This window comes from Pecten maximus, chromosome 12 (genome assembly GCF_902652985.1).
Source record: "Pecten maximus chromosome 12, xPecMax1.1, whole genome shotgun sequence".
In the NCBI taxonomy this organism is placed as follows: domain Eukaryota; kingdom Metazoa; phylum Mollusca; class Bivalvia; order Pectinida; family Pectinidae; genus Pecten; species Pecten maximus.
This window is the reverse complement of record NC_047026.1, coordinates 36005601-36149779: the sequence shown is the minus strand read 5'-3', so window position 1 is coordinate 36149779 and position 144179 is coordinate 36005601. Positions and strand designations below refer to the sequence as shown.

The 144179-nt window shown below is 34.6% G+C and overlaps 5 protein-coding genes across 6 annotated transcripts in view; 3 read left to right on the top strand and 2 right to left on the bottom strand.

Moving 5' to 3' along the window:
• Nucleotides 1–50605: 50605 nt before the first annotated feature.
• On the bottom strand, nt 50606–63282 carry LOC117339255. 2 transcript variants are annotated; one of them, XM_033900736.1, is made up of 14 exons: nt 63126–63282; nt 62628–62734; nt 60996–61115; nt 59223–59336; nt 58489–58591; nt 58116–58233; nt 57829–57896; nt 55994–56154; nt 55727–55813; nt 55362–55441; nt 53647–53708; nt 52763–52826; nt 51811–51864; nt 50606–51176 (listed from the first exon to the last, which is right to left on the bottom strand). In XM_033900736.1, exons 3-14 carry the CDS (start codon nt 61051–61053, stop codon nt 51033–51035), a joined length of 1113 nt encoding a protein of 370 aa, XP_033756627.1. In that variant the 5' UTR covers nt 61054–61115; nt 62628–62734; nt 63126–63282; the 3' UTR covers nt 50606–51032. The 2 variants fall into 2 exon arrangements, with proteins under 2 accessions (XP_033756627.1, XP_033756626.1); XM_033900735.1 differs by lacking the exon at nt 62628–62734.
• A 1550-nt stretch (nt 63283–64832) lies between these two features.
• Nucleotides 64833–78838, top strand: LOC117339599 (solute carrier family 23 member 2-like). The gene is made up of 11 exons (XM_033901290.1): nt 64833–65055; nt 69488–69645; nt 70001–70092; nt 70428–70528; nt 71156–71337; nt 73112–73232; nt 74823–74979; nt 75490–75743; nt 75949–76213; nt 78048–78143; nt 78234–78838. The coding sequence occupies exons 1-11, from the start codon at nt 64864–64866 to the stop codon at nt 78401–78403; spliced, it is 1788 nt and encodes a 595-aa protein (XP_033757181.1). The 5' UTR covers nt 64833–64863; the 3' UTR covers nt 78404–78838.
• A 5772-nt stretch (nt 78839–84610) lies between these two features.
• Nucleotides 84611–105671, top strand: LOC117339121 (endoglucanase 4-like). Its single transcript, XM_033900531.1, has 13 exons — nt 84611–84660; nt 85759–85988; nt 86508–86951; nt 89717–90191; nt 92115–92285; nt 95468–95655; nt 96094–96253; nt 97066–97177; nt 100184–100337; nt 101026–101179; nt 102762–102936; nt 104206–104396; nt 105581–105671. Exons 2-13 carry the CDS (start codon nt 85770–85772, stop codon nt 105613–105615), a joined length of 2478 nt encoding a protein of 825 aa, XP_033756422.1. The 5' UTR covers nt 84611–84660; nt 85759–85769; the 3' UTR covers nt 105616–105671.
• Nucleotides 105672–115738: 10067 nt separating this feature from the next.
• LOC117339126 lies at nt 115739–118184 on the top strand. Its single transcript, XM_033900539.1, has 4 exons — nt 115739–115854; nt 116129–116340; nt 116902–117012; nt 117131–118184. The coding sequence occupies exons 1-4, from the start codon at nt 115803–115805 to the stop codon at nt 117488–117490; spliced, it is 735 nt and encodes a 244-aa protein (XP_033756430.1). The 5' UTR covers nt 115739–115802; the 3' UTR covers nt 117491–118184.
• A 14846-nt stretch (nt 118185–133030) lies between these two features.
• The window catches only part of LOC117339129 (hypertrehalosaemic prohormone-like), an 11679-nt gene continuing 530 nt past the window's right edge, over nt 133031–144179 (bottom strand). Inside the window, exons 2-4 of the mRNA XM_033900543.1 lie at nt 140202–140412; nt 136846–136901; nt 133031–133131 (exon numbers count right to left, since the gene is read on the bottom strand). Coding sequence (XP_033756434.1) covers nt 133107–133131; nt 136846–136901; nt 140202–140408 — 288 coding nt within the window. The 5' untranslated portion in view covers nt 140409–140412 and the 3' untranslated portion in view covers nt 133031–133106. The remainder of the gene's footprint in view (nt 133132–136845; nt 136902–140201; nt 140413–144179) is intronic.

The window sequence follows — 144179 nt, the reverse complement described above, 5'->3', positions numbered from 1 at the left end:
CCGGTTACCACTAACACTCCTGATTTCCTTTTTGTTTTTATCAAAAAAATCATAAGCTTCCTTCCGCTGCAGGACAAAGTCATTTGGTGGCACTATGTCTTTGGGAAATGTTTGGTTGCATCCCCTGCAGATCTTGATTTGTTTTGTTCTCCTGAAGAACACGAATGGCTGCTGGACATTGTTTGCTTTTGTATCAATGACATCACCACCTTTGTCGCTATCTGTTCCGTCACAGAACCTGCACAGCACCATGACTGATTTTCTATTTACATATGCAATGTTCTTGGAAGAAACAGCCGAACAGTGGTGGTGTAGCCACCACCGGCAAGAGTTGCACTGGACCTGTTTTGAAAAAAATAGACAAATCAGTAAGAAATATACGAAAGCAAAGTTAACAAATATGACTGGGTAAGCACGGTTTTTTTGGGGGGGGGGGGGGGGGGGGGGAATGATGATTCAAATCAGCTGTAAAGTTAACTTGCCTCTCGCGACATTACCCGATAGTTTGTAACCAAACAGTATGTATCAAGATTTTTGAAAGTTGATGAGCGATGTAACAATCTGTTTTGCAGTAACTTTACTATAATAATATATTTACATGTAAACCATGGCACCAATTGGATCTACTGTAAGTTCAGTTATTCTTATTGTGATATCACGCCTAAGCAAATCACATGACTTCCATATTTGAGTTAAAATGGCGGCGTTTTAATGTTTTCAATGAAGGATGCAAATTGATATTTTGCACGAATAAGAATAAATACCAAAAATTTGAGGTGATGAAATAGATATCACATTCGTTTACATTTTATAGGACATTTACGAAACTCCCAAGGTTTCATTTATTTAGCTCCAGTCAGTGGTTCGCTAAATTAAAAAAGTTATTTGGCAGCAGAATCCAACATGAAATGCAAACTCAGGTCAGATTATGTATATACTGTTACCAGTGTTAATGTCAACACTTCTTAAACCCTTTTCATCCTTTCCATAATGCATCAATCACCACTCTATTTCAGAAATATATTGTATCATTTTTCGACACACTTTATCTATAACTAAATGTAAAAGGTTAAGTTTCTGTGTTACGGCATTTTATAGGTCTTATACAAATAAATGCAATGACATGAAAATGATAAATCAAGCATCATTCTCAACACAACAAGTAAGATTACTATTGAGCATATTCAGAAACAGCCATCTTCATATCATAAAAGGATATAGAATATATCTCAATGTTTGTACATTTTATTTGAAGTCAAAGTTTCATTTCATGGCGCGACTGCAAATCTGGATATAGCAGACCATGTAAAAACAAATCCATGTCAATGGCCTATTCACGGTATTCTTACCCAATTATCTTTGGGGTGGTACGAGAGTGAACATTCTCTGCATATGTTACGTACATCACCTATAAGTAGAAGTAAAAACATGGGTAAAAGAATTAAGATTAATGGTAGCATACCGATTAAGATACTTATTATATTGTCTGCACTGTAAGAAATAAGTCATTGCCCCATAAGAATGAATATATGCCAATTCTCGGCCGTTAAGTCAAATGGTACACATACAAATGCAGGTTATATATATCATCTGATAAGGCAGCTTCAGTGAACTCCTCAGAATTTTATATTATATATAAATACTTTTATTTATTGTATAATATCTATATAATAAATGTATTACATTATTTATATAGTAATATTGTTCATATCTATGTACTATAAAGCATTTCAGATTCGCTTATGTTAACTAAATAGGGCGCTGTATTAAATATTGTATATTTATTTCTATTATGTAAACATTCATTACTTTTTTGCGTATATTAATCTCTTTATTAACGAATTAAAGTACTTAAGGGAAAAAAAAAAACAAAAAAAAAAACAAGCCGAATTAGACATGCAAATGACAAAACATAGGTCCGATGAATAAAAATCTCCAAATATAATACAACGTATGTATACGTATATGTATATAGTACTAGTATTCATAGTATTATCTTTCAGGTGTGCTTCATAATTTCGTTTTCATCCTACTTCATATTGACTATAGTACCTATGTTAAAATAAGTAATACATTTTGAATTGTTAATTTCCTGAATAATAATGAGAGTTTGTAACCCTACGCACGTGCACGTTCTTTCACAAATGTACGAACCGCTTTCGGCAAGAAGAATTGATGCTATAATTTCCCTCTCGTGATCACATTTTCGCTGGTTAAACGTGAGGGGTGATCTTGGGTTCCCTTCTTCAATGATCAACTGTGCAAACTGGAAATTCAATTGAGATATAATTTGATATCATGTGAATATTTGCTGTTCTATCATAGTTAATGGAAAAAATGGAAGTAAGATTTATTGTTAACATCTGAATTATTACTCTAGAAGTTTTCTTTTTACATTTTTCACAATCTGCGTACACTCTTTAACTATGTCTTTACCTTCATGACAAATACTCCGCAGTTAACGGAGTCTAGCTGCTTTGTATGGCTTATGGTTTCGAAACTCCAAGCCTTTGGGCCCATGCTTTCTAGACCTGTATTAAGGCGCCTGTTTATAAATGACCGCCAACATCGTTTGTATAGGAGAACATCCTCATCTGTTTCTCCAAGAGGATTGAGATATATAACCAACCTCTTGGTCGGAAATACTGCCATGAGTTCCCAATGACCACCGGAATTGAAAGGACATAGGACGATCTGGTGACTTGATAAGTCAATCTGAAACGACAGTAGTACATCATTATGCGATATTTTCCTAATCTAAAACATAATACAGATATAAATGCCTTAATGTTTCATTATTTACTATCGCAAGCTACCCACATTAGACGTTTAATGCTCAGTTTTGTTAAATGGAAGTTAATCAAAAACATTTTACATTTTAATAGATAATTGCTGATGTGCACATGCCACTGCAACATTTCTTACTTCTAAACAGCGACATTACATTAATTTGACCTTAATTTACATTCAGTGTTAAATAAATTGAGGAATTGGCTCCTACTCGTCAGTTTCACCTGGTGTTGGATAATGTATCCTTGCATATTTGGTTTCAGAGGTTTTACATTTATTTCATATAATGCTATCTTTTCATGATGTTTCAGTCAGAAGTACGGTTATGTCTATGTTGTCTTTTTCAATCACAAGCGGCTGGAGATGTAGAAATATGCGGTCCATGTAATTAATTTGTTGCCGAAAAACGTTCTGAGAGAGAAAAAGAATAGTGGCTTAGTAAACAATCCCAAAATTACAGTTACATAGTTTTGCTATTTAGGAAAGATAAACATGTTTTTATTGATACGTTTTATTGCAAAGATTAAATCGATTATCATTACCATTAAGGCTGACTTGACAACAACGATGGCTCTTAAACAATAGTAATGTTTACCTACAAAACTAAATGGCATATGTAAACAGAAAGATCAATGGCATTTATTGCATGTTATGTTCGTGTATTTTGTTAAATGTAATCTTGTTGATTGTTGCTTTGTCACACATTCCATCTTTAAAATAACAACTTACAACTATATTTGATAACACATTTTGGTAAAATACTTGCTTTAGGAAGCTTTTCCATGGAGGCTGTTGACATCACTGATCCCCAAACAAAGCAGTCAATCGCAATCACACCTCTACACATGTTGTTTTGAGTCAGGACACGCATGTAAGCGTTGATCACCTACAAAAATAGATACGTCATTTTCTAATTCCTCATTAAAATTACATCATGATAGTTCTAAATGATGGTTTATGTTTCTTTAAGGAATGCATGCAATGACATGTTCAATATGAAGAACATAATTTTAGCCTTAAAAGAAATTATATGACATTTTCATTATTTCTTGTGGGCAATTCGAGGAATATCAATTACTCATTTGTTATATAGAATAATGTAACTGCCATGATGAAAGATCGAGTCCCGCCATGCGGTAGGTTTAGGACAGGAAATTTGTTAAAGTCGACCCCCTTTGAATTTAGCTTATTTTTGAAATGATAAAGCATGCAACGTCAGATTTTCCAACTATGATTCATTATGATTTTATGTTTATCATTTGAAGCTGTGAAGGTGTATTTCGCGTTTCAGTGTTAAAAGGAAGCAATCCTTTTACAGTAAGCTCGCATTTTTTTCAAAGCTACAAATGTAAAATGCTAGTTCCCAGTAGAGCATAGGATCACCAGAACATATGCATATGTACTCGTTGTGTCAGATGCAAATACATAAATAAAACAATCAACAGTCCCTAAGAAACGATAACGGCAAATGCAACGGACATCAATTACAATATATTCCTTTTGAAAATAGCAAACGAAGCTGAATATGGGGTGACATTGACAATGTTCCTGTTGAACCATTGGAGGAGAACTAACTATGTTCATGCGCACATGTGTTACTATAAAATATATGCTATTGTAATGCTTGGCAATGATTAGGTATTTTCACACTTGCTTATAAACAACATCTCAGTCAGAAGGAAACTGCGTCAGTAACACACGGTTCCACTTTGCTTAAAGTGTAATAGTCAATTGATTCAACTGGGATCAAAACCTAAACCGATACCAAATGATTTTGTCATGTAACCAACCTCATCGCTTATCTCTTTCCCTGGCTTCATAAACCCGAAGCTTGAACCTCTCAGTTTGTAGGGACCAATCACTGCCATCATTGTTGATGACGTTGAATGGTACCGCCAGACTTCTTCTAACTCTGGAATTGTTGGAAGAATCTAGACAAAGGAAGATATAGGAGATAAGTTCACATGTAAATTTCTACATGAATCAAAGAAATGAAATGAGACATATTCATGTTAATAATTGTAATACATCTCATATCATCGTATAAATTGAGGTAGTACCTTAATCATTGTATGGCTTTATATATGTGTTATGTTAATCGGCAGAAATGTAGCACATCTATGCGTACTTAAAGAATTGTGATTTCATGTCACATTTTATTATAATTGTGATTATTTTTAATGAACGTATTCTGTCTGTTTTATGCAAATACATATTACTTTACTCTTTATTGAAATGTTCGAAAAAATATTATCAGCAAGTTATAAAATCATAATGTAGCGTTAACAACTTTAAAAGCCAGACGAAGTTGCATACACTTTATGTTTTATTTTCACTCATATAACAGTTAAACATGGATATAGTTTTGACGCATTATGTCCTTAAAAAATGTCATCGAGGCAAAAACATAATTGGTTTGTTGAATATTTTATGGTAATGAGCTACTGACACTGATAATACAACTGCAATAACTTACCGCTACATCAGATACGTTGTTCGTGTCCAAATCGCGCATACTGCTCTTTGGTATCTGGCGTACATGAGAACACAAGAAAAGATCATTGAAGCACTATCGTAACATTGATTTTTAACAACAACAAAACATAATACAAATACAAATTCATTGTAAAACGTAAAAAGTGATCAAACGATAGTGAATAACAAAAAAGAAACTTACTTTTTGTTACATAATAGTTTTTATTAGGAATTCCAGACGTTAGCATAAGGGTTTGCATATTTTTCCAATAGATATATGAAGATATCAAAATATTCGATTTGTTTTACAGTCGATGTTATGGATATGAAAATATTATACGTACCATGAAACATTTTTTTTTTTTATTTACTTACCGTATGTATTTTTTTTTGGTTGTTTAGTTTTTGTATTTGTTATTTTCTTTTTGAAATTCTGTAAAATATAACTGTTTACCACATCCTATTTTACGATGCCCATTGGGAAAATCAATGACAGATTTTCTGTCATTTGACACTGACATGTTTCATAATGAATAGAGCACTGGACATATATAAGTGAATATCCAAAACATCAATATAAGAGAATGGTGCAGGGAATTTGGAGTTGATTTGCGTTAAGACATCATGAATGACTGGATAGTGGTAACACAAAGAATCACAATTACAACAAAGACTTACATGGTCTTGAGGAACGTTAATCCTTTTTATCGACGCCCTTTTGCTGACAGAAGCAGACAGTGTCTAAAATATAAGATATTCTTACAATGTTTGTATTACCAATTATCTTTAAAGACACTGCGCCCAATGCCGTATATACAGTGTCCTTGTTTAGCATTGATGACATGACGTATAAAACTGATATGAATCCTTTAAAATGTCAACATGTTTTTGATGTAGTACTTTGCCTTTTAAGGCGTTAAACATGCGTCAAATGTTATTAAGACATTGAGACATGTTAAAAACTACAAATACGCGACTATAATGAGTTTGAAAAAAACCCAATAATTTGATGGTATCATCATTACAAAAATCAAGAGCACTAGATTTTATTGTTAAAAAGAAAACAAGTATATCTCTTCATTAAAATGTTGAAGGAAACAGGTAGGAGTTAAGCAATGATAAATGGATATAGGAAAATATCATTTATGACGAGATATTGATACCATCATATGTATAAATCAATATTAAATGTTACTTGTTGTTGGAACATCAGAAGTACTTACTGGTAAATCATCGTCTGACGAACTGACTCTTTTCAATGTAGTCCTTTCGGCTGGAGACGATGGATTCTGGAACGTCTATAAGTGAAGTGTAATGGTATAATATATATATATATATCAAATGTTCCATTGTTCATTATATAATGGTATAATATATATATATATATATCAAATGTTCCATTGTTCATTGGTAAATCGAGACGCTTTAATATCTATATGCTTTAAACATATAACCATGATATTATATATTATTATATTATATTGCATTGTGCTATTGTATTATATATACATTATATTTGAATAAAATATGGAGTATATGTATTTTTATATAGTATGATATATTGATTTATATATTCATTTTTTGTTAAATTTTCTAACTAAAAAATTCTAAAAAAAGTATACATGTCCTGTAGGATCCCCCTATCCTCATTGATCACATGTGTGATCAGTTGAGTATGCTAAGTCTTGTTGATATGTGAAGTATACCGTCTCTTAAACATTTCGATTGAAAGTAATTTTTTTGACAATTTATAATATAATATCTTACATTTATATATATTATTTTCGCTTAGTTATTGACAGGCACAACCTGTGCATACATGCACATGGACTTTTGTGCAATGCCTGTCAATGACTGATTCTTATAGATATAGTTCATATTAAATAATTCATTATCAAATATTTCGTATACATGTATATATTATCCAAATGTAAGAATGATGTGTGAATGTTTGTACATGTAATTTTGTTTCATTTCATAGTAAATTTATATATCTAATTCTATATTTATGCAATCCAATTGCCACCATGGGACATAATTAATATAGGCTTGGCCTGTTATTTAATCCATTTGACTAATACCATCAAATGTCAAATAAAGTTTGGTGAACTGAAATGTATATACAATCATATATGTAATACGACAGTATGGTCGGAATGGTTCAATATAGGCACTGGATGCTAACAAACAGGTGTTCGCTGGATGCGTATTACTAGAAATAGTGATTACGATATTACAGACAAGTAAATTCCCGAATTTTTTAGGCGATCTGCCCCTTTATCAAGACACAAGTAAATTACAAACGATCTCATATAAACATAGAACATGGGACAATTAATTAAATATATACATGTATATATATTGGTTACATTGATTTACCACGTCAGTTGTTGTAATTATTAAATGAATGGGGGGAAACACTTACGTTGCTATCTTCTGTGTCCGAAATAACTATATGGTCACCATGGAAGGAACTTGCCTAGGAGATGCAATGACAGAAACAATATGTATATCTATATCTACATGTATATACATATATATGCAACATATAAACATGACACACATCCAAACATGACATGTAAAGAAATTGTTTGCAATAAATCATTACATATATAAACAAAACTTTTTCATAACATTGGTCCTTGAACGGGACTATCTAATTGTGTGTATGACATTGTCACTTCATGATGCAAACCTACACGTACGCCACTACCCGTCAAAACAAGGAATATCTGAATTGTTCGAAACATTCAGTACCATGCATACTCACATCCTCGTTTTCCGATAGATTTCCGCAACATTCGCCCGGCAGAGATGGTAGCTGAAACAATATAGGATGTCAGTGAAAAACACATTCATGTAAATGATTTATATTTACTAATTACACGTAAATGATTTATATTAACTAATTACACAAAGTCACGATGTATCTTCCATAAATATTTTAACTACTCACGTCTTCATCTTCAGTTTGTTTTCTGTGACATGTATCTGTTACCGAAGAGGATATATTGGATAACGTCGGCACCTTAAATATATACGAACGTGTGTATCCAGGGTGTTTGTTTTATACAATACGGTATCCAAGTATAACACAATTAATTGTATTACGTATGTTTGTTTGAATTGTTCGAAACATTCAGTATCATGCATACTCACATCCTCGTTTTCCGATAGATTTCCGCAACATTCGCCCGGCAGAGATGGTAGCTGAAACAATATAGGATGTCAGTGAAAAACACATTCATGTAAATGATTTATATTTACTAATTACACGTAAATGATTTATATTAACTAATTACACAAAGTCACGATGTATCTTCCATAAATATTTTAACTACTCACGTCTTCATCTTCAGTTTGTTTTCTGTGACATGTATCTGTTACCGAAGAGGATATATTGGATAATGTCGGCACCTTAAATATATACGAACGTGTGTATCCAGGGTGTTTGTTTTATACAATACGGTATCCCAGTATAACACAATTAATTGTATTACGTATGTTTGTTTGAATTGTTCGAAACATTCAGTATCATGCATACTCACATCCTCGTTTTCCGATAGATTTCCGCAACATTCGCCCGGCAGAGATGGTAGCTGAAACAATATAGGATGTCAGTGAAAAACACATTCATGTAAATGATTTATATTTACTAATTACACGTAAATGATTTATATTAACTAATTACACAAAGTCACGATGTATCTTCCATAAATATTTTAACTACTCACGTCTTCATCTTCAGTTTGTTTTCTGTGACATGTATCTGTTACCACCGAAGAGGATATATTGGATAACGTCGGCACCTTAAATATATACGAACGTGTGTATCCAGGGTGTTTGTTTTATACAATACGGTATCCAAGTATAACACAATTAATTGTATTACGTATGTTTGTTTGGATTGTTCGAAACTTTCAGTATCATGCATACTCACATCCTCGTTTTCCGATAGATTTCCGCAACATTCGCCCGGCAGAGATGGTAGCTGAAACAATATAGGATGTCAGTGAAAAACACATTCATGTAAATGATTTATATTTACTAATTACACGTAAATGATTTATATTAACTAATTACACAAAGTCACGATGTATCTTCCATAAATATTTTAACTACTCACGTCTTCATCTTCAGTTTGTTTTCTGTGACATGTATCTGTTACCGAAGAGGATATATTGGATAACGTCGGCACCTTAAATATATACGAACGTGTGTATCCAGGGTGTTTGTTTTATACAATACGGTATCCAAGTATAACACAATTAATTGTATTACGTATGTTTGTTTGAATTGTTCGAAACATTCAGTATCATGCATACTCACATCCTCGTTTTCCGATAGATTTCCGCAACATTCGCCCGGTAGAGATGGCAGCTGCAATAATATAGGATGTCGGTGAAAAGCATATTAATTCACATAATAGATTTTCACTAATTGTACTATAAATCATATCTTGCTATCAACATTGGTTTGAAAAAAAGAGCATGTTTCAAGTTTTGATAGTGTTACCTGCTACTTTTTCAATATCTTTTTCAGTATTTTTTTTTTATATCAACAATAAACTCAGATAAGATCAAATATATACTTACGTCTTTGTTTTTAGTGCATTTGCCTGGACACGGTGTTGATTTTGGTGCCTGCATGGATTATAGAAAGAGTCCATGAATTAAATAATGTGACAGTTACTTCAAAGCGACATCACAATAAAATATTTTTTGTGTGCACGTTGTTTTTGTATGTTTTGCGGCATAACGAATAACGCAAGCGCATAACACATAACTTTCCGGTAAACGAGCACTCCAACGTGAAAGTAAATCAAACACGTTGTAACGATATCCATTCAGGAACATTTACGGTGCAAATCATATTCAACACATTACATATGTCCTCGGCTGTATTACTCTGGAAAACTATATGAGCACGGACATTGTTGTTTGGAAACGATGGTGTCATATTTGCATATGTAAAGTACTACATGTAATAGAAGCCAACATGAATTGAGTGGTCAAGCTGGACAGATGAGATCATGATGGGATACTTTGGTAGCAAAGAAACGTCATTGGAAGTACAGAACAATTATTTTTTCAGATATGTAGCCTGTGTTTGAACATCACCATCTTCGAAAACGTTAATTAATGAACTCAATAATCTTACCCACAAAATTGCAAATCATTAATAATTACCATTTCAATGCAGTGTTAAAGAAAAATGTATCTCATCTGTCATATTAAAAGCAGGCTACGGAATTTTAAATAAATCATCAAACAATCATGAAGTATTGATTGAACAGTAATATAGCGTGCAGTGATTTTAATAATGTACACACAATATGTAATCGCTTTCGCATATGTTATATAACATGTATTGACACTATCATGTAGTCCTGATGTAAGCAACACAAGTTTGAGCTAACTCTAATTGCTATATTGTTTAACAGATTGTACGTCTCTACTGCTGTAGTTTTGCATTGATCTGATCATAACATGTCCCAGGAATACATTGGGTATTCTGCATTTTTAACTGAAAAGAAATTGCGTATTTTCTTATGTTATATTCCTATAATTGTCATAAGGGTAAATACTATAGTATCTCATAGATATTGGCTTTAGTGTAATAAACGCGACTCATTCAAACTCAATACACCCGTCTGTACACTCATATAACAAAAGAAAATAAAAACAAAAACAAAAACAAACAAAAAACAAAAAACAAAACAAAAATTTAAAAAATGCAATGATCACATATCCATTCTTAAGAGATATTGATACCGTTTGTCCAAATACCGGTTCTGTATTGAAATATAAAATATATTGGAATAACAGTTACATCATTGATACTCAAGATACCAAATGAAAACAGTGTGGCTGTTAAGGTTTGTTATTAATGGAATAACGATCTGTGAAATTATTTGTTTATTTTAACGTGTTCTTAACTCACCTTGTGATACGCTTTGCTTGACTTTATCCTGTATAGTCCAGCAGGCCTACATCTTTTCCTGGTGTGACAATAATAATTTACATTCGATTTCAAAGATTTCAATATGACATCATGGATGTTTAAAAAAGTAGAACAAATGAAGTTAATGTGTTGACTTTAAACTTCTATTGAGTAGGTAAACTCTGATATCATCATGTTAGGATATGGCATTACAATTAATTCAGTTTGCCTTACAATTAATTCATTTTATGTCGTAATGTTGCAAGAATAGCAGATTGATGCATTTAAATCACAGATGTTAGATCATTCGAGGTCATTCAATAAACCATGTCGCTACACGGTTCTCCGGCAATGGCATGTAACAGCGCCTTGACAAACTGCAAAAACTGTACAAACGTAATTCCAATGCACAAGTTTAACAAAAAAAGTAAATCATTGATGAGAATAGTGTGCATTACTAACCAGTGACATAAATTAAATGTTTAAATACATGTGTTAGAATAACTTTATGGTGTGTGATTACCACTTCTGCCCTTAAGAATGGTAAATTTGTTATGAAATAGGAAATGTATCCAACTATATCCTTTCATCATCAAAAATGCTATTGTTGCTGTGAAAAAAAACTTGATAAGGATACTCTTTATAATACTTATGAGATGATTCGCATGTTTGGCATTTCAGAAGGAAGTATACATAGCGATAAAAAAGTGTTTTAAATTGAAAAAAAAACCAATCCCGATTGATCACCCATTTGTTGAAAAACTTAATAACAGGCTTTGCATTTCAATTGTACTAAAATCATTTTAAAACGTATAATAAATGTAGTCATGACAGTTATCTAATTTTAACTGACCAGACAGAGTAGCACTGTTTTAACCACAAAGGTTCATAAACAATACGCAATGGATTTCGATATATCAAGTAAGGAAGGTGAGCAATAAACGTTTAAAGATTGCGGAGAATGATTTGTTTGCTTTTTGTGTTTTTATGTTCTAGTGGGCAGTACTTCATATACCATACAAGGACTACACTAATCAAAGTCATTCATGCGTAAAAACTATTAGAATTACGCTTGAAAAATCGTCCACGTAAAACTGAATGATATACACATCATGTATGTCAATGTTTCATCCCGCTAAAGATAAAGCCATACTTTAGTTGTTTTGGAATCGGCATAAAAAGAGAAAGTAGGTAATGGATGGAACTTTGGCGGATAGCAATAGAAAATAAAATCAACTATATAAGTCATGTGCGTTATTTTCTATACCAATGAAGGGAAGAGTGTCAGTTTTTGCATTCTGCGACTCCTCGGTTTTAAGCATAACATTTTGCAGGAAGGAACCTTACAGTCATCTGCAAAAATATTTAGTGACCGATTTGCACAAACGCTAAAAGTAGATCAATGTGACCTACCTTTTCTTAATTTTGATTTTTGAAATGATCATTCCAAACCAATCCTTTTTAGGCATGAAGTATCTTTTACTCTCCAATATTGAACTTGGGTGATCTTAAGCAATGGAATTTTCATTATTCATCCTTTGACATTCAGATTAACATGAACCAACGAAAATAACGATCTTTGAATAGTATACAATATGCAACAGACCATACGGTACCTTCCGGCAAAATATTACGCTTATCACTTAGGGTCTGCAAAATGGCCCAAACTGACGCCCCTCCTCTCCTGAATGGCCGCCCTCATGTATTGAAACTTCGGGGTAGTTGAAATTGCTCAATTAATCTGTATAAATAATTTTATAAAAAAAACAATGTTTTGTGTAAAGTTGCAATAAAAGAAGAACAGGTCTTCAAGTGAATTAAGCAAAATTACAACGAAACTTACAACTTTTTAAGATTCTGTCTCCTTGGACCTGAAATACAATGCATTTGTTTAAATATGAATTATAACCATTGTATTTATCATGAATATTGTTATTTTATAAAAACAAAATTACACAAATCGTGAACACAAAGTATTTCGTGCATTATGATACTTCTATCATCATAAAACATTTTCAAATCAATATGTATCAGACCAGTTTGTTAAAGTATTTACTTCGAACACTTGAAAATATTTGAATCAGTGTTGAATGTTTTTGTGGACATCTTATTTTTCCCTGAAAGCATTTCTCTAAATTATGATTTCCCTAATTACAGTTCCTGCATGCTTGTATCAATTCATCATTCCGCTATACTCATTAAGTTCGGTCGTGCGTGTCAAAACTGAGTGAGCCAAAATAAGTACCCTTTCAATATAATGTGCATCACGATTCTCTGTATTAATGTCATATTTACATCTCTCCCTTCTTCAGCTTAGTACACTCTGACTGCGTTCATAAACGCAGTGAAAAAAAGGGGCTGAACGGATTAATAAACGCGTGAACTGGTAACATAAACATGACGTCGTCTCTTTGTGACGTTACGAAACTTCAAAAAGACGGCACTATTTTGAAAGGACTGATCAACATTATTATTTTAGTGTTTTCTCCTGTTACCCGCTGATCTCTGTCAAAACGCTAATGTCAGGTGAGTATTTTGTCAAACACAAAACTGAATATTTCGGAAACGGGTACATAAGTTGCAGGAGCGTTAGGTTCCTACCGAACATCCTAGACGAAATTGTGTTTGTGAATATATATATTAACACAACATGTTCCAACGTGTTCTCTTCTTCCTACGGTATTTCAACTATATGATTGATGTTAGTATATGCATTGAAAGGGTGCAAAAAATATGTTAATTGGTAGGTTAAGTGATAGTTTTCATCAGAAAAAAATACTGCATTGTTTTGAAACCTTTCAAAAGTTTATTTACCTTTCCGTTTCAGCTTGCTTCTGTCAAGTACAAACTTTGATATTCCTGTTATAGTCTTTTTCTTTCGGATTTCCATAACACTGTTTTGGATTTCTGATGCAATCTTGTAAGCTCCCTCAAGTTTTAGCGATAATTGTGGCAACACCTTTTCATCACAATTGTACACTGCGTTCTTGATGGCGTTGCACATTTGGTTCAGACGTCTCCTTTGGGTACATTTGAAAGGGCCAAAATGTTCGGCTTGTAACTTGTGCTGTTTAGATTCAGCCACCGAGTCGCTCTTTTTGTCACCCATTAAACCATTTGCATATTCTATTAGAGCTGAATTCACAGTGAAGAATTTCGAATCTCTGTAGCCTTTCGGTATGTCCTCCCAGTTGGCAGGTCCCAAGACAATCGCCAGAATATGCTGGCATGGCATGTATGACCTCAGAAAATCATCACATGTACACATTGGTGACATGGACGTGAAGTTCACTTCAGAATTGTCCTTAACTCTGAAGGTCCCAGTCACCTCATTGTGTTCTTGGATTTCGCACATCAGTGACAAACCGATTCTGTCCAAACAATGATTAACGAATAGCTGTGGTCTCCCATGTAGAAATGATGGAAAGCTGTTGCTGTATGCATGTGTCCCACATCGGACTTTAACATTTTTCTCTATGAGACTGAAATTTTTTAAAAAGGCTAATTATGCGCATAAAGCATAATGAATAAGCATGTCATAAGTTCATTTCAAAACTTAAGAATACTAATTGTAACGAGCCAGATAGTAAATTTAAATACAGCATTGTAATGGAATGGCAACCATTTATCTTTTTTTCCCATAGAAGTACAATTACAAATCGAGCGATTTCGCTTTTAAAAATTAGTTTAGTGAAAACATTATTGAAAGTTATACAAAGGTTGTGATTCGTTATTTTTGAACGCTAATATAAATGTTTAAATTTTTACCTGGCGAAGCGCTGTTGCAGAAACACATCGACAATCACCCTAATCGTTGAGTCAACAGATTTTGAGCTCGTGCTTTCAGTCAGTGTATCCTTCAGTATCCGGTGATACACTTCAACCCCATTAGTCGTGGTGCATGTTATCTGCTCATCGAGGGTTCGGAAGGCATATACCCAGCTCTGTAATGACCAGCACACATTCAGCAATTGTTAAAAAACTAATTCTCAATAGTAAAGGGGAAAAATTAGACATTATTTTTATTTGATTTAATTTCAACAAATTTAAAGAGGCATTTCTTCGTTTCGACATCAGAAACATGTACAATTTATATTGATGACATCTATGTCCGAACGATGATTATCTGAGTGTTTGTGCCTTAATGTAATGAAATTAACGCATAAATGTAAAAGAAAATTGCGAAACGTATACAAATACCGTGTCTTTGAAATGATTAATGATACTTCTGATCAAATTAAGAATTTTCCGTAATCAACACTCGAAGAACTCTGCTTTATCTTGAGAGTAAAAATGCCTTATTAATGTAACATCATAACTTTTACTGCTGAGAAAAAAAATATTTTCCAATAAGCTTCATTTTGACGACCTTAACTTTATTCAGTTGAAGTAATGCACCTTTAACTTATCTTCTTGCCTGATTACATGGGTATTTACTATTCATATATATTTAACATTTACTTCACAAGTATTATGAAATCAATTTCGCATGCATAAGCATACATCTCAAAACTCATTACAATCCATATCCATATGAAAAGTTTACTACTCATACATACAATAAATGTGACGATTTCGATTTCCCTATTCGAACATTCATTTTCTTGCTAGTGTTACCACTGATTCTCCAATCTCTATGTCTTCTCGAGTAGCAGTTATTCCTTAGTTTTCTGGGGTTTATCCTCATAAAGATATGTTTTTGATAGATATTGCCTTGTGACATACAGACATTGTGCACGTTGATGAAGACTATGAACAAGTTTCATGGTCGCCATATTGGTCTTGTTGAGAAATATTTTGTATCCTTGTACATTCTCATCAGTGCGGTTACATATTGTAGTTGAGAATGAGGACTCCTATCTCTTTTTAAGGAGGCTGGATTGAAATAGATTTACATGGCGAGTGTCTTCCATGAAGCTGAAGAAACGTACTCTTCTGAAAAACTTATTTTCTTTTATTTATGTCTCCGTATAAAATATCTACTTTGTTCATATTTTGTTTCGTGGCGTATGTCAACTGCTAAAGTAAAACACTTGCAACAAGGGGTTTCCAAAGAGACAAGGTTGATGAAGACTCTGCGGTAGTCATCATCGTCCCTCAAGTTATAAAAGATATTAGCTTGAAATAATTTGTTATGTACAAATTGCTATTCTCATAGCTCTTTTCCATTTTCATACACGGCAATTATAAAAGTCAAAACATTCAAATATAACAGTAGTTGTTAACCTATGATGATGTTTAAATGATGAACTATTGATGCTCAAAAACACTTTTTAGTATAGGATATGTATAAACATATGTGATGAAAATCACATTAATGGCAACCCACATAATCAAAAGAAACTTTCCGCAGGTTTCGAAATATACTTTACCTCGGGGATATTCAGCCAGTAATTATTCAAGTAATTTGCCAACTTCGCATTTCTCATGAAAGCGGAAGATGTCAAGGCTTTTCTACACTGTTCATAGATTTCCATACTTTTAGCATCAGCAATATTTCTCAATCTAAAACATAAAACGAACGTACAGCTTACAATGAAGGTTGAATAGCGATTTTTTTATTGAAATGTCGTGAACGGATTACATATATGAAAAAATATGATATCATTTTATAGTCTACAAAAATAATTCAGACTATATGGAAAATATATCAATCGATTATGATTTATTGTGAACTGTTAAAATTATAGGTCCATAGATATATGTGATCTTGGTTGACAGAATAGTACTACCCATGTATTATTTTCTTACCTAATTAGCAAATACAAATCCCCCAATATAGCAAGCAAGGTAGTACACTGACGTTTTAGAACGTTATTCATTTTTTGAAGATTTTGTTTTACGCTAAACTCTAGAGATGGGGTAACGTCCTGAACGAGTTCACTGAAATAATACAAAACGATATTATGTTTTGCAAATTAACCCAACATGTAACCCATAATTTTGTATCAGTAACATATTAAATGTGTTCAGGTGTTCCAAGGAAAATAGCTAACAAAACTCGAAACTTACAAAACCAATACGTTGTCTGCGTCTGTACGGCTTATGTTGTCATTTCTGCTAAACCACCGTTTCCATGCTTGTTCACGATGGAATTTGCACAAGAGGAGGGTTGCATCTGCCAACAAACATTCTTTTCAATTACATATTAAATGCAAAAATAACATGTCATCAATGGAACAGGAACATGACATAGATGATCTATAAACAAATATCAGATAATTTAGACAGTGTGAGACAAACATGCAATAACATTTAATCATGAAAGCACAATATCGTTACATGCTATTACAATAATGCCCTACGAACTTGATCTACGATTGTTGAATGGAAAAGCAAATGACATAACAACTTTAATGATTTCATTGCAACTTTAAGCTTGCCAAACTAAGTAGTTCGTACTTACGTTTATTCATTCATTCAATATAATGAAGTGATCAGGAGCACGTACGATTCATATAGATGAGAAATGTTTGTATCCACGTTTGTCAAAGTGTTAATTTTTCCAAATCTGTATAAAACATTCATTGTCAAACAACTTAATTCGTGGCTAGTTTGGCAAACCCAGTTGAAGTATCTGTCTATGTATTTATTGTATGTGTCATAAACAAATTATTCGTCCCGGTACGTATTTAATGTTATAAGATACGTTCCATATATATCAAAGCACGGGATATAATATAATAGCTATATTACAATTGCATACCTGGAAACATGTTTTTCATGACGTGGATTTCGGTCTGACAGTAGTCAGTCATTACCAACTTGGGAGACCAACCCCTGTTCCATCCATGTAAAATATTCATACCCTTGTGCAGAATCTCGGAAGTTTCGTTTTCTGTTATGATCAATCCAACTGGAATGTACCCAACGTTTGTCTGCACAACAATTTGGTAGACAGGGACGTTATACATTGTTACATGAAAAGTGCTATCTATTAAGCAGGTTTCGGGAAACAGTTCCAGCACACAGCGTTGCCAATCTGTTTGGATCACCAGTAAAAAAGAATTTGTCCCACTGCAAAAATACATTCACAAAGTTATTACCGTTAAATCAAGTCTGTTTTCCATAACCTGGTCCATCAATTTCTTCATTATCAAATTATGTTCAGTATGCCTGTTAACTCATTACATTTATTGCACGATGAATGAAAAAATCATGAAAATGAAATAGTATCTACCGTATATCATTATTTTTAGAAGCATTGAAACTAATACTATGTTTCATATTTTCAAACGGTTATTCATTCTGTATGTTTTAAGTTACATATCAACAGTGAATTATAAACGAAGGCACACTTCATGAATATATTATTTTTATTAATAGCCATATATATTGGAAAAAACTACCGACTTAATTCACATAAGTTTACGTATGGTACTACATTTTCTTTCTATACATATCAAACAATTAATATTGAATAACTATTGATAGATTAATAGAAAATGAATTACGGGCACTTTTAGTTTAGCTTGAAACGTTCCATTGTGGTTTGGCTGTATTAGTTTAAAACACAGAACCTCATTTAAAAGTTCACATTAACGCGCGGCCATTCAAAAACGGGTAACTCACTCATGTCTCTGTACGTGGTACTTCAGTCCTTTGTGTACTTTTCCCATATCCTCCAGAGTTGATGTAATATTATCATGCTCATCTTCACTAAACCTACAACAAAAGCAGTTGGAAGATATAATTCAACATTTTACTAGGATAGATATTGCTATATCAGCTTAAATAAGCAAATAAAAATGACAAGCAAAATCTAACAATAATTTACAAAACAAAACAATATTGGAACGTTAAAAAAGTCATAATCTAAACTCAAATTCGATAAAACTAGTGACATGATATGCATAAAGAAAAGTTGAACACAAATAATAAACCTCATTCAAATGAATGTCACGTCCTCGATTAGAGTACTCTCAATCACAACAGAAAGGCATACAAATGGGTACATACCAGAAAACAGAACATGGAATGTAAGTGTTAAAAATGTAAACAAGTTATATTAACTTATATTGACCACGCTTGTTGGCCCGGTTTGAAGCGCGCGATGGGTCTTACTGTAGGAGGAAACCGGAATACCCAGGGAAAACCCACGTGGTCGGGCAGGTGACCCGATGCCTTTTCACGTCCGATCGGGGAATCGAACCCCGGCCGCCTAGGTGAAAGGCAAGTGTGGTACCACTGTGCCACCCGACCACCCAATTTTAATTGAAATTTGGTGGCCTCAATTTCAGAATATACTCGAGTTCATCTATTGCAATTTTTGATTACCAAAGATGAAAGTATAACAACATGGTATAAATCCTGTAGATATCAGATCTTCAAATATACTGGTAACAAATAATTAGGCATAATGTCACAATTCTACACGCGTTTCATGGAGATGGCGATGTTAGCTTACTCTATATGTTTATAAACTTGCATACTGACTTTTGACGAGAATAAACTTGGAACAACTCTTACATATCGGTAATTTCATCGAACATATTGATGAAATACATGGGATATTATCATAATACATATAAATATACCTTTGTGTAGCCATAGCCGCCCTTATATGACCGTGAATTGTTGCATCACTTGGATAGTATGCTCGATTAAGAGGTGAAGGTGTCGGTATTGGCAAACAATTTACGGCTTCCCCAAGTCTTTTCCTCATGTCACTGACTTTTGTCACACCTACGAAAGAAGCAAACTGAACTGTAATATTTAGCTATATGGCTCCTTTGTAACAATGGCAGATATTAGACATGGACGCAAGCAAAACATAATACTTAACTACTCAGTCGGCACAAGTCGTAATGTGTATATGCGAAACGGTACGGAAATGTGTACTTATGACACTTGATCTTATAACCTATTTCATTGGTTTTCATTGTGTTTTATTTACCTTGCTGTGATTATTATCGTTAAACATTCAATGCACCATATGGATAATTGCTTGTAAGCATTGTATTTGAGTGGTCATATATAAAAACATACCTTCTCCTACAAGGTCATGTATCTGCTTTATTAATGGCTTCTTTAAGCGGTTGCCAATTTCAGATACCTACAGGAAAAATAGCATGAATGTAGCAGATGCATCGCAAATCATGAAATAATTTCCAAATTGAGAAACGCATTGAAAAGCAATAAATGAATTTACAGAAAATTTTGCATTGTGTATTAGTAGTTGTTTTATATAAGATTGACACTTAAATCATTATGAATTACCTATAATGCATGAATTTTCAGTCTCTAATAATTAGTTATGATATGTAATGGAACATAACAAATTGCAGTATCCTTTCGAGAGGTAAGAAATCTAAAATTTGTATAACATTATTTCAACAAATCGTATCCCATTGAATTTCTAAACAGATGATTTGGCTCTATTTCATTTATTTTGTTAGAAAACTGATTGTCTACACGATTCTTCAATTATATAATTTTGGATTTTGCCAACACAATATGATCGTTTACAAATAAATCGTACACAAACCATGCAACTAAAACATCAAGAAGATTCGTAAAAGACATGTTGCATATCATTTCTCCTAAGAAATTGATATGTCAAATTTGAATGGACATAAGGATACTTTGCAACATCGCAACATTACAAACCTTATCTGTTGGATGGTTATGCTCATCAAAGTGAGAAACGATAAAACATCTTTCAAAATCAGAATCGCTTCGAAGTTGTTTCTTGATTTTCTTCCTATCGTATGCACACTTAGCCTGCAATAAACAATATTAATATCAAATATTGAGTACGAGGAAAATCTGAGAAAGACAGGGGTTATAAAAAACATGCATACACTCTAATGATTATTGGGTGAAAATGTTGACCAACGGCTGTAAGCAACAGTGTTGACTTTAACAGTAACTTATTGATAATAGGAAATCCTACAATAATTCAAGAATACACTAAGGTTAATAGAATCAATTAAGATGAAAGCCGTCTGATAGATAACATTGGAGCATTTGAATATTTCCTTAAATAGAACGGATGTCTTTGAGAAACTAACTATTTTACTGGGAAATGATACTCAGTGCCGAATGGTTCAAAAATAAATATAATAATACAAGTGATGAAGAAAATATTTCCTCATTAACGATATTGTTTAAAATGAGAATTACTCATTTTAACTCTTTTTGACCTTATTAATTAATCATTAAATAATTAGCAAAGAAATGCCATTTAAATATGTGTATTTTTTTACATAATCCAAACATCATACAGAGGATACATCATATTGCCCATTTAAAGTAAAAAATAGTTCAGCAATAATATTGCTTACCTTGACATGTTTGTACAGCGCAAGCTCATGAACGACTAGTTTCGCTTCACAACCAACTTTCTTGCTCCTTTTTGGAGCACGACGTTTTCTTTGGTATGTATGATCCTGCAACGTCATAAGCATGTTACTGACTACATGTATCTTGATACCTAATCCATATGCTATTATAACTCCTGCTTAATTAATGAAATCCTTCAGTAAAGCAAATGTTTCAAACACAGTCTGTTGCATTTTTAGCACAGTAAATTCGTCTCGACGACATTGTTTCCAATTCTTATATGTTGTAATTAACAATCCCGGCAAGAAGCTACTGAATCAAATGCTTTTTACATTGTGGTGTTAAACAGAATTTCTAATATAATATTATCAACGCACATTGAAAGATAGAAATTGTTCAGCTTTTGGTTACAAATAAATAGTTTCTTGTTGCACATATGGATTTACAATACATACAATAATTCCTACGTCCAAACAATTTCAAAACATAAGTTCTTAATTCAAAACATTGAAGAAATAGGCGATTGCAAAACGTTATATCCTACGTGATATCCAATTATTTCTAACAGGTTTTCAGAGGTACAGATAACAATATAATACACGTTACTATATTTTCTTCCGTCATACACATAATTGGCTCCCCTTTCATCCATTTTAGACATTTATGTCATCTTCAGAAAGGTTGATTTATATGTCACCTCCCAGGGTGCAACAAATTGCACGTGTTGTGACGAGACTTCTTTATTTGATGTCAAAATTTTCTAGATGCATTATATCATAAAATTACTTATAAATAACTCACATTTAATTCCATGTGTAATTCTTAAACAGCTGTATATACATGTTTTAACAAATTGAACAAGTACAGTACTAAAAGACAGTTTAGTCCAGTAGTTATTGCGCGTGTCGTTAATTCACATTTTCTCTGTCGTCCGAATCAACTTCATTCAACCTCGAAAAAATTATATTAGAAGGAGGATAACGTTATGATAATTTATCAAAAACAATTCTGCGTCTATGACAAAATGTCCAAATATCACCTGGACATATTAACACTGATATCTGAAAACTATCAATACTAATATATTGTAAATTTGACACTAAATATATAAGTAAATAAATGACTAAGGTGCTATTCAAATTATACATACCGACTCTTTCACTCTTGTTTTTCTAGGTTTACCTTCATGGACGCAAGAAAACACACATTTTGAAATAATTACAAATGGTGATTCTTTTGAAAAATCAATAGGTATCCCATGGATCCGACATGTGTGACTGTACCACAATTTGCTTTTGGACGGATCTGGATTATCTGAAATATTAATGATATAATTCCAAAAAATATAGATTGGTCTTCGAAATTTTAAGAAAAACATTATTCTATTAACTGTTTGCTTCATTATTTTACATACCTGTATACAATAATTTATCTATTTCATCTGCCAAGTTCATCAACACATCACTTCTCTCAGTGAAAAATGAGTTAAAAGTTAATTAGAGAAATAAGGGAACATGTCAAAAAAGTATCACTCTATATCACTAAAAAATAAATAATCAAAGATGCTCTTTATATATAATTAAGCAATTATATATCAATGGAAATTTTCCATATTTTTTGTGTGTATTTGGTTACATCCACCTAATGGACATATCCTATATATTCTTTGTATTTGGTTACAACCACCTAATGGCCATCTCCTATATAATCTTTGTATTTGGTGACATCCACCTAATGGACATCTCCTATATATTCTTTGTATTTGGTTACATCCACCTAATGGCCATCTCCTATATGATCTTTGTATTTGGTGACATCCACCTAATGGACATCTCCTATATATTCTTTGTATTTGGTTACATCCACCTAATGGACATCTCCTATATATTCTTTGTATTTGGTGACATCCACCTAATGGACATCTCCTATATATTCTTTGTATTTGGTGACATCCACCTAATGGACATCCCCTATATATTCTTTGTATTTGGTTACATCCACCTAATGGACATCTCCTATATATTCTTTGTATTTGGTGACATCCACCTAATGGACATCTCCTATATATTCTTTGTATTTGGTTACATCCACCTAATGGACATCTCCTATATATTCTTTGTATTTGGTGACATCCACCTAATGGACATCTCCTATATATTCTTTGTATTTGGTTACATCCACCTAATGGACATCCCCTATATATTCTTTGTATTTGGTGACATCCACCTAATGGACATCTCCTATATATTCTTTGTATTTGGTTACATCCACCTAATGGACATCTCCTATATATTCTTTGTATTTGGTGACATCCACCTAATGGACATCCCCTATATATTCTTTGTATTTGGTGACATCCACCTAATGGACATCTCCTATATATTCTTTGTATTTGGTTACATCCACCTAATGGACATCCCCTATATATTCTTTGTATTTGGTGACATCCACCTAATGGACATCCCCTATATATTCTTTGTATTTGGTTACATCCACCTAATGGACATCCCCTATATATTCCTTGTATTTGGTTACATCCACCTAATGGACATCTCCTATATATTCTTTGTATTTGGTGACATCCACCTAATGGACATCCCCTATATATTCTTTGTATTTGGTTACATCCACCTAATGGACATCTCCTATATATTCTTTGTATTTGGTTACATCCACCTAATGGACATCCCCTATATATTCTTTGTATTTGGTGACATCCACCTAATGGACATCCCCTATATATTCTTTGTATTTGGTTACATCCACCTAATGGACATCTCCTATATAATCTTTGTATTTGGTGACATCCACCTAATGGACATCTCCTATATATTCTTTGTATTTGGTGACATCCACCTAATGGACATCCCCTATATATTCTTTGTATTTGGTGACATCCACCTAATGGCCATCTCCTATATAATCTTTGTATTTGGTGACATCCACCTAATGGCCATCTCCTATATATTCTTTGTATTTGGTTACATCCACCTAATGGACATCTCATATGTATTCTTTGTATTTGGTTACACCCACCTAATGGACATCTCCTATATATTCTTTGTATTTGGTGACATCCACCTAATGGACATCTCCTTTATATTCTTTGTATTTCGTTACATCCACCTAATGGACATCCCCTATGTATTCTTTGTATTTGGTGACATCCACCTAATGGACATCTCCTATATATTCTTTGTATTTGGTGACATCCACCTAATGGACATCTCCTATATATTCTTTGTATTTGGTTACATCCACCTAAAGGACATCCCCTATATAATCTTTGTATTTGGTGACATCCACCTAATGGCCATCTCCTATATATTCTTTGTATTTGGTTACATCCACCTAATGGACATCCCCTATATATTCTTTGTATTTGGTGACATCCACCTAATGGACATCCCCTATATATTCTTTGTATTTGGTTACATCCACCTAATGGACATCCCCTATATATTCTTGTATTTGGTTACATCCACCTAATGGACATCTCCTATATATTCTTTGTATTTGGTGACATCCACCTAATGGACATCCCCTATATATTCTTTGTATTTGGTTACATCCACCTAATGGACATCTCCTATATATTCTTTGTATTTGGTTACATCCACCTAATGGACATCCCCTATATATTCTTTGTATTTGGTGACATCCACCTAATGGACATCCCCTATATATTCTTTGTATTTGGTTACATCCACCTAATGGACATCTCCTATATAATCTTTGTATTTGGTGACATCCACCTAATGGACATCTCCTATATATTCTTTGTATTTGGTTACATCCACCTAATGGACATCCCCTATATATTCTTTGTATTTGGTGACATCCACCTAATGGACATCCCCTATATATTCTTTGTATTTGGTTACATCCACCTAATGGACATCCCCTATATATTCCTTGTATTTGGTTACATCCACCTAATGGACATCTCCTATATATTCTTTGTATTTGGTGACATCCACCTAATGGACATCCCCTATATATTCTTTGTATTTGGTTACATCCACCTAATGGACATCTCCTATATATTCTTTGTATTTGGTTACATCCACCTAATGGACATCCCTATATATTCTTTGTATTTGGTGACATCCACCTAATGGACATCCCCTATATATTCTTTGTATTTGGTTACATCCACCTAATGGACATCTCCTATATATTCTTTGTATTTGGTGACATCCACCTAATGGACATCTCCTATATATTCTTTGTATTTGGTTACATCCACCTAATGGACATCCCCTATATATTCTTTGTATTTGGTGACATCCACCTAATGGACATCCCCTATATATTCTTTGTATTTGGTTACATCCACCTAATGGACATCTCCTATATATTCTTTGTATTTGGTTACATCCACCTAATGGACATCCCTATATATTCTTTGTATTTGGTGACATCCACCTAATGGACATCCCCTATATATTCTTTGTATTTGGTTACATCCACCTAATGGACATCTCCTATATATTCTTTGTATTTGGTGACATCCACCTAATGGACATCTCCTATATATTCTTTGTATTTGGTGACATCCACCTAATGGACATCCCCTATATATTCTTTGTATTTGGTGACATCCACCTAATGGACATCTCCTATATAATCTTTGTATTTGGTGACATCCACCTAATGGACATCTCCTATATATTCTTTGTATTTGGTTACATCCACCTAATGGACATCTCCTATATATTCTTTGTATTTGGTTACATCCACCTAATGGACATCTCCTATATATTCTTTGTATTTGGTGACATCCACCTAATGGACATCTCCTATATATTCTTTGTATTTGGTTACATCCACCTAATGGACATCCCCTATATATTCTTTGTATTTGGTGACATCCACCTAATGGACATCTCCTATATATTCTTTGTATTTGGTGACATCCACCTAATGGACATCTCCTATATATTCTTTGTATTTGGTTACATCCACCTAATGGACATCCCCTATATAATCTTTGTATTTGGTGACATCCACCTAATGGACATCTCCTATATATTCTTTGTATTTGGTTACATCCACCTAATGGACATCCCCTATATATTCTTTGTATTTGGTGACATCCACCTAATGGACATCCCCTATATATTCTTTGTATTTGGTTACATCCACCTAATGGACATCCCCTATATATTCCTTGTATTTGGTTACATCCACCTAATGGACATCTCCTTATATTCTTTGTATTTGGTGACATCCACCTAATGGACATCCCCTATATATTCTTTGTATTTGGTTACATCCACCTAATGGACATCTCCTATATATTCTTTGTATTTGGTTACATCCACCTAATGGACATCCCCTATATATTCTTTGTATTTGGTGACATCCACCTAATGGACATCCCCTATATATTCTTTGTATTTGGTTACATCCACCTAATGGCCATCTCCTATATATTCTTTGTATTTGGTGACATCCACCTAATGGACATCTCCTATATATTCTTTGTATTTGGTTACATCCACCTAATGGACATCCCCTATATATTCTTTGTATTTGGTGACATCCACCTAATGGACATCCCCTATATATTCTTTGTATTTGGTTACATCCACCTAATGGACATCCCCTATATATTCCTTGTATTTGGTTACATCCACCTAATGGACATCTCCTATATATTCTTTGTATTTGGTGACATCCACCTAATGGACATCCCCTATATATTCTTTGTATTTGGTTACATCCACCTAATGGACATCTCCTATATATTCTTTGTATTTGGTTACATCCACCTAATGGACATCCCTATATATTCTTTGTATTTGGTGACATCCACCTAATGGACATCCCCTATATATTCTTTGTATTTGGTTACATCCACCTAATGGACATCCCCTATATATTCTTTGTATTTGGTTACATCCACCTAATGGACATCTCCTATATATTCTTTGTATTTGGTTACATCCACCTAATGGACATCCCTATATATTCTTTGTATTTGGTGACATCCACCTAATGGACATCTCCTATATAATCTTTGTATTTGGTGACATCCACCTAATGGACATCTCCTATATATTCTTTGTATTTGGTTACATCCACCTAATGGCCATCTCCTATATATTCTTTGTATTTGGTGACATCCACCTAATGGACATCTCCCTATATATTCTTTGTATTTGGTTACATCCACCTAATGGACATCTCCTATATATCTTTGTATTTGGTGACATCCACCTAATGGACATCTCCTATATATTCTTTGTATTTGGTTACATCCACCTAATGGACATCTCCTATATAATCTTTGTATTTGGTGACATCCACCTAATGGACATCTCCTATATATTCTTTGTATTTGGTTACATCCACCTAATGGACATCTCCTATATAATCTTTGTATTTGGTGACATCCACTTAATGGACATCTTCTATATATTCTTTGTATTTGGTTACATCCACCTAATGGACATCCCCTATATATTCCTTGTATTTGGTTACATCCACCTAATGGACATCTCCCTATATATTCTTTGTATTTGGTTACATCCACCTAATGGCCATCTCCTATATATTCTTTGTATTTGGTGACATCCACCTAATGGACATCTCCTATATATTCTTTGTATTTGGTTACATCCCACCTAATGGCCATCTCCTATATATTCTTTGTATTTGGTGACATCCACCTAATGGACATCTCCTATATATTCTTTGTATTTGGTTACATCCACCTAATGGCCATCTCCTATATAATCTTTGTATTTGGTGACATCCACCTAATGGACATCTCCTATATATTCTTTGTATTTGGTGACATCCACCTAATGGCCATCTCCTATATATTCTTTGTATTTGGTGACATCCACCTAATGGACATCCCCTATATATTCTTTGTATTTGGTGACATCCACCTAATGGACATTCCTATATATTCTTTGTATTTGGTGACATCCACCTAATGGACATCCCCTATATATTCCTTGTATTTGGTTACATCCACCTAATGGACATCTCCTATATATTCTTTGTATTTGGTTACATCCACCTAATGGACATCCCCTATTTATTCTTTGTATTTGGTGACATCCACCTAATGGACATCTCCTATATATTCTTTGTATTTGGTGACATCCACCTAATGGACATCTCCTATATATTCTTTGTATTTGGTTACATCCACCTAATGGACATCCCCTATATATTCTTTGTATTTGGTTACATCCACCTAATGGACATCCCCTATATATTCTTTGTATTTGGTGACATCCACCTAATGGACATCCCCTATATATTCTTTGTATTTGGTTACATCCACCTAATGGACATCCCCTATATATTCTTTGTATTTGGTTACATCCACCTAATGGACATCTCCTATATATTCTTTGTATTTGGTGACATCCACCTAATGGACATCCCCTATATATTCTTTGTATTTGGTTACATCCACCTAATGGACATCTCATATGTATTCTTTGTATTTGGTTACATCCACCTAATGGACATCCCTATATATTTTTGTATTTGGTGACATCCACCTAATGGACATCCCCTATATATTCTTTGTATTTGGTTACATCCACCTAATGGACATCCCCTATATATTCTTTGTATTTGGTTACATCCACCTAATGGACATCTCATATGTATTCTTTGTATTTGGTTACATCCACCTAATGGACATCCCTATATATTTTTGTATTTGGTGACATCCACCTAATGGACATCTCCTATATAATCTTTGTATTTGGTGACATCCACCTAATGGACATCTCCTATATATTCTTTGTATTTGGTTACATCCACCTAATGGCCATCTCCTATATGATCTTTGTATTTGGTGACATCCACCTAATGGACATCTCCCATATATTCTTTGTATTTGGTTACATCCACCTAATGGACATCTCCTATATAATCTTTGTATTTGGTGACATCCACCTAATGGACATCTCCTATATATTCTTTGTATTTGGTTACATCCACCTAATGGACATCTCCTATATAATCTTTGTATTTGGTGACATCCACCTAATGGACATCTCCTATATATTCTTTGTATTTGGTTACATCCACCTAATGGATATCTCCTATATAATCTTTGTATTTGGTGACATCCACCTAATGGACATCTCCTATATATTCTTTGTATTTGGTTACATCCACCTAATGGACATCCCCTATATATTCCTTGTATTTGGTTACATCCACCTAATGGACATCTCCCTATATATTCTTTGTATTTGGTTACATCCACCTAATGGACATCTCCTATATATTCTTTGTATTTGGTTACATCCACCTAATGGACATCCCCTATATATTCTTTGTATTTGGTGACATCCACCTAATGGACATCCCCTATATATTCTTTGTATTTGGTTACATCCACCTAATGGACATCCCCTATATATTCCTTGTATTTGGTTACATCCACCTAATGGACATCTCCTTTATATTCTTTGTATTTGGTGACATCCACCTAATGGACATCCCCTATATATTCTTTGTATTTGGTTACATCCACCTAATGGACATCTCATATGTATTCTTTGTATTTGGTTACATCCACCTAATGGACATCTCCTATATATTCTTTGTATTTGGTTACATCCACCTAATGGCCATCTCCTATATAATCTTTGTATTTGGTTACATTCACCTAATGGACATCTCCTATATAATCTTTGTATTTGGTGACATCCACCTAATGGACATCTCCTATATATTCTTTGTATTTGGTTACACCCACCTAATGGCCATCTCCTATATATTCTTTGTATTTGGTGACATCCACCTAATGGACATCTCCTATATATTCTTTGTATTTGGTTACATCCACCTAATGGCCATCTCCTATATAATCTTTGTATTTGGTGACATCCACCTAATGGACATCTCCTATATATTCTTTGTATTTGGTGACACCCACCTAATGGCCATCTCCTATATATTCTTTGTATTTGGTGACATCCACCTAATGGACATCCCCTATATATTCTTTGTATTTGGTGACATCCACTTAATGGACATTTCCTATATATTCTTTGTATTTGGTTACATCCACCTAATGGACATCCCCTATATATTCCTTGTATTTGGTTACATCCACCTAATGGACATCTCCTTTATATTCTTTGTATTTCGTTACATCCACCTAATGGACATCCCCTACGTATTCTTTGTATTTGGTGACATCCACCTAATGGACATCTCCTATATATTCTTTGTATTTGGTGACATCCACCTAATGGACATCTCCTATATATTCTTTGTATTTGGTTACATCCACCTAAACGACATCCCCTATATATTCTTTGTATTTGGTTACATCCACCTAATGGACATCCCCTATATATTCTTTGTATTTGGTGACATCCACTTAATGGACATCTCCTATATATTCTTTGTATTTGGTTACATCCACCTAATGGACATCCCCTATATATTCCTTGTATTTGGTTACATCCACCTAATGGACATCTCCCTATATATTCTTTGTATTTGGTTACATCCACCTAATGGACATCTCCTATATATTCTTTGTATTTGGTTACATCCACCTAATGGACATCCCCTATATATTCTTTGTATTTGGTGACATCCACCTAATGGACATCCCCTATATATTCTTTGTATTTGGTTACATCCACCTAATGGACATCCCCTATATATTCCTTGTATTTGGTTACATCCACCTAATGGACATCTCCTATATATTCTTTGTATTTCGTTACATCCACCTAATGGACATCCCCTATATATTCTTTGTATTTGGTGACATCCACCTAATGGACATCCCCTATATATTCTTTGTATTTGGTGACATCCACCTAATGGACATCCCCTATATATTCTTTGTATTTGGTGACATTCACCTAATGGACATCCCCTATATATTCTTTGTATTTGGTTACATCCACCTAATGGACATCTCATATATATTCTTTGTATTTGGTTACATCCACCTAATGGACATCCCCTATATATTTTTGTATTTGGTGACATCCACCTAATGGACATCCCCTATATATTCTTTGTATTTGGTTACATCCACCTAATGGACATCTCCTATATATTCTTTGTATTTGGTTACATCCACCTAATGGACATCTCCTATATATTCTTTGTATTGGTGTCATCCATCTAATGGACATCCTCTATATATTCTTTGTAATTGGTGACATCCACCTAATGGGCATCTCCTATATATTCTTGCTATTTGGTGACGTCCACCTAATGAACACCCCCTATATATTCTTCGTTTTTCATGTCATCCACTTAATGAACATCCCCTATATATTCTTTGTAATTGGTGACATCCACCTAATGGACACCCCTTCATATATTCATTGTAATTCATTGTAATTGGTGACATCCACCTAATGGACATCCCCTATATATTCATTCTAGAGAGATTTCCTGGATTCTTTACAAAGAGTAAAACATATTGTAAATATAGTAAAATTTATTGATACGGATATAAAGACATTAACATTCTGCTTCCATCATTTATCTCTTGGATCGTACAAAATCCCATTTAGTCGGTGTAATCATCTCAATGTTATCTCCTGTAGATTATCTTGTATCTAGTGTTACAAATGGACATTCCCTAGACATGACAAGTTTTCTAAATATATAACACACAATTAATAAAGGATGGTCTAAATAAACACTCAATCGGAACAAAATAGAAAACATTTTGTCCATAGTCTATATAGATTCCAACTTGTGCAAAAAATGATTGATGACATTAAATTAATGGACTTCCTCTGTACTTACGTTTTACGTCAAAATTTCGCAATTTCTTCGATATCACATACTGGCAATTATTATCCAGTTCTATATGATTACAGAATGCATTACATTCCATAAAGGAACCAAACACCTTTACGTCGGAGGCCATAGTCACAGACGACATTGGAACTTCCGGTAGGCTTTCCACAGCGCGTGACGTTATTAACATTATGAAATTTATTTAATTGATTATAATTATCTTAAATACTTCACATCTAATATGTTTATTCTCAAATTTGAATAAGAACAACTAATACCACCAATATCAATATCATCACACCGGGTTTTAATTATAACATAGAAATCAGGAAAATATAGTCGATAAATGCAGGTTTTTAGTGGATAACGCTTTTGTCCAATAGCCGTATGTCATTTTCTGGCATCGGTGAGAAGTGTTCTTTTTGTAAACAGTTTACAAGGTGCGTCAATCATTCGGGTTTAACCGGAACTAGATGTAAACATTAGGTTCTAAAAATAAAACGAAACCGGCTGTTATGTGTATGCAATATTTCCGGAATGATTAACACGGATTTAACCTCTGCAAACAGCATTTTATCAGAATGGCATGATAAATCTTAAAAAAAATATTCCACTCGCGGATATTATAGCAAAATATGTAGAAGTGGGGGTACATAATTTCGCACACTTTCGGTATGTATTTAAATACATTTCCATCAAATCAATTTCAAATCAAGAAAGAATACCTCACATTGTTAGATGTACAAATGCTTCGTAACATGTGCAACCTGATATGCGCACACGTATCACTGCGCATGGTAGTCTAGTCATTCTGGCAAAAAAATCGCCAAACCACAAACAAATAGCAACAGAAAGTATCTTTGCATTTTTGTCACCTTTGAAATGTTCTGTACAACATAAAAAAAATCTAAAAAAATCTAATGTGGGGAAAATATTTTTTTTTACTCATTTATGAAACGACCCTTACAAAGAAATATTGAATCATATTGATAGGGGTAATGAAACTAAATTCGTTGTATTTTGTTTTCTAATCAATATTGAAATTCATTATAATCTATAACACAATAGTTAAATAAAGCATAAGGTTTAAGCTATAAAACATGAAAGTACATGTATGTAATAAGGTCAAGGTCACGTGAAGGTCAAAGTTCAAAAAAGAAAATTGATACTGCTCATTTTATCTCAATCTATTGGGAAAAAATAAGAATGCCACATTTTTGTTTTTGTTTTGTGTTCTTTCATCTTTAACATGTTTTAAACAACACATATCCACAATTTAAGAAAATATAATTGGAAAAATACATACACATTTATGTATATATATATTAGTGTCATTTGTGGGATGCACAAATTTGCAAATATAATGGAGGTATAGGGGAAACTGGTAAGGTTAGTTTCCTACTCACTGTTGAAGTTCAATGCAGTTTCTCACATGACTGTTATATATGGGTTTTGACCTTCTGTGTAGCTTGTACATGTCCCGTGAATTAGGCAACAGACAGGTTAGGGTTGATTTAGTTCAAGTGAAGGTCAAAGGTTAAAATTAACAAAAAAAATAATTTTGACCAATTGAAGATATGCAATCATCCTTCTCTTCCAAATAAATTACAAAATGATTGTTTAAGGGTTGATTTATCTTAAAAAACACTTTAAAGCAACTTGTAGTGTGTCATGTTCCTTCACAGAACAGTATATGTCATATAATCCATAATAATACGCTAAGTAAGCATTCTCACCCATTAAAGAAGTTTTGCAACAATGGTATTGCTATAAGATCCGTGTCCAGTGGCTTTGTTTTACCCGGATCAGATAACGTCTCACTCAATACAGTTAAGCACACGAAGTCACAGTAGATAAGTCTGCCACTGGGATGACGTTGTAAAGAAAGTCATTATCATCAGAGTATTGTACCTAATATCAACTCACTTTATCGTTTCCAAAACTACTATTATACATGCAGTGTAGTGATATACAGTATCTAGCTTGTTTTTTGACAAGCACATATATCGGTATGGTGTTCCTTAACTAAGTGATAATAGTATTAAAGGAACAAAAACTATCCTTCACTGTCACAATCGGTGTCTACCTCAAAAATTGCCTGTACATTAGAACAACTGAACCCGTGGCATTCTTTGCATGCCTGTGAACATTCCAGGCCATGTTTCCGACATGTACAACGTTTAGAGTCGCAATTAGTCTTGCAAGTGCAACGGATGATTTTAATCAAGTTTTCTGGCGCAGGTGGCAAATCCGTTTTTGATGGCGAAAGCATACCATTATTAAGATACCATCCCCATTCCTCGGCTAAAAGTCTATCGTTTCCCATCCATACTTGAGTTTGAAGATATACCCGCTTGCTGTGATATGTTGCGGCCGCTGATGTAGGGGGGAGAGTTTGGACCTGTACACAAGATTTACCACAAGTAACCTTCTCTACAAATTTCTTGTAACGTAGAGTGTCAAGTCCTTCTGTTGTCTCTCCGTTGTAAAGGGAAACGACTACCCTCTCACCTGCAGCAACAACGTCCTCCGGTAAAGCAGAGCTGTCACAAAACACCAGGATTTGCTGTTTGAAATGGTCGTTATTTTTTTGAGCCTTTTTTAGTGCTGCCGATTTACCGATTCCATAAATACGTGACGTTGTGTCGCATCCTGTTACTGCGTGAAGGAACGGAAGATAATAGCATATGTGTGGTCCGAGCAACTGCTTGGTTTTATGTATATCCCAAATTTTCAGTTTTCGATATCCGGATTCAACAGAGTGAAAGAAGACGTTGTAAGACTCCAAACTTGTGTGGAAAATCAGCATTACAAGAAGGTCGGTGTCTTCTCCAATAACAATTGTAGTCCTGTTGAGAGCGTTTTCTGTTGACTCTTTAACAATAAGGAAATCCGCGTCACTCTCTGCATGGATAATCTTGCAACCACTGTCTTCCAATGACTGCGCAAGCATGTAAATGAAGGACTGTTTGTTTTCGTTGTTTGACAGAAATGTCTCCTTTTTTGATCGAAATATGGATGTTTCGGATACATCAAATCTAGTTCCAGTCGGACATCCGCTACGGCGAAGATAGGTTACATCTTTTGTAGATGGTCCTGATGAGTATCCGTCAAAAACAACAGTAGCATTGCCGTACTTCTTGTTGACATAATCCACATAATTTCCACATATATCTCTAAATGTTGAGCCTTTAATCCAAGGAAGCCGGTGCAAAAGGGATCCACCATCAAGTACGTAATGCACAACGTCTGGTATGGCAGATGAGCAATCGCCTGAGATCCAAATAGTTTCCGCCAAAGCCGATTTCTGCGCCGCCCTCATGAGGCCGGATGCCTCAAATAACGAAGAGGGAGAAGCCGCGAGTTCATACGAGAACACGTTGGACAGATCGTCTAGTCCATTTACATTTATCGCAGCAACCAGCCTCTGAAATAACAACTGAGGATCGACGTTCAAATGTTCATTTCCCATACTCACACTTGTAGGTTTTGTGCTTAGTGTTATGGCCTTTGCTGCTTTCCTGAAGACATATTCAGAAACGTTGTGCCTTTCCATAGATTGAATGATGTTGTTCCCAATGGATCTAGACGTTTCGACATTCGATTTCCCATCGTCAGTTTCTCCCGTTTCGATGTTTCGAAGAGAGGCTTCGCCTTCAAACGGATTCCTGGTGTAAAGAAAACCGAGGATGTTTTCGGTATCCTTTCTGTCTTTTTCTCGACGCGACTTTCCACTTTCCTTGTGCTGGTCACTCGTGGTAAAATTGACATCACATAGCTCTTGCATGGCGTTATTTACGTCCGCACAAGCTGGCATGGAAAGGAGCCATACTGCTCGTTGTATGTCGCTCATGCCACGGCCTCTTGTCAAACCACCTGTGGACTTCACGCTCCTCATCAGAACCTGCTCTATTACTAGATCTGTCGATAGGCCCGCCCAATATCTCTCACTCCGCCGTAAAACGTGGTGACCGGATTGAAACAGCTCGTAGATAGAGGGATACGTTTTCTCAAGATCAAGCATTGTTTGTAAGTAGGTGTAAGCCGATTTGGTGTAAAGATTATGTCCAGATGATGCGAAGTATGGTAGCATCTGTTGTACAGAGACAAGATGAAGATTCCAATTCCCGGTTCTTTCCGCCTTGATAAAACGTCGAAGAATCGCAATCATGTCCATATATTGGAGCCAGAGTTTGGAAGTTCTGTTTCCGGAAAGGGAAGATATCTTTGTTTTCAATCGTTCCTGAATACTGAGGAGCCTGTCAGAATTCTCAATGGATTCTAATGTGATATCACCTGACATCAACATGTCATACATTCGCGCAGCAACTTGAAGGTCATTCTCGTCTTCTACTTCAAAATTGTCCGGTATCTGCTCATTGATTGCTGGTTCGTCGTTGTTGACAGTTACGGTACTTCCTTTTGCTGATAATGGTAGGGCCATATCGTAGATATCAGATAACAAAATTGTATATAGAGCAGTGTCAACAAGAAAATGTCCCCTAATAGCTCTCGATACTGCTTTTCCTGTCATCATGTGAGATACAGCTGTTGACGCGTATATAGTCTCCAATACTTCTTGTAGACCTGATCCGCCCATAAGATGTCCTATAGATCCTAGAAAACTCATTTCCATGTGGAAAGCGCCGAGGCGAAGGATGATATTCTTTACATCACTTCCATGTGGTTCGCTTGTAGCGATCAGCATTGCCTTCCAGTAAAGTGGTTGGTCAAAAGTTAATATAGGATGACATCCATGTCGAGCGGCTTCTCTACTGACAAAACGCATAGTGGAATATATACACGACAGATCTCCGGGATCCATGTCGATCATCGGCAAGAATACAATGGATGATTGTCCAGGAAATGTACCATGATGAACGGCTTGCATTGTAGCGGACCATCCCTGTCTAGAAGTCTTTAATGGCCAAACAATGGTTGAGAGAAGGTCAATGTTTCTACTTGCTTCCGAATCGTCAAGTAAGTTGAGTTTTCCGTATGTTAAACATTCGAGGGGATTTGAACGCAGCTTGTAAAAGTCGATGTTAAGTCTACCTAACTCTGCCACTTCATCCAACGATACGTCTCCTCGTGGAATCGGTCTATGCTTAGAGGTAACGGGGGTAATACCAGCAATGATCCCCATACCATGAAATGTATCATGACCATCCAGTGTTCGTAGATTGTGGTCGACGTTGTCAGCTATGTATTGTATTACATGACCAGTCGGGAGCTCGTCGGTGTCAGTTCCTCCAGATTTTGCAGCATTTGCCTCAAACTTCTGTATTTCCCCATAGGACACGCAAAATCCCAAACTATACAATGTATCTATCAAAAACCTAGATCCAAACTGATGGTGTGTTTGTACTCCTAACCCAAGTTGAAGTGGAGCGATAAGCGTTCTTGGTCGGGTAGCTTGGATAATTGCTTGTCCAACAGCTGCGATTTTCAACTCTGCGTCATGTTCACTAAATAGCAAACGCAAAAACTGCTGTAAACTAGCCGGAACAAAGTCAATATTGGATGTTATCGATGCAATATCTGGCGTGGAAGGATATTCTACTTTGGCTAAATTGATTTCCTTGATGTCAGTTTGTATTAATTTTGCGGCTGTTTCAATCATTTTTTTCTTTTCAGTCTCAGTATCGGTCTGTGGTGAATTATAAAAATCCCTGAGAATGTAAGATGCAGTTGATTTAAATGTCACAACATTCGCACTACCGTTTATGTCCGTTATTAAAATTCTTTCGCCGAAATGTTCAATCAACTTTGATTTCATGTATATAGCACTGTATGCATTATCACCGACAAGACCTTTCATCTTCTCTACAAGATTGAGTACCGTAAGTTGGTCTTTGGGATGTTCCTCGAGGGATTGTACAATTGTATTGAAAGCTTCCAATTGTCCTTCATTTTTCCGTCTACCACGCGTTTTTTTCTGTTGCTTTTCTGGAGTAAATAACGCTGGAATCTGTTTATGTGTTCGGAAATTCACACTACATGTTTGATGATAAACAGCGTCTGCAGCCGGCAGATCTCTGATAAACTCCAGTCGACCTCTTACATCATTCGCCCATTGGTCATTTCTGATTCCGGCAACCTGCTCTACAGTTTTTTGAAATTCAAGTGTTCGAACAGGATATACATCTGGACCCCTTTTCTTGTCAGAATGTTTAGCTGTTTTACCACAGAAGAAGCAATGGTTTGAAAATTGAAATGTACTCTCCTCTGTGGAGCGAAGTGAACGTCCTGGGGTATTCTGAATAGAGTTATCTTTGGAATCTCTAGCATCTCGTTGTATGACATTTATATTACAAAAATTACGCCTGCACTCAACGTGTACTTTATCTCCTGTAGAGGCGATAACATTGTCACCACGCGCCTGGCTTGCTGTATTTATGCCATTACTCCCTTTCACGCCAAGGACATTTGATGAGTGGCCATCTTCAATAGTTTTCTGGCATATTATGCAGGTAAAGGCATCCGCCTGCAAGAAACAAAATAGCGTAAATAGACGTCGTGTAAGAATAAATATGGTTTTCATAGGTAAAACACAAAAATGCCGCTATTAAATTATATAGTATACATATATACGACATTTTATGCCAAAAAAAACGGATTTTAAAATGGTGGTCATGGCCGCCATCTTGAAAATTGGACGAACTTTTGAAAAATTATTGTACATTTAGACATCACATTGTGTAGTTACATTGTTGTTGGCCTTCTGGTTTGGAAGAAAATGCCCGGAAATTGCATAATATTTCACTAGATACATTGCAATTATGAACCGACACCACATTCTCAAACACGGGAATATGGGCTTCCATAGATTTTATTTTTGGTCAAACTGAGGGTTTTATAGTATCAATACGCCCCCCAACCCGACAAATGCCTCTAATATTAAATACAATAGTTCATTTTTATCATTAGTTTTATTAAAAACAACAAGTTATAATCAAATAAACAAAATTACGTATAAAGTATGATACGCGAGAACACACGGTAGTGTCGATAGCAGACGATGAATTGGGAAAGAGTAACAATAGGCTTTAACAACAAGAAATATTCATTCCAGTATTTCTATTATCAACATAAGACCAATGAGTATTAAAGTCACTTACCATTTCTGATGAAAACCGCCAAATGGAACCAATAAGCTTTGTTCTGATTCCGTCATTTCTGGTTACATTGTTCGGAGATTCGACGTAGTTACCGCCCTTTGAGAGCTCTTTTGTCCTACGGCGGCCTATAGATGCCATACATTTTGCTGCAATTTTTACCATTTTAAATCGCTAAATTTTACTATTTCTCCAACTTAGATTTTTTTAGATTTTTTATACATTGATCAGTATGATATCTTGTTTATTTCAAAGCAAAAATTCTTTCTGTTGCTATTTCTTTGTGCCAAAACTGTAGTCTGACTAGACTATGGGAGCTGTTGTTAAATTGTGTTTATTGCTGGGTTTGAAGACGATCGGGAACGTAATTTCGCACACCCATCTAACTTCTTTAACTTTGTTGGTAAAAATAGTTTCCAGCCATTTTGTTGACAAACAACATCCTAAACTAAGATTAAGCCCAATGCCATGATTAAAAAAATCTTTAAAAACAAAATAATGTGAAAATGGAAAGTGTTAATATACCATCATTTTTGCTTTAAATAATGACCGCTCCCTATACGGAGGTAATGTAAACAAGGTTGTGAAAATGACGGAGTGTCTACCGGTCAGTGCTGCTATTAGTTATACTTTAGTGGATTTGTATTCAGTTTTGTTTATAATCTGATCAAATGATATTTTCCCTAAATATTTGCAAATTCACATGCCAATCAACAACTGGGATTATTTTAAATAAAATATTTAATCATCCGGTATCAATTTTATCGGAAGAGAGTCGTATCAGTTAAAATTTGTTTTCAAAACGAACTTTATCTGAAAAGATGTACTTAGAATGGCAAATGTTCCACTAAAGGTTGGCATTAGTCAACATATAAACAAAAAGCACAGTCCTCGACCACTTGGAGGAAAAACGCAAAAAATCGTCAGGTGTGCGAATTTACGTACTGTGCGAAATTACGTACCCTTGCTCTACTGTACTGTACGCCTTAAATAATAATCCATGCTATTGCAAGAATTTCAAGTGTATAATTTGTGTAAAAAGTCCGAAAATGGTAATTTTTCGAAGAATCGATATTACAGGTAGGTGTTATATCTACAGGCAAACATGCCAACCTTATCCGCATGAAGCATCGGTTTACCTCTTCTAGTCAAAGCCAGGGCAAAAGAGAGGAAAAGAGAAAATAAAAGACAAGACAAAAGAGAGGAAAAAAACAAATAAAGGACAAAGCAAAATAGAGGAAAACCCAAAATAAAGGACAAGACAAAAGAGAGGAAAAGACTAAATAAAAAACAAAGCAAAAGAGAGGAAAAGACAAAATAAAAGACACGACAAAAGAGAGGAAAAGACTAAATAAAAAACACGCCAAAAGAGAGGAAGATTCCAATTGAAATGCTCTCCGACGATCCAGTATGTGTAACAGCAGACCAAATCCGATTTGCATATCAAAACGGCCCATGAGGATAATTGATTGCAAAAAGGGGCACAAGCGTCTGCTTCTGGTTAATATCTATAAGAACAAAAATAGCCCCTACTCTTACTTTTTAGTTACAGTAGGGCTAATATGTTTCTATCGATACTCACCAGAAGCAGGGGCCTGTGGATGGGGGTTTAGTTTGTGGATATTTTATTACGTATACGTTACAATATATGATATATATAGAGATGGACCAGGAAAAGCACACATAATGCACAACTGCACACGTATATGCCGAGAGGATGTTTTGTAATTATAATAACATCGTTATACCGTATAGGTTTTTCATATGAACTAGACATGTATTATGTGTACAACAGGAAATTCAACTGTAAGATAATAATAAATTAATGTAAGTTAATGTTGTAAAACAGCAAACTAAGACATTTAAATTGATTGAATAGTTTATTTCTCTCGTTTTAGTGGAATTATTTAAAACAAAATCCCAAATCTCTTGAAGGTACACCCATAATCATGTACATTGTTTAACAGGATTAACATGTATGGAGCTCATATAAACATGTACATTGTTTAACAGGATTAACATGTATGGAACTCATATAAACAAGTACAATGTTTAACAGGATTAACATGTATGGAGCTCATATAAACAAGTACAATGTTTAACAGGATTAACATGTATGGAGCTCATATAAACAAGTACATTGTTTAACAGGATTAACATGTATGGAGCTCATATAAACAAGTACAATGTTTAACAGGATTAACATGTATGGAGCTCATATAAACATGTACATTGTTTAACAGGATTAACAGTATGGAGCTCATATAAACAAGTACATTGTTTAACAGGATTACCATGTATGGAGCTCATATAAACATGTTCATTGTTTAACAGGATTAACACGTATGGAGCTCATATAAACAAGTACAATGTTTAACAGGATTAACACGTATGGAGCTCATATAAACATGTTCATTGTTTAACAGGATTAACAGTATGGAGCTCATAGGTTTAACAGGATTAACATGTATGGAGCTCATATAAACATGTACATTGTTTAACAGGATTACCATGTATGGAGCTCATATAAACATGTTCATTGTTTAACAGGATTAACACGTATGGAGCTCATATAAACAAGTACAATGTTTAACAGGATTAACACGTATGGAGCTCATATAAACATGTTCATTGTTTAACAGGATTAACAGTATGGAGCTCATAGGTTTAACAGGATTAACATGTATGGAGCTCATATAAACATGTACATTGTTTAACAGGATTAACATGTATGGAACTCATATAAACATGTACATTGTTTAACAGGATTAACATGTATGGAACTCATATAAACATGTACATTGTTTAACAGGATTAACATGTATGGAACTCTAAACATGTACATTGTTTAACAGGATTAACATGTATGGAGCTCATATAAACATGTACATTGTTTAACAGGATTAACATGTATGGAACTCATATAAACAAGTACAATGTTTAACAGGATTAACATGTATGGAGCTCATATAAACAAGTACAATGTTTAACAGGATTAACAGTATGGAGCTCATATAAACATGTACATTGTTTAACAGGATTAACATGTATGGGGCTCATTTAAGGATTGATTGTCAATTTTGTTGCTTGCATGGACTGATGAAGGGAAGTGAACCTCGTGCAAATGAAGTGAACTGCGAAGCAGTTCATGTACCATTTGCACGAGGTTCACTTCCCTTCATCAGTCCATGCAAGCAACAAAATTGACAATCAATCCTTATATTTACGTTAACCAAATTTAAAACTTCGCCACCAGATTGCAAAATTCGGTCGCAACAGTGTGACGTAAGTGCGTCACTTTGTAACATTGTTATACTTATCGTACATGTGTGCACAGTAGTGGAACAGCAGACAGTCAACTATTCTCGTCGCCAAGGCAACACAAAATATAGTGCCATACACGTTTTGATTATTACGATGTTGATACACATAGATACGATATTTTCAAGGTAAAATTTTCATTTATAACAAATATTTATGATATTGTATAATAAAACCTTAGCAATACCCATATAAATACGAATTTAAAGTGCATTGTTGACAGTATAGTATGTGTGTGATTTGGTCACTCGAGACACAGGGACTCGGTTAAAAAAATGACGTGATGCAGTCTAATAACTGGGATATTCATAGCTCGAGAAAAAGTGTAACAATGTGGATTTTAGTCGCAGGTTAGCTGGTGATGTACATGGTGTTCTTGAAATATTGGATTTCATTGTCGCACTGGCGTTTTGGGATGTAAATTCTGATAATAGTAAGTAAAGAAACATTGATTTGAAAATTGGCGGTATTCGACGGCCGGAAACTTGTGCCCTCCATATGTTTAGATTGAGTCAAATTACGACAATAATGTGTCCCTGTTCTCGATATAGCATGCTTCTGCTACCAGTTTGTTTTGTGTTGTTAAATAGTGTTAAAATTGAGGTTTATTTTCTGTGACCACTAAAATGGTATCAAGGCATGGCATTCGAGATACAGCTAACGTTAGACCTACTGCGCTACGTAGGTCATGAGCTTGGTGCTATCGGGGGTGTCAGTGTTCTGTCAGATCCTGTTTTCTAAACTGTCTGCATTATACTGTCATTTTTATTAGCACATAAAGCGGCTATTCCACTTGTGTTTATATACGTTTATAACAATGTTAAACAATTCACAAAATGAAAGTGCATTCAAGACTGTGGCGGTACAGAACTCGATCGCCATTGTAAATTCAGTGAATGTATTCACACGCCGGCAACAAAGTGATTCGTCTCTCAGAACAGAAGCACGCGACCCAAAATCTTCAACGGGAAATGAAGTGAAATGAGTTTACTATGTTCATTGAGGCGGAGCGAAGTGAAAATGTAAATATATAAACATGTACATTGTTTAACAGGATTAACATGTATGGAGCTCATATAAACATGTACATTGTTTAACAGGATTAACATGTATGGAACTCATATAAACATGTACAATGTTTAACAGGATTAACAGTATGGAGCTCATATAAACATGTACATTGTTTAACAGGATTAACAGTATGGAGCTCATATAAACATGTACATTGTTTAACAGGATTAACAGTATGGAGCTCATATAAACATGTACATTGTTTAACAGGATTAACATGTATGGAACTCATATAAACATGTACATTGTTTAACAGGATTAACAGTATGGAGCTCATATAAACATGTACAATGTTTAACAGGATTAACATGTATGGAGCTCATATAAACAAGTTAAAATGTTTAACAGGATTAACATGTATGGAGCTCATATAAACATGTACATTGTTTAACAGGATTAACACGTATGGGGCTCATATAAACATGTACATTGTTTAACAGGATTAACATGTATGGGGCTCATATAAACATGTACATTGTTTAACAGGATTAACATGTATGGAACTCATATAAACATGTTCATTGTTTAACAGGATTAACATGTATGGAGCTCATATAAACATGTACAATGTTTAACAGGATTAACATGTATGGGGCTCATATAAACATGTACAATGTTTAACAGGATTAACATGTATGGGGCTCATATAAACATGTACATTGTTTAACAGGATTACCATGTATGGGGCTCATATAAACATGTGCATTGTTTAACAGGATTAACACGTATGGAGCTCATATAAACAAGTTAAAATGTACATTGTTTACGTTTTGTGAATAAAGCATACAATGTGACAAGGTAGAAGAGTGGGGTGACAAATACATTTATAAACCTACTATAAATTTCAATTGATAAAATGAGTTTTCTGTCGAAAGTCAAGTTAACACTCGAAAGAAAGACAGGAACAAGTATTGGAGGAATATATACTGTAAATGACAGATTTATCGAACATAAAAAAAGATATCTCCGAAGATTAGAGATTATCTCGGGAAGAAATACATATATCTCCAAAGAATAGAAGTATCATGGAAAGAAATACCTAAAAACTAGAGTTACAATGTATCCTGGAAAGAGATACTGTACCTTAAAAACTAGAGGTATCATGGAAAGAAATACCTAAAAAACTAGAGGTACAATGTATCCTGGAAAGAGATAGGTGTACCTTAAAAACTAGAGGTACAATGCATTATGGAAAGAGATACCTAAAAACTAGAGTTACAATGTATCCTGGAAAGAGATACCTAAAAAAACTAGAGTTACAATGTATCCTGGAAAGAGATACCTAAAAACTAGAGTTACAATGTATCCTGGAAAGAGATAGGTGTACCTTAAAAACTAGAGGTACAATGCATTATGGAAAGAGATACCTAAAAACTAGAGTTACAATGTATCCTGGAAAGAGATACCTAAAAAGTAGAGTTACAATGTATCCTGGAAAGAGATACCTAAAAACTAGAGTTACAATGTATCCTGGAAAGGATACCTTAAAAACTAGAGGTATCATGGAAAGAGATACCTTAAAAACTAGAGGTATCATGGAAAGAGATACCTAAAAAAAGCTAAAGGTATCCAGGAAATGAGTACAGATATCTTCAAAGATTAGAGATATCTTGGAAAGAAATACATATATCTCCAGAAAATAGAGGTATCCTGGAAAGAGATAGAAGTGTACATGCATTGCTCCCAAAATTCGGTACATGTATTTCGGTAATGAAGATTATTTCCTGTAACAGAGTTATACATTATTTAATTTATATATATATATAAAATTTATCTACATTTCTCCCATAGGATATGTTTTTTTATTCCTTTTAGGGATACCTCAATTAAGTTTTGAAATATAATCATCAATTTCAATCAAGCTTAGATATATAAATCAATGTAACAAAGGCCTATCCAATATTTAGATAATCCCTGTTTAGGTAAGATATTTTTACTGCTTATGAGAGATGGGCCGATACAATTATGCTTGAATTTTGTTTATCCTAGTTTGTCTTTTTTATTGGTACATGTGACCATTATCGGTAGTACAAGTATTTCATCTTGAGGTCTGGAGACGATAATGACTAATGCATATGCATGTACCTTGTTGAAAAGTGGATAAATGCTGCCCGAATTAAGTGGATTGCTTTATGCTTCATTACATAAACAACATAGAATTGCAATAACTAAGTTACGTTTGTCTGCACATAATCTTGCTATAGAAGTTGGTAGAAGTAGAAATATTCATAGGAAAGATAGACTTTGTATAAACTGTACTCAAAACGAGGTTGAGGATGAATTTCACTTTTTACTTATGTGTCCTAAATATTCAGAGATAAGGAAGAAATTTATCAAAAAATAGTACTGGTATAAACCATCTGTCTTTAAAGTTTTAAATTTACTGAATTCAAATAAAATAAAGGAACTACATAGATTAGGTAAATTCATTATACACACAAACAAACAGAGAATGATGTTATATGTGTTTAATTATGTTGCAAATGTATTGATAAATAGATATATAGATTAATCTTAAATATTATAATGTACCTTATGTAATATGTATATCATATTGTAAATGTTCATCTTCATATGTTATCCTTTGTATTCTGTACAACATGTAATATTATGTAATATGTTTTGTACACCACTGATTGGCTGTCAAGCCAAAAGTAATAAATGAATTGAATATCGCATGTTCATCGGGTCACATGTATCTTGTTAAAAATCAGACAAATTTTATCGAGTGGTGTGAATGCGTTAGTTTGGTCAGTGTTATATAATTACCGTCTAAAGAAACAGGATATATTAATTTGTTGTTGAAATGAATAAAAGGCGTTGCTCGCAGTTGGATCCAGCATTGTATACTCTCAATTAAAAAACAACCAAAAAAATACAAAAACATTGGTATTATTTATTTCCGTTAGGTTAGAATATCACAGCTTTTATATTATATACCATAGAAATGTATAAGTATGTATGATCGTATCCTTATAAATTGGGAGACCTTAATCATTTTGATGCAAAACACATCGCAGGAAACAAATCGAATGAAGATTTCATTTTAGTTAGCTTTTGATGAAAAAGGATAATAACATATAAAATGGAAATGTTATCTTATTTTTGTTTCATATAAGTATTCTTTTTTACTATTATCATGTTTTTGTAAATATTTTGCATTTTGCCAGTCTTGAAATATGTGGTACAATGTAATTACAAGTTTGTGATGGAATAAAGTTTTGTCTTTTTGTTTACTCATCATCTCCATTAACTACTGTTATATCTATTTTTCTACTTATTTATATATTTAATTTTTTTGTTAATCTTTTCTCTTCTCTGTTAGACATTCTCTTCAATAAATTATTATCTATTATAAAGCAAAATTCTCCTCTCAGCTATGATCTTTCTTTTTCATAAATTGATAATAAGCATTCCATTTTACTTTTTCTCTACATAATTATATTTACAGCTATACCACTAAAATTATTAATAATATTTATGTTAACGGAAGTATGGAAAGGACCTGTATAGGCTAAGCCTGTTGTCCAATCCAATTTGTATATACAAAAAATGTATATCTCTATTATGAAATATTGTATTTAAATTAATTCAAATAATTTATTGAATAAAATATTTTAAAATGAAAAAATAGAATAAAGTTGTGACGTCAGAACCGAAACAATAGGCGCAGGTAACATGCTGCTCTCCTATTGTATCAAAGATTTGTTTGTAATTATGATCACAAATAATATAGTGATATACACTGTACGTTAAACTTGATCAAAATCTTTTCATTAATTACCATATCTTTATCGCAAATAATCATATAATAATTATCCTCGTCATGAATTCTCATTACATCTTTACAAAGAACATCATACATAGCTAATACATCATTATACATAAAACATCCCCATCATTAATAATTATTACATAAAAAAATAATATTGCCATCATGTATATATAGACGAGCTAGAAATATCAATCTTATAGAGGATCATTGTCTCCCACACACAACAATAACATTAACATGACAGTCTTATCGTCTCGGGATATAGAGGATCATTGTCTCCCACACACTACAATAACATTCACATATCAGTCTTATTATCGTCTCGGGATATAGAGGATTATTGTCTCCCACACACAACAATAACATTAACATGACAGTCTTATCGTCTCGGGACATAGAGGATCATTGTCTCCAACACACAACAATAACATTCACATATCAGTCTTATTATCGTCTCGGGACATAGAGGATTATTGTCTCCCACACACAACAATAACATTCACATATCAGTTTTATTATCGTCTCGGGACATAGAGGAATATCGTGTCTCACATAGTCGACACGAATTCCCAACCTAAGGTCGAAAAACATACAGATGCAGTGACGTATATCTTTTTTACCCTGTAAAATGACACAGTTATTTATTATTTATATTGATAAAAGAGCAAAATATAAAATCTATACGAAAACATTTAATGAGTTTATGGAAATAATGATGATAAGAATACAAATAGTTATGGAATTTATAAAAAAAAAATAACAAATCACTTTAATCAAATATTGTTTATCACCCTTGATAGACGAGACGGAAGGTGACCTTAATTCGATCGTAAATGCCCCTTCCATTGAGCAACGCTTATGGGTGTTTCCCAATTATGGAGATACATGTGATATTAGATATCAGAAGATATTCAAAAACATGGTACATTGTTTGTTTTATGAACTAAAATGAAAAGTTAACACAGTTAATGAAAGTCTCAGTATCAATGTTAGTCTAGTGAAAGCAGTACTGTACAGTTGCTATATTTCACAGAGCAAATACTCTGCGGTTGTTCCAGTACGATTTAATATCACTCCAATACGCCCTGTAGACATTCTTTAGAGAACATCTTTACAACATTTGATTGTATATATACATATAATATATATATATATTCAATGACTACGAACGACACCTTAAAGCCAAAATCATCTCTATTTACAAAGCTGTTCATAACCCGTCCCCAACTCTACTATTCTTATTCCATCGGGCAGTCATTCTCGTCAAAACCACCCACTCCCCTTTATCAATTATCATTCTTCCCTCGCTCAGTCCCCCTTTGGGACATTCTCCCAACCACTATCAATGTGGGGATGTCTCCATCTGTCAATATATCCCGAAGACAGCTAACTCAGCTCTGCTCGGAACACTTCCACAATACTGCAGATGTACATAGTTTTAACTTCATTCACTTTCGTCCACGCATCGCACACAAAGTCTAATAATAAAACATGAATGGTATTCTGTATACTTAAAAGAGAAAGAAGAATACAACGAAATTATATCTCCCGCTAATAATGTCAACTACAAAATTTATCAAGTATTTACATACAAGATGTTCAATATAAAAAAAATGTACATTGTAAACAATAATGCGAGATATCTACACTCCTCGGAGATAAATGATCACAGCCTATGAACGCCAGCATTGCCTCTGTAAGCTGGTAAAGCATGTTAAATGTGTACTACATGTATACTAAATAAGATTCTGTCTGGGGAAATATATTCTATCTTCCTTTCAAAATAACCAATGATTCAAAACTTCAGTGGTTCCAATACAGAATTTTACATAATATTTTGACAACAATTTCTTTGCTTTTCAAGGCAAATATTGTTATAAACCCTCTTTGCACATTTTGTAATTCAGAGTCCGAAACCATAACACATATTTTTTGGGATTGTCAAAAAGTACAGGATTTATTGCAGAGTCTAGAAATACTTCTGGATGCACTTTTAATTCCTTTTACTATGAATAAACAGTCTTTTATATTTGGACTCCCATCAGTTAGAAATGTGTATAATAAAGTTGATAATGAGATTAACATCATCATTAAACATTATATCTATAAAACCAGATGTCTAAACACTACCCTAAATTTAAATGCTCTTATCAATTCAATAAGAGAAAACCACAATGTCAAAAAGTATGCAGCAATTGGGAAGGGTGAAGCTTCTCTTGAATGTTTTAACAAAGGTTGGGAAAAATGGGAAAAGGTTCTCCTTTTGTAAGTATTTATTATATTGAATATATTTTTCTTCTCAAACTCTGACTGTTTGCAAAAAGCCAATGACATTTATAAAATTCTATCATATATTTTCAGCAAGTATTTCTTAAAAGTGTTTTCAATTCACTTATCAATTTTTTTCTTTCTTCCGAAGGCCTTTTTGTATGTCTGAAGTGTCTGTCTTGTGTTTGTCTGTTTGTCAATCTGTCTGTCTGTCTTTCCAATTATCTGTTCGTGTTTGGATGTCTTTATAGTTGTCCGTCGGGTGTCTGTCTGTCTAGCTGTTTGTCCTAATAGATGTCTTATATGTGTTTATATATATATATATGTATTTTTTTTCTTTTTTTCTTCAATCTGTCTGTCCTTGTAGTTGTCTGTCTGTGGTATCTGTCTGTCTTGTGTTTGTCTGTATCATGCATCTCCCTCCTTTAATAAAAAAAATACACATTTCTATCTTTTGTTTTGATTGTAAAGAAACATATAAAATATATTTCTTTCTCTAAGAAAATAAATAAATACAAACAGTGATATAAATGTCAGTCATAATGATGTGTGTATATATATACTTCCATACTATACAAATATTCAGATATGATTACTTGAATAAGTATGAAAGGAAATAGTATGAAAAGAAATAGTATGCAGTGGATGCTTATATGTATCAAGAGTGTTTGAATTTGTGATATGAAAAAATGGATGAAGGTAAAAGGAACGAATGTATTGTCAAATTGTGTCATGTGTATGTATTTTTTGTTTTGAAAACTGAATAAAAATATAAGTTATAAAAAAAAATAAGGTTCCTTCTCAGAAGTGAACGTAACATTTCTACCTGAGGAAAACCGGTACATCCGCGTAAATCATGTAATGTTAGAATGAGGTACATAATACGATATAAAACAGCATCATGGACAAGGATAACTTAATGCACTGTTACAATAAAGGGACTTATTCGGATACGATTCCATGTGTTAGTATTGAAGCGGCGGCTATTATCTGTACACAGACAGAGTGTCTTATACATGTTATTTTACTTGGTATACTAGGTATACTAAGTATCGTCTTCGGTAAAGCCAATGTCATACGAGAACAGATAGCATAGAGATGCCAAGATAGGAAAACAAAAAACGTGCAATTTACAATATTTTGTCTTTGGATCCGAGAATATGAATGATATACTTTAATGCGAGACAATACTATTTAGTTAAAGGAATCTGTATTTATTGTTACATTGGCACAGTAAGATCGGTACAGCTGTATCCTCTGTTGAGAGAGTCATGGCGATTGGGAAGTTCAGCTTTACTGTAGTGCTGAAGGAGCAGCTCTAATGTCTTGAAGAAGACTTTGTGATCTATACTATATTGGCCATCCTGGTAATAGAAACACAATAACATGTACAGTAGCGTAAACACACGAAGACAATTGAAGTGAAAATTAATTGTAAAAAGCAATAACAGGAACATTTGGTACAATAAACCAAAATTAGACGTGAAATAAAGACTATTAATGATGTCCACAAAGTGCGGATTGTATTACACTGTACACACGGCAACAGTCGAATTCGTGAAGTCAAATATTTGGATCCTATTGAACAAATATTGAACTGCAATAAATAAATACAAAACATACCATAGTCCCTTCGGTTATCAAGTTTTTGAATTTTTGTTTTTTGTTTGTTCTGTTTTGTTTTGTTTTTTATTTTTGTTTTTTGCTTGTTTGTTTGTTTGATTTACAACGAAACCATCCATATTTTGATTTACTCTCGAATAGCTGTTCCGCTGTGTATGCTAATTTCACATGAATTCGTACGGAAGACTAACAGTTGGATACGTGTTGACGATCATATTGTGATTATATATAACGCAACATACTTAATAGAGAGAAGATTAAGATACTATAATTAATCTGTGGTAGTGATAGACTGTATTTTCGATTTACCGTATATTAACACTGTGATATGGAAAAATGTTGAATTAATACGCATTGGTAGCATTCAGTGCTTACCTTTTCAAAAATTCTAAATTCTTTCAAGCCGTCAACGGTTTGAACTGATAATACCTAAAGAGAAAACAAAACAAAAAACGATCATTTTTATACTTGAACAACACAAAATTACTTTAATCTATTTCATTAAATGAAACAAATTCTGCTTAAACACATGCAGTCAAGGCCAGATTTGCACACGGTAGCAATTGTGTAATGGCATTACCTAGTATGAAGAATTCACCTCGATCGTTACTGACCTTAAACATCAGACAAATATCATGTTAATTATATTACATGTAATTCAATTTCGAAAACAAGTTAAACGAGATAGAAGAGAAAGTAGTGAAATATCAAACATTCAAAACCACTGGTATATTGTTACCTAGACGTCCGATAACTTCATGTCTTCTCTGACGAGGACAAGAAATGAGAAAACCTTACCTTGATGATATTTTAGTAAGACAGGAGAAAACCTTACCTTGATGATATTTTAGTAAGACAGGAGAAAACCTTACCTTGATGAGATTTTAGTAAGACAGGAGAAAACCTCACCTTGATGATATTTTAGTAAGACAGGAGAAAACCTTACCTTGATGATATTTTAGTAAGGCAGGAGGAAACCTTACCTTGATGAGATTTTAGTTAGATAGGTGAATATCGTACCTTGAGGAAACTTTAGTAAGGCAGGTGAATACCTTTCCAGGATGAGATTTTAGTAAGGCAGCCGAATACAATACCTTGATGAGATTTAAGTTAGACTGGTGAATAACTTACCTTGATGAGGTTTTAGTAAGGCAGGATAAAGCCTTACCTTGAGATTGTATCAAGACGGCGGGATACTTTACTTTGATGAGTTTTAAGTTTGACTGTTGAATACAGAATGTACCTTACCATGATGAAATTTTAGGCAGACAGACGAAATAACTTAATTTACGTAATGAAATTTGAGTTAGACAGGTGAAAACCTTACTTCATTATCGTTCGTTCTTGATTGGCGGACTAAGTACGTTCCCGAAGTTCTTGCTGAAAGAATTCTGGAAAAATGATACAACGGGATGTTATTCTAGATATCCTGTATATTTGGAAATCTACTCATTGCACCTACACTTTATGAACTTTCTGAATTTCTGAAATATTCGGGAATTAGAAGTTTTGATTTCATAATATCCATTAACCGAAAGCTTGCAACATATTGCACTCCGATACATTATCAGAAACACAACACATCTTGATTTTCAAATTCCTTCCAAAACCCGCAATATTCTTAATATTCCTGATGAAATTCAACATACGAGTATATGAAAACAACCACAATCATGTAATGTACCAGCTGAAAACGCGGTTTTAGTTCCCTAAATAGGGAACAACCAACCAATTGAAAAAATATATTTTTGAAACAGCCCCTGTGTATAGAAAGTTGAGCCAAGGATAAAATGTCTGGCAGCCACTGATTGGCCAGTATGTTATGAAGTAAGAAAATAGATATGTAGCCTGATAGGTAACTATCAATAAGAAATGTTGATATAAATTTCGTAAGTTCGATTGATATTTTCCCCAAAAGTTCAGGTAATAATATTTAAGAGGTAAACCTTTAAGATTTTTGAAAATTTTTACTGCGAAATTCACCCATTTTCAAAATGGCTACCCTGGAGAAAATTTGAGCTGACGGACCCAACTTATGTTTTGAGTAGGTGTTATATGAGACCCTAAACTTTTGTTATAAACCATAATTGTCATATTGAATTCAAGAATTTGAATGAAATACTCCAAAACGTTAACACTAAAGTCTATGGGAAAACAATTGATTGGTTGGTTCCTATATCATGGTTATAAGTAATATATAGGAACGCTTACCTTTGAACCTGTATACGATCTGAACCTTTAAACTCAAAATCGTCTCTGGATACTTGTTTATTCTGAAAGAATATTTAAAGATTTTTGTATGTTCGAAGATAATGAAGCTGCGAGCTAATTGATAAAACAATAGAGGACACCCAACAATAAACACATTATATAAGAACTAAATAATAGATACAGTAAATAATGAATAAAACATTACACTATACAGTTGTTTCGTCCTTTTAAATGATTTTGACCCAAAAATAGTGGAATCCTATTATTTGTATACTGATGAGTTAAACTGATGTTTTCTATATTAGTATACTGACAGATTAGAACAGTTGTTTTGCGTTATTGATATACTGATGAATTAGAACTGTTGGTTTCTATATTTGTATAATGATGAATTAGAACAGTTGTTTTCTATATTTGTATAATGATGAATTAGAACTGTTGTTTTCTATATTTGTATAATGATGAATTAGAACTGTTGGTTTCTATATTTGTATAATGATAAATTAGAACTGTTGGTTTCTATATTTGTATAATGATGAATTAGAACAGTTGTTTTCTATATTTGTATAATGATGAATTAGAACTGTTGTTTTCTATATTTGTATAATTATTAATTAGAACTGTTGTTTTCTATATTTGTATAATGATAAATTAGAACTGTTGTTTTCTATATTGTATAATTATTAATTAGAACTGTTGTTTTCTATATTGTATAATTATTAATTAGAACTGTTGGTTTCTATATTTGTATAATGATACATTAGAACTGTTGGTTTCTATATTTGTATAATGATGAATTAGAACAGTTGTTTTCTATATTTGTATAATTATTAATTAGAACTGTTGGTTTCTATATTTGTATAATGATGAATTGGAACTGTTGTTTTCTATATTGGAATGCTGATGAATATAATAACTATCGTTTTCTTTATCGGGTATACTGATGAATTATAACTGTTGTTTTCTATGTATTATAGCGGTTGTTTTCTATATTGGAATACTGATGAATTATAGCTGTTGTTTTCTTTATTGCAATGCTGATGAGTATAAGAACTATTGTTTGTTATATCGGTACACTGATGAACTAGAACTGTTATTTTCTAAATTGGTATATTGATAAATGTGTTTATTCCGAGTCGGTTTATCTATCTATCATAATTCAATCATGCAGGGCAAACTTATATTTACAAGATATAAAATGTATTAGTACATTTCAATACAAACATGGGTTATATAGAGTAGATACAGCTGTTTCGAGCTTCTGTCTCTAGTCAGTAATGCTAAGGGCCTAAAGGGTTGATACTTGTTAGTCGACCAAAAAGATTTGAAAAATTGGTCGAAAACAAATTTATATCATGCCGTATAATTGATACACAATTGTATCATACACGTACATCTATTTCTAGACATCGTCAATAATACAGGGGCCAGAATATTGAGGCATATGGCACACACATCTCTAAATATTTATAATGTAGAACACAAATCATATACAAAGTGATATCTTTATATGGAAGATAAATAATATTGGAAAACTATTTAAAAAAGAGAGTAATACCATATAGACTCTTAAGTGTATTTTCAAAGAAAAACATCGTCTTTTCTCTTCTTTTAACTTTAAATATGTTATGATACATTTCGAGTAGTTATCAGCAGTTAAAACGGGGGAAATCCCAAACTAAACGATTGTGTCGAAAAATAGATGTGTCACTTACAAGTAGTGGTTTAGCTGCGGGTAAGGGCTTAGGTTTCGTTCGCACCTGAACTTTAATCTTTTGTTCTGGTTCAGGAATGGCTGAAATGTAAACCTGGTTATATTCAGACCTACCTTGATAGTATAGTATCATATCCGTTCACGAGGTTAGGTTTACTCCGCTTATTATGACTTTCTAATTGACAACGGACATGTCTGTCTCATTTCTAAAACCAATGTGGATATTACAATGCCTGGCGTGTTTTAAAAGTACCGCAGCATGTGATTATCTCTGGTAGATAAATCTAGATAAATTACATTTTCCAAAGGAGACCTATACTATATGGTCCATTTTGACGCTGTATGTATTGGGGATTATTTTGTTACCTGGTAAGGGGGGTCGTGAACTCCGTATTTGGGCTAGTTCCCCTTCAGTTATCTTATCATAATCCGAATCCGAATCACTTTCCGGTTCTACAGAAACAAAAAAATATCATTTTTAGCTACATAAGGACATTTTTTTTGACAAGACATAGCATTAAGGAGACATCTAGGATAAAGGTGATGTCATGAGATTATTTCATAGTAAATATAGTGGTACCATTAACATGTTTACTTCCAAGTCCTGTTACTGGTTTGAATATACTGATCTACCTGGCTGTTTCGTTTTGTTGTTAGCTTTACTTGAAGTCTTTGGTTTCGCGGCGACAGTTCTTGGTGGTATTACTGGAGGATATATTTTGACCTTGACCTGCTTTTCAAGGTAAGTGTATTCATCTTCCGGTTCGTCGTCTTGTTCATTGAAATCATTAGAACTGAAGGAAAAAGATTTGTTTTTTGTTTAAGCATTGATGTCAATATTTTTTAGTTTCATTGTGCTTTGAATTTGCAAAAATTTCTTAATACCCGTATGAAACTAAACATATTTGTATTTATGTGCAACATAAAGGAATTTATACTATCTGTTTTTTGTTTATTATATTATTGTTGGAATATCTAATTGTTTTATTATATTATTGTTCCGGAATTTCTAGTTCCGGATTGGTTGTCTTTCCTTGCCGTACTTTAGTTCGGCCGTACATAGGATCACGTGACTTCTTTGTTTATGTTCACTGGCGGAGACAAAATTTTTCAACTTTCCCTCCTCCATCCCATCTTACCTCCTATGAATTATGTTCTAAAGCATGCTTGTGGCGTTTTTTAAGTATAATTTTTACCCAACCTTTTATGCGAATAGTTTTTTGATATTGTTGTTGATTTATCTAATGGCATTTAATAAATGCTCAATTTTCGACAATATTGGTTTGTGCGTTTTTTGTTAGCATAAAACATAGCAGAGTCCACATGTGTGCTTCACTAGGGAAATTATGGCTTAAACACGATAGTATAATGACATCAATGCATATACATGCAATTCATTTCTTAATTACAACGGGTAATTCATTTCTTAATTACAACGGGTAATAAATTTCTTAATTACAACGAAAAGACAAAAACCGTTAACGTTGTATAATTCCACCAATTCAATAATTTAATTGCGGATTTGTTTTACAAATCACTCAAATATCTCTTTCGTGACCTCTTGATAGACATGAAGTATGTAAATTATTATTGCTTGATGTCGATGTATGAGTAGGCAATGATGAGATAAAAGGTACAAAATGTAGAGCAGCATGTCTGCGTGACAAGTCTTTTGTTTACATCATGCGTCATGACCAGAAGTGAAATATAACGGGGATGCCATACATATTTATGAAATAAGTGGAAGTAAGGGTTCCACCGGAGAGGACTTTGCTTACTTACACCTACATAACGCCTACATAATACATGTAAGCAGACGACATTTTGTTTTGATGCCGTATAAGCCCAGTTCATTCCGCAGTTCAACAACAACAACAAAAACGTTACTACCTCATGAAATGTATTAGAATATTTAACGTTGTTGCAACATTGGAGGACAACCAGCCGTAAACACTGCGTGTGCGTAAACAACAGTACTTAAAGTAAACAGGAATACAATAATTTAAAAAAAAAAAAAGAAGCAGTTCCGCTAGGTGGCGCGTTGCCATTGACTCATCCAATCATTATCAAGTGGGCGGATCTTATTTCTTTTCCATAGAAGAACGAAAGAAAGAATAATGACGAATCAGAAAGCAGCATTCTGAGCACAAACAGCGAAAAATAAATCTTAAATCATTACCTGTGATAACAAGGCATAATTGATTACCTAATTTAATTAATTATGATAGCAATTAAATCAATTTGTTTACAAGGTAAAATATTTATAGGAAGAAGACCAACACTACCATATATGGTATTTTCAAAAATGAAAAGATAATGAGTTCAAACATCATCCTCATCCTGATGTCACTAATATCACATTACGATAGACATTTAAGTTATGCTACTATTATTTTCAGTCGATGATAGAATTTTCCAAGTGCATTAAGTGAGCCACCTATTTAATTATTTACTTCTATAAAACTCACTCTTCATCTTCCTCTTCAACAGCTTCGTTGGCTAACAACATTTCTTCTTTCAAGGTTTTCATCCATTTCTGAAACCAAACAGAATGGACTAGGGCTCAAATGAAGTTGTAAAAGCAAACTATGGAACAGTTTATAATTTCAAATATAGTTAGCACTTTCTGACCAATCAACGTAGAAGGAAATTTCCATTATAGCATATCACTGAGATGAAAAGTATTTATAACGCTGCACGTGTGATTAAATTTTACTACCAGATGCTCCAAACATTGAAGTGGCGTAACTATTACCTTGCGATCATCCTCACTTGCCGATCCAAACGTAAACTGTTTGCGTCCCTGCTGTTCTTTCGAAAATAGTCTAAAGCTTTTCATGCGGTCTGAGTCTTGTGCTTTTTCCCTCACGACTCTAAAAGACAACATTAGTTACAATTTATGTCGTATTTTAAAGAATAATCAATATGATGAGACTTATTTCATACCATATACCACTTTAAATGTTGATTAGGTCTTAATGCAAGATACTGTAGTAAAAACACACACATTACACTAATTTCACCGGTTGCTACTGAAATACACGTTATGATTTAAGCTGCATTATAACTTCATGTTTCTAATGTATGTCTGAATGATTAGCATTTAATTGCTCAACTGGTCTACGTACTGGTCGTATCCCCTTAGTGAAACTGATTGGAACGGTGACGTAGCAAACTCGTCGTGGTAAATGTACAAGCATCCTTTGGAAATCACCATAAACTTTTGCCGCCCTATTGAGAGTAAAAGAGTAACCACACAGGAGAAAAACGTTTACGTTTAAATACAATATTCTCTTTAATGAGTCTCAAAAGTCATGTATTGAATAAGGTCTTCTGAAACCCACATTATACAATCCTCTGTATTATACTCTGTAGTGATTTTAATAATATATTTATACCATTGTTAATATTTGATCCATTTAAATAAACCATCAAAAAGAATAGTATTGCTGATAACATCATTATAATGATATGCAAGAACTTTTCCAAATTATTTGCTCACTTGCTAAGATAACTGTCTATAGGAAAAATAATGGTCAAGAAGAATTTTGATCATCGGTGAATTTGTATTGTTTGTAATTGAAGTCATATTAACTAAAACAATCAGAATAGTAATAACTGTAATAATCGTTAAGCTATCAAAGGTTCAATACGTTTAAATAACTTAAAATGACACCTGATAAGCGATAATGCTATTGCACATTCTTAACAACACAACGCGGATTTATTTTTGGACGAATACTGTCCTGATTAAGAACATGGTCACATAGTTCCATACCCGGAAGCTATGTATAAATAGTAACGATACTTACGACCAATGACTGTGCTATACCGCTGATAGAATGGATATGTAGTTACTTACATTTTGTTACTATTAATTTTAGAACCGGTATTTGCAGTAGGGTTCTTTCTAATTGCCCACGTTTTCGGATGAATCCATAATATTTGACTCCTAGGCGTAATAGATCCTGAGCTCCTGAAAAGTGTACAATACAGTGTAAGCCTTTATTAAAATATCTAGAAATCAGCCCTGAACTTGAAAAAGACATGTCAGTGCCAAGACGTGTCAGTTCAATGACGTGTCAGAACCAAGACGTGTCAGTACCAAGACGTGTCAGAACCAAGACATGTCAGTACCAAGAGGTGTCAGAACCAAGACGTGTCAGAACCAAGACATGTCAGAACCAAGACATGTTAATACCAAGACGTGTCAGTACCAAGACGTGTCGGTACCAAGACGTGTCAGAACCAAGACGTGTCAGTACCAAGACCTGTCAATACCAAGACGTGTCAGAACCAAGACGTGGCAGTACAATGACGTGTCAGAACCAAGACGTGTCAGTACAATGACGTGTCAGAACCAAGACGTGTCAGTACCAAGACGTGTCGGTACCAAGACGTGTCAGAACCAAGACGTGTCAGTACAATGACGTGTCAGAACCAAGACGTGTCAGTACCATGACGTGTCAGTACCAAGACGTGTCAGAACCAAGACATGTGAATACCAAGACGTGTCAGTACCAAGACATGTCAGAACCAAGACGTGTCAGAACCAAGACATGTTAATACCAAGATGTGTCAGAACCAAGACATGTTAATACTAAGACGTGTCAGTACAATTACGTGTCAGAACCAAGACGTGTCAGTATCAAGACGTGTCAATACCAAGACGTGTAAGTGCATGTACCAAGACGTGTCAGTACCAAAACGTGTCAGAACCAAGACGTGTCAGTACCAAGACGTGTCAGTACAATGACGTGTCAGAACCAAGACGTGTCAGAACCAAGACGTGTCAGTACAATGACGTGTCAGAACCAAGACGTGTCAGAACCAAGACGTGTCAGTATCAAGACATGTCAGTACCAAGACGTGTCAGTATCAAGACCTGTCAATACCAAGACGTGTAAATACCATGACGTGTCAGTATCAAGACGTGTCAGAACCAAGACGTGTCAGAACCAAGACATGTTAATACCAAGACGTGTCAGTACCAAGAAATGTCAGAACCAAGACGTCAGTACAATGACGTGTCAGAACCAAGACGTGTCAGTACCAAGACGTGTCAATACCAAGACGTGTAAGTACATGTACCAAGACGTGTCAGTACCAAGAAATGTCAGAACCAAGACGTCAGTACAATGACGTGTCAGAACCAAGACGTGTCAGAACCAAGACGTGTCAGAACCAAGACGTGTCAGAACCAAGACGTGTCAGAACCAAGACGTGTCAGAACCAAGACGTGTCAGTATCAAGACGTGTCAGAACCAAGACGTGTCAGTACCAAGACATGTCAGTACCAAGACGTGTCAGTACAATGACGTGTCAGAACCAAGACGTGTCAGAACCAAGACGTGTCAGTATCAAGACGTGTCAGAACCAAGACATGTCAGTACCAAGACATGTCAGAACCAAGACATGTCATAACCAAGACGTGTCAGAACCAAGACGTGTCAGAACCAAGACGTGTCAGTACCAAGACGTGTCAATACCAAGACATGTCAGAACCAAGACGTGTCAGTATCAAGACATGCGCAAAAAAACAATGCTTCTTTCACTTTAAACGACAATTTGGCTTATTCATTCGTACGTCGAAAATGGTTGTAATATCGAATTCGATTTAATGATTGATACTTACCTATCGTCGATTGTGGTTCCAGGAAAATACTTGGTACTATAGATCCGTCACCACTCATGGTAAATACATGTATTCCGTAGATTTCTTCCGACTAAACATGCATGTGTATTACCTGGCAGTCTGAGAAATTAATATTTGTGTGTAAATGTCGGTTTCTGTTACTCAATGTAAAATTAAAAAGAAGTTGATTGGGATAAACGACCCCCCCAATTAGGTATAATAACTTTTATATTTCAAAATAAGATTAGTGTAAATAACTGCTTTCTGTTTATCCTGTTTATATACAACATAGACGTACATAATGTAACTGTGTGATTCCCTATAAAACACATTTGTATTTTCGAATTAATATCGTTATCATAGAATACATTGCTGACTGTAATACAATACACAAGATTACAAATTGTACTCATACTATGTTAAAACAAGTATGTAACACATACACTTAACCACATTAAAACGACATGCACTTTAACATAAGATTATGCCATACCATCAGTGTCATTCTTGTCACAAGTTATTCAGTATATTGCCCATAGTTTCAGATTTTATATTGATCATTTTACTATCATAACAAACTTGGCAAGGTTCCAAAAAGGTGGCTAACCACATGTAATAGCCTTGTTTATCTTGACATTGTGATATTTTCTTACAAAGAATTTCTTGTCTTTCTAGCTTCATTTACTAATATAAACATTGGTTATATTTATATTTCTTCTAAATGCTTACATATACTTATTTACACGTGCTAAGTAAGGTTACATGTATCTATGTTTGGGATGATTAAACATGTTAACTGGAACGTACCATCAGTGATGGAAATGTGAGACCAAATCCATTTGTAAAAAAACCAGCACAGTTAGTGAACAATTTGATGTGATATACAATACATTGTATGTATGGTGTACCGGTATTTAGACCAACAGATTAAACATTCTATAATTGAAAGTCTGACGAAGATAGGTTATGGCTTTATGTGATCAATGGGCTACGACATTATATCAATTAAGATTGAATTTCTACACAATACGACAGATCTGTGCGATTTTGAAACATTTCCGTATATCCCTTGGTATTACTCTGGAAATATATGGTACCTGCTGTTGCACAACTGTAAAAGCGAATTATGTTTCAGGTGATTGCTGATTGTGGCAGGAGTGAAAATCAATTATTTTGGTAAATTTGCTATTGTTATCGGCAAAACTGTAATACCATGTATGTTTGGTATCATTTAAAGCACGTGTTTTAGAAACTACACAATGTTGTTCGGAACTAACAAAAGCTGATAAGATATATATGACTCCATTCTATGTATTTAAATAGTTAGATACAATATTCTCGTCGTATCAAATACGCTAATGTATATAGATCATATACATGTAGGAGTGCTTTCATTACCAACAGGCAATTTGAATGAACATAACTTCGCCATGAGTATGTGTACATTGTCTTCACAGAGGTAAAAGTGTAGATTGGGGATTTTTGAACCCCCCCCCCCCCCCCCCCCCCCCCCCCCCCAAGACAATATGCAGCTGATCTTAATGTATCCTCCTGCAAAATACTGGCCTTATTACTGGCCCAAATTGTGATATAATAAGTGTGATAATGTTGAATTTCACAGGCGGGTTTTACCTTAAAGACGTTATCAAATGCATAGACCTGTGGCATACTTGTGTAGGTAGCATTGTATACGAATGTAGGGGTTGATACGCATCACAGCCTTCGACATTGCCTGACGTCTGTTCATGAACATATTCAACACGATATATTATTTATACTTCTTTTAAAATCTAACATATATACACAGTATTTTACAGATACGTTTGGACATTTTACAAAATATTCGCTCTGAACAACATATTCCAAAATACACAAGCTGGCCACAGCCAGTGCAGGCTTAAAGCTAGGACATGTTGACGATTTAACAAACAGTACTAGTGCTACCGAAATAATGCTAATTAAATTGATCTCAACAACTCGCAAGGTCACAACAGTATAAAAATCTACTACTTATATAGTAATAAGATTTACGTACGCATTATAGGAATCGACGACTGCGTGGCCAGTAAAATAAAACTTACCATTTGATAGGGAATGGTCGGACATAAGGTACTGAACAGCGATACCTACCGGTTTTGTAAATATCCGATTCAAAACAAGAATAATAAAAATGTGGATCTCTTATTTTTCACTATTGGTACGATCCATAACGTAGCAGAAGGAGATGATTTTATCCCACCGACTCAAACATGTCGTTTATTCCAACGAATTGAACTTCCTGGTACGTATTTACATAGTTAAGCTAACGTCAAAAGTAACATAAACCACGCCACTGATAAGCTTCTGTGGGACCAAGATCTATAAGAATATTTTGCTTATTTATATTTATAACTGTCCTACCAGTATCAATATATGACCTGCATACAGAGGGACATAACGGAAGAAAATGGTAAATTAGATAATTGTTATAATGGTAATGTGTTTGATTTACAGAAATTCTTTACAAGGAAAGCTAACAATGCTTTTTTACGTCCTGGTTATGTGAGCCTCATATGCGTGTGTGTGTATTGTGTACACACGTATACGTATATAGGGGTATGTCTGACAGCAATGGGTACGTTCAATGATTAAGATATCACCGTGGAGAAGGTTAACGGACTTAGGTATGAACCCGTGCGTGTTGACAGTTGCTTCGTAGCAAAAATCATGTTGTTTGTTTTCAACAAAATAAAGTGGGTAGTTATAGACCATTTATATAGCACATGTGTATACCGTCATCACAAATCAATAATTTTATATTTGATCTTGTATAAACACTCCTGATGTTTCAACCTTCCTTCAGTCGTAAAATAACAGTAATTTTATTATTTTCAATAATTTAAGAACATATATACATGTACAGTATTCCTTCTGGTTATATTTCGTTTCGATTGTTAGATAACACACAAAAACGAAAGTTTGAAATTGATCAATGAATTTGTATTTTGATATACAAAGATAAATACCTTTGGCAGTAAACATTGCTAAAACATAACGATAGTGGTAATAAAACGTACTACATATATACAATGTATGTGAATAAGAGGTCTCGGACAACTAATTATTTCACTATATGCTATTACCAATGACTCAATCCCCACAATCGCCCATTTGAAGTTCAAATGTTGTGAAATTCATATCAAATTAAAGGTTGAAGATTTCCCTACCAGAAAAATGATGTTATTTGATAGGTTTAATAGCATATAAGAGCACACCTGTACTTGAAAGACAGTAATGGATTATCCTGATATTTACAGTGGACAGGGGAACCACCACCTGGGGAATTCCCTCCTTTTTACACCTGTTAATTATAACATGTATCATGTGATTAGTTCATCGTGCAATTCTTTAACGACGCATGTCATTGAATAGACCTATATTGTTAACACATTTATGAATATTTACACGCATGTGTATTCATAATATGAAATAATATACATTTGAATAGGAACATTGGCTATTTATGTAACTGTTCTCTAAATAAACAACAGTATAGTTTCCAGTTGTCGCTCTATACTTATATAAATACATTTTTGTACTGACAATAAACTTAATTATAAATAAAACAAATCAAATATCTCAACATATTAGTCCAATAAATGATTACAAAAATGGGTTTCCAATACATGCGATAAGGGACAAAATGAATAATACTATATGAAGGTATTATTTACTACGTTATAAGCTAACAGTGTACGGTCAATTATATATAGGTACTGTATATATTATATAACCGCCAAACTAACAGTGCTATGAAGATACGAGTAATTTACCTGTGCATATATTCAAGTTCCCAGGCAGAGCGTCGGTAGTGTGATAATACTCGGTGATGGATACGGAGATGGATATGGAGTTGGATAGAATCGGAGTTGATAGCGACAGAAACTCCGAAGTGATTGGGGACACAAGTGAGGGGGATGTTCGTGAGCCATCTATTACTTTCGAGGTGAAAAAACGTAAATTTGTGTATGATGTTCTCGATAACCCTCCAATACACCTCACTTTCTTCTTCGGACTCCAGGTAAGACATCCGACATTACAGATATGACCACGTCGATTCATCTTCACTTGCAATCTGTTGTATTGTTGACAAACATTTTTTAGCCGTGATACAACTTTATTCATTATTTACTATAATAAACAGGTACTTAATACTGGCCGAATATCTACAACGTATTTACATCGTCAGTCATATCAGATACCTATTCAGGACACTTCCTCTGTACTTTACAAGAAATATTCTTCCTTTCTTAAAGAGTAAACATAGCTCTTTCAGATTTCAGAAACAAGACATAAATGACGTTAATGAAGATGGTGAGCAGGTTTGAAACCCAGCAAACTTAACACTACCATTCTTCCTATGTAATTGATATAAACCGACAAAATGTTATTAAAACACAGTAGGGTGCTGTACTGGGTTCGTTGTTACACATTTGTATCTTACCGGAGACAATGAACAGGTGTGCCTGCGGGTCATTGTAAACTCGGACTGGTGGTGATTCATTAGATGCTCATTTATCTGAAGCCGTATTAAGAGAGGCTTCAGTAATACAAATTCATTTCACAGTGTGGCTAATACTATGATACAACGATACACATGTAAGATTAAACACATTAGTTCTTACTGAACACATCGTGCTTATTACATTTTCCTCACCTATTAATGTTCCCTAACATATATAACTATATGATTTATATGTATGTAACAATAATTATATAAAACGTGACAAATATGTTTTAGTGGTTTCCGGCTGACCCTTTAGAGTATGCTTGCTTTGGACTCTCCAAAATCCTTTGAGGATTGCAGCGTTCATTCCTGCTTCATGTATATTTGACATGTTTTGACCATTCAAATTTATTAGAAATGAATATTTATATCACTTTTACTGATATGAAACATTGATTATGTCATATAGAAGATCTAATAGTTTCGATTTCGCTTCCATAAGGTAGCGTGAATGTTAGCATATGATAGCACCACTGTCGAGTCCTGAAAAGACGAAAGAGCTGAAATTCACTAATCAGTACATATGTATATAAATTATATTCAAAGACAGGCAGAAATAGTTTTGTTGTACTGTAGCATTTAATACCTTGTAGCCTGTATATTTTGTATCTCAATCTCGTGTTCTACTCTCTGTACATGTGCGCTTCCACATGAATCTGATTTATAGACATTCCTGTTCATGCCTGTACATACACCCGGACTTCCGTGACTAGGCATTAAGAAATACTTATCAAATCCGTTACTGCTTGACACTTGATTTCATAATATATAACCCACTCCTCTCTGAATTGTCTGTAAACAAAACGTGACAATATTCGTACTTAGACATCCGTAATCTTTTCCGCGAGTCTTATATAACGGGAAAGGTGACCACGTGTCATTACATCTTATCCGCATGGTCCCATACAAATTCTACCAAAAATGTAATCATAGGTTCATAAACGCAGTTAATTATCAAGTAATAGATTTGATAATCCATAATTGATTACTTAAGAAATAAGAGTTATTAATTAAAATTGCAAAATATCCGAGTCCGAGTTGTATATCCTGCAACAATACACGAGTCAAAGTTGATTATTTCTATTCTACCATGTACTGTTTAGTTCTGAGATCGACCTCTTTCTAATAGAAAAACAGCAAAAAAAACCCGAGAAAACCTTGTAATTTATTTCTTGAGTATTGCATTATTTGTTGATGAAATATACAGGCAATTCAGTAGTACGATCAAGAGCATCTATCATATGGCATTGATTTTGAAAATTAAAAAAAAAAGGAGAAAAAAAAAAGAAAAATAGGGGGCCTCCATAGGATTCTAACTCGCGTCGTGATAAAAAATTATTGACAGACTAACCCATTAGCCCACTCGGCTATAGTAACCTTTTATAAAACAGGTGAATATTAGATATATACAATTGTTACAGCCGTGACTGCCGACCGTGTTTTATTGGCACGAGCGTAGGTTATTGGAAAATAATACATGGTTTTAAACCAATCAAAACTGGCGTTGCATAGCAAACATGGTAGAATAATAAATAATCCATTTATGACGTTGAAACAAGTATACAGAAAGTTTAATAGACAATTTACAAATATTATGAATTGTTGAATTTAGATTACTAATACAATGTGTTTTTAAAATATAAATACATGTGGAACATAGTGTACTTTTAAGTGCCAGCCACGCCTGTCGGCCCGCTACATCTAACACAGGGGCGGCGTTAGCTCAATCGGTTAGAGTGTCGGCCACGTAATCTCGGGTGAAGATCCGAGGAGCTTGGTTCGACGCTCCTTACCCCATATCGGTTTTAATTTCTCGGGAAGCTGAGAAACGGATCTGTCTGTGCTGCTATGGCTGTATCATGGGGCAAGACAATTTAACCTTATTGCTCTGGATGGCATACGACGGGCCTCCCGTGTGTTATTCAGTGGTATATTCACCAACTACTACACCGCGACTCCGCCTCAAAATGACACTGGATGTTCAAGAGACGATAAACCCAGCAAACACATAAACAATATCTAACAGGAACACATAGCTGAGATTAATGCAACACTAACGTTGTTGTGACCGGATTTAATAGTATATAACGGTTGTGCATCAGAAATACATATATACATGTAATAACAATGATATGTATACAAGAAGATAACTAATATATCTAGTGTTTAATATATGTTAAAGTGCACGTTTCCATCCAGAATTTTGAATTTCTGTTTTGAGTTTCGAAGCATTAAGCTCTAAGCATCATCACTTAGTCCTAACAGTCACGCGACGTAGTTTTTATTTAATTTTAGCTCTACGGTAGCGAACGCTCAATCTGTATTGAAAAGTACTTAACGTGTGTATCTTTTCAACAATGAATGGGTATAGGTGCGTTTAGTTCTTATCTTGTTGATGATGCGTTCGTGTTGTTTAGTAAGAACACCATATCTCGTTACCACACCATAATATTTCGATTGTTTCGGTAAATACAATTCTATTTCGTTATCAAACAATTATCAAATAGAAGACAAAAAAGAAAATATTCACAATAACATTCCATTAATAATTCCTTTAGTTTTGGCAAATTTTCATAAGAACTTTCCTCTTATTATGTTTCTTTTGTTTTGGCAAAGTATGGTTCTGGCTTCAACACCTAACTAGATGAAAAGGGAAGAGTAGCTAACCTATTTAAGGTGATAATATTATGATATACATATAGATATAGATGAAAATTAATAGCGTTACTGTTTGGTAAGTGAAACTTCGCCAAATGGCAAAACTCAACTTGAGTTTAGCCACTACCAACAGTAAACGATACTATATTGACTAAAACTAGTTTGAAGATTTTCAAAACACTAAATATCCAAGCCTCATTTTAACGTTTAGAACCACCATGTAGACAAATTTGGGAGTTTGATAAATATTCTCCCATATATTAAAAGGTATAAGACAAATAGGCACAAATTCAGATTTAAAGTCCAAATAAGCGAAACATACAACAATATGACTGGCTAACTGGGCCCAATGAAAAGATTCCGCTGGCCAAATGGGCAATATACAGGATTCTGACAACTTACTAGCTAATTGGGCCACAAATACAAGATTACACGAAATGACCATAATAGGCCATATTGGCTTCAAATACAATCTTCAATTAACCGGCAAAATGAGCCACAAAAGTATTGCAAATGGCAATTTTATATTACCGACCCACAATTTGTGGGCGATTTGGGCAATCTTATCACGCAAACAAATGTTACAAAAATAGAACTATCCAAATGGGCATCTAGACTTAACAGATAACACATTGAGTCTATTTTGTTATCAAGCAATTCTATTTCGTCATAACATACTACCATTTCGTTACAACACTATATTTCCATTATAACACAGTATTATTTTGTATACTATTTTGTACTATTTTGTTATAACACTATAATATTTCGTGATACCACAATACCATCTCGTTTTAAAACAACAATTTTTCGACTATTATATTTCGTTATCAAACAGTACTGTTTACATTTACATTTCAGTTACAATAAATAAGAATTTCGTTATAAAACAATAATATTTCGTAACAACACAATAATATTTCATTATAATATAATATAATTTCGCTATCAAAATAATATTTCGTTATAACACAACCCCATTTTGTTATAACACTATAAAGTATCGCTGTAAAACATTACTATTTCGTTCAAACACAATAACGTTTCGCTTACATAGGCGTTTTATTTCGAAATATTGTAGTTGTTTTTGTATGTATTATGATGTCCGCTCGTGGTCATCGTAGCGGATTTTATGTGAGAGGAGATGTAATAACACTCACGGACACTGTGATAGTACAAACTACACTTATCCACTCCAATGGTTGATCACATGTATTCAAGTAAGGTAATTGATTTTCCCACTGACGCTCACTTTGTGTCAATGCCAGATTTTGTTTTTTAATTCCAGCAAGCGTTACTGTCCCTGTCCCTGAACTTGACGACCACCCTGCTGGTAGCGGATGCCGTCTGTGGTTTTGGGGACGAACTCCTGAAGGCAGAACTCCTTAGCACTACATTATTTACCTCCGGGATCAGCACGTTACTCATGGTAACGGTTGGCGTAAGGTATATTTCGAGAAATCGTTCTATTTCATTTGAGGACATAATTCACACAACGAAGGGTGACTCCTAATTTCTAGCAGAGTAAGTGATTGAATCAAGTTGGGTAGTGTAGAGAGAGGGAGGAAAGTAAAAGGAGTGTGCCCTTCTCTTACAATAAAGTGTTGTTGAGAATATCAAGTTATTCAGTGTAGAAAGAGGGAGGAGGGGAAACGGCGTGTGCCCTTCTCTTACAATAAAGTGTTGTTAAGTGTATCAAGTTGTTAATGTAGAAAAAGGGAGAGTGTTGGTAGCACTTTCATTTGAGGGGTAGTAGGTTGTTCTCCACATATTTTAGTATACCTAATACTTTCCTCTTCAGGCTCCCTGTATACCAGGGTCCAGCAATGGCATTCGTCACTCCTTTGGTTGCTCTGAAGACTCTGGATAATTGGCAATGTCCAAACTCGAATGGTCGGTAGAATATTGTTTGAACCTTATAGCGGTCACGCCTCGTTTCTTAAGAGGTTTTTTTTATAAGATTGTTAGGGCCATAACATAAAATATTTTTTTCAATATTAGCTACGGATATATTCTATGTCGGATACGAATCAAGAATACATGGTTTCTGTGGCAGACTACACTTCTGGTTTTAGAATGGTCGTTACTGAATACGACTTACTGGAGAAATATAAGTAACTATCAAATTCTTGGAAACATCATCATTGGTTATGTCATCACTAGTGATAATATAACGTTAGATGTCAAAGGTTAAATAATCAAAGACATTTTTTCATACTGTGTTACAGATATCGTTAACGCCACAATTGTTGACGACTTCAACCAGACATCTATAAGTATGTCACCGTCCATTGATTCGAGAGAAGAAATCAAATTTAGACTGCAAATGGTGAGTTACATTTAAACTCATGTTTTGAAAAAAAATCGTGTGTATCTCCTTCATATTATTTTATCACCTATTATACCTAAATCCATCACGGGATCACCTCTAATCGCAGGCGGTTCGCAAAGATCTTCCTATGCCCATCAAATTTGTTCATAGACTTTGAACTGCCACCTTCTATTGATCCTCGTTATAATTACTTACAGTAGTAAATCAGTCTTTCTTAAATACAGTGACTTTTTAATCGTTTGTGATTAACTTTTAAAGGGAAACCTGAAATCAGTTTTACCATTAAAATCTTACATAGAATATTCGTTTTAAATAGGTGATAGCGTGAAATGTATCATTAAGGTTTGTCGTGATTGAAATGTTATACCTGATCTTTCAGAGTTACTTCCCTTCGTTTCACATTGTCAGTAAATAGCGTTAGCTCGACAGCCTATTGCGGCCGAGAATGATGTGATACAAGTATATTTGTTGGATATTTGAATCGTTTAATTCTTCAGCACGGTGTCCTTAAAACGGATAACTTAATCAAATATGTGTTAGTGATATATTATGTATGTGGGATTTGAATATTATCATGAAATTAAATATAATTCAGAATATAACAAGCAATTGTGTTCATTTTAGATGGAAGGCAGTTTGATGGTAGCAGGAGTACTACAGACAATGTTAGGGGCGACCGGTCTGGTTGGTCGACTCCTCCGCTTCATCGGACCAATCACAGTCGTCCCCGTCCTCTTCCTGATCGGAATCAGTATCTACAAAATCGCCGTCAAGTTCTGTAACGCACACTGGGGCGTGGCTTTCCTGTAAGAATGTATTTCAGAATGATAACCTTTATGCATGTGTATGTAGACTGTCGTTGCTATAGACGTTCGGGAACCGTCGGAACTTTCCGCCAATACATGTAAGAAAAGATGACGAAAGTACCGATAGTTCCCGGCGAGAGGCCTAATATAGGCGGTAAACCTGTAACTATTCAAACCTTGCAACGATCTTACACCCACTCCTACATGTAACAATACATAGACCCCAAATGGTGCGTTGTTTCAGGATGTGTCAAGCGGTCTGCCGTCTACTGTGTCAACTAGTTATCATAATTCTAGCTGTGTGTCCCTATGTTATCAATTGAACCTCGGTTAGGTATTGTAAAATGCATGGTGCCGGCAATTTATCAGTTTTCATTTAAATATACAATATATCACTCTACTACATATGAAGATATTTGCATATAGACATGCGGGTACAGTCACAATAAGTTTTATCTTAGAGGTAAATTGATGTTTTTCATCATCATTGTGTCTTCTTAGTAATTTGTGGTTATGTGTATATTTATCATTTATTTTTGACGGGAGAAGACTGTTCATACATTTTTAAACTTGCATATAAAGATATTACCTACAAGGCATAACCTATATAAACACCTTTTTAGAATATATTGAATCCCCTAGTCTAGGTTAGCTGTGATAGAAAATATGTACACACTAGGTATGTTGTGTAAGACTATACCTAAAATAAAATCCCTCATTCAATTAACATTTTAATACACTCACGCATCGACCAATAAATAAATACTTGGTAATATTCACATCAACTCACAGGTAGGAACATCCGGACATAATCTCCTTCACAATATTTTGTTACACAATCTCATGGACACAGTCCATGGGAACACAGGGCACAAAGCCGCAATGACATCAACAGAAAACGCTTCACGAAACGGTTTTGATACATAATGGTAATGTTCTTCGGCGTTCAGGCACACAGCCCTCCAAGCACCAAGCTAATGCATATAGATGAGCCTTAGAATACAACCTTCATTGTCGAAGTTTTGTCTGGTACTACCCCGCCATACCCTGGGTACAATACATTGTAACATTTCTAGTCATGCATGACGAGCACGTGTTCCTCACCTTAGTTGGAAACTTGCCACACCTACAGTATCCATACTCTAAGCCCCGTTCGATTTGCACTCTTCTGATTCTAGAAGATATCTTCCGGTCACTCGATTTGAAGCTCTTCTGCTTCTGGAAGATCTTCTACTCTTCCGTCTCAAAGCTGGAAGATTTATCTTCCAAGATGGCGGCGACCATGTTTTAAGTGTGCGAGTGATGAGTTTCACTAGAGAAGGATTTATAACACATACATGCACATGTTTGTGTCATCGTGTTTGAGAAAACTTAAAAACTTGCTTATTTTTTGTTTCATTCTCCCGGTTTACTCGATTTACATATAACGGAATACGATCTTCTTAGAAGGCTTCTCTTCTTAGAAGAGTGCAAATCGAACGGGGCTCGGGTTAAACCAGATTTCAGACTCACCTGGGTGACAGCACGAGCACTGCACACGCTGGATGAATTGTGAAATGGGTGTCACCAATAATACACACAATAGTAAAATACTATAGTAAACACAGCAGTATCATTACAACAATCATTACAAACAGCACAATGTAACCCGCACCACATATTTAAAGAAGTGAATCCCTGCAATACAATTGAAATGACGACCCCTTCAGAAAATTAATAAAAATAACTTATTTTCAGCATCACATCAAGTTGAAAATGTTTCTTATTGTAACAGAACGTTTGCTGTGGCAATGGTGTTGTCTCTTTACTTGGAAGGGCGCCAGACACCAATACCGTTCTGGAGCAAGGAGCGAGGTTTTCATGTCATCTACTACCCCCTCCATACAGTGTTCTCAGTAAGTAGATTGTCGGAGTATATATAAATAGTCTATACGCAGTTCATTAGACAGTAGCAAATATCACATGTAAAATTCGGAGGAACCTCGCGAATAATCAACTTAAACGATGTACATCATGTAATTCATGAAACATGATCAAATAAAAGGTCATAGGTGGATAGTTAGACTTCATGAATACTTCACATGTTGGCGCTTCTGCATTGCATTTATTTAATCCTCTGTATGTTTTTGTTGATAGATATAAAACTTTATCAAGTTAAACTTCTTAATCCCTAATGAATTTATCTTCAACTGTGCTCAGTACATTGTATGTAATAAACATATAAAATAGAACGCGAACCAACCCTGCGCACGCCATGATACACCCCGGATCATACACATAAAAGCATTACATGTAGTTTGTTTATCCAATGCCAGTCCATGGTGGCTTTTCAAGTTGAACATATCCTATTTTTGTGTAACAAAGTTGAACTCAGACTGACTTTGTAAGACGTACATTATGTTGTGATTTTACTCAATCCTTTCCTTCGCGGCAGTAACCAGTACGTCTTATAGACGTTGGGCTTCTGGTGCGTTACTTTCGGTGCTAGCCCGTCATTCCTCAAAACTGACCAGTTTTCTCATCCATTCATGACATATCTTCCGTAGCTCATTTACAAATAGAGAGTAAAGCATCGCATTGGAGATTCCCCGTAATCAGTGAATAGTTTCCCGGCTTTTAGTTGCAATTATGAAGACCTACAGTTTTGATTCTCTCATGATATCACCATTAGGCTATATATTCTATCATTTCACACAATGTACAAATTGTATGTTACGAAAACATAGACAGTTAAGCTATCATATATGTATATATATATATATAGATCACTATTCGTAAAGGGGAATAACTCTCAAAAACTGCTGGAGACAGAGTTGAAATAGTAGAAAAAACTTCAGTTTCCAATCATGAATAGAATGTTACTTATCGCCATCGTGTTATGTAAAATGAACGAAACGAGAGTTTATATTGACTAAAAGAACTGAAATAGAAGAAAAGTGCATTTTCGTAGTGGTTTTGATTACTGATACATCTGTATGTGTTTTATTTGTCGTCCTTTCGGGATTTTTCATGTTCGGAGGGTATAAAAGGTTTGGACAAAAAGGCATGGTTACGTTCTGTCTCTCATTTCTTGTCCTCTCAATGAATACAACACAAGTACCCAGGAGAATTATCACGTGTAAAACCTGAAATAGGCAAAGAGTAAGCTCAGTACACGTTAATAAATCAGACGTGTTCATCTAACATTACTGTTGATCATGTGGATCGAGTCTGAACAAAATTATGTTATTTTATTGCGCATATTTAGTAAAGAATGTTGGGCTATTTCTTTACATTATAATGGGTAACAACGCCAACCAGTTTAAGATGTTCTAGATCGCCAATGTTTATGCTGTATTATGATGAATGTTTTAACGTAACTTTTTATGTTTATAGATCTGTAACGAGTTCGCCACTCTGTATTATTGGTGAAATGTGTTGTAAATGGTGATGTGCCTATGTAATTACAAAATATACCTTACGTCTGTCATTTTTCATGTGTGCAGTTACTTATTGCCATCATCGTGGGCTGGGTGGTCAGTATCATACTGACCTCTACGGGTTCTCTCTCAGATGACCCCAAAAGTGCTCAGTACTTTGCCAGAACAGATTCCAGGGTCAAGGTCATTGAAGAGGCCAGCTGGTTTTACTTTCCCTATCCAGGTAAAGTTACCTTATTACCTTATATATCAGTATATAATGACAAGTATGATAGGATCTCAGACGTGTGTTTTATAGAACTGAGGAATCTGATTCCGTCACCTTCGGTACACACTTCCATTCGGAACTGATTGGTCAGGGCTCAGTCGATATGCTCTTATCTTGATCTTATCATTATCATCAAAGCTATTATTTCATGTTTGTCTGACCTTTGCTCTCCTATTTATTATCCAGTTGTTCTCAGTTTACCTATAGTTTCAAATTATCCACATCATCAACTTGACATTCAGAATCTCATAGTAATCACGTGTATGACCATTAACTTCCATGAATCCTCCCCGAGAGATATGGAAACCTTTTCTGATTGGCTTATTGATTCGCTGCTAACCTCTTGTTTTCAATTTCACCTTTGACCTTAGGCTTAAGCTTGTAACATTTCGGTTCATTCATTACCTTAATTTACAGTTCAGACTTTCACCTTACAGTCAAATCATGACATAAAATCTGTTTCAGGACAATTTGGACCACCTAAATTTGACGTAGATGTCTTCGTCACATTTTTCATCGCCACCCTTATATCAGTTATCGATTCGGTAGGAGACTACTACGCAGTCGCGAGAATATGCGATGCACCGCCCCCACCGACGCACGCAGTCAATAGGGGGATATTTACGGAGGGGATCATGAGTACAGTGGCGGGAGCCCTAGGTGCTGGTCATGCAACTACAACATACGGCCCAAATATCGGAGCTATTGGTTTTACAAGGGTAATCTTATTATCGGTGTAAATAAGCATGGCTGATATTTTAAAACCTTCTATGCTAGTACATCGATGGTTATCTAAACAATGTACGGATTTTGAGTTAAACGCTTACTTGTACACTATGGAATTCTTTTCAAAATGAGGTATGCAAATGACAGCAAGGTAAACACATCCTAACACGTCAGATTTAACCCGTATTTGGGTTTCAGGTGGCCAGTCTGCGTGTATTCGTTGCCTGTGGACTCGCCTACATCATTTTTGGAGTGGTTGGGAAAATTGGCGCCTTTTTCATCACGATGCCCTACTCTGTTTTGGGTGGTGTCTCTATGGTTAGCTTTGGCATGTTCATCGGCTTCAACTTCGCTAACCTAATACCAGTGCATCTCAACGCACGCAACATGGCCATCCTGGGCATTTCCATGTTCTTCGGAATCATGATGCCTCATTGGTCCAAGTCTCACTCAATTAATACAGGTAACATTACACACCAGGTTTTACTCTGATAAATCAGTCATATACTAATTAATACAGGTAACATTACACACCAGGTTTTACTCTGATAAGTCAGTCATATACTAATTAATACAGGTAACATTACACACCAGCCTTTACTCTGATAAATCAGATATATACTAATTAACACAGGTAACATTACACATCAGGTTTTACTCTGATAAATCAGTCATATATTATACTAATTACTTAAACGGAACTCGGAACTCGGAACCAACTTCAGGCTCCCATTAATACAGGTATCATTACATTTTGCACAATAGTAGAAACATGTAGTATCATTTCAGTTAATCTTTATCGTACCTAATTGTATTCGTATGCTGATGAGCAGAATATAGCGTAATATTTACATTTTCACTTCGCTCCGCCTCAATGAACATAGTAAACTCATTTCACTTCATTTCCCGTTGAAGATTTTGGGTCGCGTGCTTCTGTTCTGAGAGACGAATCACTTTGTTGCCGGCGTGTGAATACATTCACTGAATTTACAATGGCGATCGAGTTCTGTACCGCCACAGTCTTGAATGCACTTTCATTTTGTGAATTGTTTAACATTGTTATAAACGTATATAAACACAAGTGGAATAGCCGCTTTATGTGCTAATAAAAATGACAGTATAATGCAGACAGTTTAGAAAACAGGATCTGACAGAACACTGACACCCCCGATAGCACCAAGCTCATGACCTACGTAGCGCAGTAGGTCTAACGTTAGCTGTATCTCGAATGCCATGCCTTGATACCATTTTAGTGGTCACAGAAAATAAACCTCAATTTTAACACTATTTAACAACACAAAACAGACTGGTAGCAGAAGCATGCTATATCGAGAACAGGGACACATTATTGTCGTAATTTGACTCAATCTAAACATATGGAGGACACAAGTTTCCGGCCGTCGAATACCGCCAATTTTCAAATCAATGTTTCTTTACTTACTATTATCAGAATTTACATCCCAAAACGCCAGTGCGACAATGAAATCCAATATTTCAAGAACACCATGTACATCACCAGCTAACCTGCGACTAAAATCCACATTGTTACACTTTTTCTCGAGCTATGAATATCCCAGTTATTAGACTGCATCACGTCATTTTTTTAACCGAGTCCCTGTGTCTCGAGTGACCAAATCACACACATACTATACTGTCAACAATGCACTTTAAATTCGTATTTATATGGGTATTGCTAAGGTTTTATTATACAATATCATAAATATTTGTTATAAATGAAAATTTTACCTTGAAAATATCGTATCTATGTGTATCAACATCGTAATAATCAAAACGTGTATGGCACTATATTTTGTGTTGCCTTGGCGACGAGAATAGTTGACTGTCTGCTGTTCCACTACTGTGCACACATGTACGATAAGTATAACAATGTTACAAAGTGACGCACTTACGTCACACTGTTGCGACCGAATTTTGCAATCTGGTGGCGAAGTTTTAAATTTGGTTAACGTAAATATAAGGATTGATTGTCAATTTTGTTGCTTGCATGGACTGATGAAGGGAAGTGAACCTCGTGCAAATGGTACATGAACTGCTTCGCAGTTCACTTCATTTGCACGAGGTTCACTTCCCTTCATCAGTCCATGCAAGCAACAAAATTGACAATCAATCCTTAAGTATAAATGATTCGATTAAGAATTAAAATGCATGTAATACCAAATTAGGTGTACACGAAAACCCACTGTAGTTAACTCTGACACCAATTACGGAACCATGTAAAATGTTCCATTACGTATAACTACTGAACATCTCCTTACCATCCTTATGTACTGTTTCAGGAATTTTCGATCTGGACAGGCTCCTCAACGCCTTTATAAGTAACACAATGTTCATGGGAGGCTTCATAGCGTGTACCCTTGACAACACAGTACCCGGTAAGTCTAATAATCAGTCCGAACCCTGACTCTTTATTCCGGATTTACTTGGAGTAGGGACTCATTGACATGTCTATTTCTGTATTACAGGTACATTAGAGGAACGAGGATTGAAAGCCTGGATAGACGAGACGATAGGGAAGAGTACAACACAACAGAAAGCCCACTTGTACGATGTCCCGTACATACAGGAGAGACTCGGCCGTTATAAGTGGGCGAAATATATACCATTTATGTCTGGATACGGGAAACAGTTATAAACCATCGTATCGAACATTTTATTTCAGCATTATGCTATTTTCCTGACCAAAAAAAAAAAAAAAAGGATATTCGCGATGATCTCTCCAATTAATTAACATTTCACACATCAACAATCATGAGCAGATCAATGTTTGAAGTTTAAATGTGAATTAACGTAAGCAAGTCTGTGTGTATTTGTGATTCACTTTTCATTTTAACAAACGCCAATAAATATGTCTTCCTGTATGATAGAATTGTTCCAGTTTGTGTGGAATATCCTTTAAATCATCAAGAAAAGGTCTTGGTTACGTGTTCAGAGTAATCTGTTCGACGAAGTCATCCTTAAGTGAAAAGCGCCGGCCAAGAAACGGTCACACTTTGTTCCCATAGTTATGTAAACAGTCTTTTAGAATATGTTAACAAACTCAATAAAACATTTCCAATCAGAAATTTAATCGTTCTCAAGAATCCATTCTTGGTTTGCTTTTTTAGCTTTGCGTGTTTCGTGGCATCAGTTTCAATAAAATAATCTCCAAATGAAAACTTGTATCGCCGTTTGTCTTAGTTTGGAAAGAAAACATTTGTGAAAAGGTACAGAAACAATTTAAATAAGGTCCAGCAACACCATGTTGATGGGAAGATTATCATGAGAGCGTTTTCAAAAATGACAAAGAAACTTTTGAAGTTCTTAAATGGTCAAAGGAACGATTTCATGGTGACTAGGCAAAGAGTTCATTACCAAGGTTTAGCCAGTTTCCAAGCTGTCATTTTTACAATTATCATAACATACGTTACTTATACGTCTTCTTGGATAACGTCAACATACCCAAATTTATATCGTAATCAAATGTACATCATGCTCAAATTGGTATCTTACCCAAATTGATACCGTACTCAAATTTGTACCGTATCCAAATCACCGATATACATTATTATATGTAAATACCATACTCAAATTGATACCTACTCAAATTGATACCGTACTCAAATTAATACCGTACTCAAATTGGTACATTACTCAAATTAATACCGTTCTTAAATTTATACCGTATTCAAATTGATATAGTACTCAAGTTGTAACCGTGCTCAAATTGATACAGTGCCAAAATTGATATAGTACTCAAACTGATACTGTGCCAAATATCATATAGTACTCAAACTGATACCGTATCCAAATAAACGAAATTATTACAGTACTCAAATCGATACTGTATCGAATTGATATTGATACCATACTCAATTTGATACCGTACCTATTCCCATAGTAACAGAATTCGAAGGTTAACGCCGACATTTCTTACGTCTAGTAGTAGTATCGGAATTTGGTAACTATCGCTAAGGTTTCGTGGTTCGTTAGATAACAGAAATATAAAAATCCGATAGTTAATGTTAAAAATCACGGTATGAACCTTCGAACTCTTACAGGACTAATACAGTGCCCAAACTGATACCATGTTCTGCACCCAAATCTAAATAGTGTGTGCCCAAATTGATATAGTGTACTGTACCTAAATTTATATATTGATGTACCCGAATTGATACAGTGTATCGTTCTCAAATTTATATATTGTTGTACCCGTATTGATACAATGTGTCGTTCTCAAATTTATATATTGTTGTACCCAAAATGATACAGTGTATTGATCCCATTTTTTTCTGACCGTCTTTATATCTTATTATAGAAAATTGATTTCCTCTTTATATTGAATAAAATGAAACAAGCATGGTCTCAAAAGTACGGTTTTGTTCTGCTGGTATTCAATATGCGTGCACATGTCATTCAGTGATACCATTACGCATGTCGTTATACTGGAGTGAACTGAAATATGAAATTTGTACGTTACACACACATTCACGTGGTAAGTAATTTAATTTTCATTTCAATTTCATGCTCCATTAATCGACAATATATATTTACGTGAAAACGGGCATCCTTGATGAGAATTCATTCTGTAAACTTTTGGCATTTGTTATCTAAAGTATATACATGTATTTCTATAAATTGTGTTTGGTTCAAAAGGTCATACATTTGTATTGTGTTAAGATGTTCAGAATTTCATCTCGTTTGCTTTAAAATGACCTACAGCACCGTTGGCCTTGGTTGATTTAATCAAACAATATCACGATTAAAACGTCTACTCCTGCAACGTAGCCGAAAGCAAACTCCGATTGTACGGATGACTACCTTTAAGCAGGAGTGACTGTTTACGTCCTTCAAACAAAATATAGCAATCTATTCTAAAAATAAACACCTTTGTGAAATGTATCCCGTATTACTTTTGATACGTTAATTGATGACGTACAATAATGAAGTACGTCTGTACGTCTCCCTAATCAGACTATACAGAAGACAATTGGTTTCTCTCGACACAGATATACAGAAGACAATTAGTTTCTCCCGACACAGATAAACAGAAGTCATGTGGTTTCTCCCGACACAGATATACAGAAGTCATGTGGTTTCTCCCGACACAGATATACAAAAGTCAATTGGTTACTCTCGTCACAGATATACAGAAGTCAATTGGTTTCTCTCGACACAGATAAACAGAAGTCAATTGGTTTCTCTCGACACAGATATGCAGATGTCAATTTGTTTTCTCCCGACACAGATATACAGAAGTCAATCGGTTTCTCCCGACACAGATATACAGAAGCCAATTGGTTTCTCTCGACACAAATATACAAAAGTCAATTGGTTACTCTCGTCACAGATATACAGAAGCAAATTGGTTTCTCCCGACACAGATATACAGAAGACAATTGGTTTCTCTCGACACAGATAAACAGAAGCCAAATTGGTTTCTCTTGACACAAATATACAAAAGTCAATTGGTTACTCTCGTCACAGATATACAGAAGCCAATTGGTTTCTCCCGACACAGATATACAGAAGCCAATTGGTTTCTCTCGACACAGATAAACAGAAGCCAAATTGGTTTCTCTTGACACAAATATACAAAAGTCAATTGGTTACTCCCGACACAGATATACAAAAGTCAATTAGTTTCTCTCGACACAGATAAACAGGAGCCAATTGGTTTCTTTCGATATATAATACATGTATATAGAAGCTGATTGGTTTCTCTCGACGCAGTCTCTATAGAAGCTGATTATGTCGAAGCTTATTGTTTTCTCCCTAATCAGACTATATATAAGCTGACATGCTTCTCCCTAATCAGACTATGTAGACTATAGAAGCTAATTGCCGTCTCCCTAACCAGACTATATAGACGCTGACATGCTTCTCCCCCTAATCAGACTATGCAGATTATAGAAGCTTATTGTTTTCTCCCCAACCAAACTATATAAACGCTGATATGTGTCTCCCTAATTAGACTATATAGAAGCCGATAGGTTACTCCATAATCAACATATATAGAAGTCAATAGGTTTCCCCCAAATCAGACTATATAGAAGTCAAAAGGTTTCTCCCTAATCAGACTATGTAGACTATAGAAGCTGATTGCCGTCTCCCTAACCAGACTATATAGACGCTGACATGCTTCTCCCCCTAATCAGACTATGCAGATTATAGAAGCTTATTGTTTTCTCCCCAACCAAACTATATAAACGCTGATATGTGTCTCCCTAATTAGACTATATAGAAGCCGATAGGTTACTCCATAATCAACATATATAGAAGTCAATAGGTTTCCCCCAAATCAGACTATATAGAAGTCAATAGGTTTCTCCATAACCAGACTATATAGACGCTGACATGCTTCTCCCCCTAATCAGACTATGTAGATTATAGAAGCTTATTGTTTTCTCCCCAACCAGACTATATAGAAGCTTATTGTTTTCTCCCCAACCAAACTATATAGAAGCTTATTGTTTTCTCCCCAACCAAACTATATAGAAGCTTATTGTTTTCTCCCCAACCAAACTATATAGAAGTCAATAGGTTTCTCCCCAACCAAACTATATAGAAGCTTATTGTTTTCTCACCAACCAAACTATATAGAAGCTTATTGTTTTCTCCCCAACCAGACTATATAGAAGTCAATTGGTTTCTCCCTAATCAGACCATATAGAAGTCAATAGGTTTCTCCATAATCAGACTATATAGAAGCCGATAAGTTTCTCCATAATCAGACTATATAGAAGTCAATAGGTTTCTCCATAATCAGACTATATAGAAGTCAATAGGTTTCTCCCTAATCAGACTATATAGAAGTCAATAGGTTTCTCCCTAATCAGACTATATAGAAGTCAATAGGTTTCTCCCTAATCAGACTATATAGAAGTCAATAGGTTTCTCCCCAACCAGACTATATAGAAGTCAATAGGTTTCTCCCTAATCAGACTATATAGAAGCCGATAGGTTTCTCCCTAATCAGACTATATAGAAGCCGATAAGTTTCTCTCTAATCAGACTATATAGAAGTCAATAGGTTTCTCCCCAACCAGACTATATAGAAGTCAATAGGTTTCTCCCTAATCAGACTATATAGAAGCCGATAAGTTTCTCCCTAATCAGACTATATAGAAGTCAATAGGTTTCTCCCTAATCAGACAACATATGCTAGCTAAGCAATAAACTTATTTTATGCTCGTAACTCATATCAAGATCTTTTTTATAATATTGCCTTTAATTCTTTTTCGTGTCTTTAATTTGTATAATTTTATGGGACGTGACTCTTTAATTATGCCAATATTTCTAGGCTAATATTATTGGGAACGCGTATCCTTAATAGTGGTAGTTTCTATTTTTTCATTGGCTGCTGATGACGGAATTCAATATCAGGCTTCTGATTGGTTGAAATGGCCTGAGTGGGACGCATCCCTATTCTCCAATCAGCAACCATATTGGATTTGTTAGATAGCACATTCATACTAACAAAGTTTTTTCAAACCCACCCTCATCCTACTCTTGTTTGTAGTAGCTAAATAAGTTGTACTAGATTGTCACAATAATAATTGATATGATAAGAATGTTGTAGTTTATTATGTGTTGATTATATTCGTGTAGCGGGTGCCATATTGGCGACCTGTATTATTCCTTTAATGTTCTTTAATGTTTATGTATAAGTTAATTCAAAACTTTCAATGTACATCCTACTTTCAGTTCGATCCACGGTTTTCCAGAGTTTTTTATATAGTCTTTTTATCTCTGGTTTTTAGCCCTGGACTGGATCTTTATTTCATGTTTTGTGGCGGTTTTCAACCCCACTAAGGCTAGCATGGCGGTGGTTTATATGTCAACCCCACTAAGGCTAGCAAGGCGGCGGTTTTTATGTCAACCCCCACTAAGGCTAGCAAGGCGGCGGTTTTTATGTCAACCCCCACTAAGGCTAGCATGGCGGCGGTTTATATGTCAACCCCACTAAGGCTAGCAAGGCGGCGGTTTTTATGTCAACCCCCACTAAGGCTAGCATGGCGGCGGTTTTTATGTCAACCCCACTAAGGCTAGCATGGCGGCGGTTTTTATGTCAACCCCCACTAAGGCTAGCATATGTTCTTATATGTTTTTATCTACATTTTGATATTGATTGTAGCTGCCATTATTGTATGAGTGCAACTACTTTGCAATCATAACGATTATTTCATGCTAGAAGCCACTAGGTGGCTTTCTCAGTAATAAATTTAAATGTCATCCCTGGTGGGTGGCCATTTCAATTTCATATACTTGTTGGAGTTATTCTTGATATATGTGGAGGGGCATAAAGGAGCTTATTGTTTTCTCCCTAATCAGACTATATAAAAGCTGTCATGTTTCTCCCTAATCAGACTATAAGAATTATACTTTCCGATAGGTTTCTCCCTAATCAGACTATATCGATTATAAACGCTAATTGGTTTCTCCTAGCACAGGCTATATAGAAGCTGACTACAAAATTTGGGAACTTGATTTTCTAAATTGATTGATTTTGTCCAAACATCGCGTAGAATTTGACACAAGACTTAAACGAATATCATTTTATCTTTTTTTAAACATTCGATTCAGTATTCATGTACCTGTATAAAGAATGCATGTTAATACAGAAACAATGTGATAATCTTTACTCCGAGGTTTGTACGGTAGATGTGATCTACCCGACACGTACGCCCACACTTACATTTGATGTCGTCAACTGACCACCAATTATTATCTTAAAATGTGAATCTTATTGACATGGTCAAACTGCCCAAAGCACATATCAACCTGGGCAAATTGGGCGGAATTGAACATACACTGTGTGACCTTTACTCTCGGTTATTTAAATCCCAGACCAGGGATCCATCTGATTTGTATCCATTTGTGGTCCAGATAGACAGCTGAGAGGGGTCTGAGGTAAGTTGATAGGTGTATAGGGATTAGTTAAGAGTTAGGAGATAATTGTATATAGATTCTAGGATAAAGATTTTAAGATATTTTTTTTTGTTTTTAAGGGTACATTTGACAGCTCGGCGGTGCTTCCTTTATCTGATACATTAATTGAATGATAATGTAATGTTTTATAAGTATTTTTTTTTCTGAATGCTTATTACTAATTTCCTGAGCGAAGTCATTCGCAATATCTTGGCCTATTGCACCAGTGCTCGGAATCTAAAGAAGTGTCAGAACTGGCCGAGTTATTGCGATTGAAGTTAACAAGTCACGTGATAGCGTTAATGGAATGTTCCTGCTCCCCTCTGTGATTTCGGCATCAGTATGAATTTCCGGTAAAAAGCTCCGTTAGTAGTTTTGGAAGTCATAACCATATTTACACTAACATATTTTTCTTCGATGGTGTCCCGACTTTGACAAAATTACAAAGAGACAGTTACTTCATGCTGTGTAGTTATGTATCGGTACATCCAGATGTTTTGAGCGCTATAATTATAATCTACTCACCCTGACTTTTGGTTTTGATTTTATTTTGTATTACATTATGTACACTCCACAATGCATCTAGAAGATCCTTTTCTGATCTGAAAACCTTTCTTATTCCGTCGAGCACATTTGTTTGGTACATTTGTACTTTGTTAAATCAGTTTTGTTTTACAGCATACCCTTTATCAATTGAAGTATATATACTTATTATCTGTTTCAAATTTTGAATAACTAACAGTAATGATAGCTATAGCAAGTGCATATATACATGTATGCACATGGACTTCTGGTTTGTATGAAATGTTCTTAATAATAAAATCAAATAATAGCTGTTAATGTATATCAATCGTGTGACTGTAATTGTAATCAAGATATACGAAAGAGTGATCTCCCTTTGACTGTCGTATTATATAATTTTCATTAAATGCTCATGTTTTACTTTAGCCACCATCGGTGAGAATTTAAACAGGTTTTGCCTGTTATTCGATCAAACTGACTCTAAACATCTTTTTAAATAAAATTTGCTGAAATAATTTTACACATATTAAGATATATTTTCATGTTTTGGTTCACCAGACAAAGTAAACATGCGCTATCTGGTACTGGTACTACTATATATAGTGGTAGTTGACTGCGCTGTACAACGTGTGGCGATCAACAGAGAATCAGTATGGAAACCAAACAAAAAGAAAGACAATACCCTGAAGAGGGTACAGTGTAGTTGTACATTTACTTTGGACAAGGAGTATAAAGTCGGTACCTGGGAGGTCAACATCACAGTGAACAAGCCGACAGAGAAGTTGAAAGTAAGTATAGTTCTAAACGCTTACCAGGGACAGTCATTATTTCTGATTTATTTTTCTACAATTTGGTTTTAATACCAAGTAATGTAACAATTGTAAATTAACACACGATGTCTTCTCCCAATACATATTAATAAAAAAACAGCTATGTGTTTGGATTAGAATTTTGGTACCTTTTAATAGTTTGACGTTAAACCGTATTCTTTCTGGGTAAAACTACATATACATCAATAAAGCATCTCCTTAAGGAAATATCATATGACATGTGATTGTTTTGGACATAATACGTACAATGCTTTGGCCATGATTTAAACAAACATGATTAAGACCATGGTGACGAATACCCTATGACGTTACCAAAAGTAGTTGTCAAAACGACATTTTACTTTCAGTCATTAATATAACAGTGATTTATATGATATCGTTTTGTTCAATTTTATAATATTAGCAAATTTTGGTTTGTAATATTGTCCGTTATCATTTTTTTTTCAATATAATACACACCAATGCACTCTATTATAGATTTGGATAATGAAGGTGGAGAATCGTGCAGATGACGGGTCATGGTACGCATGTAAGAATAAGCACGAGTACCAGGAACAGGAAATCAAAGTGAGCTTCCAGCTCGATTTCAGGGGCAAAAAACCGAGAGGAGAATGTGTGAGCAATTTACCGGAAGTAGTTACCACCACAGAAGTTTATACAACTACTCTTACACCAACTGAACCGGTAACTTCCGGTACAACAGCTTCGTCGACATTCCAGACTACAACTGAAGCCATTACAACAAATGTAGCTGTATCAACTACTGAAGACACGACACAGGGAGGGTCCGTTCCGATCACAATTGAAAACAACCACGTATGGGCCTCGGAAATGAAAGGCGTATGTCTGTTCAAACTGGACCAAACTCTGGTAGATTTTGAACTCCTGATCACTTTCAGCAAGGCAACTTTTGATCTGCAGGTAAGGTTATTTTGTATTATGATGTATTAAGGTTCCATAGTTTGAGAAAATCCCTGATCTTGGAACTTACAATATTCCATACCTGTATGGAAGTATTACAGAATTAAAGGAAAATCTTTATTTAAGTTAAGGGACCTTTCTTAGATTATGTAATCATTTCCTATTTACTTTTTTAAAATGAAGTCCTTAAATTAAGGAATCTTGACGGAACAGGCCGTAATACGAACATATCACAAATAGTGTAAGGCTCATTTGTAATAATACGATTGTGACATCATCAATCATTCATGATTTCACAATAACTTTATGCATCCAGGGCCATAAATTGTTTATTATACCGAAAAATAATCAGTAATGATGATAATCAAAAATAAACTGAAGATATGAAATATCATTTTTATCACAAACCCCTGTGATCCCGGTCGCTCAATTGATACGATTCCAAGTCAAGGTGTTATTGACAGTTTCTTTTAGAAACTCTTGGAAACAGGTGGCGTGTACATTTGTTGGTATTTTCGTGTTCTGAGCAATCTTGTTTTGCAGAATTTTATCTATTTCTGCTTCTTCGACTGCACGAAAACGTTTGCGTTTCTGTTCGTCTGCCATTTGTAAATAACTGGAAGGGAGACAACTCCTCGCAACAGAATGTGGGGGTCGCCATGGGGGGCACGCGGTCGAGGAAGATATGATATTTGTTTCCCTTGCTCACGCGCCTCAGGGCGATATGATGTTTTGTCCCCTTTCCACGTGATGCGTTTCGGCTAATCACAGGCACTGTTATAAACATGAGGTATAATAGTAAGCTTTAAGACGTAACACGATTGTTTCTGCACAGAGAAAAGAAAATATATCGGCCGATTCTAGAAAATAATTTGAGTTTTCACTGATAATCCCATCATTATAAGTTATACGATCAACAGAATCTTATACTCGTGACTATATAATATGGAATTTATATAACTCGTTGAGTTATTTTACATGCCACTCAACTGAAGGCTCGAAAGACCAATGGCATATAAATAATCGAACGAGTTGAAAGGAATTCATATTAAATAAACAATTACAGTGTATATAAGATCTGCTATTTATCAAACAACAGAAACTTTTTACGATGGTATATTTCCGTTTTTTAAGATTATATTTAATTATAATTATTTTTTGAAATAGATTTTCAAAATTGAAAGTTTTTTTGCACAATTTAACTGATCTTCTAACGGATTCGTTTTCACAAACCAATACGCAACGTGAATGACCGTATATTATAGCGATATGGAAAAAAACTCAACCAATCAGAAAGCCACATTCTGCGTACAAACAATGGGAAATTAATTATTTATCTATAAATTATGTATGAATAATGAATCAAGTACACCCATTGTATGAATTGCGTATATAGTGCGCAGCACTGTTTTCCTTGCTGCGAATAGCTGCACAAGCAGCGCGCATTTCCGGGCGCACACATCTTATACCGACCGCCGTTTTCATTTACAGTGCAGTTGGTATCGTAGGTTCTAGCACGCACCCGCCATCATAAGGACTGTTCATCATAGAATGAACCATACTATCCAGAGTTCCCTGGATGTTCCATAAACACACTATCTCTACATACCAAGTACAATTGTAACGTCCGCTCTCCGTAAACACGGGACGTGAAAGTTCTTTTTGGGATGGTTGTGGTGCGATAAACATAATTCAACACAGGATATAAAGTTTACTTGTATTTATTAATCCACATGAAAATCCCGAAAGTACAATATAATCCAATGAAGTTTCACCCATCTTCCACACAATCGCCGGTGCATTCACACTTAACAGTTCACACACATTTAAACAAATCTAAGTCTACATATTTACATCCTAAATATGTACATCCAAACGGCACTAGGTCCGTTTAGACTGAAAACTACTTGAGAACTCCTTATGCAAAACGCGCAAGTCTTTTTATATCCCCTGAGAGTTAATTAATATGTATAAATTGACGATGTGGTCAATTGACCAATCATGACCTTAACGCCGAAATATGGGCGTATCTACACCCCATCACGTCATTTCTAATTACAGCTCTAGGCACTGACCACTAGTCCCACGGACCGTGTGCTACCTAATAACGACTGACTTTCAGTTAGTTATAATTTACGTTGACAACGAATGAAGGCCGTTAACCTTAAAATGGTTAATTAACAACCAATCTAAGGGAAGCAACTCGCATAGATTTGGCTGACTATAGCATACAGCTTTAACTACTCTAGGTAACTTTGAACACATAACATATAAAACTTGTCTATTTCCTAGTTCACTACACAATGCACTGGTTGAACACAGGTGGAACGGTACACATCCGTGCGATATGTCGGCATTCGTCATGACTTCTTTCAGCGTCGTGCTTGCGCTGCGAGTATACGTTCGACACACATTATTTGCCTTCTAGCTCGTGTCGGCAGATAACGTATAAACAGCTTATTCCCCACGGAAACATAGTGTATAGCTGTACTTGTACCGCGGGATGCGGGACGATGCACTCCGTATCTATAGTTTATGACCTGCGTAACATAACAGCAATCACCGGTGTTTTTTTTACCAAAACCAACAGGTGTGCATGCGCATGCTTTCGTACAGGTACAGTAAACACATACAAAACAGATTGAGATGCATGTAAAATACGTCTGAATTGGTGAATCTGTAGAAACGTAGACGGGTGACAGGTCCCAATTATAGGCACGTGGCTACATGTAAGTAGAGTACACTTTATTTAAATCGTTTTGCAGGTATGGGTTGGTGAAGTGAAAGAACAAGATCCGAACGGGAAATGGTACAATTTGAAAAACCATTGGCCCCAACATCCACCACAAATGAAAGTGGAATTTTTGATAAAATTTCAAGGAACAGCTCCGACTGGCACGTGTACATTAAACGAGAACAACGGCGGACTTACCACAACGCTGGCTCCAGTCACCACCAAACTAACACAAGGACCCGTTACAACCAAACCGACAGATGTTCCCGTTACAACCAAACCGACAGATGTTCCCGTGACTACTAAAGCGACACACAAACCAGTTACAACCGAACAGACAGAAGCTCCCGCTACAACCGAACAGACAGAAGCTCCCGTTACAACCAAACAGACAGAAGCTCCCGTTACAACCAAACAGACAGAAGCTCCTGCTACAACAGAACAGACACAGTCCCCGACTACGGAAACAACATCTTCAGCAAAACTATCCACTGTAGATCCGTCGGGTAAGTTCAAGTTAAAGTTTTATTTTATTTGAGTGTCACATGTCAATACAATACTTGATTAAAAAATTTACATAAGAACAATAAAATACATATTGACATCCAGCCATTATTGGCTTATGAGACACTAATTACGATTAAAATCTATTAAAAGCTATCAATTATGCTATCCGTTATTGTTAGATTATACAATGATTAAAATATATAGATTATCAATGTCACATACTTATTTTTTGGAGTTCAGAGACTAACACTAGTCTGTAATAGTTATGGTATTATCAGGCTACACATGAGCCTTGAATTAATTAGTAAATAATTGTACTGCATATTAATGAGCAAATTGCTCATCTTAATAAGTTGTATACTTGCGGATATGCCTGTGAGGTTTTACTTTATTTGTACATGTCTAACAGGTGATCTGATAAAAGTGTGCCTTTTCCTCATGGCAAAATACTTGGAAAATACTTTTACCCTGTTAAGTGCTCTCTGTCCTCACTATAGTCATACGAGGACGTGTCTGAAGAAAAACACACGAAGATAAGTCAAGAGCCATAAGTATATCAGAACGAGTTCAAATAAAAAAAACCAGGTATCTTCAATGTACCCTCAGCAGAAGACATGGAAAAAACATGTCCCGTTTCTGCAGGTTGCGAACTCTTAGTCGCCTACTACGATTACTATGCATTGGGATACGGCAGGCAGAACTTCAATATTCCTTCTCCAACATGTCTACTGAACAGAAGGCGTCTGAGAAACAACACCCGGTCCTATAGTACCCCACAGTTAGTCGTCTCTTACGATTGACTATACAACAATTCAGCGGTTTTACTTTCACATTTTTTCTCGTGAACAACCTATCGGAGTTTGAGATAATCTTATGTTGATGATGACTCCAGTATTCGCGGAGAAGACTCAGATAACGCTTACTCTTCCGAAAGACATGGTATTTTCTCTGTTTAACGCGTAAAACACTGAATACAATCTTGTAAAGAATAGAATTGCATTGAATTGACTTTTACATTAACACCCAAGCTATAACTAAGGTACAGATGTATCAGCTATAAGATGAAACATTTTTCGTCTGTTGTTGGGAGTGTGTATCAATGTACTGTACGTTGGTAAATCACAACGACTATTAGATTTTATAGTGAGAAAGACGCTTAAAAAGGTATCTTTACATGTATTATAACCTTTGTGTTGAATTCTAACGGACACGAGTTTTATATTTAAAAACAGTAAGACTAGAGTAAACCACAAAGTAACCGTAGTTATTGGTATTTTAACACAGATATCTTAAAGGTCAAATGTAAGCCTTACCTTGATTATCTAATATCTCAACACTACATAAAATACCCTTCCTAAACTTAAATTCTTATGTTATTTTTTTCACCAAATTTTATTAACATGGATGGAAAGTCAATAGGATTAAACATCAGACATAGCCTATCTAAGTCTTCTCCTTAGAAACAACAGGTGGTAAGAAATACAGATAAATATAATTATAAATATAATATTATAATGTTATCTTGTGTCAATACTGATTTATTGCATAATATTTTTTGGGAAAGGGCTCCAACTTGTGCATGATCCCCATTGTAGAATTCTGATTCAATAAAACATGTTTAAATTAAACATGAAACTACACGTGTTACATTTTGTATATTAATTTTTCAACTTTTGTCAGAGCTCCATTGTGTCAGCACTTTAGGCCTTAATTATCATTGACGAAACCTAGAAGGACAAAACAACAACTGTATGTTGAAGTAAATGATACTTGACTCTACTGTATCTTACTCCAATTCATATTGAAGGGCGCTTCCATGTTATGTGTCGTTATGCTATATTTGTTATAAATCGGTATTTTTTTGTAAACTCGTTGTTTTTTTCGTGTTTGTCAAAGATTTTTTATTTTTCTTTCATCTTCAGTGCTAAACACCAAGTATGACTACAAAAAGGTTTTGGAACTATCCATTCTGTTCTACGAGGCACAAAGATCTGGTAAACTTCCTGCGAGTAACCGAATTCCATACCGTGGAGACAGTGCTCTCACTGATGCTGCCCCCGACGGAAGTTCTCTGGCCGGAGGCTGGTATGACGGTAAGTATATCTGATGTTAGACTGAAAACTACGAACTTACACATATTACTACAATACTACTGTATATATTGTTGTTATTACTACATGACCAATTATCTACAATGTAATTATAGTAATACGCATCCAGCGAACACCTGTTGTTAGGATCCAGTAAATATTTTGGATCATATCATCGTTATCACTTACGGAACCCTATATATATTTATATATCACAATATGTAATACGTACCATTATCTAGTCTACGTATATTGTGATCCGGTCTATCCTGTTGTTTTTGTCTGTTTTGTCTTTCGTTGTGTTATTAATAGACATTATCTAGTCTACTTATATTGTGGTCCGGTATATCCTGTTGTTTATGTATGCTGTGTCTTTCGTTGTGTCTGCATTGTAAGTGTTCCATGTGCTATGTCTATACATTATGTGATAGTTTGTAATTTACTAGATATATAATTGGTCTTGCAGTTACAACGACAGTACTAACAGGTGAAGTGCCAAATTTTGGAGACAATCTGTCCCCTTATTAAGAAGTATTCACAAGTAAATAAAAAACAATCACATGTAGACATAAAACATGGAACATTTACACAGGTTTAGTAGATAAACAACGAGATATATCGTTGTTTGTGTTAATGATCCCTTCAGTCGATAATAAATTAGAAAGCATCTTAGGTAGTGTACAGATGTTGTAAATATACATGTAAGAGCGCAAATTGAAAGCGCGTGCTATGTAGCAAATGCTCTTTTGTCTATCTTCGCGGTTCATTATACCCCCGCAACGAAGTGAGGGGGGTATACTGGAATCAGGTTGTCCGTCCGCCCGTCCGTCCGTCCGTCTGTAGACGCATTTTGTCCGGACAACTCCTCCTAAACCGATTCTGATGAAACTTTACACAAATCTTAATGATCATGTGTAGATGTGCATGCCACTTTATTTTTCTCAAAATTATGGTTGCTATAGCAACTGGTCACTATAAATAGGTTTTCCGATAAGATCCATAACTTTTAGTTTGTCCGGACAACTCCTCCTAAACTAAATGGCCAATTTATATGAAACTTCACACAACTATAGAGGACCATGTGTAGATGTACATGCCACTTTTTTCAAAATTATGGTTGCTATGGCAACTGGTCACTATAAACAGGTTTTTGATAAGAACCATAACTTTAAGTTTGTCCGGACAACTCCTCCTTAACCGAAATGCCGATTTCAATCAAACTTCACACAAATATAGAGGACCATGTGTAGATGTGCATGCCACTTTATTTTTCTCAAAATTATGATTGCTATGGCAACTGGTCACTATTAACAGGATTTCCGATAAGAACCATAACTTTAAGTTTGTCCAGACAACTCCTCCTAAACTAAATGGCCAATTTCAATGAAACTTCACACAAATATAGAGGACCATGTGTAGATGTGCATGCCACTTTCTGTTTTTTTCAAAAATATGGTTGCTATGGCAACTGGTCACTATAAACAGGTTTTCTGATAAGAACCATAACTTTAAGTTTGTCCGGACAACTCCTCCTAAACCGAAGGGCTGATTTCAATGAAACTTCACACAAATATAAGAGGACCATGTGTAGATGTGCATGCCACTTTATTTATTTTTTTTAAATTATGGTTGCTATGGCAACTGGTCACTATATTACTGGGTTATCTTAGTTAGCCTCTAATTAACAGTTCCAATTCACCATTGACTCATGCAGATTGCGGGGGTATTAGTCAGCCATCCTGGCGACAGTTCTAGTTAAGTCCAACATAACTCGGCCAAACATGTGGCCAGTGTGTAGCAATGACAATGTCGGCTGGCAATCAGTATAATTAAAATCCCATATTCCTGACTAAAAAAGGTATGTTTTAACGTAAACTGAATAAATATCTAAGTAATTAAAATGTATGTATATAGAAAAGCGTAGTTTGAACATTGAAAAATTAATTTGAAGGGTGGTCGAAAAGTCCTAGTTTTAGGTCACGCTACTTGACGATTGATAAAAAAATTCTCGCCTAATGCCAATTACTTGTATCGTCCTATAAGAAAGCAGGCGCTAACTACGAAAAAGGCGGTAGTAGATTTGAAAGGGAATTAAGGTTTCACATTACATAGAACTTTTAATGAATAAAGAAACGGATACATGATTAAATACACATTGTATAAATGTCAGAGTCGAGATTGTGGCAATCGTTGTTGTGATGAAATGTAACGACTAATTACGCCTGACCTGAACTTGCTGGCACAAGTACTCGCACAACTAATTCAGCCAATTAACTGCTGTTTTACACGAATCAAGCCCCTAAAAAGCGTGATTTTAAGGTAAGAAGGGAATCAAACCCCCCAAAAGATGTGATTTTAAGGTTAGAAGGGTTTGATCTGAGTAATATTCTTTTGGAGTGGATACTTCCTATATATGAGGATGAAGACTATTTTTTTGAGGTTTGAAAAATAAACATAAAATCTATACTAAAAAAGAATGGCGTTGGACTATGTGAAAAAGGCGGGAAACCCCCAGGTTTGAGTTCTCCAATCCACTGCAAGTATTAGATTATTGTCTTATGAGAAATCATGTGCTCTTAAATGATATAAGCATGTACGTGCAAATCATCAATTTACGGGTCGCGAAAACTTCTAACTGTTTGAAATAAATATTCAATCATTTGAACTACAAATCAGCTACAGAGGCGACGGAGCCGCTAGTAATGACATTACGTAAGATGTTAAGTAGTGCGAGAAGTATCTTTCATTCATGCCGATAGGGTAGTCATTCCTTATCTAGGTGTTACTGATCTGACCAATTCCTGCAGTGGTCAATGAGAACCACCTGCCTGTCAAGCCATGCATGGCACCTGAAATGTCTCACTACTGACAGATGCTGGCGTTTTGCTTGATTGGACAACGGTGGTTGTTGATACTCACAGTGAGCGGTGTTTTGGTCTCCCCTTACATACTGCATGCTCCATTTTACACAAGTATTAAGGTATGGTTCTTTGGCCGGTGTATAGGAAACTGGCTAGAGGTTCGGTAGTTGCGTCCATTGGTCTTACTATTAAATTAAGTGGTGCTGTGAGTATACGGACAGAGTTTACTCCTTTTACTGATACATGTCTTGTAACAACCATTGGCAGTAGCATGAGAGAGTGATGGTCTTCGGTGATGATAACGTGTATATTCTACATCCTCAGCTGGTGACGGAGTGAAGTTCAACTTGCCTATGGCTGCCTCCACCACTCTCCTTGCTTGGGGACTCACCATGTTTGAGGACGCGTATAGTGTCGCAGGCCAACAAAACTTAATCCGGGACTCAATAAAATGGCCGCTCGATTACTTCCTTAAATGTTGGAAACCAGATACAAAAACATACTATGCACAGGTAAGAGTAAATAAAAGATAATACAGAATTATTACACAGGTAAGATTACACAGGTAAGAGTAAATAGAAAATAATACAGAATTATTACACAGGTAAGAGTAAATAAAAAACAATACAGAATTATTACACAGGTAAGAGTAAATAAAAATGAATGCAGAATTATTACTTCATTCCCATAAAGGTGTAATGTGTTAAACTAAATTAAATGCTATTTCGATATTTCCTCACGTCTGAGTCCAATAGGATGGACAATCAGACTGTTTTCCTTTATATTGTACGTTAATTAGTTTATAATTCCCTGTCCTCTAGGATTGAACCGAAACATGACGCGCACCGTTAAAGACAGGATTCAGGTTGTATTCCTTTTCAGTAATTATATTACATACTACTTTAAATAAGAGAGCGGCATAGTTTTATCTAATAACCTTTAATATCCAGGTAGGAAACGGTGATACAGACCATGCATATTGGGGCAGACACGAGGACATGATAATGAACAGACCTGCATACAAGGTGGACACAAACAGCCCCGGAAGTGACGTAGCTGCAGATACTGCTGCCGCTCTTACAGCAGGGTATCTCGCATTCAAGACAACAGGTAGGGAATTCAAAATAGCTAACGTCTGTTTCAATCATTCAGTTCCATGTGATCGTCTTATATCTATATTATATATGTTGTGTAAACGAGCTGTTGGTGTTCTCATCTCATGTAGACTAACTTATGATTCTACATTACCATGTCTCTCCATCCATTGTATAATAACATGTTGACTTTGCATATGTATAAAAAATCGAAAGACAAAGTTTGTACCTGTAAATTCTTTGGGAAACCCAAAATGTACATGTTGACTAAAACGTACATGTAGTATGTGAATATAACACTTGATTGTGTGTTTAAAACAAGAAAATGCACTAAAGGTATTGTGCATATTATGCTAATTGTTGAAAAAAAAAAAAGCTAAAATTAATGATCAAGTTGACTTATATTTCTCAAAATAAAATGAACTAAGACTTTACGATACTGCATAACATAAAATATTCGCGAGAACATTCTTTCTTGGTTGGGTGCTATCAAGTGATTTGTTTTGTACAAAGTTTTGTTGCTAGTCCATGTGATAATAATATAACAATGATATATATGGAATAGTATTCTTTGTTATTATGTTCGTTCCAATGCATCGAACATTGAAAGTTTAGTCATTTCGAATGTTTCTTGGTATATGTTTCCCGATATACCGGTACGCGTTTATCGGAAGTAGTGTCGTCCATTGGTTTGTGGATCATTCAGCATTTTGTACATAACAGATTACACTGAATCACCATACATGTACGTGAGTTTATATATAAGACATATGTCTCATACACCTGGCAGTGGTCTCGAGGCGTACATTGATTATGAATGTGTTACAGACCAAGCCTACGCCGACACTCTCTTGGACGCCGCCAAATCTTTATATGCCTTTGCCGACCAGTACAGAGGTGTTTATAGTGATTCTATACCTAACGCCGGCAAATTTTACAGGTTCGTATTGTCAGAACGCGAGCTTATTATCAATCTTAGAAATTATCGTTACTGATACCAACTCAAATTTATCATATATCTCAGAAATCCTTCTTACTCATACAAACGCAAGCTTAATTGTATTAATTGCGCCATTGAAACGTTTTTGTAAGGGGCATCTAAACAGCAAATCCAGCCAAAACCTTTGATATTTTACAAGGCTATACATCCCTACTAGGGTGCAATTTAATAGAAGTAACTTGATAAAATTTCGATATGTATCATGTCAAACTATGGGCCTTGCTGTTGACATTTAATTTGTTAGTAGTTTGTAAATTTCAACAAAACATGAGGAAAATGCATGTTTTAGGGGGACATAATTAACTCATCTGTATCACATTTATTGTGCAAAACAGTCATGTCGGTTTGCTCACAAGGGTCTAAAGCACAAAATAGGAGCATTGGTTTGACTAGATTGGACTTTATGATATGTATTAACACTGATTTTATTTAGACCTTGAAATGCAAATGGCGGTTGTGAATAATATCACACAATTATGGAATATAAGAAGGTATTTCAAACGTCAAGTATGCTCATATTAGATACTATAGAGAACTCTAGACATGGCAGGAAGACTGTTTTTAGGAAAAAATGTTCATCCGTTGAGTTTGGGGTAAAAGATACATATTTCTAAAAAAAGGCCCAAAACTCATCAGTTTGACAATTTGTCTTGAAAAGGTCATTCTTACTATAATCAGACGTCTTAAAAGTATTACATAGGAGCATTTTTAATGGCTGAAATGCCCCCTTTATACCATATTTGTGTAATATCATCCACAGCCGCCATTTGCATTTCAAGGTCAAAACACTAAATATGTGTTTATACTTACACAAAGTCAAATCCGGTCAAACAAATACTCCTACCCTGTGCTATAGACACTTGTGAGCATGACAGCTGGGCTATTTTTCGGGTTATTTTTGTGACTTAGAATTATTCCATGCTACAACTTACCACAAAGTAACTCTATAGAAGGAATTGTTAGCATCTACATCAAATTATTTGTGATTTTAAGACACTACATGTCCAAACAAACATTTTGGTATGTTACATGACTATTTTTGTGCAAATTTTAAGATATTTATTCGTGTTTGAAACTCAACATTATTCTGCTATATAGATGACTCTTAAGAACGCCGAAATGGCGCAGCGGTATAAGCTGTGGGTATTTCTGGCTTGGCGATCGGGTGCCGTATATCGTGAGTTCGAGGCCTGGTCAGGGCACGAGTCATAAAGATGTCTTCCTTCGTCAATTGTGTTACTATATTATATATATGGGAAACCATTGTCACTGATACTAACGCAAGCTTATCATATATCTCGAAAGTAATTGTAACATATACTAACTCAAGCTTATTATATATCTCGGAAAGCATTTTACAATGTTTAAATGTAAATAGATGATTTGGCACGGGCTTTTTATATCTTGGCAATAAATCTTATTTTCATTTTCATAAGATAACCTGTTATTAAGGTATTATATGTACGGTAACCGGTATCTCATATCTGTATATTCTTCATCATGTTATTGTTAATTACACTTGTGTACGCCTCTGTATTGTATGGATGTGTTTCCACAAAGTTGTTGACAATAATGAGATCATCTTAAAGAGGCATCGTTCATATGGTAGATATAAGTTTCACATTAATTGATAAGATTTATCAATGGAATAAGCTTACTCTCATCTTTGCGACTAATTCTGACGGAATAAATATCATATTTTAAACAGAAAATCTGCAAGACTCTGCTGCTGTGCGGTCGCACTGGAACATTCTGCAATACCCCCTCCATTTCTCCCTCAACCAGATATCACGTGACTCCCGTAAATAGATCACAGCTTGGCGCGCGATGGAGGTTTATTATTTTTGTTCTGATGATAAACTCCAATTACAACTCATTTTTCCGTGATTACTTTGTTATATCATGCAAAGCTAGTAAATAAGTAAAGGATATCCAAAAACATTAAACATTATTACACACACAAACACGTCTGTTCTGTTAACAAATCCTGTAGCATGTATGCAAATGTAAAAATGTAAAAGTATTTATTGTGGCTCGATACACAATATTAATTTCTGTTTTGTGTCAGCTTCGTAGCAAGTGTAATTTCCAGCATAACTTCATTCCGAACCTGTCAAGTTGTTGAGTATACCGCAAAAGCAATGCGTATTCATAGTTCGACTCGACCGACATTTTATGACGTTTGCTATCTTGAGATGTTCTCACTTTATCGCTGACTACGTTTTCAGTGTAACATTATCTATTTGCTACAACGGTGAGCCGCGTCCGCCATTTTCGTTTTGCTCGCGAACATGTCTGCGCTTCGCATGCTCGCATTGAGAGTCGAGGGCGGCGATAAATTATCACACGTTTTGTCGAAGCTACATTTTCAAAATCTTCTGTCTGTGCGAGTCGTATTTGGGTAAATTTAAACATTTTCGTAGGTGAGAAAAGATTCCCGTTTACTTTTTTTATACCGAAATATCAATTCCACGACGGAATGCCACTTTAAGATGAAATAAATTGTCTATACATTTAATCGTCAAAAACTGTTAAGCACGAGCAATCTCGAGAAAAGAAATTTAGTCTGAGATTGTTAAGCACGAGGAATCTCGAGAAAAGAAATTTAGTCTGAGATTGTGACCCCACCTCCCCCCCCCCCCCCCCCCCCCCCCCCTTTACTATTTGAAATGGACTCATTGTATTGTTCAATGGGTGTCATTCACATGCAATTATTCAACAAGAGACGTAAACGTTCATCGCAATTTCCCCATGACGAATTAACCTACGGTGTTACCTTATAAAGTTTGTGTTACTACCGGCTAAAATGATACAGATGAAAGTTGATGTTCTCAAAGAATTTCAATAGATAAAAGTTTTAAAATGGATATACGTAATCAAAGAACAAATAGTTCAATGTGTATTACAAGTATACTGAGCGAAGAAAATATTACTGTTGTGCTCTAGGTCTTATAGTGGTTATAAAGACGAGTTGTGCTACGCAGCCGCCCTGCTTTATAAGGCAACAGGTGACAATTCCTATCTAACAGACGCTAAGCAGGTCGTAGACTTAGGAATGGCTTATGCACAGGATTGGGATAACAAGATGACTGCCTGCCAGGTACGTTTGATTGTTTTAGTAAGCTTTAACGACTCATCAATATCATTATGAAATATAAAGTGTAAAAAAAACCCATTTTGCTTGGTTTTTAGCTCGAATTATTGGACAATAAGTTTTCAAAGATTTTTTTTAACTTAAATTTTCGTTTTTGATTTAAATTGTTATAAGTTGCCCATACTTTAAATATGTTACCATGTTATCACATTCCATATGCACATTTTCCGCTGTCAATGGACCTGTTATTCAAATGTCACGAGTAAACACGGCATATACCGATAAATTATCATTTTTACAAATTTATTTTCTTGACGTCAAAATAAACTGAGTATTGCATCAGACAAAAACGACGCCATTTATTTACCGACGTCACGAACATATTTTGTCACGTGGAATCCCGAATTTATCTATATTTTATTACGTTAATATAATTATAAATTGTGACACTAACTAGTTTGTTGCAAGAGGAATACCTGGTTCCAAAAGCATCGTGCATTGCTCCTACATTGTATGTTACACACGTCACTTTTACGATGAAAACGCCTCTCAGCTATTCTCGAGCCTACGGTCAACCACTGTAGTCAAACATTGCAAAGGACGCACGATCTCCAAACTCGCCCTGCCAGTATTTTTAAACACGAGCAATTAGTTCCTGTACGGATAAAATAATTTAAAATGTTTTAATTTGCAGGTAATGCTGTACGAGGCTGTTCCCCAAAATGAGAAGTCACAGTACGCCGCATCCGTCAAGGAATTTCTTAAGGCATACATGCCCGGGGGTAGCGTGGGGCATACCCCGGACGGGCTAGCTTGGCGAGCACAATGGGGCTCTCTCAGATATGCAGGTGAGAAAATTGAAATCATTTGATTTTTATTTCAAAACCAAACATTCCGACATTCAAAACCAACCATAAACTAACCCCGAATTGATGACGCGAGAGTACATGTACAATAAACACAATTATAGATATACACGGAAAACGTTGAAAGTAGTATGATAATAAAATCAAGAAGTTCATATCAGAAACCTGAGAACCATGGTGATAACATAAGAACCATCGAGTATACCAACTAGCATCGAACACTTCTAACTTTATCTTATACAATGAAATCGAATATTTTTAAATGAGATCACGGTGTCGACCATAAAGCATTTTCTAAGCTAATTCAAATAGTCAATTATCAGTATTGAAACTCTCAGTATACAAAATGTTGAATTATCCACGTATACTTGTACATGATACATATGTCTGTCAAAGACATGACACTTAATCAAGGGTCGGCGTAACTGTCAAAGACACGAAAATGTAATCATGGGTCGGCGTGTCGGTCAACGACGCGAAAATGTTATCATTGGTCGGCCTGACTGAAAACGACATGAAAACATAAACATTAATTGGTTTGGTAGTCAGAGATATAGGCACGCGCCATTATATGTTTAAGGATCTGCTCTGTTGAAAAGTAAAACTTTTCTGATGATTAACGCTTTTAAATGTTATACATTGTACCTCATTTTTAAAGGCGAGAATACAGAGATATAAAAAATGAAAAGAAAATCATGTGTCGGTGTGCTTATTTTTGAGCTATTTATTGATCATAGATTAGAATTTGACATAACATGTGATTTTACAAGAATTCTGCTGTTTTCACAATACACACAACAAATAAAGGTAATGTCATAAAAGTGTATTATCAGATATGTATGTTCTTGGAATTGACAAAACTAGCGCATTCTTTTTAAATTTAGAATTTCAATTGATCTAGCCAATCGGTTAAGTATAGATACCTATTTTTTACCATTTTTGCTAGATTAAACAAGTTCTCCTGACAAACTTTAAAAGATATTTTGCAGATTAAATGGGGAAAGGATTTTCTTTCTAAAACTGATACAAAAATGTTGGGTCAGTGTGCTTGCTTTTTTTGTCCTTAACTAATATTTGTTATCTTTCAGTTTTTCGGGAAAATATTTTTAAGGGCTCCAGTTACACTAAAATGTAAAATTAAAATGTAAAATCTGTGTAATTTCCCACTTTGTTGTTTGCTATTTTCATTGTTTTGAACATGGCAAAGTTTTACAGCAAAAATGAACGAGAAACATTCAAAATTGCCAACGCAATGATGGTTTTAATGAAAATCTTCTAGAAACAAATCTATTAACATAGGAAGTCTGACATTTCAACACATTTTTCAGATACAATCTGGCTATAAAATTCTCACTTTTTTGTTATACGTTACAAACACTTTTTATGCAAGATCGAAACGAATCTTCCACGTGACTGAAACCTCAGAAGAGCAGATCCTCAATTATTTCACCGACATGCAAAATAAAACATGAATTTGTGAAGCTGTTATAGGCATAGGCGTGTATATTGTCTCGGTCTAAAATTGTCATGTAAGACGTATTATATATGTATACTATTTTTACAGCTAACGCTGCATTCATAGGGGTAGCAGCCGCCTATATGGGTATTGGAGACGTTCAAAGTTACATTGGATTTGCCGAAAAGCAAATCAACTACGCTCTCGGAGACAATATGAACCAGATCAGCTATGTAGTTGGTTTTGGAAATAAATATCCACTTCAACCTCATCATAGAGCAAGGTAATTATACCCACGTTTATACAGTTGATCGACATTGTACAACACTAAGGAAGTCGCACCTCAGAGTCAGGTGATCATGCCCACATTTATCAAATTGATCGACAATGTACAATTCAATTTCAACAAATTTCATTGACATAGAGAAAGTCAATAGGATTAGACATCAGGTATAGCCTATCTAAGTCTTTTCCTTAAGGTGATAGTAGGTGGTAAGAAATACAGCAAATACATATATACACATTAGCATGATTAAAGGGGAAGACATTCCTTGAATAAGTAGACTTGCCCAATATTCTTTAGGAAAGGCACCCTTTAACTAGGGTACTCAATTTGAAATATTTACTAGACTATTATGTTATCAATGAATGATATAATACATGTATAATAAACCATTGACATTCATATAAATATACTATTGATCATAAATATTTGGTGATATTGAATTTATCCTCCAACAGATACAGGCCTTACAGTTCATATGCATAAAATACAGGCCATACACTGTTGATGATCAAAAGCCAATTTCAGCAATAGATATATCTTTTTAAGTAAGGTTACACTAACTCTTGCAAAAAATATGATGTACTTAGCAAGTCTCATTATAGAATAGGGTAATCATATCCCCATATACCAGATCGATCTACAATGTAAATCACTTAGGAAGTCCCGTCACAGAGCGAGGTACAGTTTGTGACTATATCTACAGTTATCCTATGAACCAATCACTTTTAGCAAGTTTAGCGAGTCTCACTACAGTGCAAAGTAATTATAAAACCCGTAGTTTAATCACAATATTTACAAGTATCCACACGCTAAGCCACTGTTGAAACAGGACATACATCTGTGCGTGTCCATTAGCATCCGACATATGATAAGATTGTACAAAAGATACATAGGATGAAAACAATAAAGAAAACAAGTCCATCGTTCAGTGGTGATAAAGGAAATGGTCCTTTTACATGTCAACATTCCAACAATGTACACGTTCGGGCAAAGGAGATTTTAAGCAGTAAACACCGGTATGTAAAATTGTACTTCTAACAATCACTGAACAGATAAAATCACGAATGATGTAAATGAAGGCTTATGGACGAATAGAAAATATGTGTTTATGCAAATAGACTTTGGTTTCTTATGCATGAGGTTTCAGTGACAAGAGTAGTCTTACTCGTTAAATAAATGGCATGTCATTTGTGCAAGAGTGGCATCGTCATTCTTTTACTTATGATATAGAAAAATGAATTAATAATTTATTTAATCTTTATATAGTTCATGTCCAGACCATCCCGCTCCATGTGGTTGGAACGAATTCAACCTCGATGCCCCCAACCCGCAGATTTTATACGGAGCACTCGTAGGAGGACCTAACAAGTTAGGGGTTTACACTGATAGACGGAATGACTACATTACCAACGAGGTCACGTGTGACTACAATGCTGGCTTTCAGTCAGCTGTAGCAGGTAGATAATTATAAAAATAATGACCCTGAAAGTAAGATTGACGTAGTTTAAAAACAATAAAAATAGAGGTCAAGGCTACAAATGTATATTTGTTATTCCTGCAATGTAATGATATCAAAATAAAATAAAATGATCTGACTTTTATAGATTATCCTACAACAGCATTGCCGTCACTATGAAAATGTAATTTTTCATTACAACTATGAAATATTTATAGATTATTACACTTTTCGTTTACTGAAAAAGCAAAGATTTTTTTAAATGTTTTATTGTATATATCATATATACATTTGTATATAAGGGAATGAATATTTTATTAGTACGCTACTTGTGAAGCCAGGGTACTATAGGTTTCCTTACCGTCCGTCAATTACGTACGTAATGCCAATTTGTTTCAACTCTTTAGCGACTTTATTCCATGAGGGATTTTATTGAAACTTCACAAAATGATAAATAACTATTATCTTGGACAGGTTTGAGTTTCATGGTTTTTTGGCCAATGTCTAGGTCACTGTTGCTATTTTAGTAGAGGTGTAATGGTAGTAAGGGTGAAATTAAGACAAATTTAGAATACATGCTTCTTTATTTATTTCACTCACAATTAACCCATTTAGAGATTCGATGATAGATCAATACCGCATAAAGCAAATAACAAATAATATAAATATTAAAGTTATCCTCCCATATCATGACAAATAACATATCAATATTAAAGTTATCCTCCCATATCATGACAAATAACATCGTTGTTCATAACGACGCCTTTGATTGCTTAGAGGGACTAAATTTTATTGTACCAGAGAATGCGAATAAGAGAATAAAGATCAAAATAGCATTAAGTCGCGATTAATTTAGGCTCCGTATCACGATTTTAAACTTATTTACAGTCTACTCAGTATGCATTCCGTGTTCGATCGGCTTGGAGTTCATGGAGGGCGAATACGACAGGTTGTCTGCCGTGACGTTATTATTTATTCATATATAACTTCGGTATCATAGATTGCAATATTGAGTATATAAGCACCATCTATAAATAACGAAACACGAGATGATCAGAATATCGAAATAGATTTGACTCTGGGATATGCTACTCTCTAGATAATCCTCGAGTTTGAACACTTGAAGATGGGATTACAATCACAGGTGTCATGTTGAAATAACATTTATTTTATTTTATTTTACAGGCCTCATCCACTTCGCACTTAAAAACCAGTTGTAAGCAAACATCGCCGAGAGATCTTTATCCTAAAAGTAATAAATCATATAGCAGATTAATTTTGTGTTTTGTTTTATTTGCCTTTCTGTGTGATGTAAGATTTTTAGCGTAACATTATTAGCCATAGATTAGGTCTGTCAGTCACGTTAGCTTGTAATAGTTTAACGCCTTAGTATCACCTACGGGTATTTGATGACGGGTTGCAATATGATCCCAAATTATAATTCAATGAAAGAGAGAAAGAAGAGAAATGAAAAGATGAAAAAAATAACAAATGTTTGATATTGTCAGCAATTCAATCACTTTTACTTTTCTAACTACACCTGTAGTAATCGGACCATGTTATCGTTACCATAATTAAACAAGTCTCATGGGACTACTAAAGCCTCGATATTTATATGTATTCATGAAAAGGACATCCCTTTGTCATTTTAGTAATAGCGGTTCACTACCCTGAGTAATTTTAGTGTAAATTTATGATTGGATATGATTTGAAAATATAAAAAGCCGCTAAAAGTAAATCAATTAGACTAGCATGCTCTTGTTTTCTGAGCTTTTTCGATCATTTTTTTGTCTAAATGAGAAATTGCTAAAAGGAAACGCGATAATGCTATACACAATCCATAAATATAAAGGTTTAAATCATTGGTGAATATTTAGCGATGGACATGTTTTTGAGCCATAATTGATTCCACGGCGACAAATGAAGCAGAGGGTATCAATGACCTTTAATGTAACGGTACCATTAGACATTCATACAAAACATAATCGCCTCTTGAAAACATAAAAAATGTAACAACTTCCGGAAAAACGATAACGCGACATCTTAAGTACATACATATTGTGAAGTACTTGATCCTAAGAGTATATCCTGATATAATATTGAAGCGACATTCATCTATATATTGCAGATAATTACACATACAAATGTACACATATGCTTATAATCGTGATACTGTAATAAACACTACGCCTGTGACTGAAGTGTGTACTCCCAGTGTTTTAATTGTTCGTATAGATGATGCATCACTTATGATGATAGAGTGCTTCACACTTTATGGTTTTACGAAATAAGAAAATATCCAGTGATCGGAAAATACATGTAAAGATAGTTTAATGTGAACAAGTTCAATGTAAGGAGATTTACACAGGCTTTGCACACGCACAATGAACAAAACTCCAGGACGCTCTCGCCAGATTCCCCGAAATAAAAAAAAATTAAAAATCCTTCAGAGCAAACTTCCTGGCCCAGAGGTTCATGAATTGACAAAAGTTGACGAGTAACCGGTCATACAGATATATGTGGGCGTTAAGGAAGGCATTTTAAGATTCGGGTTGTGCTAATTTTTTCCATGTTGAGAAAGTCCTTTCAAATCACAATGAAAGTGATTGCGACAATTACATACTTCAACAAAGTATAACAATTTAAGTTAGCCTATTACCCACCACACACATTTGCTAAATAGTTACTGGGAGTGTTTGCGCCCGTTTTGTTGATCGTTTTAGCGATCTGTTTTATGTGGAATATGTTAAAAATGTTTGAAATGCAGAGGTAATGATTTTATCTTTAAATTTCCGAAAGTGTACCCGGAACGAAAAACGATATTCAAATATGTTATTCTTTGTAATCACCAAAGAAGAATGTCACAAACCACATCATAATCAGTTGGCCGAGTGCCGATATATCGAACATCGAAGTACGCGATTTGCACCTGTCGGTCGACTGCTAATCAGCGTATCGGTCAGTCACGCTGATTTGGAACTCTTCAGTCTATGACGTCACAGGTTTAACGGAGTAACTGATATGGTGGCCAATAGCATAGAGGACAGTTTGAACAGTAGCAACACAAACATGTCTGGATACGATCTGGACATGAGATTTGAGGTTGATGACTTTTGCGAATATTGCCGACAAGAAGTCGGAATCAAACAATATAAGTTTGAGCTTTAAAATTTTTTTAGTGAAATTGACTCTGGAAATGACCGCTTGGTTAACACAGACTGGTGTAATAATCGGTTAATCACCAATAAATTTATATTAGTTATGTGTTTACCATTTCTTACTCATTACTAAAGAAAGGAACACGGCATCAATATTTTAAAATAAAATAATGTGCCATTTTATTCGCAAATTAATATTCAAATAAACATACCAACAATACAACAGTTCTGGATACTCTCGTTTGTGAGAAAAGACGATACACACGTACAGTAAATTTATGCGTTATATTCTATACAAAACCCGCTTCTAGTCATGAAGGACACTTCATTCAGAAAGTAAAATATTATAATCATCATGATCTACAATAGACTAAATCTCTCCCGTATGAATACCAGTGTTGAAGCCTACAACAAACTTCTACATATACAGATTTTATCCCGAGGGTATTTTACATGTCATGGTCTCAGCGATAACGGACGATTAAATGCTTGAGAAAGATATAATTTATATACGATCGTTGTCAGTGAAATTATATAAAAGTGATTCGCAACAATTATAATGTAATTGATACTTTATGTACAGGTACATTGTACATAGCATAGGTACTTATTAAAACCACCATTTAAGTTCTGTTTTTAATGATAAAAAACATACAATTTAGTTCATCGTGACTAATCATAATTAATACTAAAACTTATAAACTCGCAATGATTTTCGTGTATGATTTTTTCAAATTTTAATTATTTATTTTTTGTTATTATTATTATTATATATTTTTTGTAATTGTGTCATTATCGTGAAGTGATCGAGATCCTTGTGGTTTTACTTTCCATTCGTGTGTCGCAAGTCATATCTTCACTTAAAACAGGACTTTAAAAGATGTATAAACATGGTCGGAGAATTACGAATTCTCAAGTTTGAGTGGGTTAGTATACCGCTAAACAATTACCAGGTGTGAAATTACGGTCCACAAGCTCATCACACCTGTCACTGCACCACAGGTGTCTGTGATTTCTGGTGTTCTAATCGGCACACGCCGATAATTGCTTGTGAGTTGACGCGTTTGGTTTCTATGCACTTCATAGATTTTCTAATTTAAAACATGTTTTATGTACAAATTTACTGGCTTTAAAAGGGATTATTTTTCTCAAATCAATACGCAACGTCAATTGTCCTATTGTGACGTCACATTTTTCGCGCCATTCTCGGATTTCTTCATAGAAGAATGAAAAGAATTTTTCGACCAATCACATTTGAGTATTAACCATGAAAACAAAGAAAAATTAATTAAATCGTGTATGAATTGCATTTTAAACTTCTATTACTAGAAGTATTACATGCCCTCATAATAATGGCTATATGATGTAAGTCGTTATAAACGCTCCGTTATTCAAATGTCATATATGTTACAACGACCCGTTAAAATAGAAAATTATTCAGATTTTACATGTTATATACGACCTGTTATAAAAGAAAATAAGTAAGATGATACACGTTGTATTTGGCCCGTTATAATAGAAAATTAGTAAGATGTTACATGTTGTATATGGTCCGTTATAATAGAAAATTATATGTCCCTGGTTTCGGTAGCACATGTTATTGACTAATTCACAAATGTAACTCAAAACGTTTATTCAGCACTTTTAGTATTGTTGTCTAATTCGCATTAATTGCAGGCACGTGTTCACGTGTGTTTCTATATATTTCCTATATTGCGGCTCTGATACCGTTAAACCTCTGACGTCACAGGTCAGAGGTCACTGAAACGAGGTCAACGGCTTTGGGCTTCAGGTGTGTTTTCGAGAAATATCGCAATTACTCTTAAACTAAAGTTGCTATGAAAGTCGGATTTTCAGCATTTTTAGTTTCATCCTAAATCACATTTTTTAAGCTTAACATAGCAAATCGTTCCGGGTACACTTTAAATTTCGTTAAAAATGTATTTCTTCCCTTTTGGATGTCCACACCTCTGCCATATGTTATGTCTTAAATTAAGAGGACGGAACAGCTGTTTCATACTTTTATGATTAGCTTTGTACTAAATTAACTTAGAACTTAGTTGTACAAGATTGATAGGACTCTAGAGGTGAACCTTAGGACTTTGCCCTAATTACATACTATCTTATTGTTATCCTTTAATTAGAACATAGCCAGCGCTGGTGACGCTGTCAACATTAATGGTAGTCGGAGATACAACTACAAATGCTGCTGGTCTGACCTGATACTAATATCACCAAAATATGCTACATGTTATGGAGTGATGGAGATAATCTTCGCAGTATTATACATCGTAGTCGACATATTTCCTTTGCTGTTTCCGTTATTGATATACTTCATATTGTTTCCGAAGGAATAAATGTGCCTTAATTTTAGCCTTTTTATCACACCTTCTGTGATCACAACCATTATCGCTTTGTTATATGATCTATAGAATTAAAATTAACTCGAACACATGGAGATTGTATTTATCCTAAATCTTAAACGGAAATACGCAGCCGAATAGTACCCTAATGATAATAATCGCTAAAATCGTTTTAAGCCTTAACTAGATTTCAAGATTTCTAATCCAAGATAAACTAAAATGCAACATGAGGAAATAGGTTACAGACTGATTAATGTGCATGGCCTGGTGTAATCTGGGTCAGCGAAGATCCGGCCAAGGTTATTAATAACCCAGTTAAATAGTGTATATAATATTGTTGTACAATGTAAAATCATATGTACTGGAAATTTCCTTCCAGCTGGTGAACTATCAGGAAAAAACATTCACGCAAAATTGATAGAACCAAAACATGAAATGGACGTCAGACATGACATGTAAATCTGAGGAGTTTGCTATCTCAATGGTTTTCCTTCACTTTACATCCTACAGGTGGTTTTACTTCAAACTGAATTCAACATCAACATGGACAGTTAGCAATATCTCTTATACTGACGTAACAGAAATACAAATATTTCCTAGCTACCACATAACTACCTTGTTATAAGTGTAAAAACGATCATTATATAACTTGATGCATTTACAACAGAACGGAGCTGTGATGATGCCATAGTTCCATGGCACCGCCATATGCATTTTGAGTCACAAAAGACAGAGAAAAAAACTGCAAATATCGATAATTTAGATTTCAATGTTGTTTGTCAAAATGCTTTAACGTTGACAAACATTTCTTAGTGATGTGATTTAACATTATGCTACATTCGTTTTTATTTTAAGTGAAGTCCATGAAGCGAGACGAAGGACTTCCCGTTGAATCTGACTTGTGGTTTGATTTAAATGGTATTTTGAAGACTCTTTTATATATTTCATATTAAATAAAATCTTCAACAACTATCTTCTCTTAAATTATATAGCGATAGGGTTTGGTAGTTATGTTCCCTTTCTCGACGCATGCAAAAATACATCGTGATGTCATTGCTAGTACAGTAACTATCTCGTGATAATTTAGTTGATCAAGAAGGTATTTTAGTGTTAAAAAAAATAAAATGTCATATGGAATATCCGATTCTTTACAAAATGCAAACACCTTAAAACTCTCCTTGTGAAAATAAACACTTTTATATATTCACTACACTATGGAATCTACGGACGGAAATGACGATTTATTTTTAGAAGTATATAGTACTTTCGGTACAGAAACAGTGACTTTTAACGCATGCACTTGTAAATATGTGTACTATACGAACAGGTCACAGCAACCGAACTTCAGTCGAATAAATCAATAAGCAGTATGGTTACTTATTGTATTTCATTGTAAAAAACAAGGCATACGGAGAACATGTCATTTTGGGAGGTCCGAACATGAAACGTGAGCATAAATGATTTAATTACGAAAAAGGAACGCTTGTCATATGGTATATGTCTGGTATGATCATATATCTTAAGGCATATTAAATAAGGTTTATATAGCCTCTTCGTCTTCTTTGTCGAAATCCGTCGGGAAAATCTACGTCTTATGCCTCGTCCTCAAAATGGAAACCGGAGTTGTGACATCATCACCATCAGCCTTATCAATAAACATAAAATACATGTACGTCCAACTCAATAATCATCAGCCTTATAAATAAGCATAAAAGAGGTCAAACTCCATAGCCATCAGTCGTATAAACAAGCATAAAATACGTCCAACTCAATATCCAGTAGCCTTATAGATAAGCATAAAAACAATTGTACGCCCGACTCCACAACCATCAGCCTTATAAGTACAGTAAGCACAAAATACGTTCAACTTCATAACTATCAGCCTTATAAATAAGCATAGAATAATCCCAACAGCTTTAACAAAACCTGATAAATAAGCATATACACATCTGATAAATGAGCATTAAATACACCCAGCTCCATAGTCTTATAAATAAGCATAGAATAATCCCAACAGCTTTAAAAAAAACAACTGATAAGTAAGCATAACCAATCTGATAAATGAGCATTAAATACACCCAGCTCCATAACAATCAGCCTTATGATTAAGCATACAATTGATACGTCCAACTCCATACACACCAGCCTTACAGATGCGCATTAAAACATAATATATACGTCCAAATCCACCGCCATCAGCCTTAAGCATACAATACATCAAACTCCATACGTATCAGCATTATAAATACGCCTAACTACATGTCGCAAAGGGAAATAGAACAACCCCTAATTAGATCATAACACGACCATCAAGCGTCCCCGGTGATATCCAGAGATCTAGATCTCGTTTGTTTTCTGTTGATATAAAGTTAAATGTGTTTGACGCTCTATGACATATTTGTTATATGATTACTTATATAAAAATAAATAAATCTGGAAATGGAAGCTCAGGTTTATACCGTAACGCATGTAGGTTTAAACTTTAACTGAATACTGTGAATACGGGGAGCGAAGTGTCCCTGTTATGATGTTTAGTCTGACCAATTACCTCCAATAAATGTACAGAAACTGCTGACCGATAGGAAGGCCGTTCCTCTGGTGTACAGGGGACGTAAATACGTACAGTAAATATTTCCGAGGTGACTCATAATTATGTACAGCACAAGCTACATGTAGCTATATACTAGCACGTTAAAACACATAATTGAATAAAACGAACATTATTTTTAATACACACTAAATAATGGAAGCTGTGTATTACTACACACAGACTATTACAGCCATAGATATTTGATACCAATGATTTTTCGATCTGCAAGGTGCCAATATCTTGTAAGTCTTTTGTAGAGACCCTAGACGTGGTCGATACTCGTTGATACACTAAGTGATACTTTTGACAGAGCATTGTACATGTACCTCATTTCCCGTTTTCGTTTTATTTTAATTTTCAAGGCTGGTGACATCGATGAATTAGACGACTCATTTGTACCTATTTTCCTTGTTCGTTTTCAGGGGTTTCGCGTTTTGTCCTTTTTCTAAATTTTAAATTAGAATTCTTGTTTGATTAAGATTGATTAGGGAAATGAGAAGAAATGCCTTTGCGATATCAATTTAATCTTTATTATTTATCTTTCGGTATCCATTATCTATGAATAGGTATTGGATGATAATATGAAAACTTTTCTATTTAGATATTTAACTTCAATTCTGGTACAACTAATCCAAATACCTTTCGAGAGTACAATGGATGTTCAAGTCCTCTATTACTTTTAGCTGATTAGCTTAATATTGTAGGATACAGTGCATCATATTTACAGTACACACAGACAAACACAAACATAATACAAACATATGAAACAGAATGGGGAATAAAACAACAACAAAACAGGGTGAGGAGTTACATATTTATGTATATTGATTCTCCTTTTTTTGAGATGCTTGTTATTTTTACACAGTGACCTTTAAGATATTTATTTCTAAGATCAACAAAAGAGGGAAATTTTAATATGAAATGAAGCTTGTCGTCAATATCTTCCAAACTAAATAAACTACATGCTATTTGAATACGTTCAATATTGATTTTACGCCTGTTCCGACTTTAAGTACATACATGTGATGAAAGTCGAATTTTCGATATTTTTTTCAGGTTTTGAAAATTATTTGGCTAACGTTAATACTGTTCTAACGGGAACTCTTCAATTAGATACTGATAAGGATTTCCTTTTGACGAGAATATGATTTTTTAAAAACCTGACGAAACCTTCCGACCAGTACGACATTTACTTATTCTGTCTATCTTATAGTCAGAGATGCCGACGTGTAACCGATGGAGTAATTATGTATAAAATAGAGACTAATATAAGAAATCCCTTGAAAAGTACCAGTAGCATGTGACAATGTGATCCAGGAAATTGTGTGTTGTGCTACATCGACGGCTCTCTCAATAGTGCACTTCGGTTTCGGTCTATACCACCATTGACGTATCTTTTATCTCGTTCAGTCCTGATAATTATATTTCAAAAATAAAATAAAAGATTCTAAAATGACAACGTGTTCAATTTACACCAACAAGAGTACTTTTATGCTTGATTTTGATTTTTACCAAACGCATTTCGAATTTTCCGCTCGCCATTCGTCAGAGAAAGTCAATGCCATCTGAATTTCGCATATAAGATAGGAAAACGACATGTTGGTCGGCAATATCGGTAAGGCAGTAGCGGTCGAACGAATGAGAAATCGCCAAAACAATTGCATTTTTTTGCAAATCTAGTCCTGATGCTGGGCATGACTTTATAACAATTGTTTCATGTTTCATGTATCACTTAGGTATTTTCAGGTATCACTATAAGCAGGATAAACAGACGAAAAAACCCGTTACTACGAAAATTAGCTTAAAGAAACTAGTATATCATTTAAGAAAGATATATCAGAGAGTGAAAACCCTTGAACATTATGAAATTTATTGCATGGTTTATTTGTAACTGATTTATTTTGTATTCACTATCTATTGCTTATACTATTTATTGAACAGTACATTTAGAAGTGCCAATACATAAAATATTTATTGATCAATCAGTCATAAAATATCAACGCAGTAAATTGATATTGTACATTTTGTAGGGTGATATTCTACCGATCTTGTCTAAAAAGTGCTTTGGTATAATGAAAACTACATTCTTTTCGATGCATATTTAATAATCAAATATATTTTTAAACAACTTTTATTCAGACGACATATAGGTATGCTCAAGTATTATAGTATCCAGCATGCGAGCAGCGGATGCTATATCCTCTTATCTTATTGACGTACTAAGCCTCCCGCCCTTTTGTTTGATAGCACCCGGTACAAACACGCGTCGGTAATTACGTGTAAGTCAGTCAATCGATAGTTGACGCCATTATCCGGACATATCATATTTAATACTTAAGTGTACAAATAAACAAGTATATATAAGTTAGCGTGGGAGGAAGTTAAGTGTCATCACTATTCACACAGGTCGTTTAAGGTCAAGTGACCTCTAAAATACAAATAATGTAAATTACTTTTGTCATCTAGAATTGAAAAAAGCAAAAACATGACGATATGTAATATGCAATGAAATTAATTTAGAATTGGTAGTTTATAACATATCACTAATGTGGATGAATTAGCAGCACGTGATTATTACTACTGTTCCGTTATAAGGTATATACGTGACCTCCTTGACGACTATTTCAAACAAATATGCAATAAAGCGCTTGCGGCATACCTGTCAGATCGTCATCAATTATCATTACCGCGGGATCGTATACTGGCGAACGCCTGTCCCTTTTTCATAAAAAGCCCATTCTTATTTGTCTCGGTAAGGGCTTCTTCCGGAGGAAGAGTCGCTGACATCCTAAACGGGATGATACTGTTTTAAGTGTTGGCCTCATTTTTGTTTACTGTATATGTGTGTAAGTGTATCCAATATTTTGTACACGCGCGCAGACTGAATTCGCCTGTTCATCACTCTTACCGACATTCCTCGTAAAAGCTGTGACACGTTTCCGGCTGTGACGATATCTAAGGGGGTTTTCCTTCATATCCTAGTTACAGTAAATACATGAGGTGTCAATCCCAAAGGAGACGAAAGCTATGTGTAAATAAGTTATATTTAGACTTTTTCAAAGTTTATGTTGGACCAATAGAAAAATCAGACATTACCTTATGGAAGTTTCCACACGCACACAAAAAAAACCGCGTAGGGTGTTTCGGATCAAGATATGAAAGCATGGCAACACACATGTACCTGGAAAAGCCGAATCATCTATTATATAAGGCAAAGCAAAATATTGAATGTGCATATCACGACTAGATCCGAGAGAAAGAATATACTGATCTATTAGAAACACGAATACAATAGGATGGAAGGAACAACACTTGGTTCATTCTCCCATATAAAACATTTCATGAAAGGTAATAGTCAATTTCCGCGGAGGAAAAGTTAACCGCTGTAACGTGTCACTACATGTGGTATATATAATTATATTTATTCAATTAACTTATCAAAGATGGTATACCATCAGATAATCTAAATGGTGACCTTTCAATCTTAAATTTTACAGCTGATATAACTATATCCAATGAAGTGAAGTTAGCAATGATGTGTCGTGGTATATAAATACAAAGACAATTTAGTGCCCCGATCGCGTGCAATATACGAACGTAACATAATATTTCTTCTTTACAGGGTTAACTTTAGTTATCATGCTGTCGTCTGCGGTATCAGCAAGTGCCTTTTTGACCGAGGAAAAATGGCGCCGTCCATGTGGCGTGAGCAATGGTCCTATCGCGGGATCACCTGGAGGCCCACCAACACATTCTCCAGATATCATATTAGCAGGAATGCTACCTATCCTACAAAGTGCCATCACAGCAGCAGAATCACTTAAACATAAATACGTATGTATGCATTTATATACATTTTATACTTAAATCACATCTTATCACATCAGTGGCCTGCTCCGTAGATATATATATATAGTTTATACTTAATTAAGATCTTATCATATCAGTGGCATTTTCTATACATTTATATACATTTTATACTTAATTCGGATCTTACCACAGCAATAGCCTGCTCCATAGTTATACATATATATATATTTACATTTTATACATAATTAAGATCTTATCATATCAGTGGCATGTTCTATACATTTATATACATTTCATATTCGATTAGGATATTAACAACTTGGTTGCCTATTTTAGCGTTTATCAAATGTGAGTCATAATGACATCAGAATTAAGATCAATATATAAGAAGACGACACATTAATCTCACTGACGTCTATTGCTATATATATTAAATCTGTTACCACTAATCATTCTATATCAGACGCCTGCAGCGTGTTTATCACCTTGTCTGTGTCTCTGTTGTAATAGGGCTCGGAGTGTTTCTCTGCCTCTCATTGACTTGGTGTGTTATAATTTCTCTTATCTCCCTCTCTCCCAAAACAGATATCAGAAAGATTGACTGCGAGAAGGGTACCGAACCTTGATACTTTTCATTTTGATGGTATGCCGGATGTTACCATGACAACATCAGAAATTGAAGAATCTCTTGTTGATGTAAGTTTCATTTTTGACTCAAAGTTATCGGTTTACTCTGTATTGAATGATTTTTATAGACAGAATGTATCAATTTATTAAAACATTTGCAGTAAAATTTAATACATTATTTTTGCAGATCAATCTTGCTCATATGTCAAACTACAAGAAACTATCAAAGGTTTTGGTATTTCTGGAGCAAGTCAGATTTGACGAGACCTTTATGGATAGCAGCATAGACACGTACAAGGAGGAGGTTCAGGAAATTGAGATAGTCATTTTGAACGTCATGTGTGTAAAACAAAGACTCATCCAAAATGCTGGAGCTCAGATCGATCACATATCACATACTGAAATGTCACAAGATATTAGAGTCACTGCGAACGACCATGAACGTCACGAACGAGATTACGTCATCGTCAAGGATACGTTTCAACTGCTTGAAACGATGCATGTCCATGTTACTGCAATAAACAACCAGATGAGGCAAAGCCAGTAGATGAGATGTGGCCCAAACGAGACAATTTCAGTCAGGAATTCTAAAGTAGATTATATTAATCACCATAATGATTGAAAGTGATCATTGTAGTAGTTTTAATTCAATACTTGAACTACCTGGTATCACAGATTGTGTAAGTCACTGTGATGGGTCCAACTTATTATTAGGTCAGTGATGCTGAAGTAACACTAACATTGATTTAAACGATTTTCGGTTATACCATATCATTTTAACACCGTTATAAAAGCGAGTGTGTTTATTTATTGATACGTGTATGTATGTCGGTGACATAAATACAATATCAGACTATATGTCGTCAATATCTGTCTCAGTGTGATCACTGTTATACATTGTACATGCCACTAACATCTATGGTGAATATTGTGTGAGTGTGAGGTAGCAGCACGATACCTATACTAACATTTTACAAGGATTGCTAAATGTTATTTATTATCCATATTATGTGTTTGTGTGACGTCATCATGGATGCCTTATTGTAATATATGTTTATATACATTCCAATCATGCCTATGTGATTTACACGTCCCTATTAGAGATTTTTTTTTATATATGATATTTACACAACATGGATCTGTGATATGCTGAGAATATTAGTAAACAAGAATTTTATTTTTACATTGTATTTAATTCGTATTTTGAATTAAATAAACTTTACATTTGTGTCCTTATTGCAGATTTTGCGTTATTGGTGTTTTGGTCAGTTTTCAATACTCGATCGGTATTACATATGTTAAGAGAGTTTGCACAAAAAAAAACAACAAAAAAACAAAAAAACACAAAAAAAAACAACACAAAAACACACACACATAAAGAACCCAAAACAAGCAAAAAAAAAAAAAAAAAAAAGGAAACACAAAAACAAAAAACAAGTAATTATCACCATGTCAGTGGAATTTTGTAATCACTACAATATGTAGCGAACATCCAATGGTTACATCGCACACCTCTTCTGTCTTTCGAGGCGGACTGTTGAAACACACACGGTACATGTATTACCACCTTCCAAAAGAATTGAGAGTTAGTTTCTGTCAATCACTGAAATTAGGTCTAAATAAATGTCAAAGTCTATTCGGAGAGAGAGGCATTTAGTGATGATATGCCTGAATATAAAGATATCCAAAGGGAATTGAGCATTTTACTACACACGTTAAATATATAGGAGAACCTTTAATAACTTCACAAAAATAAAATTAGGTAGCATGTATGATATGATATGATTTGATAATTAATGGATGCAGACAATACGCCTCTATATGTTTACCTCAATTATTGGATTTAAATGTTAGTGTCCCTTCCGGATATTTTGTTATAACACGCAAAATGGATGTAATTTAGTTCAAGATCCTTCCAGTGATTATCAAGGTTGATTTCGAAGTCTTTTATCGTTGGGGAAACAACAACACGTTAGGGAAGACTGTTCCAGATGTCCACAATTCTAAAACAGAATTAATGTTTTCTGATTTCGCGCTTGCAGTATTTCGTCTTAATCTTCAATGAATGTCCTCTTTTTCGGTTTGACTTTTCAGTTTCAAAACATCCTTGTATATAATTTAAAAAAAAAACATTTACGATGCCCCGACTTAATCGCTGATAGGCTAACTTTGAGAGTCCTAGCTTTGTAGTCTCTGACTGTAACTCATTTAATCCTGGAATTAACTTATATTTCCAAGGTCGATCTTCTCCTCACCAGATCCTTCCATGTAGTAACTCCTCCTGTTTTTGGCATTGATAGAAATTACTTTGCATTTTTGTGGATGGAGCTTTAACAGCCATATATCAGACAAAGATTTTAGAATATCTAGATCTTTTTGAAATAATACCTTATCATTTTCACATTTGATATTCATGTATATCTTAGTATCGTCCGCAAATAAGATTGTTGTAGATGTTTGTGTTCTGGTAAATCATTTATATAAATAACAAACAGAACTGGGCCTAAAACACTTCCTGGTGGTATTCCGCTGGTACTGGGTGTTCTTCTGATACCGCTCCATTAACCACTACCAGTTGTTTTCTATTACTTAAAAAGCTTTCTATCCATGATATGACCCGTTCGCTTATACCGTAGCTACTAACTTTTCCTATTAGTCGTCCATGTGGGACCTTGTCAAAGCTTTCATGAAGTCAATGTAGATCACTTCAATCTCTCCTCCTTGATCTAAAATTTTAGTCCGATTCTTCAGTACCATTAAAAGTTGAAGCGCCGTTGACCGTTTTGACATGAAACCAAATTGCCTATAACTAAACATGTTATTTATATCCATATACTTGACAATTGCATCCCGTATTATCCTTTCCATTATTTTACCTACGATGCTTGTGAGACCTACAGGTCGGTAGTTTCCAGGTCCTATTTTCGATCCAGTTTTAAAATTTGCCGTGGTGTAAGTTTCTTTCCACGCTAATGGTACTGTACCAGATTCCAGTAATTTGTTGAAAATAATACTTAGAGGTTTGCATAAGACTTGTTGAAATTCTTTCAATACTTTTGGGTGCATTTAGTCAGGGCCCTAAGATTTGCTTTCGTCAAACATCTATTTTTGGGGTGTCACCATTCAAGCATTTTACGTTTTGATATGCCAGCTTTCACTTTACTTTTTAAGTTGATGTATTTCCGGACTTTCTTTGTGGTTTCTTTTATATTGCCTGCAATGACCCGTTTATAATGTCTTTATGTCCGTTTATACTGTCTGTATGTCCGTTTATACTGTCTGTATGTCCGTTTATACTGTCTGTATGTCCGTTTATAATGTCTGTATGCCCCTTTATGATGTCAGTATGTCCGTTTATAATATCTGTGTGTCCCTTTGTAATGTCTGTGTGTCCATTTAAAATGTGTGTATGTCCGTTTATAATGTATGTCCGTTTATAATGTCTGTATGTCAGTTTATAATGTATGTCCGTTTATAACGTCTGTATGTCCGTTTCATGTCTGTATGTCCGTTTATAATGCCTGTATGTCCGTTTATAATGTATGTCCGTTTATAACGTCTGTATGTCCGTGTATAACGTCTGTTTGTCCGTTTATAATGTCTTTATGTCCGTTTATACTGTCTGTATGTCCGTTTATAATGTCTGTATGTCCGTTTATTATGTCAGTATGTCCGTTTATAATGTCTGTGTGTCCCTTTGTAATGTCTGTGTGTCCATTTAAAATGTGTGTATGTCCGTTTATAATGTATGTCCGTTTATAATGTCTGTATGTGAGTTTATAATGTATGTCCGTTTATAACGTCTGTATGTCCGTTTCCTGTCTGTATGTCCGTTTATAATGTATGTATGTCCGTTTATAACGTCTGTATATCCGTTTATACTGTCTGTATGTCCGTTTATAATGTCTGTATGTCCGTTTATGTCTGTATGTCCGTTTATAATGTATGTATGTCCGTTTATACTGTCTGTATGTCCGTTTATACTGTATGTGTGTCCTTTTATAACGTCTGTATGTCCGATTATAACGTCTGTATGTCCGTTTATAATGTCTGTATGTCCGTTTATGTCTGTATGTCCGTTTATACCGTCTGTATGTCAGTTTATAATGTCTGTATGTCCGTTTATAATGTTTGTTTGTCCGTTTATGTCTGTATGTCCGTTTATACCGTCTGTATGTCAGTTTATAATATATGTATGTCCGTTTATAACGTATGTATGTCCGCTTATAATGTCTACGTCCGTTTATAATGTCTGTATGTCCCTTTATACTGTCTGTATGTCCGTTTATAATGTCTGTATGTCCCTTTATAATGTCTGTATGTCTCTTTATAATGTGTGTATGTCCGTTTATAATGTGTGTATATTCGTTTATAATGTGTGTATGTCCGTTTATAATGTCTGTTTATAATGTGTGTATGTCCCTTTCATGTCTGTATACCCGTTTATAATGTACGTATGTCCGTTTATGTCTGTATGTCCCTTTTTTAATGCCAGTATGTCTGTTTATAATGTCTGTGTGTCCCTTTATAATGTCTGTGTGTCCCTTTATAATGTCTGTGTGTCCGTTCATAATGTCTGTGTGTCCCTTTGTAATGTCTGTATGTCCATTTATAATGTGTGTATGTCCGTTTATAATATATGTATGTCCGTTTATAATGTGTGTATGTCCGTTTATAATGTATGTTTATAATGTGTGTATGTCCGTTTATAATGTACATTTTGTGTATGTCCGTTTATAATATATGTATGTCCGTTTTTAATGTCTGTATGTCCGTTAATAATGTCTGTATGTCCGTTTATAATGTCTGTATGTCCGTTTATAATGTCTGTATGTCCGTTTTTAATGTGTGTATATCCGTTTATAACGTATGTTTGTCCGTTTATAATGTGTGTATGTCCGTTTATGTCTGTATGTCCGTTTATACCGTCTGTATGTCAGTTTATAATGTCTACGTCCGTTTATAATGTCTGTTTGTCCGTTTATAATGTCTGTATGTCCCTTTATAATGTCAGTATGTCCGTTTATAATGTCTGTATGTCCGTTTATAATGTGTGTATATCCGTTTATAACGTATGTTTGTCCGTTTATAATGTGTGTATGTCCGTTTATAATGTCTGTTTATAATGTGTGTATGTCCGTTTCATGTCTGTATACCCGTTTATAATGTACGTATGACCGTTTATGTCTGTATGTCACTTTTTAATGCCAATATGTCTGTTTATAATGTCTGTGTGTCCCTTTATACTGTCTGTGTGTCCCTTTATAATGTCTGTGTGTCCCTTTATAATGTCTGTGTGTCTCTTTGTAATGTCTGTATGTCCATTTATAATGTCTGTATGTCTGACATGTGTGTATGTCCGTTTATACTGTCTGTATGTTCGTTTATAACGTATGTTTGTCTGTTTATAATGTCTATATGTCCGTTTATACTGTCTGTATGTCCGTTTATAACGGATGTATGTCCGTTTATAATGTGTGAATGTCCGTTTATAATGTCCGTTTATAATGTGTGTATGTCCGTTTATAATGTACATTTTGTGTATGTCCGTTTATAATGTCTGTATGTCCGTTCATAATGTATGTATGTCCGTTTATAATGTGTGTATGTCCGTTGATAATGTGTGTATGTCCGTTTATAATGTGTGTTTGTCCGTTTATAATGTCTGTATGTCCGTTAATAATGTCTGTATGTCCGTTTATAATTTATGTTCGTTTATAATGTGTGTCCGTTGATAATGTCTGTTTATAATGTGTGTATGTCCGTTTATAATGTGTGTATGTCCGTTTATAATATATGTATATCCGTTTATAATGTATGTATGTCCGTTTATAATGTATGTTTATAATGTGTGTATGTCCGTTTATAATGTACATTTTGTGTATGTCCGTTTATAATATATGTATGTCCGTTTTTAATGTCTGTATGTCCGTTAATAATGTCTGTATGTCCGTTTATAATGTGTGTATATCCGTTTATAATGTCAGTATGTCCGTTTATAATGTCTGTTTGTCCCTTTATACTGTCTGTATGTCCGTTTATAATGTCAGTATGTCCGTTAATAATGTCTGTATGTCCGTTTATAATGTGTGTATATCCGTTTATAACGTATGTTTGTCCGTTTATAATGTGTGTATGTCCGTTTATAATGTCTGTTTATAATGTGTGTATGTCCGTTTCATGTCTGTATACCCGTTTATAATGTACGTATGACCGTTTATGTCTGTATGTCACTTTTTAATGCCAGTATGTCTGTTTATAATGTCTGTGTGTCCCTTTATAATGTCTGTGTGTCCCTTTATAATGTCTGTGTGTCCCTTTATAATGTCTGTATGTCCGTTTATAATGTCTGTGTGTCCCTTTATAATGTCTGTGTGTCTCTTTGTAATGTCTGTATGTCCATTTATAATGTCTGTATGTCTGACATGTGTGTATGTCCGTTTATACTGTCTGTATGTCCGTTTATAACGTATGTTTGTCCGTTTATAATGTCTGTATGTCCGTTAATAATGTCTGTATGTCCGTTTATTATGTATGTTCGTTTATAATGTGTGTCCGTTGATAATGTCTGTTTATAATGTGTGTATGTCCGTTTATAATGTGTGTATGTCCGTTTATAATATATGTATATCCGTTTATAATGTATGTATGTCCGTTGATAATATATGTATGTCCGTTTATAATGTGTGTATGTCCGTTTATAATGTATGTTTATAATGTGTGTATGTCCGTTTATAATGTACATTTTGTGTATGTCCGTTTATAATGTCTGTATGTCCGTTAATAATGTCTGTATGTCCGTTTATAATGTCTGTATGTCCGTTAATAATGTCTGTATGTCCGTTTATACTGTCTGTATGTCCGTTTATAATATATGTGTGTCCGTTTATAATGTGTGTATGTCCGTTTATAATAGATGTGTGTCCGTTTATAATTTCTGTATGTCCATTATGTCCATGATTATGTCATTTACGACGTGATAATGTCCTTTATGATGTGGTTATGTCCTTCGTGACCTTGTTATGTTATAGTTTTCGAATTGAGATTTTGATGTTTTCCTATTTACTAAATTAATAACCAGACCTAACAAATCATAACACATTTGAGGCACGGTGTATTTCTTTTGTAAAATCATTACACCTCGCGATGTACATTTCTATTTTAAGCCAGTTGGTGTCGTTGTTTTTACCGCTTTTGACAATGTGATGTCAGAAGCCTTAATGACCATCCTTCCTAAAAATATCATGTAAATTATATAATAGACTATACATACGTAAACATATGGTTATACGGTTAACCCAAAGGAAAGGGAACAATGTTTATATAATGATTTTTTCCGTATACCTGATGAGGATAAATACTAATTTTGTAGCCGTTGTGATAATTACAGTAACTCAAGTGTTTTTTCCTGCCTGATGAATAATCATAGGATCTGTTTATGATAACCGACTAAAGTTGTAAATGTCTACAATGCGGTATACCATGGAATAATAAAGTATTCTTCCTCCTCCAAGTATGGGTATGATTTCCAATTTTATGCCACCGACATTTTAGGATCAACAATTATAGATCCTATTTCTAAATATTACTTCTTCTATTTTCAGGTAAAAATTTAATTCGTTTTTAAATCCATTAATATTAGGAATTTTTAGAAATAAGATGGAGTACAATACGGTTGAAAATAAATGGTCCATATCAAATAGATTCTTTCTCTTACTGAAAATACACCACTTATTTGTATAAGTATATATATATATGTGTGTATTCAGTAAATGTGTGAAAGTGAGTGTGAAAGCTGTATTAAATGTTGTAAACAAAAAGGGAAAAAAATCCTTTATTTCTTGTTTTATTACTCTATTCACTACTTGCCTTATACAAGTACATGCCATAAAATCAATAATTAACAATAGCTACTTTCAATAGCCTTTTGATAGTATATGCATATCCAGATATAGGTTTTAATCAAAGGGAGACAAGTCTCAAAAAATAATACTCAGGTAGCTTGCATTTCTGCTGTTTCTTAAAACCATTATATATATATTCTATTCTATACAATCATGCAACATCTCCAGTTTATGCAAGTGATGGTCAACTTACTATACATACATATATATCATAACTCTTCAATACTATATATGTACACCTATCAACCTCTTAATACTGTAAGCTATATATAATTCAACAATGGTATATCTTTATTGTTCAATACATACTTAACCATTAAACAATGTTTCAATATATATACATGTAAACATTTCCTAAAATGTTACTATTATGTATACTAAAATCATTGTCACCCTTGATGCTCTTCTAAAACAATGATACACTGTATTGTGTTGCTGTAAAACTGTACCTATAATTGATGTTTTTTCTATGAATTTCATGTACTTATAATAGGCAAAAGGATAAATAAAAAGATTTTAAAACTGAAAAACAATTATAGATCCAGTGTATTCTTTACTCTAACGAGAAATATGTTCTGCTGAATCTTTACACAAAGTCATGTATGAACAAATATTTCACGAATTCGAGTTTAAGGATGTCAAGTACAAGGTCACGATCAAGGTCAAGATTACTAGTCGAATGAAATTTCATTGCTCATCAATTAAATTTCGAGCTGGGGCATTCCTATATGTGTTCATGTATAATGTGTGTATGCCGTTATGACGTGGTTATGTCCTGTATGACGTTGTTATGGCCTTTAAGAGGTGGTTATGTTATGTATGACGTGGTTATGTCCTTTATGACGTGGGTATGGTCCTTTATGACGTGGTTTTGACCTTTATGACGTGGTTATGGTCTTTATGACGTGGTTATGTCCTTAATGACATGATTATGTTCTTTATAACGTGGTTATGTTCTTTATAACTTGGTTATGTCCTTTATGATATGGTTAGATCCTTTATGACGTGGTTATGTCCTCTATGACGTGATTATGTCCTTAATTATGATATGGTTATGTCCTTCGTGACCTGGTTTTGTTATAGTTTGCGAGATGAGATTTTGAGGTTTTCCTTTTTACTAAATTAATAACCAGACCTGACAAATCATAATGCATATGAAGCACGATGTATTTCTTTTGTAAAATCATTACACCTCTCGATGTACATTTCTATTTTAAGCCAGCTGGTGTCGTTTTTTACCGCTTTTGACAATGTGATGTCAGTAGCCTTAATGACCATTCATCCTAAAAATATGATGTAAATTATATAATAGGCTATACATACGTAAACATATGGTTATAAGGTTAACCCAAAGGAAAGGGAACAATTTTTATATAATGATTTTTTCCGTATACCTGATGAGGATAAATACTAATTTTGTAGCCGTTGTTCTAATTACAGTAAACAAGTGTTTTTTTCCTGCCGGATGAATATAAATAATCATAGGATCTGTTTATGATAACCGACTAATGATAACGATAATGATAATGTTCTTTATATATAATGAATCCATGAAATATTTGTTTACATACAGGCATTTTCTAGTTTTAAGATAATCTTGATCATGTCATTCATAAGAAAATAATACATTCTTGTATGTACTATATGAATGTATTTATATTTCAAATTCAAATGGGATCCCCAACAACAGAACGTCTGTGATGATAACGTCTGCTGAAGGACACAATAATAAACAAGATGTCGGGAGGTACAGGTTGACGAGGATCATGCCGTTATCCCGAATAATTCTCCTTGAAACTCAGTTGTTTATGTAATAACCACACTTTATCTTTTGGTCTCCCTCTTTTATAGCCCTATACCTATTTGAAAACATAATCAGCTAATCCACAATCTGATCCGATAATGATCCAGAAAAATCTATGAAACTTGTTACACATTATCAAAATATCACTTTATAGGGGAAAGCAATTTATTCTTAGTCTGTAGCTAACAGTCTAATTGTTGTTAATGGAATATTTTTTCTGCCATGTCTAAGTTAGGAAAAAAGTAAACAGTTAACATATATTTTATTTCATTTTATTATAATGATTGATATTCTTTAATAACTTAATAGATAATTAATTTGTTACATATAATGTAATCAATATAGTATTTTTTTTGTTATTATACATTTGTATTTCAAAAATATTTTGATTTTTATAATAACGTACAAGTAAACAGCGGGATACAATGGTCCAATGCCACAACACGTAATACTTATCCGGAAATATCATTCTATCGTATTTGTTGGATCCTGTTTTAGTGAGTACCGTATTTTTGTACTTTGTATTATGTCCTGTTTTTCGGTACTTGCTATTGCTAATATGTTCACTGTCACAACATTTTATTTATTGTTAAAGCTATTGTTATTTTAACTCTAATTTGTCTTCTATATATTGTCAGATTTCCTCATTATCTGCCATCTTTTGATAGATATACCGGACACGTGTATCCTATCGAGACCCCGTGTAGTGACAGGATGTTCCCTTTGATCAGAACGAAAACACCAATCTAGACGTGTTGCTTCCCTCCATACATACCGACATAGATACTGATATAGATATCTATATTTCTATATTGATATCCTCCTCGGTTCATCTCTAAGTACATATCAATAGATTATAGGAAAATGAGGACAAAACATCCGGATACTTTATATATTATATGAATACATTTCAGTAAACAACAATTTTATTGATGAATAAAGCTAACAATGTATTACAGCAAATCGTTTGTCATAGGGAACAATGGGACACTTCTATGCATCTGCAATTTTCCTAAATGCATTCATTATTGTTTTTCATTAAACTTTAGAAACTATTGTATTCTAATCACCGGGTAGCCTTAATTGTTCACACATCAATCTATCAATGTAACTTATCTATGAATTGACGCTGTATTTCTGTATGAGCTCGATCAACAACTTACGTTGATGTACCCTTAACTTGGTGATATTTCAGGATATAAGGATAGATAAGAAATTAAACGTATCTAAACATTCGATAATCTTTCCACCGTGTATCCTTCCTCGTTCTCTCACATATATGTGGGTCAAATTAGAATTCAGAGAAACCAGGTAAGATTATGAGGAATTTAACATGTTTATATAACATTAAAAATCGTTGGAGGGATATAGCTTACAACATACTATCAACGATTGTTGCAAATGCTCATAATTTCTTGTCTGATGTAATTAAAAAAGCAAGGTTTCCGTTGACGACGTTATAATGCAACCCATACAGCTCACGTGCTCGATGTCGGCCTCTTTTACATGTACAAATTATATAGATGTTAATGCTGTAGTATATAAACTTAGCCATCCGAGATCTATTTGTAGGACCACAGAGTCCAATATAGATATTATTAATGTTACAATTTCCTTATTTACTGTAAATGACGTACGGGAAGCCTTTCGGAAGCTCGTCCTTACCTTTGGGATGCCGAGTTATCTGGTACACACGCTATACAGACATGGTCAGGGTGCGGTTGTTGATATTTCCTGGGACCATGTTTACTGTCTGTACCGGGGCATTTTTTCATAACTACGCTATTCAAATGACATTTCGTGGAAAAACGACCGGGAATTTGAAAACTGATTAATAACCGTACAGTAAAATTCCAAAGACCATGCCCACGTCCAGGTTAACCTGCGACCGAAGGTTTTCTGGAGTTTCTGTCAGTATATTTTATTAGATATATATCTTGCGGATATTTTTGTAACACATCTGTTCACATGGTTAAAAAACCCATAATAATATCATATTTGTGAAATGTGTTATATTAGCATGCTCTGTTGCTTGTGTGACCTTCGATCGGTCCAAAACCTTAGTACATGTGGTCATGCTAGTATGATTAAAACTACAAAGTGTATTAGCAGTCTTCACACTACATACTTATCATTTGCGAGTACAATAGTCAATTTCCATTTATTTATTCATACACATCATGAGATACGTCCGATTAAAATTGCTTAATTATAATCACGTAATGTGAATACATTTATCATGTCCACAACAACTTGTATTATACATATCAACACAATCTTACCCTATAGAAACAATATGTATTACATGTGTTGTTGAACATCCTCCTAATATGTGTCAATTTTCATTGGCAAGATTGACATTAGATATATATCAGTCGAAATTGTGTGCCTTTATTATCAGTATATTAGTGTTTATTCACAAACGCACACACAACGAGCAGTAAATGCACGTGCTGAAATGCAAAGCATCATTGACGTCCGTGTGCTCATTTCATACAGAAATTTGTAATAAGGCAAAGATACATCTTATTTGAAGGTGAATGCTCCGATAGGTCTTTATTATGTGTGTAAGTAAATAAAAGGTATTCCCCTTTGATATTTTTTGTTACAGTCATATATTACGGCATTCTCCATTACCTAGCCTAGTCATATATGTATCACGGTATGATCTGTCGTATGGTGTTAACATATATATAACCTTAATACTATACATCAGCGGTAAATTTTCAGCGGAAATTTATATTACTGTTTTATATTTCGAAAACAAACCGAGTAGAAATAACCAGGCTCTTTATCACTGGGGTATTTTGTCATGTTTGATAGAGCTCATTAAAACGACAACTCTATCCCCAACTCTGCAATACAAATCGATGGTTTTTCGGAACCCTTTCGCAAAGATCGTAACATGTTTGGGGGAGGTGTTGCCCTATACTTTTCTGAAACACTTGTAGCTAAACGGAGAATTGATCTCGAATATGGTCGTGATGAAATGATATGGTCTCAAATCAAATTACGTAATTCTTTGTATCTAATCTGTAAAGTATACAGGCCACCCTCTTATAGTGGCGCTGGTTTGTGGCATCATTTACGACATTCCATTGAAACAGCACTCGAAGAAACGCCCAATCTATTAATTACAGGTGATTTAAATATTGATTTTCTTAAACCCATTATAGGTGATCTATGTGATATTTTGTCCGATTATAATTTAACCAATGTCATTACCGAACCCACTAGACAAACCGATACCTCCTCAACCCTTCTTGACCCTATCATTGTAAGTGATACTGTAAACGTAATTTTTTCCGATGTTATTGACATTGAGCGAACTATAAGTGACCATGATGCCGTTTTCGCAATTATAAATATTCCTGTTAAAATCAAACATTATTTTAAAAGAAAAGTGTGGCTGTATGATCAAACTGATATTAATAAGTTAAAAGGAATGATAAACAGTATTCCCTGGATTGACACTTTTACCAATCTTTCAAATGTTAATGAAATGTGTAATTTCTTTACTGAAAAATTCCATGATGCTATTGATAAATGTATACCATCTAAAGAAATACTAGTACGCGACAGTGATAAACCGTGGATGAATGGAATGGTTAGACGTAATATAAGGAAAAGAGACAGACTTAAAAAAATAATGTTTAATAATAATTCAGAGTCCAATAAGAATAAATACAAACATATGAGGAATAAAGTAAATAATATGATAAAGAGGGCTAAAGAAATATTTTATGAAAACATCAACACAGTTATAGACAATAGTAATAACAACCCAAAAGTGTATTGGAAACTTTTGGGAAACCTTATCAGAGGTAAAAAAAAACACAGATATATCTCCCCTATTTGATAGTACTACAAATGAAATTATATATGACAACAATAGGAAATGTGAACTGTTGAACAATTATTTTAGCTCTGTGTGTACTCAGTCAGAAAATGTCATAGATAAAGAATTACTCTTTTTTGAAAAGAGGACAGATTCTATTTTATCAGAAATACATATAGTTTCCAGTGAAGTTGAAGACATTATAAAAATACTAGATGTTAAAAAAGCGTCAGGTCCTGACGGTATTAGCCACAGAATGCTACAATTACTCTCAAGTGAAATTTCTATACCTCTTTCTTTTATATTCAATTATTCTTTGTCATCTTGTATATTTCCTGAGAGCTGGAAAATTGCTCATGTCATGCCTATATTTAAGGCCAATGATGCAAGCATTGTCTCCAATTACAGACCTATTTCGCTGCTAAGTTGTATTGGTAAACTTTTTGAGCGTGTAGTATATAAGCATATCTACAATTTTTTAATCGAAAACGACCTTATTTATAAGTATCAGTCTGGATTCCTACCAAATCACTCCACAACACATCAACTTATTGAAATATATCATTCAGTCATTTCTTCCTTAGAAAATTATGAACATTCTATCTTAATTTTTTGTGATTTTTCTAAGGCATTTGACCGCGTGTGGCACAAAGGCCTCTTACATAAACTCGACAATTATGGTATCTCTGGACCTCTTCTTCGTTGGGTGGCTAGTTATCTTTCAAAAAGAAAACAAGCTGTATTTATCAATGATTCACTTTCCTCTCTTAAGCCTATAAATGCTGGTGTCCCCCAAGGGTCAGTTCTTGGTCCACTTTTCTTTCTACTATACATAAATGATATTTCCTGTAATCTTTCATCTCTATCTAGGCTTTTCGCTGACGATACTTCTCTATCCTACGCGTCATATGACCTCAACCTTATTGAGACGGAGGCTAAACGGGACTTATTAAAACTTGAAATTTGGTCCAATGAATGGCTTATGTCCTTTAATCCTAATAAAACCGAGGCCCTCGTAATATCAACTAGACAACTTCCTTTTGTTCCGTCCTTTACATTTGACAATACCCCGATTACAATAACAAACCACCATAAACACCTAGGAGTCATTCTTTCTGATGATTGTAAGTGGAACGTACATGTAGAATCTATAGTCAATAAAGTAACTAAATATATAGCCACCCTCCGTAAATTAAAACTTATCTTAAACAGGAACACATTAGAAAAAATGTACCTTACCTATATACGACCATTACTTGAATATGCATGTGAAGTATGGGACAACTGCGGTACAACAAACTCATTGTTATTAGAAAAGATAAATCTAGAGGCCGCAAGAATAGTCACAGGGCTGCCCATATTCACAAAAAAAGAGTTCTTATATCTGGAAACCGGTTGGTTACCACTTTCGAAGAGAAGAGATGCTCGGAAACTTTCCTTATTCTATTCTATAGTAAATAATCTGGCACCTACTTTTCTTATCGACCTACTACCAATGTATATTGGCAACATAGCTCCTTATAATTTACGAAATGCAGATTTATTTAGGGAACAACACTTTCGTCTACAACTATCAAAAAACTCCTTCTTTCCTTCTACTTCAAAACTTTGGAATGACTTACATAACACTATCAGAAACTCGCCTACTTTAAGTTCCTTCAAATCTAATCTAAAAAAATCTACGACAGTAAACAATATATATGACAAGCATTTTATCAGTTATGGTCCTCGAAAACTAAATATTCTACACAACAGAATAAGAAATCGAGCAAGTGCACTAAGCTATGATCTTTTTAGAGCCAATCTCGTTGATTCACCTGCTTGTCAATGTGGACATCCCTGTGAAGATTCCCATCATTTTTTCCTTAACTGTCCCCTGTGCAACAACTTAAGAGGAACTCTTATTGCTGATTTAACCTGGTACGGTCCTGTTAATGTAAATATACTTTGTAATGGTGACACGAATATCTCCTCAACTGACAATATAAAAATCGCCAAAGTTGTGCAAAACTTCTTGAGTAGGTCGGAAAGATTCGACTAATCATCACTTCCTATCCCCCCCCCCCCCCCCCCCTTCTTTTCATACTATTTTCCTATAATAAAAAAACTTTATCCAAAATGCTCCATTTATCCATATAATATAAAAATGTCTTTTCTTCTAATCGATTAAGTATATTTGAATTCATTCCAAACATTTATATGTCATGATCTTTCCCGATGCAGTCATTTACTCTCATTATATTTTCGTTTCTTTATCGAATTTCTGAATATTTGTATATGCCATCATGTGACTATGTTATTGTTAATTATTTTGTTATTATTATGGGAGAAGTCGTCTATAAGTTGGAAAAACTTGCTGACTAATCCCTTTGTCATTATTATATGTCAATAAAATATGTTTAAACTAATTAAAACGTGAAGCTTCCAATGGGGGTCGGCAGTTTGCAAAATAAAAAGGAGTTTCTCTGGGTACGAGTATGGCAGGGGATGTGTACAGTAAATAACACATGAATAGAAAGAAAAAATAAATCAAATACAATATGCTTCTGTATATTATTTTATGAAATCTGATCTAACATGGAAGTGGACTTGAATCCTGCGCGGAAGGTTTTCGCTGTCACGAGTAGTGGATTGACCTCTGTCTGTAAGAGAGATAAAACATAGGTAAACAATTATAGCGCTGAGGTTGATATACACAATTATAGCGTTGAGATTGATATACACAATTATAGCGTTGAGGTTGATATACACAATTATAGCGTTGAGATTGATATACAAAATCATAGCATTGAGATTGATATACAAAATTATAGCATTGAGATTTTATCGAAATAAAAGGTGTTTTATTTGACATTTTAAAATTCATATTCCATAAAAGAGGAAAACGTTTGTTATCAGTTAACTGTCTTAATTGAATTGATAGCTTCCAGATAATTCAGAGAGCAGACTGAATTATAATGGCCTAATCCCATAACATATTTATATACTAGGGATATCGTTTATCTTCCGCTGCACGAACCACGCAACAGCATTTTACTGTTGTTCATGCATACTTACTTGTTAAAACACATTTTAAAGTACTGAAATTTTAAATATTGATTCAACTCTTTATCTCAAACGGTTAAAAAAACATTGATACTTTGTCAATTACACATTAAAATGATAATGATTATCATTTGACCAATTCTATTTAGTCATATATAGTAAATGGTATCAAAGACGCAACACATACGGAACACATGTATTCTAATTCTGTTTTGGTCTTATAAAAACACCCCATTACACTTATATGATAACACTTATATACTTTAATTTTGTCTCACATGCGGTTAAAGAAAACGAGAAAAATATATTAACCGAAATAGAATTCTCGGTACTCCTCTTTCCCGAGTAGTTCCCGCTATATATTTCTTTGTCTTGTCCTTTTAGCCATATACTCACTACAACAAAATTAATATATCAACAATAGTTCCTAAATTGAGAAATGTTGCAACGGTAGAGCCAAAATGTTACAACTTTTTTATTTACTATATATTGTACATAGGAATAGTTCAGCGTTAATATATTGAATGTTTCACGTATTTTGTTAAGTATTCTATATCCTTAAAGGCAAATTAGTACATAATAAAAATAACTAGAACACAACCCTATATTACTAAACTATATCAAATAATATTTGCCGGATAACCATAGCTTGACATCTTGTTTGTAATGACTTACATAATTAAACTAGGGAGGGCGTAGGTATTTTACCTGCTACCCCATTGCAAGATTTTTAAGGGGCTAAACAATTGATCTTATCATTTCACTTCTTTCTACATAACTGGATTCTACAATGTAACTCTTGACCCGTTGGCTGGGCTTTTGCCCCTGTGAGGGAAGCTTCGAGGTCTGTCTACTGGGCGAGATAAATGACATACAAGATGGTCTAAACTGGTAGTTTATACTTCTGCATAACACTCAGCATTTGGGAGTTGGACGACTGACTCACCTGTCAATTTAATGCTACCGGTTGTGGTATCTTCCTAACGGCGTTTAGCAGTATAATTCCGTAAGGTAGCACTATAAAATCTTAATCGGTTTCGTGCTATCACAAGGAAGAAGCACGGTTACCACAGCCTCCCAAAACACACACACTCACCACATGCATACAGCTCTCACACAGGTGTGCCCAACCTTTTTTTATCATGCTGTTGATAGGAAGTAAGACACTATAAAACCAGATCAAAGAAAGCTTAATAAAACAACTCCTTTGTTCTCTTATTGCGTATCTGTAGATATTTGTTCTGTATATAAAAAGTAGACAGCCGGAGGAATCAAGTATGCGAACGGCCCATAACAAAAACACTAGCATCAAATAAATCGACAAAAAAAAAAGGAATTGATTATCTCAAGACATGGCTGATAAATGTTTTATGCTGACATTAATGAAATATATTTTATACTTATAATACATTTTCTCAATCTTTCATAAATAACTGTTCATCCTCATTCAATATCATTTAGCATATTTGTTGAAACAATCCAAATGACTACGTTATTAAATATAATTTGAGATATGATTGTTCAATTATGAAAATATCGAGTATTTTTCTTCTAAAGGTGATATACTTATTTAGTGATATTGTTCAGTTTTATCACAGCAAAGATATAAAATGTCGAGAATAAATGATACAAAGTATTCCATTAGAGGTTTTTGATATATGTGTTTTGTCTGGTGTAATATCAAAGGCAGATTTAAAAAAAAAAGACTGCTTGTACTTGAACTCTAAAATGAAATCACAAGAAATATTGCAAGCTCGTGAAAATGTCTCAATAAGTCATTGAAATGTAAAACAATGGCATTATTTATCAACAGAATACTCCATGAGTAAGCAGTAATAAATAAGATAGCAAATAAAGAAAGCAATGAAGAATGTTGTTTTGTTAAATATCACAAACTTACAACGAGACTAAAACTGTTTATTGCTGGGGATTAGCCTTTGATTAATACCGAGCATTGTATGGTGTCTAAACCGACAAATCCAAGTCTTAGAGAAACACTTCTATACCACTAATGCTTTAAACCCTATTTATTGCTAGCAAAGACAGCGCCCGGACCTTGACAAATAAGCCACACACTTGTAATTCTGCAGATTTCTGTTCTGTCTAGTAAAATCCAGTATTGTCTTTGTTTAAAACCCTAAGTCCCGTTTACATACTGGGTGTTTTCTTGAACATACCCTTGATCAAGTTTACGTTGAAGTGTGATGATGATCCGATCACTGTGTATAACCTTTATTAGATCGTTATAGTGAACAAAGAAGGGGGCGTGTGGGCACTTACATATTTTATAATGGGTTCTTTTGCAAAAGATTTTAGCGATTAAAGCATTGCAGATAACGCTCATTTTAGTTTTTTCTTTATTAATTCCTTTGGCAAAATATTAGGCGAATGCATTTTTCAGTTCTTTGTCCTAACATAGTGTAAGGTCGCATATTTTAGATAATCCTAGTTCTGATTTCTGTCGGTTAAAGAGTTGATAAATAAGTATATTTACAACGATAGGTAACACGCCGGTGCTTATACATGTAACCCTGGTAGATACTAGCCGCAATATACCGCTCGGCTAGAGAGATCTTCTCTTTAGCTCGATCGGTTGAGCGTAAGACTAGTAAGCCAGAGGTCCCGGGTTCGATCCCTAGCGGAGGCAGTGATTTAAATTTAATTTAGCATGCACTCTGTTACATTGGCGCCCATGTAGGGACCCGGGAATGATACTCATTGCTGCTTGCGAAATAATCGCTGTTACCCCTGGAAACTCGAGGACGAGTTCTTTCCTGGAGGGGGAGTATGTAACCCTGGTAAATACTAGCCGCAATATACCGCTTAGCTAGAGAGATCTTCTCTTTAGCTCGATCGGTTGAGCGTAAGACTAGTAAGCAAGAGGTCCCGGGTTCGATCCCTAGCGGAGGCAGGGATTTAAATTTAATTTATCATGCGCTCTGTTACATACATAAGTTCGTTACATATTGAATTAATATTGACTTGCTTTTGGTGGAATGAATTAAAATTAACTTGAATTCCAGCTAACCTCATTTCGGCTCACAAATGCTTTACTTGAAAGGTTGGCATTACTTACTAACAATGAACGAGAACTTGAGGGAACACAACTCAAAATTAACAATGAATCGAAACTTTTCTAAAGTATATAGAAGGATACAAAGGAATATCATACTTACTGTTTGTGACATTATCATACTTACTTACTGTGACATTAATAAAGAAAATACATTGCTACTGTACTATTCATTGGGAAAATGTATATACAATGTATAATATAATTAGCAAAATATTTACAAAATACAGGTTTTTACCTTTGTTTTGCTGTTTTAGATTCCATGAGGCACTCTATAACGCGTTCGGTTTGTTTCTGAAATAAACGCACATTAAAACATAAAAATTGATAAAACAGATATCATTATTCAATATGTCAATAGAATATAAAAACCAAGCAAGAATCTGCTAGCAGTCGCACATATGCATACATTCTGCAGACTACAAAATCATTTAATATACTGAGAGAATATAATTATTTTGGGTGTAATCTAACACTGAGCAGACAGTTTATAATTCTAACAATATTCAAATGATCTATTTAATATATATTTACATATTAACTCTTTCTTCTTCGTTACACTTTTTTTTTACATAAGCTTTGTTTCGTCGCGGATATATTCTGTCCAGTAACCAAGGCGAATTACGTTGGTGCAATAAGCCTTCTCATCGTTGAACAGTATAGTCGGTAATACTGTAATTCGAAATAACAACCTTGCAAGTTTGTCTTCATCGACAATAATCTTAACAGTTTCTATTCAAAACTAATTCTGAATGTTCACACGCCATTTCACTTTTCCCAACAAAATTTGAAATTGGTTCGTGGATTGAAAACATGTATGTTCAATTTTCAATAAGTAATATTGTCAGTATGACCCTGGTCTTCAGTTTTATGCTTTGAGGTTGGTCTTCGTTTGAGGATGATCAAGCATTGGTAATCCTTACTTATTCTTATCTTGGCTCATGTTTGCTTGGTGGGGCTAGAACCCCCAATATCAATATTTGAATACATATTTATATGTATATTATAAGAAAAAACGTTCGTGTCTATGTTGAATAAGTAATTATATTAAAAAACCGAAGTTCGTGGATCAACTTACTTGTAGCTTTCATCCTTTGCTGGCCTCTTCAGGTAAGGTTTCTTTTCAAAGGACAACTCAATTTCATATAATACGATAGTATATTTAATCCCTAATGAGATGGAAAAAAATAAACCTTACCTGGACAGACCAGCGAAGGATGAAAGCTGCTAGTATGTTGCTTGTCGAACTTTGTTATTTTTCACATATAAACAAATATATAGTATATATGATCATATAGGTCACTATATAAACTATAATCTCTATTAACGTTGTTCGGTACATTTTAAAATACATGTTGAGTGTTTTCGTTATTCCAAGAGTACGGTTAGGTCGAATTATAGTGCAGGATGTATAAATATCTAATAAGACCAAATTCAACGCTGTCTATACCAATTAGATTAATGTACGATGTCAGAGTACGATTGCAATATGACAACTCTGTATTTAACACGTTAATGTAAAGCTAGGAACAATAGTACATGTGGTATTTGTCAATGACATTCCCGTATAGTATTGAAAATATGTCCGATATTGCAGCGACCGTTCTACGTACTACAAACCCTTTAGATTTCAAGATTAAATTATTGACGGTTTGTTAATTTCCCTTGGACGGTAATGACGACTTGGGTGTGTTCGCTCTGTCTAACGTTTAAGTGGAAGGTCAGTTTGTATGTAGTCTGTTTGATATAAAGGCGATTCAAAATCTGGTTAAAGGGACAGGCACGCGAAGGAGGCATTGAGACCGCTGAAGGAAATCAATAAGATATTATCACTATCACGTTTGTTAACAAGAAATGACAACAAACGAGTGTTCATGTCAACTGGCCAGCTGATAGATAATGTACGACACATTTTGTGTTGATTGCTTGGTCGATAAACGCTCCGTCGTGAATACCATTTATCCTCCACTTAGTTTGTCTTCTTTTCAATTGCAATCATGACATTTAAACGAAATTGCATATTTATTAGCTGACATGTATTTAAGATTGCTCCATAAATATCATTGTTAGTCATGGCGTTTTCATATCAATGCGGCGTCTTGATTGATAAATTCCACGTAGATAACGTCTTAATACCAAAAATAAACATTGACATGGTTATACATTGTATTAATTTTTTTGTTTGTTTTTGTTTAACGTCCTATTAACAGCCAGGGTCATTTAAGGACGTGCCAGGTTTTGGAGGTGGAGGAAAGCCGGAGTAACCTGAGAAAAACCACCGGCCTACGGTCAGTACCCGGCAACTGCCCCAGGTAGGTTTCGAACTCGCAACCCAGAGGTGGTGGGCTAGTGATAAATTGTCGGGACACCTTAACCACTCGGCCACCGCGGCCCCATACATTGTATTAAGGTATCTGTATTAATTGTATAGCATTGCATTTTAACAATTAATATCAATAAGTCATGTTGATTTGGATTGAAATGCTCTGGGAGTATAGAAATGAGAGAAATTCAGAGTTCTTTGGGGGGGAGGGGGGGGGGGGGGGGGGGGGGGGGGGGACCCACGAAGGGAAAGTGTCTCCAATCCATTTTACTTCCAGATGAGGAATGGAACCCATCACGCCATGGAGAAATGCAAATGCCACATCCACTGCCACTGAAAATGCCACTTCTACACAACATTTGTTTGTCAATATTACAATGACGAAGTGTTATTTTTAAACCATGTACATATCTACATCATCATTTGTAATTAACGTAATGTTTCATTGAAACTGTTGTTGTAAATAGTTTCAGTTTTAAACACTAGTAAAAGTGAAAATGATAAGGGATGTTTAGGACACGAGTATTCACTTAAACTGAACCAGACGATAAAAACGCCTATTTGGGCTACAAGTCAAACTTATCATTATCTGTATCACTTTGACAAGTCACAGCTTACCTTACCTACATGTATATCGCATTGGCTTGTCACATTTTACCTCACCTGTAGTTCTTTTAAGAGTCACAGTTTACCTCACCTGTATTACTTTTACGAGTCACGGTTTACCTCACCTGTATTACTTTTACGAGTCACGGTTTACCTCACCTGTATTACTTTTACGAGTCACGGTTTACCTCACCTGTATTACTTTTACGAGTCACGGTTTACCTCACCTGTATTACTTTTACGAGTCACGGTTTACCTCACCTGTATTACTTTTACGAGTCACAGTTTACCTCACCTGTATTACTTTTACGAGTCACGGTTTACCTCACCTGTATTACTTTTACGAGTCACGGTTTACCTCACCTGTATTACTTTTACGAGTCACGGTTTACCTCACCTGTATTACTTTTACGAGTCACAGTTTACCTTACACATATCGCTTTTACGAGCCGTGTTTACACTACCTTTACCGCTTTAACGAATCACAGTTTATCTTACCTGTACCGCTTTAACGAGTCAAGTTTACACTACCTGCATTGCTTAAACGAGTCATAGATTATCTTGCCTGTATCGCTTTAACGAGTCAAGTTTACACTACCTGCATTGCTTAAACGAGTCATAGATTATCTTGCCTGTATCGCTTTGACGAGTCAAGTTTACCTTACCTGTATCGTTTTAACAAGTTCAAGTAGGACTTCCGGTTCCGTCCTACTCATGCACGTGCTATCAAGGTTGATGTTATTATGATTCACAGGTTCGTTGTAGGCTGCGCGTTTACCACTGCCCCAGCTCGTAGAGAAGCTTATTTGTGCCCTTGATAGTAGGACCACACTGGACACTATCGATAATAACAGGATCCATTTGGAAGTCATTGTCCTGTGAAATAGTTAAAAATTGATACTTTGTATATTTATAAAACCCGACTTCACTTTATCGAACACTTATAAATGCATTAGCTTCCTCATTCATTTTATATCCTAGATCTTCATTATTTCAAAATAAGAAATGATTGCAAATGAAAATCTTTCAGTCTGGAATTCAGAATCCTATAAAAATCATGTAGGGCATGGACGTTAACGAAATACTGACTAAATGCTAAGATTAAATACAAATAAACGTATAGATATGTAATGAGAACGATAAGGATGTATTCAACATTCAATGTATTTGATGTGTTCACAGCACAATTTATTAGCACTGGTTTTTGCCCATCCGGCCTTAAATACAACATCAAAGGAATCAACATAGCTCCATAAGAAGAAGGAATTGTATAATATTGATTAAAAAGGTTCTACACGTATATCTGTAAAAACCAACCGGAAATTCCAGCATAAAAATCAAACCTCTATTCTAACTAAAAATCGATAAAAAAGAGGGAAATATGAAATAAAATCTGGATTTTCATAAGGTCCTTTGATAAAATACAAGGGAAATGATACCAGGTGTTCCGGAAAAATAACCGTTTGATGTTTCGTGGACGACACACAAGAATATGTCCTATTGAGATCGTGGTGTTGACCATTAACCCTTCCTGTGGTCTTCACCAACATTCATCTATAAAATCCCTGTTTGTTAATAATCTGTCAATGGTCGATATCCCTCACAGAAATCTTGATAGTGTGAAAAATAGCTTTAATATCGCTTTAATAAACACTGTATGGGAGAGAGGGTTGTTACTATCCAGAAATGGAAAATTAACAATCGTGAAATTAAAACCATCACGTCTACCATGCAACCTTTTTGCAAAATGCCCCTGTTGGTTACGTTTCAAGTACAGATCGAGTAATTGAGATGCAGTATACTTGATGTAATATTTTACAGAATATGTGCGATCGACGTGGTCAATAAAGTTTTACTACAATGTAAAAAAAAACAAACAATGGACATGGTTAACAATCTATCATCCCAATATTTCATTGATGCGTTTTCAACCGAAGTATTATCAGCAGCAGAAAAATGACATGGTCTTTATTATATAAAATGCACGCACTTTCTAAGTGGTAACTTCATTTTACATTCCGCAGATAGCTGTAATAGATGAAATCGACAGGATCCTTTGTGTTGAAAATAGTTATTTTGGGGGTTGGTGACCTCATCCTCTGCAATACATTTTTTTTAAGCCGAATTCAATTTCCTTTTAGATTTCTACTCTGTCGGCTTCTATGATCACTTAAGATTTAGAAAGAAAAAAACGGCTGTATGGCGCAATTTTCGAAAGAGTATTTTTGTATTCGGTGAGAAATGCATATTATATTTAATTTATAATCAAAGGGTCTATTGGAACACTTTAATTTGTTTTGTTGAGGAAGATGTGGAATAACCCGAATATTAATATGTTCGATAAAGTTACAGCTGTGTCAACAGAGAAGTCATTCAATGCATATGTTTGTTTTGAATTGTGTTTGCTTTTAATATAACTAGGTTTAGTAGACATCTCTACTGATACCTTTTGAAATGATAGTCAATTACGAGTCTACATTTAAATACAAAATAACATCAGTGTATTTGTTTATCATAATAATTAAAGGAAACGAACATGCCTTTTTTGCTGCGGATTCACGAAGAGTCCTTAATAGTTCTGATGTATGTTCAATTGCTGCCTGTGTTAGTTGTTTGACCCAGACCTTATTCATCATGTAATCATTAGATTATTACCAAAGGATAGAGTGTTCTCGTTAACAAAAGCGGAGATGTGCATTTTATTTCACTACATGTTGACGAACATAGATAATTGCTCGTCGATCGTAAATGATATGGAGAATATGGAATAAAAATGCGACTAGCATGTGCTGAAGTGGAACATGCTAACGATAAATGGGAGAAAAAATGTTTTAATATGATCATTTCTAAGTCAAAGTTTGGTGGCATGATTTTACAAAATATGTTTAGTACAATGTATATCATTACGAAAAATGTGTTCTGTCTTAGTTGTCTTTTACGTTTCCGAACGAGTCGAAGAGAACGAAACATAACAAGACCTTCAATTCCGCATTAATAGTTATTGATTATAAAAAGACATATGTTGACCACGGCAATCGTTGACCGAATCTAAACAAGAAATCAAGTCATTTCCATGATAGCTACATCCTTGACTCCTCATTTGCAATGTTTAATATATACGGTCAATTCTCGATATTTAAAATATATTTCATAAATTGCTTTAGTATTCCTTTCGTTCTATTATCGACTATGTTATATTTTGATGCCCGTTTGAGCGTCTTATGATTTTGTTGTCATAACTCGGTTTTGATTTTAGAACAGCTTTCCTTAGATTTTGACCCAAATGTTCATGGCGCGTGTTGTTAATCAAGAAAGTTACGGTTAGGCTTGCACCAGGGTATTATGATAATTTTAACTGTATAATTCCCCCCGAAGTACTTTTGTTTGTGCTTCGTTTCCTTGTAACTCTGACTGAACATTTTAGATATTACTTTACTGAAGATGTACGGCGATATTTCTAGTTAACATATCTGCAACAGTAATCAAGCATTGATATGTTTCCCGATTTCATGCTTTTTAAGAAAGGTTTTGAATTTTTTTTAAACAAATCGCAATATGTGCATTGTTCCTATTTTCAAATCACTGTTTGTTATTGTTCTGTTTCAAATATTGATCCAACGAATAAACCATAACCGCGTATTATATCTACAAAACATTTACACATAAAAGACATCGGCCTCTTAAGTACATGGTTAATCTCGAATAATAAAAGATACATTCATTTAAATTCAAGACGTGTAAAATAGATTGGTAGAGAGGGATTACAGAGGAGTAGCATATTTAACAATAAGGTAGAAATCGACCCCATACAACCCGTGTTATCACGCGCATTCTTTTATGATGCACGTTTCTGTTGGCATGTAAGATAAAAAAAATCATTAACTAGAAAGAAAATGCAAGAGCAATAAGATGATATTGACATGTGAACAAACTCAAACTCGACAAAATTGTGTAAATGTTATATATATATATTTACAAGCCTGCAACTCGAAATGGTACAAGAATAGGGACATGCGTTCCAGAAGGCTTAACGTCTTCCACTTCTTCGACGTAAACCGCATCGCCGTGAAAAAAAACGACTCAACGGTAAGACGTCCTTCTCATAAACGAACAGCGGTATAATAACATTTGAAAGTCAACTTTCTTTTTTGTTGTTGTTGACTATGAATTCTTCAATGACATATTGAGAAATATAGTACAAAAAGTGCACGACCCCACATTGATTCATATCATTTTTCTTCGGAAAAGTGTAAACAAAAAGAATGATCATGCGTGTTAAGGGAATGTGTTATTATTCTAGATACCATAGTATCATTTTGTGAGTGGAATTATATGAAACATTCCAAAGGTTTCCCGATAGCACATGCACGGATATAAAGAACGAAACTTTACCATCGAGCCATTTTAGGATGATTGAAAAACCATCTATTTGAATCATGATATATCATTACATGCGTGTTTTTGATAACATCGAATTATCTTGAAAAATATGCTATTAATGCCAAAGAATATGCTCAGGATACAATAACTGAGGGACGTCGAACCGATATATAAATCTTATCAACTGAATAATTCAAATAAAATGAAGAGCATAATTATTTCAATCATATTCAAAAATGTATAATATTATGTGTAATGAAATC

What these genes read in the sequence shown, in the direction of transcription:
- LOC117339255 (XM_033900736.1), bottom strand. Translation starts at nt 61,053, where the DNA reads ATGAGTGGTGACGGATCTATAGTACCAAGTATTTTCCTGGAACCACAA. An exon ending in TTCACGACCCCCCTTACCAG is followed by an intron (nt 55,442 to 55,726) that starts GTAACAAAATAA and finishes TTTACATTTCAG; the next exon opens with CCATTCCTGAACCAGAACAA. An exon ending in CAAGAACGAACGATAATGAA is followed by an intron (nt 51,865 to 52,762) that starts GTAAGGTTTTCA and finishes TTTTCTCTTTAG; the next exon opens with GTATTATCAGTTCAAACCGT.
- LOC117339599 (XM_033901290.1), top strand. Translation starts at nt 64,864, where the DNA reads ATGGATACGGAGATGGATATGGAGTTGGATAGAATCGGAGTTGATAGC. An exon ending in GCAATGTCCAAACTCGAATG is followed by an intron (nt 70,093 to 70,427) that starts GTCGGTAGAATA and finishes ACTGTGTTACAG; the next exon opens with ATATCGTTAACGCCACAATT. An exon ending in TCAAATTTAGACTGCAAATG is followed by an intron (nt 70,529 to 71,155) that starts GTGAGTTACATT and finishes TGTTCATTTTAG; the next exon opens with ATGGAAGGCAGTTTGATGGT.
- LOC117339121 (XM_033900531.1), top strand. Translation starts at nt 85,770, where the DNA reads ATGCGCTATCTGGTACTGGTACTACTATATATAGTGGTAGTTGACTGC. An exon ending in ATCCACTGTAGATCCGTCGG is followed by an intron (nt 90,192 to 92,114) that starts GTAAGTTCAAGT and finishes TTTCATCTTCAG; the next exon opens with TGCTAAACACCAAGTATGAC. An exon ending in GGGCTCTCTCAGATATGCAG is followed by an intron (nt 101,180 to 102,761) that starts GTGAGAAAATTG and finishes CTATTTTTACAG; the next exon opens with CTAACGCTGCATTCATAGGG.
- LOC117339126 (XM_033900539.1), top strand. Translation starts at nt 115,803, where the DNA reads ATGGAAGGAACAACACTTGGTTCATTCTCCCATATAAAACATTTCATG. An exon ending in AATCACTTAAACATAAATAC is followed by an intron (nt 116,341 to 116,901) that starts GTATGTATGCAT and finishes CTCCCAAAACAG; the next exon opens with ATATCAGAAAGATTGACTGC. An exon ending in TTGAAGAATCTCTTGTTGAT is followed by an intron (nt 117,013 to 117,130) that starts GTAAGTTTCATT and finishes TTATTTTTGCAG; the next exon opens with ATCAATCTTGCTCATATGTC.